Source organism: Phoenix dactylifera, chromosome 8 (assembly GCF_051530095.1).
Source record: "Phoenix dactylifera cultivar Ajwa chromosome 8, Ajwa_hap1_PhDact_Kaust_v1.1, whole genome shotgun sequence".
Classification (NCBI taxonomy): domain Eukaryota; kingdom Viridiplantae; phylum Streptophyta; class Magnoliopsida; order Arecales; family Arecaceae; genus Phoenix; species Phoenix dactylifera.
In genome coordinates, this window is record NC_143197.1 from 8,928,869 (window position 1) to 9,066,490 (window position 137,622).

The 137,622-nt window shown below is 40.5% G+C and overlaps 8 protein-coding genes across 11 annotated transcripts; 7 read left to right on the top strand and 1 right to left on the bottom strand.

Moving 5' to 3' along the window:
• The first annotated feature begins 27,087 nt into the window (after window positions 1-27,087).
• Window positions 27,088-54,275, top strand: LOC103711421 (phospholipase D zeta 1-like). The gene is made up of 20 exons (XM_008797557.5): window positions 27,088-27,698; window positions 29,612-29,713; window positions 30,506-30,627; window positions 31,635-31,776; window positions 32,253-32,423; window positions 34,453-34,626; window positions 37,468-37,710; window positions 37,808-37,924; window positions 39,619-39,758; window positions 39,869-40,018; window positions 40,176-40,332; window positions 40,427-40,963; window positions 41,160-41,270; window positions 46,949-47,095; window positions 47,175-47,372; window positions 48,137-48,238; window positions 48,733-48,864; window positions 52,597-52,662; window positions 53,674-53,735; window positions 53,825-54,275. The coding sequence occupies exons 1-20, from the start codon at window positions 27,483-27,485 to the stop codon at window positions 54,072-54,074; spliced, it is 3,339 nt and encodes a 1,112-aa protein (XP_008795779.2). The 5' UTR covers window positions 27,088-27,482; the 3' UTR covers window positions 54,075-54,275.
• A 3,810-nt stretch (window positions 54,276-58,085) lies between these two features.
• Window positions 58,086-61,786, top strand: LOC103711420 (large ribosomal subunit protein eL19y). Its single transcript, XM_039118387.3, has 5 exons — window positions 58,086-58,359; window positions 59,920-60,042; window positions 60,119-60,432; window positions 61,314-61,363; window positions 61,462-61,786. The coding sequence occupies exons 1-5, from the start codon at window positions 58,248-58,250 to the stop codon at window positions 61,484-61,486; spliced, it is 624 nt and encodes a 207-aa protein (XP_038974315.1). The 5' UTR covers window positions 58,086-58,247; the 3' UTR covers window positions 61,487-61,786.
• Window positions 61,787-64,032: 2,246 nt separating this feature from the next.
• Window positions 64,033-71,454, top strand: LOC120105773 (Pentatricopeptide repeat (PPR) superfamily protein). Its single transcript, XM_039118508.3, has 4 exons — window positions 64,033-65,853; window positions 69,369-69,423; window positions 70,672-70,806; window positions 70,908-71,454. Exon 1 carries the CDS (start codon window positions 64,151-64,153, stop codon window positions 65,816-65,818), a length of 1,668 nt encoding a protein of 555 aa, XP_038974436.2. The 5' UTR covers window positions 64,033-64,150; the 3' UTR covers window positions 65,819-65,853; window positions 69,369-69,423; window positions 70,672-70,806; window positions 70,908-71,454.
• Window positions 71,455-72,400: 946 nt separating this feature from the next.
• LOC120105699 (uncharacterized) lies at window positions 72,401-73,258 on the bottom strand. Its single transcript, XM_039118388.3, has 2 exons — window positions 73,111-73,258; window positions 72,401-73,037 (listed from the first exon to the last, which is right to left on the bottom strand). The coding sequence occupies exons 1-2, from the start codon at window positions 73,192-73,194 to the stop codon at window positions 72,597-72,599; spliced, it is 525 nt and encodes a 174-aa protein (XP_038974316.1). The 5' UTR covers window positions 73,195-73,258; the 3' UTR covers window positions 72,401-72,596.
• An 11,748-nt stretch (window positions 73,259-85,006) lies between these two features.
• On the top strand, window positions 85,007-86,331 carry LOC103711456 (RING-H2 finger protein ATL2-like). Its single transcript, XM_008797594.6, has one exon. It carries the CDS (start codon window positions 85,151-85,153, stop codon window positions 86,048-86,050), a length of 900 nt encoding a protein of 299 aa, XP_008795816.4. The 5' UTR covers window positions 85,007-85,150; the 3' UTR covers window positions 86,051-86,331.
• A 3,588-nt stretch (window positions 86,332-89,919) lies between these two features.
• On the top strand, window positions 89,920-90,417 carry LOC103711455 (RING-H2 finger protein ATL64-like). Its single transcript, XM_008797593.5, has one exon. The coding sequence runs from the start codon at window positions 89,920-89,922 to the stop codon at window positions 90,415-90,417; it is 498 nt and encodes a 165-aa protein (XP_008795815.1).
• Window positions 90,418-98,018: 7,601 nt separating this feature from the next.
• Window positions 98,019-98,558, top strand: LOC120107430 (putative RING-H2 finger protein ATL36). Its single transcript, XM_008797592.4, has one exon. It carries the CDS (start codon window positions 98,019-98,021, stop codon window positions 98,556-98,558), a length of 540 nt encoding a protein of 179 aa, XP_008795814.4.
• Window positions 98,559-105,644: 7,086 nt separating this feature from the next.
• Window positions 105,645-120,058, top strand: LOC103711417 (dual specificity protein phosphatase PHS1-like). Of its 4 annotated transcripts, none has more exons than XM_008797552.5 (11): window positions 105,645-105,953; window positions 106,085-106,123; window positions 106,244-106,419; window positions 109,336-109,555; window positions 110,343-110,519; window positions 110,606-110,766; window positions 110,862-111,939; window positions 112,572-112,718; window positions 112,787-113,014; window positions 119,097-119,254; window positions 119,345-120,058. In XM_008797552.5, exons 1-11 carry the CDS (start codon window positions 105,897-105,899, stop codon window positions 119,709-119,711), a joined length of 2,808 nt encoding a protein of 935 aa, XP_008795774.4. In that variant the 5' UTR covers window positions 105,645-105,896; the 3' UTR covers window positions 119,712-120,058. The 4 variants fall into 4 exon arrangements, 3 of the variants coding, with proteins under 3 accessions (XP_008795774.4, XP_088558827.2, XP_088558826.2); XR_015967898.2 differs by having other exon boundaries at window positions 105,701-105,953; window positions 112,787-112,998; XM_088702701.2 differs by having other exon boundaries at window positions 105,701-105,953; window positions 106,244-109,227.
• Window positions 120,059-137,622: the final 17,564 nt, after the last annotated feature.

The following is a 137,622-nucleotide window of genomic DNA, read 5'->3' on the forward strand; positions in this document are numbered from 1 at the left end:
GTCTTCAATGCTGACATGGTGATAGACTGGTCGAGATTGCGAACCCCCATGTTGTCGAGGTGAAGTGATCGATGTAGTCTTTCAGGAGTTCTCCCTCTTTCTGTTTGATGTCAAGGAGGGAGTCTGAAGTCCGACGATGATGCCGGCTGGCAGCGAAGTGGGTTGCAAGCTGCCTGCCTAGTTGTTCAAAGGACAGAATCGAGCTGGGCCTCAGCCCAAAAAATCAGAGGCGGGCTTCTTTGCGGAGAGTCGCCGAGAAGGCCCTGCAAAGTAGGGCATCTGTGGCCCCCTGGAGTGCCATGTGGGTCTTGTAGCTCTCCACATGATTTAGAGGATTAGACGAGCCATCATACGACTCGATCTGCGGCATTTTAAACCTCTGAGAAATCGGTTCATCGATGACCCATCGAGGGAAGGGAGACTCGGTTGTGAACTCGAGGTCGACGTCCTACTTCGAGGCTTGGTCTCGGAGCATTTGGATCTGTCGTTCAAACTCTTCGACTTTTTTGTCGAGCTCGGGCAGGGATGTCATCGCCAGCGGTCGACGGAGCTTCTTCGGCTCTTGGTCGGCATTGCAAGGTGCCCAGCCTGGGGCAGACCCCGCCTCTGAGGGTTTCTTCCGTGCTCGGGGTATCAAACTTTAGCATAATCTCTTAGGATAGTGGCTATGTGACGAGCCCTTCGGGCTTGGGGACCGAGCTCGGTGGGAGCTTCAATGGTGGCGATGCTCCATAGGAGAATGACGTCGCGAGCAACGTCTTGGGGACTCATGCTCATGAGGAGGGAGTATAGGCCGGTCTCCTGCTTGCTGCAGGCCTTGAACGGCCGCAGTAGGCGCTTGGACTTGTTGGACAAGCAGGTTGAACTGCTCCGGCTGGATCTGAGAAATTCGGTCCGCCGGTTCTGCAGGGGGTGGACTTTGGAGCGAGTTGCCGGGAGCTGATGCCCGGCTCCTTGATGCATTTGAAGCTGCTTGGCTCCTCAATTTCATAACCACGACTCGGTCCCTTCCTCTAGCGCCAGATGCTGTGGTTCAAATTTAGCCTGAGGGTGACCACGCCGGAGGAGTCGGAGAAGCTGCTGGTTGAGTCGGTGAAGGAACTCCGCTTGCTGGACGCCGACGTACCTGCACAAAGCCTCACTGATGATTCCGGTGAGGGTCATCCGATGCTTAAGTTAGTGTGGAGTTTTTGTTGGCCAAAAGGTTCTCAGGTGTTACCTAATTGGGCTATTTATAGTTCCCACAGAGGTGCCCAGATGGCGGAGGTATGGCCCATCCTCATCATGGGAGGAGATGGCGCTGACCAGGTGGCGCGCGGCCATGGCTTGCTTAAGGCACACGGATTGAGCTGTCTCTGCGCATGGTATGGCGTTGGTGTATGCCGCAGGGTATGGCCCTTATCAGAAAGCATGGCTGGGGCAGCAAGGCGTAGTCCTTTGTTGAGGTGTCTTTACGTGGCCATCAAGCGAAGCATGGTGCGGTGAGGCTGCTGCACGGCATGGCCGCGGCACGTACTGGGCGAGATTAGCTCGGTTTTCAACGGAGGCCGAGGTCGGCCTTGCCCGCTTGGCCGGGCACTGAGGTCGGGCCGACATGGGGGCCACGACAAATATTCGGTGAGGTCGGCTTGGTGGGTTCTGAGATCGGCTTAGCCTCCTTGATTTTGAGGTCTGCTCAGTAGAGTGTCCCGAGCTCGGGTCGAGGCATCATTGCCTGTGGTCAATGGAGCCTTTTCGGCTATTAGTTGGCACTATAGGACGCCCTGACCTTGAGTCGGAGCATGTCGTCGTTGTAGACTCTAGAGGAGGTTGCTGCAGGTCGTAGCAGCGGAGAGACCTGATCGAAGTTGGCTTGGCTTTCGGCGAGGTCCGAGGTAGGACTGGCTCTCAGCGGGACCGAGCTCTGGCCCCGTCGGCACTGAGGTCTGCTTAGCTGGAACGGGGTGGTCTCCAGTCCTGAGCAGGACGATCCATTTTGCCTCCTATCAACACCTTTTTCTTGTGCACCTTTTTACCTTATTAATTTATTTTGAACGACTTATTACCGAAAACTAATAATTTGATTTATTTAAATAATTTGAAACTCTGCAAAAATCAGTCTACTAATGGCAATTTGTTATTTTTTTAAAAAAAATCCTAGAACAATTTCAAACAAATACAGCAACAAATCTTTTTATTTTTTGAGTGAAAAAAAAATACAATGACAAATCAAGAGTTAAGATTAATTTCATTCGTCTTTTAGTCTAAAGTTGCTCAAAAAGTACAACTATATAAAATGAAGTATACTACTCTACATTCATATATAGGATGCATGTGTGCTTGTATGTCTCTAGGGAAGGTGAGTTTACGTCTCCTCGGAAGCCCTGACCGTGACCTTGGTCCACAAAGCTAACCCCTCCCCATTCTCGAACTGACTAGTTGAATTTTTCAGACGAGTCTTCCTTCAAAGGGATGCCTGGCGAAGAGAATTTTGGGGGCAGGTGATTAAGGAAAGGAATGGAGTAGAGGGATTCAAGCGTTTGGAGAAAGATGATGAGGAGAGGATTTTGCGGGCAAATTAACGGTTATAGTGGTTGGACAAAGGTGACGGATCGGATTTTGGGCGCATAAAAATATGGGAAGTTGTTACGATGGCATAGCGAGAGGGTAACCGCTAATTAAGGACGTACCAAAGAATAATTTTTAGTTGACAAGGATTTTCCGACAACGCCGGTCCGACCACTAACCGAAGACGAGTTCTCCGATATATGTAGGGGCGGGGTTGGCATTGAAGAATTCGGTGTGGGAGCGGCAGGGAAGAGGGACGAAAGAAGAGAGAGCGAGAGGCAAAGAATGGCATCCAAATCCTTCGTAGCCTTTGGCTTCACAGTTCTCTTGTCCCTCGTTCTCGTATCATGTCATCCCCCCCAACCTGCCTCCCCATCTCCCCCTGCCACCCTTGCAGCCAAGCCTGTTCCAAACGACGAGAAAGCGACGAAGGCGATCGACTACGTGTGCCAAAACTCCACCGACTACGACGTCTGCGTCAATGTTCTCAAGCATGACAGCCGCAGCAACACCGAGGATCGCAATGTCTTCTTGAAGATCCTGTACGAGAACGTGCGCTCCAGGGTGCTTGAGATCTACTCCATCGCCGATAAGCTCTTCCCCAAGGAAACCGATCCTTGGTCAAAAGACTGCCTTCAAGCATGCCGTTTGGAGTACAAGATGGCTCAGCGATACCTCAAGGGGATCACGAACGCCATAGACGGAGGAGATTACAAGAGAGTTCACAGTCCGATGATGACCATCGCTGCCCTCGCATATGAGTGCCAAGAACACTTCGACAGCCCCCCGAATTCAAACTTTGGCTTTGGTCGGACCCGAGTTTCTCCTTTCAAAAAGCAGAACGGGCTGGTGGGGACATTGGCTCTTACTACTGCAACCATCGCATACTGGGCTTGAAGGAACGACGCCTATCCATATGCAAGCTCTAATGATGTTATGAGTTATGTATTCATTTGCAAATATGCAATGACAAGTTATTGAATAAAATCTCCCCATCTTCTGGCGAGTTGTGCATTAAAAATGTCGCATGATGTGAGTATATATGTACGTAGTTCTCTCTTTCTCCACTTGAGGCGTGGTTAATCCTGCTGCAGAATGCATAAATAGGTACAGGAATGGGAGGAAATGTGCTGATGCTTGGGATGTAAATAGTTTTCACTGCAACAAAAAAGATCTTTGCCGACTATTGAATGCCGACGCTATGGAAAAGCGTCGGCAAAGGTTGCTCGCTCAAGAACTTTTGCCGACGCTTATTAGAAGCGTCGGCAAATTAAAGGAATCCACGACCCTTAAAAGCGTCGTCATAGTCCTCAGCTCCCACTGCCGCTCGGAAGCGTGGGAACTACTTATAGGGTGACGCTATTACGCGTCATTATTCTTCCGGACCTACAACGACGGTTATAAGCGTCGGGATAATACGACGCTTATAAGCGTCGTCGAAGGCGAGCACACCATCCTAACCCAGCGACCGACCCCGATCGAGCCCTTATTTCTCCTCTCCGGCGCTGCTCGAGCTTCCGTACTCATCTCCGGCGCTGCCCTAGGTTCCGTCTTGCTCCTCTCCGGCGCTATCGTCACTTCCGTCTTGCTCCTCTCCGGTGCCGGCCGTCCGACTCCAACCCCTTCTCCTCCTCCCTGCTCTCCGGCGCCGACCGACCGACCTCTCGCCCGATCTCTCGCCCGATCTCTCGCCCTTCAGGTCCTAAAATCCCCCGATCTCTCGCCCGCCTTTTCTTGAAGTGATCCCGATCTCTCTGGTTTTTTCCGTTGATGTTTGTTTCGATTCTTTTGCTTCAGCTTTGATTCCCGTTAAGTAGGCTTGTTAAATTAAATTAAATAGGAAAGGATCGTAAGCACGCGCTTGGGAATCGTGTTTGCTTTGGGAATTCTAAAATCCTTGCCGGATATGGATGTTTTCGTGAGGATTTGGTCGATTTCCTTGTCGGGTATTGCTCTTTGCCGCCCTATTTGGAATTTGGGTTGCTTTGTCATTCGTTCTCTTCTTTTCTCGGGGGCTTTAAATTGCGATTTTTTGCTTAAATTCAAGGGTTTCTTTGGGATTCTGGGATTCTGGCTGCATGGGTAATTCTTTGGAATATGTGGGAAGGTTGGGCAGCAGATGTTTGAAAGCGATTGATTGCAATTTTTGTTCACAGGGAAGAGATAGGAGGGGCCCTATTTCTTTATCTGTTTGACTTTTCTTTTTCCTTTTTTTTTTTGATGCTATCCTGTTTCTCAATATTATTGTTAACTGGCGAAAATTTGAAGGAAGTCTTGGTATATGCTCGTAATTATTATTTTAACTTGGTGGAATTTTTTTATATGATGGAAATTTTGCTTGAATTTGATTGTGAAATTGCAATATCAGTTTACAGAATTACAATATCAATTTATTTTCCTGTTCTTTTCTATGAAGTTGAAGCTTTGGAACTCTGTTCATTCTTCAACCAAATCGTAGAGGTTGTTGCTTATGTGTTTCTCAGTTATGGTGCTCCATGGATTTCTATTTCCGGACTGCATATCATATGAAAAATAGCTGAGGTTACTAACATACTTTCTGAGCCCCTGGAGTTCCTCAAATGTTTGATTCTATCTGCAGAAAAAATTGCTCTGCTAAATGATTAGTGTCAGTTGATTTTCTAGATTACTGAAATGCTGCGCTCCCCGCCTATCTAGTTTTGATACTTAGCAGAAGTGCACAAATGACTGCAAGATCATGCAACTATCTTGTTTGGCTGAGTGACTTCTGAGTAAATTTAAACCAAAACAACATGAAATCTTATGAACCTATGCAAATTGGCTTTGCATAGACATAAAGGGATCATAAGCGAAAGGAAAATTCATGACATGTAAATAAAGGGCATATTGAAAATTTTGCCGAGTAGCATGAAATGGTGTCCCTGAAGGCGAGTGGTTATTGGGTTAATTAATAAATGTTTTGACCTTTGTTTTGACTTTGCTAGCTGTTTATCTGCTTCACCAATTGGAGAAGCATAATTGTAGCACACGTCTTCTCTGATGTTTGGATCAAAAAAAAAAATCTACAACTTTACCGGAAGGGTTATGGCATGCTTGTTTTTATTAGTTGTGCACATCAGTTAAAAAAGTAAGCTCTGGATATTTCCTATAGCTATCTTCTCATCAATGCTCTCTATGATTATAGACATTACTGTTTCTGACAATTACTTTCTAATAGTCTTGCTAATATGAGCACGTCTTTTAAAAATTCTATCGTTTTCATTGAGGGCTACTTTGTTTGGATGGAACAAGAAAGTATACGTGGTGAGGTGCACTATGGTATAAACAGAGGTCACATGCAATCATCATATAGCCTGCCCTAAAAGTTGTAGGTGTGTGATTTTTGAAACATTGAACACTTTTCGACCGTACATTATAATTGCTAGTTTTGTTAATTTTATATTGCTGCATTATCACCACATTCTCATCCATATGATGGTGATTTCTGTGGTGGGCTCATATAACATTCTGCAACTCAAACTAAGTCCCAGTTCCTGATTCTTCTTTGTACTTGTATCCACAATATCTGAACCAATTTAGTGTTTGTTTATCTTTGCTCTGTGAGACATCATGTCCTGATATAAATGTTGCAGATTCAAGAGGGGCGAACTACTACAACAAATTGTCCTATGATTCGAGGTAGTCGTTAAGAACTTCTATTGTTACGTATGCCAGGCTATGGAGACGGTTGTAGTTCAAAGTTTTGTGACTGCATCTTTTTTTTAGTAGATGGTGGTTTCAAAAAAAATTCAATATCAAGAAAACTTGGCAAGTTGCTTTTTCGGACACCATAGTCTTTTTTGTGGCCCTTTATTTAGTATAAATTTATACAAGCTCGAAGAAGGGTTGAGAAAAATTCATAAGCTAAATTATCCCTTTATTTAGTATAAATTTATTATTTAACCAAATATTGATTCTTTTTTGTGCATACCAGGTAACAATATGCCCCGAGGGAGACGATTGAGAGACGTGGAATTCCAGCATTCTCAGGTGGGATTTACTTCTGAGCAGTCCCAGCAGCCATGTGAGCACCAGCAGCACGAGTCAGGATCTCAGCACGAGCCTCCTGCTGATTGTCCGGAGGATGAGCTCCGGATCCAGGGTAATTCGATTTAAAGTTCATATTTTATGTTCATATTTGTCTTCAACTTTTTAAGACTTTTTAATTTTAATAGATGGACAAGGGACGGTGAGGACGAGACGGGGACCCACTCAAGCAAAGGATGTGTGGAAGCTTCCTCCGGGTGAGAAGATCATCATCCGCTGCAACGAATTGGGGCAGCCCATCAATAGAGCTGGAAGTCTTCTATCAAGCTTTTTAGGATCGGTTGCACGCAAGGGTCAGCTGTGTCCGCTCAACTATACGAAGTGGAATGACATGCTTCCTTCGTATAAGGTTGAGCTTCTTAGACTTATACAGGTAATGAATTGAATTTGTTCTTTTTAATTTGACCCCTCCTGTGTGTTAATTTGCTTACTACCATAATATTACTTTTGAGGTTCTATATTATTATAACATTCTGTATCTTGTTGTAGGGTAAGTTTGTACTCCCTCCAGAGAGCCATGATTGGGTGCTAAAGTCCCTCAACAACATACTAGTAGCTGCCTCTGATGTTGAACATATTTGAGAGTAAACAACATAAGATACGTGAGAGTAAAAAAATCAAAAAGAAAACTTCTGTAGGGGGTTGTTGATATTTTCTCTTCTCTTCTTTCCCCTTTTTTTTTTAACATTCTTTGGACTTGGCATTTTGTTTCAATGTGCTCATGCATACTTTGGATGTGAAAAAAAAAGGAACGGAAAAGAAAAAGAAAAAGAAAGACTGTGGCTGCAATTGGCACATCAGGCAGGGGGCATCATGATGAGCCAATGCACAATAGTAGCTGGGTCTGTGATGAAACATATTCGACGTCAATGGTTGCTAGCCTCTCCACAAAAACAAAAATAGCAAAAAATATATGAGAGGAGAAGTCAAAAAAAAAAAAATCTGAATTGTTGTTGGTGGTTTTTTTTTTCACCTTGATGGCATTTTGTTTCAACATCGAGTGTGACTCATGTGATGGCAGTCTCTTTTATGAAAAAAATTAAAACACGAGTTTTTTTTTCTTTTTTTGTTGGTAAAGACGGCATTTTATATAGTTCTAACGTGAGTACATCCAGCCATAGCAGAAGAAAAAATACGAGTTTCTCGGTTACGTGTGATTTCTTGGTTACGTGTGCCCCTGCTGCACTCGTGTTATGCGCGTGTCGAGGCCGAGCACGTTGCGTCGACCCAATTGAAAATTGATGGAGCGGACTAGGCTCCGGTGCACACACCAATCGCACGTGCGTAACATTCAATAACAAGAGCACACACAACATAGAATCTATATTCCATCTTTGGTGTCCTATAATCCCTGAAATTGCTTCTCTGATAAATAATCCATTTTTGAAGAATCTCTTATACAATAAGATTATGGCCATCTATAAATATATCATACATACATGCATGCATGCATGCATATATACCTATATATATATGTATATATATATATATATATGTATATATATATATATATGTATATATATATATATGTATATATATATATATATATATAATTATTTTTTAAAAATAACAATGTTTACATAAGAAAGGCTAATCTCATCATCTAATATCTAATTCAATTATGATTTACAATATTTAACTAATAATTTTTAGACATGCAGTGCACATACTTAATTGTTGGTTTGAACATACATACATACATACATACATATATATAAATATACACATACACATACGCATGCATACATACATACATACATGCATGCATGCATACATACATATATACATATATATATATATATATATATTAATCTTTGAAGAATCTCTTATACAATAAGATTATGGCCATCTATAAATATATCATACATACATGCATGCATGCATGCATATATACCTACATATATATATATATATATATATATATATATATATATATATATATATATATATATATATATATACATATATATATATATATGTATGTATATATATATATATATGTATGTATGCATGCGTACGTGTATGTGTATATTTATATATATGTATGTATGTATGTATGTATGTTCAAACCAACAATTAAGTATGTGCAATGCATGTCTAAAAATTATTTGTTAAATATTGTAAATCATAATTGAATTAGATATTAGATGATGAGATTAGCCTTTCTTATGTAAACATTGTTATTTTTAAAAAATAATTATATTTATTGTGTGTAAGGAAGGTTCGGCCTTCTTTTACAAACCATAAAAAAACAATAGTATTATTCTATCTATAGATGTTATTTCCTTTGTATGTAAAAAGAAGGGGATGAGAGATGGTGATGGAAGGTTTTGATAATTAAAATATAGGATCATGATTTTTGACAGAAACAAGATATTTTTGATTTAGGATGAAAATCTATTGATAACTAGTCTTATTGGTTGGCAGTCCTTTTCATGTACGAAAGATCCAGGGTCCAAACTCTCATGGTGGTCTCTCTATTATTTCTCTCAAAAATTAATAAAAAGACATTAATTAGAATGATTTGTTTCTTAACAGATGCTGAAGGCTACTCAGATGATTAAGTAGCAGCAGTATTTAATTAAAGAATGAAGGCTATTTTTTTTCCAGAAATTAACAAATGAAATTTATAAGACTATATTTTTTTGTTCAAATCTGAAAATTATCCCTTTAGCGTATATTTATTAGGGGAGAGTGGAGACCATCTAATCACTTATTAAATTATGTCTATTGTTTACTTCTAAAAACATATTATGTTTATTGCTTGAAGTGCAGTCTTTTCGGATTTAAGAAGAGAATGCTGCTATGGGAAGATACCTAAATGTTCGTCGGCTTTCTTCATAGATCTGAGGATGACTTAAAATGGATGTTGTTGTCAAAATCTTAACCAACAAATAAATATTATTTTTTTTTTGTTTTACTCTTACCATCCTCTATTCGATGAATAGTGGTTGTAGGAGGTCAATCCACAGAGAAGCGATTGGAGCACACAAATAAACAATATAAACTCCATTAAGATTCATGGCAATATATATATATATATAAGCAATTTCTTGAGGATATTCGATTAAAATATAACCAACCAGAGCCAGTTTTCTATTCAAAAATAAACAAAGGGAAGAAAGAAAATTTTGCAATTGAAATCTGATGCAGAGTAGGGGTCGATTTCTGAAGACAGAATATAAATGAAAACCACAAATCGAACAGCAAAGAAAAATTTCAGAGTTATCTTAAAAACTAAGAATTTCAGAACCCATAGAATAAATTGCATAAATTAAACTAAACCTAGAGCACGAATTGCATAAAAGAAAATTAATAGATTGTATATAAAGCAAAAAATTAAACTGAACTTGGATTACGAATTGCATAAAAGAAAATTGATGGATTTCATAAAAAGAAAATTGATTACAAGAAAATAAAATAAAAAAAATGAAATAAAAGGAACAAGTAACCCGGTGGACAATATTTTTTTTTCTTCTTTCCAAGAACAGAGCATCCCCTGTTCTTGGTTTTTTCTTCTCCTCCTTTCAACCGATGGCCACCCTCCTTTCTTTTGAAACAGAACTCCTTTCTTCTCCCCCTTTCCTCTCTTGCCCAGCTGAGCGTCTCCCATTTTTATAGATCGCCCAAGACCTTGAAGCCAGCGATGGATCCCAGGAGAGGAGGAGGGCACGGACTTTGGTCATTGATCGTGTTGGAGCGGTCGTGGAGGCTGGATTCTGGGATGTGAATCATGGACGGCGAGGACGGCCGCAGGACGCTGGAAGGTGCTGATCCGGAAAGAAACGGGTGTGGGATCCGTGGATGATGAACGCAGGAGTGGACGCATGATCGCTGGGGCGCCGGATGCTCGCAAACGGCCGAATGCAGGATTGCTTGGAGGAAGATGTGGATGCTGGGAGGAGCCAATCGTCCGGGTCACATGATCGATGGGAAGGAGTTGTCACGGATGCGGTGCTTGGAGGTGAATCACGGACGCAGGGAGGAATGCTTGGATCACGGGGAAGGTGGACGTCCGGTCTCTGGTTCGCGGGATTGCTGGGACACAGAAGATGAATGCAGACGGCTGGGATGGAGGACGTCTTGAATTCGGAAGAGGGAGACGGCTGGCTGCTTCGTGGGTTTCCTTCTTTGGACCATGGGAGGATAGGCGCGTCGGATGTGAACCGCGGCATGCTGGGAGGAGCTGATCCGGAATGGATTTATTTGGGGATGTTGATGATTGGCTGGGCGGATCGCGGAGAAGGAAATGATCGCGGGGCCTTGATGCGGGAGAATCACGGGATGCCTGATCGCTGATCTGGGGCTCGAACGGTTAAAGATGAAGCATGCAGCTAATACTTAGAATACTTTCCTAGCCACACGTGATCTTCCTTTATTTTGAATTCTAATGCACTCTAAAGACTGTGACGTGTAGACATGTGCTGCTCGGGTGCAAATGTACTTTGACCAGGTTTAATTATGCTCTAGCGTGATCAGGCTTGGGGTCATAAATCATCCCAATCTGTACCAAATGCGCATTTAAACGATAACCTGGGCCAAACAAAAAAATATAATATTCACTTAGCCATTTTATCGTTATATGTATGCAGTAATACTAATTTCAGCAGCGTATAGATCGCACTTTTATGCTCTCATCATACCCCCCAACTAGTTTATTGCTAGTTTCTAGCAATTAACAAGCAAACGATCAAATGAGAGTGCAAAAGATGTAGTTTAACTTATGACTTTTTATTGGAGCTAAATACACAAAGCTGAGATGCGTACCTATTTTCGTAGGGAATCACGATTGCACTTAGCATGTGCAACAAGACTTTAAACCCCTAGGTTATCCTAGTGGACGAGTGTTGTCTCATGATGGTTTGCAGTGAAGTTACCTACAAACTTCATCAGTTAGGGATTTCCAATGTTTAACTCGAAATTTGAACAAGTATTACCATATAAACCTAGAATTGCAAGGACAATAGAGACTTATTGCTATCATATTTAAACAGACTCTAACTCAAGTTTCATTACACCCCATCTATCTGCTAACAAGTCAAGAATGTAGTGAGGTGCAAGATAGTATCATATGAATGAGTGACTTTCACCTACTTCCAACTTGATCACTCTAATTTTCAGAACTTTTTAGAGTTAAATGTTAATAAACACCCAAGATTTAACCTTTAATCAGATTGAATGCTAAGAAGAATGGCTTGTGCAATATCTAGCCTTATTAAGCTTTCTAGCTGACCCGTGTAGCGAGTGTTAGGCCAATGACTCCCGAATCCCGATCCATATGGCTCAGGGCACTATGTGTAAAGACACCCTAACAGGCCTAATACTCAAGTCAACTAGGCTCCAAGGCCGAATTAGTCACTCAGAGTTTAATCTAAGTCATTCTCACATTTTTACGCGAACACTCGCTACTTGCCAGGCAAGAGGCCCGGTTACTCAGTGAGAAGACTTAAAATAAACTCATTTTATTTATTATTATTATTATTTTTGGGTGTTCATCACACATATAACTTTAAATTATTTAGAAGATTATAAAAGTATTCATATTAGTTGCAAGTTTACATACCCCACTATTCATGTGCTTACGTGTAGGTGCTAAATCATCTTCTATCATGTTAGCATGAGACAAATGGAACGAAAAATCAAGCTAGAATTGCTATCATATTTCTTAACTCAAAGCTATTGTCAAAGCAATTCCTAGTTTATACAGCCAAAAAGATTAGAATTTGAGTTAAAAATTTGAAATCCCTTTTTTTTTGGCACAAAAATCTTTTTACGCAAAAAAATCAAAAATATTCTCACCCCCATACCTAAATTCAGCATTATCCTCAATGTTGAGAAAATTAAAACAGTAATAGGTCAAAGGAGACATTACCCGATTTTGGACCTTGATATGGCTGGATAACTTGACGATTAGAAAAAATACCTCCAAACCTGTATGTTAGTAACTTATTAAAAATAATAATTTTAACCTTTATATGTTGGGTTGCCTCCCAAGAGCGTTAAGTTTTATGTCTTCAGCCAGACAATTCTAATTCATTCATGATAGACAGGATCGATCAGAAGTGTCTCCTTGACTTCTGGACTCAGATACTCAAGGTATGGTTTTAAACGATGTCCATTGACTTGAAAGTACCTACCATCCTTGGTATACTGCACCATGCGGATGCACTTTCTCTACCATATATGGGCCAGTCCAACAAGATTTAAGTTTTCCAGAAAATAGATATCATCGAGAATCATATAGAAGGACTTTTTGTCCTTGGTGAAACTCCTTATGAGCGATTATTTTATCATGCATGACTTTTATGCGATCCTTGTACTTCTTAACACACTCATAAGCATTGTTCCTAATTTCTTCAAGCTCATCAAGCTGAAGCTTTCTATGCTCCCCCACCTTGTCGAGATCGAAATTTAGGCGTTTGATTGCCAAATAGGCCTTGTGTTCTAATTCGACAGGTAAATGGCAAGCCTTGTCGAAGACAATCCTATATGGGGACATTCCAATTGGCATTTTGTAAGCCGTACGATATGCCCATAATGCATCCGTTAACCTAAGGGACCAATCCTTTCGAGATGGATTGACAGTTTTCTCAAGGATGGTCTTAATTTTTCTGTTGGAAATCTCAACTTGTCCACTCGTTTGTGGATGATACGGTGTACCGACCTTGTGGGTGATGTTGTACTTGCTAGCAAGGGCTTTAAAAATTCTATTACAAAAATGTTTTCCCCCATCACTAATGATAGCACGAGGGGTGCCAAAGCGAGCGAAGACAGACTCCTTAAGAAACTTGATCACCACTTTGTGATCATTGGTCTTACACATGACAGCCTCAATCCACTTGGATACATAGTCAACAGCAAGGAGTATGTACTGGTGCCCAAACGATATAGAAAAAGGACCCATAAAATCAATAATATCAAAAATTTCTACAATTAAGATTGGGTTCAGGGGTATCTCATTTTTTCTTGAAATTTTTCCTAGTCTTTGACATCGATCACATGTTTTACAATACTTGTGTGAGTCATGGAATAGTGTGGGCTAATAGAATCCGCACTGCAAAACCTTTGCAGCCGTCTTTTTACTGCTGAAATGACCACCACAAGCATGGTCATGACAAAAGGAAAGGACTTTCCTTTGTTCGTATTCAGGAATGCACCGTCGGATGATCTGATCAGGACAGTATTTGAATAAATATGGTTCATCCCAAAAATACCATTTCACACGAGCTAGGAAGCGAAATTTCTCTTGCTTGGTCCAAGAGCTGGGCATTTGTTCAGTAACGAGATAGTTGACTATGTCAGCATACCATGGCATATTGGTATGGAAAATCATCATTAGTTGTTCATCCGGAAAAGTTTCAGATACAGGTAAGGATTCTGCAGATGACTCAACAATCAGTCTGGACAAGTGATCAGCCACTACATTTTCAGATCCTTTTTTATCTAGGATTTCGAGATCAAATTTCTGGAGCAGTAGAATCCAACGAATGAGCCTGGCCTTGGCATCCTTCTTTGTGAGAAGGTACTTAAGGGCAGCATGATCAGAATAAACAAGGACGTTAGATCCTATCAGGTAGGGATGAAATTTATCTAGAGCAAAAACAACCGCCAATAATTCTTTTTCAGTGGTGGAATAGTTGAGTTGGGCGTCATTCAGGGTTTTGCTCGCATAATGAATAACATGGGAAAACTTCCCCACTCTCTGACCTAAGATGGTACCTATGGCATAATCAGATGCATCACATATGATTTCAAAAGGATGACTCCAATCAGGAGACCTTATGATGGGTGCTGAAGTCAATTCAGACTTTAGTCTTTTGAAGGCAGCTACACAAGTTGGCGAAAAATTAAAAATAGCATCTTTAGCCAACAAATCACATAAGGGTTTCGATATTTTGCTAAAATCCTTGATAAAATGATGGTAAAAACCCGCATGCCCTAAAAATGATCGAATTTCCCTAACAGTCTTGGAAGTGGCAATTTAGCAATTAATTCTACTTTGGCCTTATCCACCTCAATTCTGCTTTGTGACACAATGTGTCCTAAAACAATGCCTGATTCTACCATAAAATGACATTTCTCCCAGTTAAGAACTAAGTTTTTCTTTTTACAACGCTCTACAACAAGTATCAAATGGTGCAGACATTCATCAAATTGGATCCAAATACAGAAAAGTTATCCATGAAAACTTCTAAAAATTTCTCCACCATGTCGAAAAAAATACTAATCATACACCGCTGGAATATGGCCGGTGCATTGCATAGCCCAAAAGGCATGCGACGATGGGCAAACGTGCCATAAGGATAGGTAAACGTGCCATAAGGATAGTTGAACGTGGTTTTCTCTTGATCCTCACGTGCAATAGGGACTTGGTTATATCCAGAATAACCATCGAGAAAACAGTAATGAGAGTGGCCAACTAGACGTTCTAGCATTTGATCGATGAAGGGTAGAGGAAAATGGTCTTTTCTAGTCATGGCGTTAAGCTTCCTATAGTCGATGCATACTCGCCATCTCGTTTGGATTCGAGTAGGGACTAACTCATTGTGATCATTTTTTACCACAGTGATGCCCGACTTCTTGGGTACAATTTGAACTGGACTTACCCACTGACTATCAAAAATAAGATATATAATCTCTGCATCTAAAAGCTTGATGACCTCGGCTCGAACTACGTCCTTCATGACTGGATTAAGTCGCCTTTGTGGCTTTCTAGAGATTTTTGCATCCTCTTCTAGATGGATCTTATGTTGAACCACAGAAGGACTAATCCCCTAAATATCAGCTATAGACCAACCGATAGCTTCCTGATTCTTCCGAAGGATACTTATCAACTTCTCTTCCTGTTCTTTAGTCAGATTCGATGCAATTATAACAGGTTAGGTTTTGTTGTCTCTAAGAAATGCATACTTCAAGTTTTCGAAAAGGTCTTTAAGTTCTAGCTAGGGAGGTTTGACATTGGATGGCACTAGCTGAGATTCTGAAATAGGCAATGATTCGAACTTTGTAGCCCATCTGTTAGTGTCCATCATAGGAATGGAATCTAATAATGCATTAACCTCCTGACTTGATTCACAATCTTGACCGAAATTAGCCAAATATTTTTCTAATGGATCAGAATAACTTGACTCTTCAAAAGAACTGCTAACTATGTTCTCGATCATGTGAATTTTTTTCAAATCGTCCATCTCAGTTGACTGACTACTACTGTGAAAAACATTGAGCTGGACAGTCATGTTCTCAAAGGCTAGAGTCATTATTCCATTTCGGCAATTGATCACAGCATTTGAAGTGGCCAAAAATGGTCTACCTAAGATCACCGGGATGTGACTTTCTGGATTTTTTTTTGGTTCAGTTTAAAGAACTACAAAATCCACGGGGTAGTAGAACTCATTAACTTTTACAATCACATCCTCCACAATTTTTTTGGGATACTTTACAGTCCTATCTGCTAACGAAAGAGTGATGTTTGTGGGTTTTAATTCCTCCAAACCCAACTCTGTGTAAACAGAATAGGATAACAAGTTTACACTAGCTCCTAAATCTAGGAGGGCTCTCTGAATGATGCTTTCTTCTATTTTAATTTCAATGGTGGGGCAACCAGGATCCTTGTATTTTGGGGCAATCTGTTGTTGAATGAGAGATGAGGCTTGTGCCGCCATCACAGCTTGCCTAGGAATACTGATTTTTTCATTTCACCGTGGTGAGGTCTTTTAAAAATTTTGTATAGGAGGGGATCTGTCTGATAGCATCTAGGAAGGGTAAAATTGTTTAGACATTTTTAAAAACATCCATGATTTCATCATAATGAGATTTTTTCTTAGAGTCTTGTAGTCTACTAGGAAAATGAGCTTTGGATGTGTATGTCTCTACTGGTTTCTCCTCTATTCCTTGTGTTCCCTGTTCTTGTGCCTTTTTCTGAGTGGGGTTCGGTTCATGCTTTTCTTCTTTTTCTTGTACAGAAAGTTGGACCTTATTGTCCACTTGCTTGCCAGACCGTAAAGTGGTAATTGCCTGGACTTCATGGGTTGAGTTTTCATTCGAATCAATCTAAAACTGGCCTCTTAGCCCTTGATTCTGTTTCCTACTAGGGTTAGGCACTGGCTGACTGGGTAATTCACCTCTCTTCCTATCCCCTAGAGAGTTAGCTATTTGGCTCAAACTAACCTCAAGTTTTGCAATCGCTTGCGCATGGAATTGGTTAGTTTGGGTTTGAGCCATATTGGTCTGTTGTTGCTGTTGGATGAAGTCTTATTGTTGCTTCATCATGTTAGCCATCATGGCTTCCAACGATGTAGATTGCTGAGGGATGGGGGCACTATAAGTAGAAATAGGTGGAGCCAATGATTGGTTTATTTGTGGTGGACCTATCCTGAAAAAATTCTTCTGAAAACCTGGTGGGCCACCCTGATGCTGAATAGGTTCAGTCTGCCTATATGAGAAGTTCGGATGAAACCTATTATCGGGGTGATAAACTGGGCTGAATGAGTTAGGAGTGGGTTTCTTAAAGGCATTATATGAATTTAGAGCATTTGCCTGCTCAGCCTTAATATTGGGTAAACTAGGACAGCACTCCATTAGATGCTCCGAACTGTTACACAAGATACATAAGCCCTGTGGCTCATGTTCCATTTTCATGATGGGATTTGACTCTTTTTGTGAGTTCGAATTAGTGGAAACAGTGAGAGCATCCAACTTTTTGCTCAGATTGTTCACCCCATTCACCAGATTAGACATGACATTCTTGAGTTCGGAGTCTGTTTTTATTCCGTAGGTACTTGGTTCTCTAGACCCATAATCATCTCTATCAACCTCCTGACCATAGCTATTCCAATTTTGGGCATTTTCAGCTAAGTCAACAAGGAACTCATAGGCTTGATCAAGGATTTGGTTCATGAACCTACCCTTATGCATGGATTCAATCATGTTCCTATATGCTTGAGGTAATCCTTTGTAAAAGAAATGTACTAGATCAGCCTTGTCAAGCCCATGGTGCGAGCACTTGACCAAAAGATCATGGAATCTTTTCCAAAGTTGAAAAAATTCCTCCTCGATTTTTCTCTAAAAGTTCTTATGGCATCCTTAATTTTTTCAGTCCTTACCATGGAATAGAACTTAGCCATGAACTTCCTAGATAGTTGTTCCCATGATGTGATATAATTTGAAGCAAGAGAATACAGCCATGCAGCGGCACGATCCTCTAAAGTCATGAAAAACAACCTTAATTTAATACCCTCTTCATCTAAGTTTTGATTTCTAAACGTTTGACAGATTGTCAAAAATTTATTTAGATGAATATATGGTTGTTCACTCTCAAACCCATGAAATTTGGGTAACATGTTTATTGTTGCAGCCCGAATCTCGAATTGGGCTGCATTATTAATTGGTAATACTATGCAAGTAAGGGGACTAGCAAATGCGGGTGCAAACAACTCATTCAAAGTTCTAATATGTTCACCCATTGTAGAGATTGACAGTTGGCTTATAATTCGCTGATTGTGATGAAAAGTTCTGTCAATCTCAAGATCAAATGGTGTTAACTTACCCCTTAATGACCTTCTACCATGCATACATTATCAATAATTCATTAGATTTGACTCCTAAAATGAACGAAATCTTAAGAAAAAAGAAAGGCTAGACACAGATGACCACAACCTAACCACACAACAATTTGACTCTATTAGTCTTAGAATTGAGTGAGGTTTAGTAGCTTCTTAAATTTAGTTGCGTGGAGAATTATTAGGTAAAAATTTCTAAAATTCTCTCCTAAATTAGACAGCTCCTAATCTCCCTTTCAGATTAAACTTGAGCTTACCAATTAAGAAGATCTAGTAACTAGTGACCAGGTAAGTCCCAGGGTGTGTGGTGGTGCACGAAGCTTACTTAAGTACCACAATTTACGTAATAGTTATCACTGTTATAAAACTTGCCTAGACATCACCAATTACTAAAGTTCTTACTGGAGTGGCCTTCAATCGCTTCTTTGCAAGAGCCTATTGAGCTCGAAAATCCTAAGGCCAATGTCTAATTATTTTTAATATGATTAGGCTTAGGATGTTTATGCACTGTGATGATTTTTGGGCTAAGGACGAGTGATGAAATTCCGACCTTATCTTTTTAGTGGGTTCTGCCCTTAGAATATTTTATGCAAATGCTTTACACTACATGCAACAATCATAAATTTTTTTTTTTAAAGTTTTATGGCATGACATTAAATTTCTTTAATTAAATGATAAAGCAAATTATATATATATATATTAATTTTATGTTTTTTTTGTTTATTTAAAATTTTATATAGAAATAACTTGAATGTAAATTAAAAACTAATCTTTATGCGTCAGTTAATCTCCGAATGTCCGTTGAATAAGCTCTGGAGATTACTTCGTGAGGAGCCCTAATACAGATATGATAACCTCGGAGGATTGCACCCTATCAATTACTAGCAAAAAATTTTTTTTTAATTTAATTAATTTTTTTAAACTTTTTTTTTGACTTTAATATAGGAAGAATTAAATAAGGCAAGATTAAAATAATCTAAGAAAATAAATCAAGGCTAGAATTGAAAATTTCACACCTAATCTTAGTGAAGTTCGCTGAATCTTCCTTGTGACTCGTCTTACCTCCCCGGCAACGGCGCCAAAATTTGTTCGTCGGCTTTCTTTGTAGACCTGAGGATGACTTAAAAAGGGTGTCGTTGTCAAAATCTTAACCAACAAATAAATATTATTTTTTTTTTTTACTCTTACCATCCTCTATTCGATGAATAGTGGTTGTAGGAGGTCGATCCACAGAAAAACGATTGGAGCACACAAATAAAGAATATAAACTCCATTAAGATTCATGGCAATATATATATATATATTAAAATAATTTCTTGAGGATATTCGATTAAAATATAACCAACCAGAGCCAGTTTTCTATTCAAAAATAAACAAAGGGAAGAAAGAAAATTTTGCAATTGAAATCTGATGCAGAGTAGGGGGTCATTTTTTGAAGACAGAATATAAATGAAAACCGTAAATCGAACAGCAAAGAAAAATTTCAGAGTTATCTTAAAAACTAAGAATTCCAGAACCCATAGAATAAACTGCATAGATTAAACTAAACCTAGAGCATGGATTGTATAAAATAAAATTAATAGATTGTATATAAAGCAAAAATTAAACTGAACCTGGAACATGGATTGCATAAAAGAAAATTGATGGATTTCATAAAAAAAAAATTGATTACAAGAAAATAAAATAAAAAAAAAGAAATAAAAGGAACAAGTAACCCAGTGGACAATATTTTTTTTCTTCTTTCCAAGAACAGAGCATCCCCTATTCTTGGTTTTTTTCTTCTCCTCCTTTCAGCCGATGGCCACCCTCCTTTCTTTTGAAACAGAGCTCCTTTCTTCTCCCCCCCTTTCCTCTCTTGCCTAGCTGAGTGTCTCCCCTTTTTATAGATCGCCCAAGACCTTGAAGCCAGCGATGGATCCCGAGAGAGGAGGAGGGCACGGACTTCGGTCATTGATCGCGTTGGAGCGGTCGCGGAGGCTAAATTTTGGGATGTGAATCATGGACAGCGAGGACGGCCACAGGACGCTGGAAGGTGCTGATCTAGAAAGGAACGGGTGTGGGAGCTGTGGATGATGAATGCAGGAGTGGACGTGTGATCGCTGCGGCGCCGGATGCTCGCAAACGGCCGGATCAATGGAGCTAGCCGCGGGATTGCTTGGAGGAAGATGTGGATGCTGGGAGGAGCCGATCGTCCGGGTCGCGTGATCGATGGGAGGGAGTTGATCACGGACGCGGTGCTTGGAGGTGAATCACGGATGCGGGGAGGAATGCTTGGATCATGGGGAAGGTGGACGTCCGGTCTCTGGTCCGCGGGATTGCTGGGATGCGGAAGATGAAAGCGGATGGCTGGGATGGAGGACGTCTCGAATTCGGAAGAGGGAGACGGTTGGCTGCTTCATGGGTTTCCTTCTTTGGACCATGGGAGGATAGGCGCGCCAGATGTGAACGGGAGGAGCTGATCCGGAATGGATTTATTCGGGGATGTTGATGATTGGCTGGGCGGATCGCGGAGAAGGAAATGATCGCGGGGCCTTGATGCGGAAGAATCACGGGATGCCTGATCACTGATCTGGGAGCTCGAACAGTTGAAGATGAAGCATGCAGCTAATACTCAGAATACTTCCCTAACCACACGTGATCTTCCTTTGTTTTGAATTCTAATGCACTCTAAAGACTGTGACGTGTAGACATGTGCTGCTCGGGTGCAAATGTGCTTTGACCAGGTTTAATTATGCTCTAGCGTGATCAGGCTTGGGGTCATAAATCATCCCAATCTGTACCAAATGCGCATTTAAACGATAACCTGGGCCAAACAAAAAAATATAATATTCACTTAGCAATTTTATCGTTATATGTTAGCAGTAATACTAATTTAAGCAGCGTATAAATCGCACTTTTGTGCTCTCATCACCAAATGCCAAGATATCTCATTATGAAGTGAGAGTTTGATTTCATTAAACAGAATTAGCCAACAGGATCTTGCCTCTTAAGCATATTTTGCCCTTTCTCGGAGGTCATAAATGACTCACGGAAGTCTACCATCACATCGGTGTATCCCATGGTTTAGTAGTTATCTTCACCATGGTCCTAACCATCATTAAATCGAGGTTGGCGAGGTCATAACTTGTGGTAAAGCTCTTTGTCTGAATCTTTCACTTAAGCGCTTAATACTCTTCTGTCTGATGGTGCGACGTATGCAGTTGGTGTAAATTGCCAATAAAATAGGATGGTATCGTTGAATGCATCATTTTGTGAGTCCAAATAAAAATAGTGGAGGTTGCCCCACTTTTGTTAGAGTAACAAATCGGTTGGATTGGACATAGGCTACTTGAATTGTAGCCCATGTTAGGACCAGGTTAAATCCAGCTTGAGTGGATGGAACCATGCCATTTTGAAGATTCATTCAAACTAGGTAAGTGCATGGTGCCCTTCTCCATTGTATTTGATTAAGCTTCCCCTCATTATTAATATTCCATGTTAATAGCATGTCTTGCAAAATAAATCAGAAATAATCCTATTTTTGTAGTGTACACGTACCATAGAAGAAAAGCATGGAAAACTAATGAGGTTGATGGTGTTGAAACACTCGACTACGATAGTACAAACACTTGATCATGTGACAAAAAACCCATTTGCTTCCATCTTATTTGTTAGTTTATATTTTTTTATTGTCAATTTAATTTAATATAAGAGGTTCATGGACAAGTGGCTACAAAATGAGAGTAGCCTTTTCTTTACAACCTAACCCTCCAAACTTTGATGAAGACAAGATCTGCGGTCGTTACTTTTGTACAGCTGCTAAAGATGTTATCAATTTGGTCAGCTGGTACCATAAATATATAGATTATGTTCGATTTAGAAGAAACAAAACTTAATAACACGAGTGCATTGTGTCCTCCAGAAAAATTGTGCATCCCAAGAAATTGGAAAGGTTGCTACAACGTGTATTGGTTGCTGGAGTGCGAGGGACGCCCAATGTGATCGAAGTGCAAGTGCGTCAAATTACGTGCGATGTTTGGGACCTTTCATCGAACACCTGAGGTTCCAGTGGAGGTGGGTGATTGGAGCACAAATGTGATGAAGGAGACAGTGGCACAAGCGCCAAGGGGCCGTCTAGAAGTAGAGATTGACCACTCCCGAGGGTGGTCGAGATGCTTTGCTTGTGGTCAACAATGGCACGGGCGCCACTGCAACAACCGGTGTGGACTAACCACCGGATATCGGAGGAGGAACTCGAGATTCTCCAACGGCACTTCATGGAGGTACTCAAGTTACCGTCAAAATAGGTGGAGATGTCTAGAAGGACGTTGTCTTCGACGGCGGTGATTGCTTACAGTCTGGGGCGGTGAGTCCTGATAGAATGGGTCGCCTAGGACCTGCATCTCAGGGGCAAGCTCGACTATGAGGTGGATGTGTTCTCGAAGGCGGAGGAGCACCATACCTTCTGATTTATCGATGAGATCAAGACTCGGCGTTACCCAATGGCCTGTGGTTGGTGGGACCATCGGGGGCAAGGGATCGGACGGTGGCGAGGTTGAACAGCTGGGGTTGGTGGCCGACCTAAGAGCCGGATGGCATAGTCTGGGTCGAGCCTTCTGCAGCCTGTGTCCCCTAGTTTGGGCGAGAGAGTTCGGGCTCTCGGAGGCAATCATGATTGCCAACGAAGCAAGAGTCCCCCTCCCTCTTCTCAAGTGAGGGTCGCCCGAACCACTGAGGTCGAGGCGGTGGCGAGGCCAAGCAAAACGGAGTTAGTGGCTCTTCCCCACGGCCACTGGAGCGGGTCTAGTGGCAGTGCACGGGGGACGACTATCAGCTTCGGTTGGTGGCGCCTCCAATGTCGGCATGGAGGGCCCGGTGGTGCTAACTGTGGGCAGGTATTCCATCAGCTGAAGCAACCTTGCAGGGGCTAGACATGAGGCGTGGATCGGAAGAAGTGGCTGGGGGTATGGTGGGGGCAGGGCCTAAGGGAGAAGGCTAGACCCCCCTCCGAACATGCTGAATGAAGATCCTAGTGTGAAATTGTCGAGGGGCTGGGAAGTCTTCTTTTAGCCTGGCCTTTCACAGACTAGTGCATCTGCATGACTCAGAAGTGTGCGTGTTGTTCGAAACTCGGGTGTCGAAAAAGAGTCTCCAGCATGCAAGGCGAGCCCTACCTAGTTCTTGGGGGTTTTATGCAGTGGAATCTCAAGGGTCGTTGGGCGGAATTATTATGACTTGGAGACTAGGAAGTTGTAATTTTGACATTTTCCATAAGTATAACCAACATGTTATTATGGTAATTTTAGAAGAAAATGGGCTTCCATGGGTCTTATCTATAGTCTACACTGGCACTAACTACAGAGAGGAGAGGGCGCTATGGGGTGAGGTAGACAATTTGATTCAACAAGGATATCTAATGGTGGTTGCGGGAGACTTCAATTGTATTAATGACCTTCAGGAGAAGCGAGGGGGTAAGGCCTTCACCAACAAGATAAAAGTTAGGGAGTTTCAGGATTTTATTATGGCCAATAGCTTGGTTGACCTTGGGTTCACCGGGCCGAGATTTACCTGGTGTAACAATAGGACGGGCCGAGAAAGAGTATGAGAGAGGATTGACAGAGTGTTTGTCACAGCCGTTTGGATCTAGAGATGCCCGGATTATCGGATGAGCCACTTGCCCCGAATAGCATCGAACCATTGTCGTGTCCTAATTAGCACCTCGACCTTTACCCCTTATCGCAATCCATTTTGATTTGAGAAGATCTGGCTCTCTTATCCTCGGCCGTGGGATGTTGTGCAGGAGGCATGGCGGATATCAATGTGGGGGGATGCAATGTACAGGATGACCCGTAAACTAGAGATGACTGGCATCTGCTGCACCGATAGAATTGGAAAGAGGTAGGGAACATATTCAGAAGAGTGGAGGAGACATAAGTCTCTATAACTAACCTTCAATCTCAGGAAGAATAAAGGGGGGGGGGGCTAATGGAAGGAGAACAGGGGGAACTCAAAGAGCAGTTATCCATGCACCACTTGCTCCTACGATAATAAGAGATTCTTTGGAGACAGAAATCGAGAATACAGTGAATCATGGAGGGAGACCAAAACACCAAATTCTTTCACCAATTAACAATTATCCGGAGATAGAGGAACAAAATTAACAGCATCGGGGATAGCAGTGGGCAGATGACTTTGACACCATCATGAAAGTGCTAGAGCAGTTCTTAAAATCTAGGTGGACAGATCAATTAGGCAACAGGGGGTCACGTACTGAGCTTGCACCACTGATGAGGGTCTTGGAGGAGGAGAATGCAGCCTTGGTTGGCCCGATCCCAGCCATGGAAGTCCAAGAAGCTCTCTGGTCTTTGGTCGAGGAAGTCAAAAGCTACTAGCATATTATCAGGCAGGATGTAACCGCAGCTATCCAGCAATTTTTCACTTCTGCAAGGATGCCTCGTAACTGTAAGCAGGTCGTTATCGCTTTGATTTCAAAGAGGCAAGGCACCACGAAGTCGAGCCACTAACGACCGATCAGCCTTTACACTATTATGTATAAAGTCATTGCGAAGATCTTGGTGAAGAGGTTGAGGGGCATCCTGTCCAAGCTCATCAGTCTCAAACAGGGGCCTTTTTTGGTGGACGCGGCATCACCAACAATGTTCTTATAGCTCTTGAGTTCATATTCGACCTCCAGAGAGCTTTGGGTCGGAGGAGACTAATGGGTATCAAACTTGACATAGAAAGAGCCTACGACAGAATGAGCTAGAGCTTCTTGACTCACTTTTTGGAGAGTTTTGGATTTCATTAGTTGTGGATTAGATGGATTTTGGGGTGCATTCAGGCTCCTTCCTTTGCATTCTAGTGAATGGTGTGCCCACGCAGTTTTTCGAGTCTTTCATCAGTCTGCGGCAGGGCTGTTCGCTCTTGCCTCTTCAACATCTATGCGGACGCACTATCCAAAGTGCTCCGGTATGCTTTTGAGATTCAGGTTGTGGAGGCCGATAGGTCAATGGCAGATTCTATTCAGATCTCACATTTGTTGTTTGCTAATGATCGTATACTTTTAGCTTGACCAACGAGACAGTCAACTCAGGCAATTCAGAGGATTTTAGAGGAGTATTATGGGGCTTTTAGGCAATAGGTCAACCTAGACAAGTCAGTTATTTACTTCAGCCCAAGGATCAAGCCACGATTTAAGGCTATCATCATGGAGATTCTGGGAATGAGTGAGCTGGGGGCACCATGAGATATCTTGGGGTTTTCATTACTGGTCGTCGACTTTGCAAAATAGAGTGCTCCACCATTAAGCAGAGCATCAGGCATAGGCTAGAAGGATGGTAGACAAGCGCTCTATTTATCTACTGTCCAACACAATCGTGCCTCTGGCACCGTTGAGGACTATGGAGCAGTTGTTCAGGAGTTTTATCTAGGGCAGACGAAAGGGAAGGAGTAACATTCACCTGCTGGTATGGGATGTGATCTGTCAACCGACTGACTAGTAGCAGTAGGCTGGGCGTTCGCTCCTTCATTGCGAGGCGAGAGATTCTTGTGACCAGATATGTGACCTGGTATCTCCTAAAACCTAAGAGTCTTTGGTGCACCCTGATGAGGGCCAAGTACGAAGCTGTGGCCGTTGGGCCTGACTTTCGCACTGGACATCACAACTCTTTCATCTAGAGGGAGATATGTACTCGTGCCCCAACGGTGTTCCCTTCGATCAAATGGGTGATTGGGGACGGGCAGACTATTGATGTTCTGGAGGATAGATGACTGACAGAGCAGCCACTCAGTTGGTAGCCTACCATGATCGACCCGGTGTGCTTGACCGGATGCAGAGTCTGTGATCTGATCGTCATAGGGGAGAGAAGATGGAATGAGAGCCTTATCCGATACGCCTTCCGGGAGCAGTTGGTCTGAAGAGTCTTGGCACTAACGATCCTCACAGGGGAGACTGCGGACAGGAGGGTATGGAGAGCGACTGGGAGACTGAAGGTATGTTTCTAAGACCTACATGACTTAGTTAGAGGAGGGACGACTCGACGGATTGATGGGGGTTAGATCTAGAGGATGCGCAACCACCCCCGTGTCGCTTTGTTCATTTGCAAGGTGGCATGGGGATGTTTGCCGACCAGGAGCGTGTTAGACGTAAGGGGAGTGAGAGTCGAGGGGTGCCCTAACGTGGAGGACACTATCAGTCATGTTCTTTTTAGATGCCCATGAGCGGCCCAGATCTGGAGGTGCGCAATGGCTTTATCCAGTACGTTGTAGGTTACGTCCTCAACTGAGGACTTTTTAGGCTATCTAAAGGAGTGCTTGCAAAGGCCCAGCACTGCAGAGTGGGGTATCAGATGTGCCTATATTGCCTATCATATATAGCTTGACGAAAATGCCCGGATCTTCAAGGACAAAAGGGTATACCTGAGGACAGTGGCGGGCAAAGCGTGACTTCATGCTGCTGAGATCACTAGTACTATTGTGGTGGTTTTACTTGGGTCAGTTAGGGATATCTAGGACTCCTACTTAGCTTTTGCAGTGACTAAGATTGCTTTTGTCTCCTTGCAGCTCTCACCCTCTAGCTTTCTTAAGGTAAACTTTGATGACGGTGCTTTTAAGGGTGGAGGCAGCAGAGGAGTGGACTTTGTGATCAGAGATCATGACTCCAGACTCGTCGTAATTGGGGGTCGGTGCATTTTCGATGCAACTATCATCAGAGCAGAGCTGAGAGCTGCATGGGAGGACATTACCTATGCGAGGCTAATTTTGGGTACAGAGAATATTTACCTAGAAGGAGACTCGGTTACGGTGATCAAGTGGATTCAAGGCCAACATGACAATGACGACCGATATCCACTGCTTCAGGACATACATAGACTCTCGATAAGGTTTGGCTCCTTTCGAGTTACTCATGTTTATCTGGAGATGAATGGTGCTGCTCACTAGGTCGGCTCCTATGCTGCAAATCATTCGGAAAGGATCTTTTGAGAGAATTATGAATTTTTTTTTTTAATCTATTTGATGTACTCGATCAGCATGATCAGCATGAGTCATGATATATTATTTAATTATTAATTAATAGAACACCGCCAAATGTTACCGAGTACCACCGCAACTCAAAAAAAAATCAAATCTAATCCTCCAGACGCCGCCTCCTTTTACCCTCGCCATCGGCCCCCTCTTTCCACCCAATATAACGCCAATCATTTCCATCCTAGCTTCCAGCGATTGCAGTTCTTAATTTGAGGAAGAGAAGGAAACTATAGAGGAAAAGAGAGAGCGAAAGCCGAAAAAAGACTCTCTCTTTTTCCTCCCAATTCTTCCCGGATCTCTGCTTCCATGTCTTCCGATCCATTCGCCTCCGGAGGGGGCCACCAATACGTGAAGATGCAGTCTGAGCCGACCCTCTCCTCCTCCCACTCCTTCCGGCAGTCGGAGCACCCAAGGATCTTCGATGAATTGCCCAAGGCCACCATCGTCTCCGTGTCGCGCCCCGACGCTAGCGACATCAGCCCCATGCTTCTCTCCTACACCATCGAAGTCCAGTACAAACAGGTTCTCCTTCTTTCCCCCTTTCTTTTCGTGTAGTATTGGGTTTTATGTGTTTTTCCGATGAAATTTGGTGGTTTCTTAAGTTTTGATGTGATGCTTGTGGCAAAAGATGGGAATTAGGGTTCGGTTTGATGCAGTTTGGTTGAATTTTTGTGATTTTTGACGAGAATTCTCATCAAAATTGCTTCTTTATTGCTTACTTTAATGAATTAGGGCTGGGCCGATGCCATTTGTCAGTTTTTTTTTTAAAAATCGAGATTGCTTCTTTATGGATTATGTTAGTGAATTTTGATTCTTTCTCCTCTATTAAACCTGAGGCGAGCAAGTTTGGCTCTTTCGGTTATTCATGCTTGGATTTCATGTTGGTAGAGTGAGAAGCTTGTTGATTTTGCAGCATGAAGATTTGGTGTTTTAGGTGTTGGGTTGTTATGTGAGGGAGGCACTTTTGCATCGAGAAATGCCAATTGTATGCGAACTTGTTGATGAGACCATCAGCATGGCAAGTCATCGCCAAGTGGGCCCCACATGACATTAGAATATTTCTTGCCCATTTAAATTTCAGTCTATGCATTCCACGTACCATTAACTGTTTTGATTTTGATTCTTGCCCCCTTCAGTTTTGCTATATGTGACATGAAAAATGATAATTTGTGCCCGGAGCACCATGAGTGTCATGTTTTCTTGTTTTCTTGATCACTTAACTTCATTTGCCCATGTTCTCAGATATAGTTGTGTTGCATTGCACTAATGAATCATTCTGGAAGGACTAAAATTATTGTGACCTTGATGTAATAAGCAGGGCAAAAAATGTAGACCTTAGAGGGAAACCTTTGGATGTGAAATTTGTATCCTAATGTCGATGCTCTTTTCCTGGTCAGTGTGCATTAGGTTTCAAAGCTGAAAGGTTAATATAAGCTTTTCCCATTCTGGCTGCTAGTTATGTAAGCTTAGGGTGATATATTCTGCACAGGTTTTGGGATGATATATCATGAAGAACAATATTTGCGGGGAAGTTACTGGAAGGAGTGTTGAGAAAACATGCAATTAGGGTTAAAATGATATCTTTTCTTCCTCCCTCCGCAAGGTATCAAAAATTGCAAATAGAGAATCTAAATTTTGAAACAATGCAACTTAGATAGCATATATCAGATTGGACATAAACAAGATAGATTTGTGTGCAATAGAATTTTTCGCCATAGTGATAGAGTCTGTGATCAGTAATTGCTATTCCAGCACAAGAGAATTTAACTCAGGGATTTTTCACATCTAAAATTACCATTAAACAGCAATGCATAAGGCACTGAAATGCATTGGGATGAGAAGAAGGAAAAATATCTAAAATTTTGATTTTTTTTCAATAGAAAGTATATATATGAAATGCAATTGATGATGATTTGTAACTTAAATTCTCAGCCTATGAATTAGAAAAAAATATATTTTGCTTGGGGATTTCTGTTTCGCATGGTTGCCAAAAATAGAATGGACTTCTGACTTGATATGTCCTCTGCCTTCTTCCAGTTTGTTTTATTTCATAAGCACTAATTGTTTTCTTGGTTACCTTCTTTTTTCTTCATTGTTAAGTATCTGGCAGTTGAGTTGATTGTGTCTATGCATAATGCATTTAGGCTGGTTCAGTACTATACTTAATTTTTTCTAGTTGTTGGCTTGCCTTAACTTTGAACTGAACAAGAAATCATTTTTAAGGAAAAATAAATCACTTTTAAAAATGGGTTTATGCTAATACAACACTAGATGACCATGCTAAACCAGCTGCCTTAATGTCACAATTTTTACTGGTTCTCTTATTGTTAAAAGATGTTATGTAGGCTTCTCTGCTTTTCTCAACTTGCATAGTATACTGTTTGGTATATGTGTATAAACATAGTTCGATTAACTTGTGTAATACTTTTCATCAGTTCAAATGGTGCTTACTGAAGAAAGCCTCACAAGTGTTCTATCTACATTTTGCATTGAAGAAACGAGCATTTATTGAGGAATTCCATGAGAAACAAGAGCAGGTCTGTCTGCAACATCCTGTCGAAACTCTCCCTTTACTATTTTTTTTTTAATTATACCATTTCTTCCATTAGGGCATTATTCCTTGTATGATTTTTTCCTGTATTATTTAACTATGGCTGCTGAATGTGTTTTTTATGCTGTTTCTTCCATATGGAGCTATTGGCTCAGTCATTAATGTCTCCGATGATCGGAAAATCTGAAACCAATTCTCAAATATTCATTAAAGTTTTCTCTGTTTTATCTAGTTTAATAAGGATTAAACAAATACCTTTTCTTCTGCTTTTCGAGTAATTTGCAATTTTGGATCACTAAATTTTCCTTGAAACTCCTTAGAGGGCTGTTGAACTTTGTCTTTTAATAGAATGTTTTTCCAATATTCTTTAATTTACTTCTCTTAATTCTTTTGGGCCTCCAAATATTTTCTTCCAATTTTTCTGGTACTTTTGCCAAATTGTAAATTGGTGTTCATGCCGCATCATCCCTAAATTCTAACTTTATCTATACCAGAAACATATTGCCTATGAATACAAATTTGAAATTTCTTTTTCACTTCCTATATTTCATAGAAGTTTTCTATTTACTCTCAAGAATTGGAGACATTTTTCCACTTCTTCTATCTGTTTATATTTCTGATATCACTTCCTGTGCCCTAAACCTATCTCAATGGTTATTTGTAGTTGAAAATAGATTTGGGTATATGGAAAACACTGCAAAGACCTTTTAAATCTGTTTAATGTGCATCATATGTATGTAGTTTTAATGTTCTTTTTTCTGTAAAATTTTCATTGAAGGTTAAAGAATGGCTTCAAAGTCTTGGTATAGGGGAGCACACACAAGTTGTACAGGACGATGAGGAAGCTGATGATGAGCATGTTACTTTGCATCAGGAGGAAAGCTATGCATCTAGAAAAAGGTATTTCCTAATGTCCACACTGAAAAAAAAGTACTTTCACAATCAACAGAAGCACAGAAATGTAGCACAAGAATGTAGCCCTTTACTTTGTTAAACACTTTTAACAATGCATGGCATCCCATGATATGGCAGTAGGGTTCTTCCAATGACCGTTCTGTTTCTATTCACTGCTTACATGGAAAATAAAAAATCTGATCTTACAAAGTGCATTTTAAAATGCCTTTCTAGTAACCTCTGCACTACTCTGTCACATTAAGGTGATCCCATTCACATTATAAAAGTTTTATATATTAATTAATATTATTATGAACCAAATGGAACACTAGAACTGCCCTACATTTTCTTCATTTGAGTTAAGATAAAAAGTTAAACTGATAAACTTTTCACTGACAGTCATTGAATCTCTCATAATTTTTAAGCACAATGGATGTTCTAGAGGATTTGGTTTATTGAAAGGGAATCTGTCAGTCCACTTTCTTAATGATATACAGCCATATCAGGAAAAATGAGAAGTCCAGAAGAATTTCATTCTGTGGAAGTTATGTCCTTTCCAGTTTCCGTCTTTTAAAGTTGATTTGTCATATGTAGGCTTTATGCCATCAATTTCATATCAACTAACATGTCAATCTGCACTCTTATTCTTGAACTTTGGTGAACGAACTGGCGAGTGCTGGCATATATTACAAACTTCATCCTGCACCTCTGATACTTATTTCAATATCCTTCTAGTGTCTCATTATCACTTTGAGATATCTCAAATATATGTTGGCAATTTTACTGAAGGATTGTCTATTTTTCTACTTCTATAAGAGGGAAGACAATCCACAATTAAAACAAAGTCATGGTCTGATATGAATCATCTATGAAAGAAGATTATTAAGTTGAATTGAGGTATACACAACTTACAGTTTACTATGATATTATTATATATTTAATGATATACTTAGACATCATATACTGTTTTTGTTGTTTAATACCTATACTAAGGACATTCATTCTTTGTACAGAGATGTGCCTTCTAGTGCTGCATTGCCCATCATTCGACCACAACTAGGAAGGCAGCACTCTATATCAGACAGGGCAAAGGTGGCTATGCAAGGGTATCTAAATCACTTTTTGGGGAACTTGGATATCGTGAATTCTCATGAGGTAAGCTTGGCCTCTGTTTGACATGATATTTGTTTGACAATTTGGTGGCAATGTGTCCTTTTTGAATGGTGAACACTGTATGAGCCTTTGTTGAGAGGTCAGATAAATGTAAAAAGTATGATTTATATTCTGTAAACTGCTACAACTTTTATGCACATTTTTTGCATGTATGTTTATTGGGTAATTTATTACTGATTGATACTACCTGTTTCTTAGAATTCTTTCAAGTAATAAGTTTTTTCTGTATTTCACTTCCTTTTTTTGAATGTTGTAATTATCAATACAATGTAATATGTTGGACACATCTTCCATTCCTTGTTAGCAGCTAATCTATACTTATGATGCATAAGTGTTGTTCTTTTGTAGTTTGCTTTCTTTTTTTTCTTTTTTTAAAAAGCATTAAGCATTACTATAAAGCTAACCCAATATTGATTCATGGTCATGGTTATGGATTTATGAACTTTTGTAAATTTCAGGTCTGCAAGTTTTTGGAGGTGTCAAGGTTATCATTTTTACCGGAGTATGGACCTAAGCTAAAGGAAGATTATGTTACAGTGAAACATTTGCCAAAAATTCAGAAGGAAGATGGTGATAATAGATGTTGTGCATGCCATTGGTTTAATTGTTGTAATGGCAACTGGCAAAAGGTATCTCATTATATATCTTGCAGGTTGCAACCTCTCAGTTGAGTTAACTAGTTTGTTTATTGTTTAAAATTTTCAAGAGCATTACTGTGTTCTCCAATATAAGTTATAGAAAAGCCTACATTCTACATGGAGCATAGATCCATTCACATGATACAATCATGCAGTGCCTGACACAAAGGTGTACATAAATACGGAATACAACACCATAAAACTTCTGAAAACCATTATTTGTCCCATTTTCTTACGTGCTGAAACTTGCCTGGACCTATCTTTGCCTTATAACTTCATCCAAGGCCATCCCAGATAGAACCAGTCCTGGAGGCTCATAGAGGCAACTGGCTTATGCAGTCCGAGCATCTCTAGTGTGTTACACGATTTGATAGCACGGATTGGTCCTTTTGAATTTACTTTGTTTGGTAAATAGAGAATAGGCTGTATGGTTTACATTGCTAACAACAACCTTCTATGTAGAGGAGAATTTTGGGTTGTAGTAAGCTGCAATTGCTGCCGGCCTTGATGAGCACCAGCTGGTGATCACATGGCTATGCCTGGAAATGTGCTTCTCATGGGTCCGATGCAGGGTGCGTGCAGTTGAGAAATATGCTGGCTGGGCTCATCTTGGCCAGCTGTGGTAGCAGCCTTCTATGATGCAGACTGCACATGTTAGCAGTCTGAACAAGAATGGCTCTGAAGTGAGGAATTGACACTTTTAAAATTTTTAGGAAGCAAAAGTGATTTTAAAGCTTCTATAAAAATTATTTCAAAACAATGAGATATTTGGACTTTAAAAGTGGGGAAAAAGGGATAAGTAATTCCTCTTTAAAACAGAAGTTTGTTGCCAGTTGGATATACTAACAAGGAGCAACTAAAGATGCTGGAGCCTAAGGTGATTTGATGCACCAGGAAGCCGGTACACGAGTGACATCAAAAATTTGTAGTTGGTGTGGCAACCCAAATCAAAGATCCTAGCAACCAAACTAAGGATCGCCATTTAATATAAAAAATGCATATACGTTACTTTATGACGTTATAGTTTGCCATAGCATGTCCATCATGCACTTCTTGTTTTACATTTTTGACCTCATAATTTTCCTTTTCTCTAGCAGTAGTTTAGGTTTGTTGTTCTATCTCAACTGAAATATCCTCTAATAAGATGACTCCAATAATTCAGTGTGTACATCTATTATAGTTTCCATTTTGAGGTGATCGTAGTTTTACTTTTCAGATTACCTTCAATGAAGGAATTATTCAAAAAGGGATCTAGTAAAATAATAATAAAAAACAAATGAATGCTGCATGGCGTTCTCTGATAAACAAGTTGAACAATTTCATTTTCCATAATATCTTGGCTCCAGAGCATGTGGAAGTTGTTTGCTGCTTGCTCATACATAATAAACCAGATACATGATCTTATGTAGAAGTTTTCTTGTTTTCTGGATCAAATTGGCAAATAGCTATGTATGATTTTATAGTACTTTGTCAAGGCCTGAGACATTACCACAGATAACCTGTAGTTTATGTTAGCATCAGACAAAAACCATTTCAACATAGGTTGCAATCAATCATAACTTTGAGATTTTGCATGCATTTATTATTCACATATTTGTTATTACCTGACAAAAGAAAGCAAAATATTACAGGTTTTTCCAATGTGTGTTCCCATGTCTTGTATTATAGTCGTGGATGAAATCATTGCAATTTTTTTCCTTGAATGCATGAATACATGGTCTGAATCAAGGTTCGCTGTCTTAGTAAGGTACGCTCTGTACCATCCGGTTCGGGCCGGTATGGCGAACCATAGTCTAAATACCTCCTTCACTAAAGTTAATGTTATTTATATACTTTGAGATGATGAATTCCGAATGCAATCATACATAGATGTGCGTATCATCCCCATTCATTCTATGGTGAAATAATTTTCAACTAGAACCCTACTGCTGTATATGTCATATAGTTTTCATCTCTTATAGTGTTTGTCTATATCAGTATCACATGTGAGCTGATGAGTTGATTGAATATTGTTTTATAGGTCTGGGCTGTATTGAAACCAGGGTTTCTGGCCTTATCAGAAGATCCTTTTGATACAAAACTATTAGACATTATTGTTTTTGATGTGCTGCCATCTTCTGATGGAAATGGTGAAGGCAGGGTTCTTCTAGCAAAAGAGACCAAGGAACGCAATCCTTTGCGTTTTGGATTTCAAGTAAGTTGCTTTAGATCAAGATTCGCAATTTTGGTACTAGACCGTGTACTAATATCATTTTGGTACAGTGCCGGTATGCTTTGTGCGGGGGTCTGTTTGGTGTATTTATACCTTGTATGCCCCTCTGTACTGCATACCGTTCGATACTGGTACAGCATGCTATGCCCGATATGCACTGGTACGAAATGATACGGCATACCATGCTTTTGATTATTCTGTCATTATGATTTATATTTTCCCCTTTGGCAAAATCAGCTATCCATGTTCAATTTCATTACTCATCTTCTGTGATTCTTATTTTTCGTGAACTAATCTATTCAAACCCATGATATTAACATGTCAATTCCAAAGCATAAGAAGGCTGGACCTTCACCAAATAATGCTTCTTTGAACCATATTAGTCCTTATTAGTGACCTATGACTGAAATATACTTATCATCAAACCTAAATCTACATGAAACCTCCATCAATGCTGATGTCCTTATTTGATTTAATGATCTAGGCAATAAGAAAAAAATTAGCGCACCAGATCTTGCCATCGTGTTTATCTAATGACAATTGGAGCAGATCTGTCCTCTATATTCTCCAGAATCAAGAAAATTCCCTGTTCATATGATTTTTTTTTTGTGCCGAATGCTACAATATCAACAATGAAGACACTATTTCTTCATGAATGACATTTGGTTAATAGTAACAAGCAAATCAAGTGCATAGACATTCCGAAGTCATGTTGATGGGTAAGATGCTCAGTAGCATGATTTTACTCCTTGCATAGTATAAGTTTTTCCTACAAAATTACTCCATTTGCAAGGTATTCACTAAATGGATTTCTGTCAAAGCAGTCTGTACAAAAGCTTGAATTTTTTGTGGGGTTATGCAGGATGCTTTCTTGCATTCTCTAACTTCAAGCTGAACCTTTATATGACAAGACTCTATAGTTAAATTGATGACAACAACTATATATTTCTAATTTTTTACTTCAACATTCTAGCATCGTATTCATAAATCTTTTTATATTTTCCTTGTAATATTTTTAATAGAAACATCTATATCTAAAGTCAATTGAGACGATTATGAAGAAGAGCGTAATTTGACAAGGTAAAAGTGATTTAGGTTGCTTATGATAATGATGGCTGCCAACGAGAGCACTAGAGACGAGCATCAGGCACAATGCAGAGATGCATAAGCTAGGATGGGTTCGCGCAATGTAGAAATGTTACTTCACGCAAAATCAAATTTCCCCAATTTTTAGGTTGCTAAGCATTTTGATTCGTATATGATGTATGGAGGCCCGCAAAATCTAGCCTCAGATCCAGAAACATATGATGTATGGACTCATCATTTGTTTCTATTGAAGATCTCGAGTTAGAAGCAGTCAAGGTTAAAAGTTCATCCTTCAACTATTTTTTAATGTGAGCACTGATCAGGATGTTCTGATAATTTTGTATAGGGTTGCTTCAAAGAAATGGATTAAATTTGGAAAAGTGATAGTTTAGTTTTGCAAAATTCGACCAGCATATGCTAGATATGGAAGAAAACTACGGGACTTGACTGTTTACCTCAAATTTATCAAATAAGTGCAAAAAATTTTGAAGGAAAGGGCATCTTTCAATGCAAACTAATTTTTTTGAGACTGCTTAATGCAACTTTGTCAACTCAACTTATTTGATAACCTAATATAAAAATTTGGCATTATATTTCAGATGAAATCAAATTTCACGCAAAATCAAATTTCACGCAAAATCAAATTTCCCCAATTTTTAGGTTGCTAAGCACTTTGTTTCGTATATGATGTATGGAGGCCCGCAAAATCTAGCCTCAGATCCAGAAACATATGATGTATGGACTCATCATTTGTTTCTATTGAAGATCTCGAGTGAGAAGCAGTCAAGGTTAAAAGTTCGGCCTTCAACTATTTTTTAATGTGAGCACTGATCAGGATGTTTTGATAATTTTGTATAGGGTTGCTTCAAAGAAATGGATTAAATTTGGAAAAGCGATAGTTTAGTTTTGCAAAATTCGACCAGCATATGCTAGATATGGAAGAAAACTACAGGACTTGACTGTTTACCTCAAATTTATCAAATAAGTGCACAAAATTTCGAAGGAAAGGGCATCTTTCAATGCAAACTAATTTTTTTGAGACTGCTTAATGCAACTTTGCCAACTCAACTTATTTGATAACCTAATATAAAAATTTGGCATTATATTTCAGATGAAATCCATTTGTTCTTCTGAAACTATTTTCTGGAAAAAGATAATTGTTACAATTTAGAAAGGTATACCTTTTTTTGTTTTGATAGGAGAAAAGACAAAATAATTCAATGGGATCTTACTGTCCTGTACATAGTTTCTTATCTATTTATTGTTTGCCTCAGGATTTCTAGTTGTCTACTTAAAAATCCATAGCTGATATCCGTGCTAAAATAACAATCTATTATTTAATCCTAATTAAACTATTAAATTGAGTGACATTGTTAGCTTGCATCAAGGCTCAAAGTTCTAATACTGGCCCCAGTACCAGTATTTTGTCGGTAAAGTGTGGTACCATTTATAATAGAACTGAGATGTCACATCATATGTTGGTACGGTACAATATTGCGAGGTGTGGATACCTTGCAGATATGGTGCAGTATGGTATGACCCGCACAGATCAGTATACACTAGTATTATATTTTGGAAATATATGCATTTGATTATTTTGAGTCACAGTTTACTTTGATTAACTTAGCACTTATTTTTCAATAAATTTGTGTAAGAAGCTACTACGTCATAGTTTTCTGATTCTATTTAAGTTTGAATGTTTCAAACTTGATTTATAACCAACATTCATCTCAATAGGTATCTTGTGGAAGCCGAACTATAAAGTTAAGAGTGAGAACTAATGCCAAGGTAAAGGATTGGGTTGCTGCAATAAATGATGCTGGATTACGGCCTCCAGAAGGCTGGTGCTATCCTCATCGGTTTGGTTCTTTTGCACCACCAAGGGGTTTGACTGAAGATGGTAGTCAGGTTCAATGGTTCATTGATGGGCAAGCTGCATTTGAAGCAATTGCTTCTGCCATCGAAGAAGCAAAATCAGAGGCATGTCTTCTCATATGTTTTCAAAATATCATTTTACAATTAGCAGTTTGTTAACTCGTTTCACAAAAGTCTAAGATGTTTGGTAAGTTCAATGCAGATATTCATTACTGACTGGTGGCTGTGCCCAGAATTGTATCTACGACGTCCTTTTAATGTTAATGGATCTTCTCGAGTTGATGCTTTGCTAGAGGCAAAAGCTAAGCAAGGTGTTCAGGTATTACCTACACAACTTAACTTTTTATCTGGATTATATCTCGTGCCAAAATTCCTAAGTTGTTGTAATTATGCAATATTTTGTTGGTTTTGGGGGATTTATTTATGAGGGATTTGCTGCCATTCCTATGGGGTTTTAGTAGTCAAGACTTTATGTAAAAAACCAAAGTTTGGTGTTTAAGGGTTGCCATGCTTTCCATTTTATTTATATTATGCAAGTAGTATCATTAAATTGACAATTTATGTAACAACTTTTTTTAGTTGAGTTCGTGCACTCAACTCAACTCAACTCAATTGACTTATAGATGATTTAGACATGTACAACATTGATCAAGGGATGCACTAGTACGAAAGATTGATTTGATATATGTAAAAGAAAAAGAGGAATAGAGGTAGGCCAAATATCACATGGGATAAAGTAGTAAGAAAGGACTTGATATCCCAACATCTTTTAAAAGTATGGCTTTAAACCAAGTAGAACAGAGAAAAAGGTTTCATGTAGTTGACCCCAACTAATTTAGGATTAAGGCCCCGTTTGGAATGCTTTTGGAGAGCTAGAAAGTGCTTTTGTCCCTTCAAAAGCACTTTTGGGCTATTTGATGGTGTTTGGTAAAAAATTGAAAGTGCTTTCTAGTTTCCAAAAAAGTTGAAAAAAATCTACTTGGAAGAAGCTCTATTTTGGAGCTTTTCTCCAAAAACTCTACTTGGCTAATGTCGAGAAGTAGTTTTTAGTTTAATAAAATTTTCATAGCGACCAAAATACCCATTCTCAAGGATTGCTATCCGGTATCTAGACACATACTTGTTGCCAGGTGGCATCGTTCTGTACGATACTATGCTGCTCTGTGCCGGGCCCGTATTGACACAGCAAAGCTAGGGGAGGGCGGGGGAAAGGGAGAACAAGAGAGAGGGAAAGAGAGATGAGGGGAGGGAGAGAGAGGGAGGAAGGGAGGGAAAGAGAGGAGGATGGTCGGAGGAGGCTAGTGGAGGGCCACGGAAGACCGGGATGGTTTTGGGGGGCTTGCGATTTTGGGTCAAAGGTGTGACGAATAGCGTATCCGTGTTATCTAGAATGTGCATATGCCATTTTGGTATTGCATTTGGATTGCGGGATGGTTTTAGGCGCTAGATTCTTCTTTTGTGTTTTTATTTCTTTTTTTTTTTTCATTTCCTATTACTTATCCTGGTAGTTTCTTGTTGCTCCCTTTTTTTTCTTTTGGGTATTGCAGTCTTGTTAAGGGGTCATCTAGGGCCATATGAACCCCCATGCCCTCCCTCTTGCACTTTTGTTTCCACCTGAATTTATTATCTTTAAATGTCCTGGGCTGGTTTCTTCTCACATAAATTCCATAACTACTCATAATTGGAATCTTCATTCAATAAGCTCTGTGCCTTTTTAAATATTTTTGAATATAAAATTTATACTATTTAGAAATTCAAACTTAATATTTACTGCTTGATATCAACAATATTTAGACACTATTGTGATTGATGTGTCCACTTCATTGATTATGACCTTGGTGTTCATTTTACAGTTCTTTTTCTTAGTTTTCATGTTTTAATTAGGGAACCTGTTCTCTTTCTGTTGGCCGTTTTAAATGTCATGCAGCCTCAGTTTGTAAATTCAGCATCTATTTGTAATAGAACTGCATTCTAATTGCTTTTATTGGCATTGCTAATTGGGATGATTTGCAGATCTACATCCTTCTTTACAAAGAAGTTGCTCTTGCTTTAAAAATCAACAGTGTATATAGTAAACAGAGACTACTTAATATTCACGAGAATGTGAAAGTTCTACGCTATCCAGATCATTTCTCAAGTGGCGTCTATCTATGGTATGAAATTGTAGTCTAAGATGACATAGTATATGTTAATGTTAAAATTGTCTTATCTGTTTTGATAGATTTGATTTTGTAATTTTTTAATAATTTATATTTATATTTAGGTCCCATCATGAAAAAATTGTGATTGTTGATAATCGGATATGCTTCATTGGGGGACTTGATTTGTGCTTTGGTCGTTATGACAACTCCGAGCACAAAGTTGGTGATGTCCCTCCTCTAATTTGGCCTGGAAAGGACTACTATAATCCCAGGTATTCTAATGTGAACCTTTCAAATAAGCTCACAGGTGTAAGACATGCAGTTGACATTTGTCTAAAGACTCTAAACTCTAAAGAATTCTAAGAAAAATGTAGATTATAAATCAATTTTTTGTCCATCATCTCATAAAATCTTTTTACTAAATGTAAGGGAATCTGAACCGAATTCTTGGGAAGATACAATGAAAGATGAATTGGATCGTGGAAAATATCCTCGCATGCCTTGGCATGATGCCCATTGTGCACTTTGGGGCCCACCTTGTCATGATGTAGCAAGACACTTTGTTCAACGCTGGAATTATGCAAAGGTTGGTTTATCCTGTGATGGTTCTATTGTTTTGAAGTGTCATACTTCTTTGAGTCCTTTATCATTTTTTTTGAGTAATATGTTTTCTTTCCCAGAGAAATAAAGCTCCAAATGAGCAAGCAATTCCATTGCTGATGCCTCAACACCATATGGTCATTCCACATTACATGGGAAAAGGCAGAGAAATGGATGCACAAAATAAGCAAGAAGATATCAACCATAAGGACATGAGAAGGCAGGATTCCTTCTCCTCTCGTTCATCATGTCAAGACATCCCATTGCTTTTACCTCAAGAGCCTGATGGATCATCAATGTCTAACGGTAATATAAAGGTTAATGGGTTAGACATAAATCGCAGTCTCGCAGACAATTCAAATATAACCAGTCAGAGCCAGCCCTTTTCTTTTAGAAAGACCAAAGTTGAGCATTCAGTTCAGGACATGCAGATGAAAGGTTTTGTGGATGATCTTGATTCCCCGCCGCTTCAGAGGGAAACACATTTTGATGTGATGGCCCAGCCACCTTTTCACAAGTTGGATAAGGAGTGGTGGGAAACACAGGAGCGAGGCAATCAAGTTGTCTCTGCTGATGAAGCTGGGCAAGTTGGTCCACGCACTGATTGTCGGTGTCAGGTTGGTATAACTCTAGTTCCTAATGATAGAGGTGATCCAGACTTAAACTTGATTCAAATTTAGAAGTGTTGGTATAACTAGTTCCCCCTGAAGGATTCAAATTTTACCATTTTACACATCAGATACACACACAGGCAAATGCACACACACATGCTATTTACTAACTTAGATTTTCATAATCACTTTTTGAGTGTAGGTTATTAGAAGTGTTGGCCAATGGTCTGCTGGAACAAGTCAAACTGAAGAAAGCATTCATAATGCCTACTTTTCTGTTATTGAAAAAGCGGAGCACTTTGTATATATTGAGGTGAGGACTTTTCATTTCTATATAGCTATTGGCTATTAATTCTTACTCTAAATTGCTCAACTATCCTTGATAAGAACTATATGCTTAAGCCCCCTTGTAAAATAATAAGTTTGAACTCCTAGTGTAAATCCTTAACAAGTTTGTTTTGAAGCTCCAAGCAGGATGATTTTCCAGATAAGGAATAAAAAGAAAGTTGTTTTGTTATTGTAATGTCTCGCATCCTAGGTATAATGGATACTTCAAGTAGCATGCAATGTCAATATTTGATACACATCAAATACAAATCTGGATTTGGCTTGGATGCATGCCAGTATCTATTTCTAAAGGAAAAGGGTTTTCTGCATATAACTCCTCCATTTATATGTTGATTGCATATAAAGACCCGTCTTTTACATATGCCTATATCAATATCTCCCTTTTGTTGGAAATTCCGTCCCATAGCTCTCCTTAATTGACCCATTGGAGCTTCTAGCTAGCGAGCTACTCATGATCCTCCATGCTACCAACATTGGGTTTGAGCTCCTCGCTGCCACTGTTGCTATGAGTAAGGTCATGATTATAACTCAAACTCGGTAACGATGACATTAAGGAGCATGGGTAGTTCATTAGGTAAAAGCTTCAAAAGTCAAACTAAGGAGAGCATGAGAGAAAACATAGTAAATATTCCATTCTTGCTGACGGAAAGATAATTTGGGTCCTCTTATGAAATTTCTAGGATAAACATGATATTAATCTGCATATATGTCAATAAAAAACTTTATACGCAATTAATCTATGAAGGATGGGGTATAAGCAAAAAAATCAATAAAAAATGCCCCTAGATACTCGATGGATTTGCTCAAGATGCTTCCCAATACCTCAAGGGAAGGGGGAGGAATTTTTTTTTTTAAAAAAAAAATTGATGAATGTTGCCCTATTAAAAATGGATGATTACATTTGACAGTTTGTGCTGTGGTATTAATGTTTGAAGTTACTGGATGTTGACGTTATTTTGTGGAGTATGGAATATGCCACTGTGGTAAGCCGTTGTTTTCGATGTTACTATTATGTATACACACATCACATGCACATGCATATATACACATACATGTACAAACACACACATATTGTGATATATTCTAGTCATATCATATTCGACTTTTAGCTAAACTAGCCTAGTATATGATTTGCAATAAGGTGAATGATGATGTCTTTTATGGTTTGTCTGTACCTATGGTCCTACACCAACAAAATAATCCATTACTATGAATGCTGTCGTACATGTGCCTGAACATCATATCTCATCTGAATCATTGGTCAAAGCCTGGCAAAAAATGTAAAGGTACAACAACTAACTAAACTACATGAATAAGGTGAATGATGAGTCGTTGTTGGTTTTTTTGGTACCTACACTGACAAAACAATCCACTATTATGAGTGTTGTCCTACATGTGCCTGAATATCATATCTCATCTGAATCCTTGTTCAAAGTCTGGCCAAAAATGAAACACACAACAACTAACTAAACTACATGAAACAAGATTTCCACTATAGAGTACTTGATGAAGGAAAAACATGCTGGAAAGTATGATGAAGGCCTAAAGCTGGCTCTGTGCATCCCTCCTCCCAAAAAAATTCATTGAGAAACACATTCTTCATGTAGGTGGCAAAACTTGACCTGAATCTTCCCATCCACCTTCAAGAAGCTTGGGTTAGGTAGGCCTTTTCATGACCAGAAATTCTGGGTTAACTCTTACTTTGGGCATTTTATCCCAATAAACTGATTAGTTCGGTCCGTTCAGAGGAAAAATAAGGGCCAAGGCCTAACGTCCAAGCACCTAAAGTCAAGTCCGAACCACTTAATTCTGCTAGTTATATTATGAGGATGAGAATTCTATTATAGGAGGATAATTTATTGTTTGTTATTTAGCTATTATCTAATTGTTAGTAGCTTCATGCTTTTATAAAGAACAATTATGATGTTGTTAACATAATATCTATTTTAGTAGATTACTTTTTTTTAAAATTTCTATCCAGGCTGACAAAAATCTGTCCTTATTTGCATTCACCCCAGTCAAATCTAGATCAGATTTGGGTTGAGCATTTTTTGACCCTACCTGAATTTGACCTAACTCGAACTGCCAGAATTGCCACCCTCAAATTGTTGAACTTGCTCATATTGGCCACATGAGCAAATATTTCCTTGTAATTAGGGGTGGTTGATATATGAGGTCAACTTTACTCGACCCACTAGCAGGTCAGGAGTGCCCGACTCGAATCCGATCCGCAGCTAACTTCCAAACTGCAACCAACCCGCTAACCCATTTAAGGCCCAGGCCATTTAGTTTTTGGCTTTCTACTAAATGGATAGAGTGTGTTTTTATGTTTTTTGGACCATTTATGCTATAACTCTATATCTCTCCTTTTAATTCTAAGCCATGGGATCAATAGTCTAATCTTTACATTACATAATTTACTAGATATATAAATAGAATAACTATAAATATTATAATATATATTATAAGCCCCTCTATGACTGGATGGGTTGAGGGGGCCTGGCTTGAACCCAACCCAACTTGCTGGCAAGTCAAGATTGGCTGACCCATATCCGACCTATGGATCCGGTGGGTCGATTTAGGTAAGCTTGGATCTAGGTCAGGTTAGAAATTGCCACCCCTAGTCATAATCTAATAATACATTCTTATATAAGCCACAAGCCCCTAAATCTTCATGTATATGCTTTAGAAATTTTGGGTGAGCATTTGGTAGTTGTGATACCTTCTATAGGCTATTGTGCGTTCGATGCAAGGGCACACAAGGAACATGCTACAAGATAGAGGGTAGTCAATTGCTCTTAATAGTTGATCATAAGGGGAAGAAACTTGTGACATCATGATGACCTTGACAAGCAGAAAAGCAAACTTGGGTAAGTCTTTACTCGCAAGCTTTTGGTCATACATGCCTTATCAATCGTCTGTTACATCCATTGCAAATGGAAGAGAAACAGGCTCTCTTCGCTAGGTACAATAATACATTGGGAAATGTTCAATAATCAGGTAGCCACTAGCATATAGCTTTGCACAGTAATCATCACCATTAGTAGGTGAGAGATTTGTGCCATTAATATGAATTTAGATGGCATAACCTGTCACATGCAACTAGTCTTACAAGGCTTACATGAATTCCGGCTAAAAGGTTAGAGCTGATTGCCATAATTACACAAGGTAGTGGCAAGGAACAGAATCCAAAAACCAAAATCTCTCAAGAAAAATAGGTTATATGAAGAAATTTGTGACATCATGATGACCTTGACAAGCAGAAAAGCAAACTTGGGTAAGTCTTTACTCGCAAGCTTTTGGTCATACATGCCTTATCAATCGCCTGTTACGTCCGTTGCAAATGGAAGACAAACAGGCTTTCTTCACTAGGTATGATAATACATTGGGAAATGTCCAATAATCAGGTAGCCACTAGCATATAGCTTTGCATAGTAATCATCACCATTAGTAGGTGAGAGACTTGTGCCATTAATATGAATTTAGATGGCATAACCTGTCACATGCAACTAGTCTTACAAGGCTTACATGAATTCCAGCTAAAAGGTTAGAGCTGATTGGCATAATTACACAAGGTAGTGGCAAGGAACAGAATCCTAAAACCAAAATCTCTCGAGAAAAATAGGTTATATGAAGAAAAATAGAATAAACATCAAATGGAAAGCAAATAAATAAAAAAAAACAACAAATAGTGATGTTGCTGTTCAATGGAGGCAATGAAAAAGAGAGTGGGAGATCAGGGGCTTATAAATAAGAATAAGAGATAACAGTTGCATTAAATAGTTGGATAGCATCTGATGTTGGGTGACTAGCTGCTGGTTGTGAACAGTCCAGTCAGAGTGTGTGCAGGCTAATTATAGAAGGGAGATGTAATCTCCCAAAGGGGAGAAAGAAATGAAAAATAAAGGCATAGGGAACTAAGGAAGGTAATACCAACCAAATCATGTTTGGCTTCATCTAAGTGAAGGCTGGAGGGAAGAAAGAACCGGGAAAACAAAATTCGGGCAAAGTCTTCAATCAATGCCCGCAATTTCTCAAAGGACATTGAGCAAGCTACCTATGCAATTAAAGAGTTGTGTTTGAGAAGAAAAAAAAAAGAAAAAGAAAAAACTCTGCTATGATAATGCAGTGAAACATAGAATGATAGAAATACTAAGGAATATGTTCTTTTCTGTGCAAATTCAATTTGCATTGTCCTTTTATGATATAAGGCCACATTCAATTAGTAAATGAAGGTAATGACTAAATCTAATATCGACATAAAACTGATGACAATGTTGATCATTCATGCCACATGCAATTGGATATCCTAGCAACCTATCTGCAGACCGGACTACTAAATACTTTGGGGCTCAAAAAATATCTGATTTTATGGGCTTTGCATTATTTATCTTGAAGCTGGACACTGATGATTTGTAACATAATTATATTTATGTTGCCCAGAAATATTTGATATGAGGCATAGTTACCAAAGACGTATTTCTCTAACAATGGTGCTGCATTTGGTCCAGCTTATGGGATGTAAATGCAATGTTTGGTTTGCACAACTAATTAAATCACGATTGCTTTGGGATCACCTTTCCCTTAAATAGAGGAATTGAAATTGCACTCTGAAAATGGGAGGAATCATCATTCTCATTAGTGTAACAATGTGTATGAACCAAGCAGTATCTATGGCATAAATTACCTGGTTGACTTTTGAATTTAAAGATATTCTGTTAAGTCCATAATTGAAAGGCCTCCAATTAAATTATAAAGGTCGTTTGAAATCTGGTTTTATTCCTTAATAAAGGGTATATTTAGAAACTTAATGTAAAATTTATTCCTTTTCAAACTATAACTTGCTAAATTAAATATTAGAAGGAAAATGTCATTCCTTTTTCATGCATCCCTTCAATTTGTACCGACATAATGGAACAGGAATGGAGATTCCAATTCCCTATCTTCCATTTCCATGTCATTTGATTTCCATTTTGATTCTTTTTTATTCCTATGAAGTATGAACCAAACATAGCATAACAGTTTGGATTCATATACACAAAATGGGGAAAGTTGCAGGGAATGAGAATGGAAATAGTTTCCATCTTTTTAAGCATGTCCCGTTTATTGTTTCTTGCATTGGGATCTTTTAAACTACTGTTTTCGACTTCCCACTGATGTTCTGTTTCTTGCATTCATGTCTCGTTCCATTACGTACTCTTTGGGATTAGTTCCTTGCAGACTAATCCCCACAACATGATCACATTCCTCAAAATGTTAGATATCATAGAAATATTTCTTATTTTAGAAGCATTTGTTTGATCATTAAAATGAATTTGTTTAGAATAGTTTCTCAAATAATCTTGACACATGTGAACAATCCGGTAATGTTATGCAGATTTTGTTGTGTTATTATTCTCTCTCTCTCTCTCTCTCTCTCTCTCTGTCTCTCTCTCTATATATATATGTATATATATATGTATATGTATATATATATATATATATATATATATATATGTATATGTATATATATATATATGTATATATATATGTATATATATATGTATATCTGTATCCCCCCGCCCTAGCGCACGCAAAACAATTTCATTTCTTTATTTGTATTTAAGTTTGACTATTTGTTATTTCCATTGTCACTTTTGCTAGAATCAATTTTTTATATCAAGTCTTTCGGGAGATGATACAATAAGGAACCGTGTTTTAGAAGCATTGTACAGGCGAATTATGCGGGCAGAGAAAGAAAAGAGGTGTTTTCGAGTTATTATAATCATACCATTATTACCTGGATTCCAGGTACTATGACTTGAGCAACTCATCTTTGACTTGTTTCTTTTCTTTTTTGTTAGTTGTTTTCTGAACATTTTTGTGACAGGGCGGCATTGATGATGCTGGTGCTGCATCTGTAAGGGCAATAATGCATTGGCAATACCGAACTATTTGCAGAGGGCCAAATTCAATACTGCAAAATCTTTATGATATAATGGGTCCTAAGGCGCATGATTATATATCTTTCTATGGTCTTCGAGCTTACGGTCGACTTTACGATGAAGGCCCTCTAGTTACCAATCAGGTGAGTCTCCTTGCACTTATAATATATTTTATTTATTCAAGTCTTAATATCTCAAGTTAGAGATAAAAGATAAATTGACCTCTCTTGTAGACTCAAAAAACATGTCCCATCTGATCCGTGTATTTTATCAAAGCCTCATGTAACACATATTTTCCTAAGTCACCAAATCGATGTGAACTGCCAATTCAGGGCATAGCAACCTAAATCTATGTAGAATTGGGTCAGTTTCGCCTCTCATTTTGGGAATTGGTAAGAACCGACTCGAACCGCTATGAACCGAACAGAACGTCTTGTTTCTACTCGGTTTGGAGCGATTCAGGTCAATTCAAGCCATCCCTAAACAAAAAGAGAGAAGGTCACAACATGCCATTCTCCTTTCTTTTCTTCAAAAATTATGAAGAAATGGGTGCATTTTGTGAGAAAAACTCGTATATTCTACCACAAGATTAGGTCTATCATAAAATTTTAAATTCCTTTCCCTAATTTAAAAGCATTGGAAGGGAGATGGTTTTGATCAAGAGAATAGAAACTTGTGTGTAGTTAAACTATTTTATGTGCTTCTTACCCAGCATATTGCCTCACAACCAGCGGAATCAGGAACCTGGGCCACAGACATAGAAACTCTCTCCAAGACTAGTAACCTATTTTTTGTAGTTAAAGATACGGCCATAATGAATCACAAAATCAGAGATATAATGGCTTGTTTTGATTCGGGTTATATCATGCTACTAGGTTTTTGGTAATGGATTTTGTTTTCCTCTCAGGTATATGTTCACAGCAAATTGATGATTGTTGATGATCGTATAACATTGATTGGTTCAGCTAATATAAATGATAGAAGTTTGCTAGGATCGAGGGACTCTGAGGTATGGTTCTATTATTTTAATCCAAGTCAAAATGCATTCCCTTATACAAACATGTTTATATGAATGGATGGATGGATGTTTGCACGCATGCATGCTCGAAGACAAAGTCATATATGTCTGACTTTTGTATCTATGCACTGTACTGGTAGACCTCTTGTGTTTTCATTTGTGGGTCAACTATATTGTTTTTGGTTTAATCAATAGGCAACACCACAGATTGTATGTATGTTAGTCTTTCATATTTCTGTTGTATAAAAGAAAAAGTGTGTTTATGTTTGATATCGAGCATATCATTTGCCACAAATGATATTTATTCTAAGACATTTTACATGAGGAGTTGCTAGAAGTTCATTTCTTTAGTAATTTTCAGTTACACTTTTCTATACAGTCTACTATAAATGGTTTAGTTTATTATGTTTCTGCAATGCTATCAACTTTCTTGTTGCTTCTTTCGCATCACTTAAATTTGTGTGTCCCATGTTTTGTTTGCTCAGATTGGTGTTCTTATTGAAGATAAAGAATTTGTTGATTCTTATATGAATGGAAAGCCGTGGAAAGCTGGAAAATTTTCTCTTAGCTTCCGCCTATCTTTATGGTCAGAACACCTTGGTCTTCATGCTGAAGAGGTTTGTTTCCCAATTGAAATACTTCTACTTGCTCCAACCCCCTTCCCTCTCCTCTTTATACATACATACATACATACATACATACATACATACATACATACATACATACATACATACATATATATATATATAGAGAGAGAGAGAGAGGGAAGAGAGAGAGAGAATACATATAATAAATGGCCTTGTCCAAACTTGAATTATTTTGGTTATTATGAACCAATTTCTCACATAATTTTCAGGTTATATGGTGATGTTTCCGTGTCTTTATTGAGCCTATTATATATCTGTTTGTTGATTAAGGATTCTCCTTTATACAGGAAAAGAAAATCAGATTTGCTACTTGGAAACTTGGAACTTTGACCTAAAAGTGTAGAGAACTAGTTGATGTGATGGCACCTAGGAAAATTAAGATTGCTTGCTTACAAGAAATTAGTTTTAGATGAGGATATTATATAAGTGATAGATTAATAGATATTAAATTAGTTTTAAATGAGGAGATCATGAATGTATTTAGTGCTTATGCACCACAAGCAGCTTAAGAGAGAGGACTAGCAAATAATTTGGGGAGGAAATAGATTGATTAATGCAAAGTATTCCTATAGAAATGATACTTAAAAGTGGTGACTTACATGGGCATATAGGCTAGAGAAGTATGGGATGCTAAGAACATGGTGGATTTGGGATTAGAGATTCGATGGGCAAATTGATTCTTGAGTTTGCGATAGCTTATGACATAGCAGTTGCAAACACATATTTTAAGAAGAGAGCTAAGTATTTAGTAACCTTTAAGAGTGAAATGAATTTGTCGCAAATAGATAACTTAATCACTAAGAGAAGATCAATGTAAGGATTATATGGTGATTCTTGGAGGGAGTTTAACTACATAAAATAGGTTACTAGTCTTATATTAAAGGAGGGAAACTGGAATTTAAGGACTAAACCAAATAAAATGTGAGATCAGATGACCAACTGTATTAAGAGGGTATTCTAAAGATGTTCTAGGAGAGTCAAAGGGGAGAAGATATCCACAAAGAAACTTGGTGATGGAATAAATAGGTACAAGATGTAATTAAAATAAAATAGATTTGTTTTAAACAAGGCAAAAATAGCTATCATGGATTTCATAAGCTAAGTAGTCTAAGAAAGATGCAAAAAGGCTTGTAAGTCTAAATATGTAGCATATGATTATTTATATGATAGTTTGGGTTGCAAGAATGAAATTTGTAAAATACGTAAAGCTAGAAAGAGGAAATCTAAAAATGTTAATAAAATTAGATGCACTAAGTTTGGGATTCATGTAACCGACCCCAAATTAAGGCTTAGTTGAGTTGAGTTCTATGCATTAAAAGCGAGGATAATAGGATATTAGTGAAATGTAAAAGAAGACGAAAATAGTTTTCTGAAAATTTGTTAAATGATGGTTCTACTAAAGAAATCTTCATTAAAGTACTTAGTGAGGAGTCAAAGATCTATTTGTACAATGTAAAGGCCATATGGAGATGGTTTTGAAAAGAATGCAAGAAGGCAAGCATTTGGCCAAATGAATACCTAGTGAGGTTTGGATTATCATGGGAGATATTGGGCTAAATTAGCTCACTAACTTATCTAATAAAATTTTTAAAAGCCAAGAAAATATTAGATGATTGGACAACAAGTATTTTGATACCTGCTTATAAGAATAAATGTCATACGCAAAATTGTTCCTTATCAATGAGCTAAACTTATGAGACAGTATGAAGAGATAGAAAATAGTAATTGAACAAAGATAAAGAAAAAAAATACCTGTTTCAGAAAACCAGTTTGGATTTATGCATGAAAAATCAACAATGGAGGCTATCCTTTTACTTAAACAACTGATAGAAAAAATATAGAGAAAAAGGAAAAGTCTATATACAATCTTTATTCACTTAGAAAAAACTTATTATAGGCAGCAAAGAAAGGTAATTTGCTGGGTTTTAAGAAGGAAGTGCTTACATAAATGGTATGCTAGGATAGTTGAGGGCAGGCATGCAGGGGCATTGACAAGTATTAGGAGTTGCTAGTATAATAAGTGTATTTCTAGTTACTGTGGACTTGCATCAAGCACCAACACTAAGTCCATATTTTTTGCACTAATATGGGTAAACTTACTATTAATATTCAAGACGTGCTATGAGATATGTTATTGGCAAATGATGTTGTATTGATTGATGAAAAGAGAATTAGTTTAGTACTAAATTGGGCTTATGAAGGAAAATTTTAGAGGATATAGGCTTAAAAATTAGTTGAACAAGGAATATATGGAATGTTACCTGAGCGAATGCAGATGAAGATGAGATACTAATTAAGGTTGATGGCTATAAAATACCACAAAATAACCAATTTTGTTATTTAGGATCTATTGTACAAAATAGTAGGGAGATAGATGAAGATGTGTAATAGAATTAGATATGGTTAGTTAAGTCGATAGGTGCATCTTGAATATTACATGATAGATGCATATGTTGGAGATTTAAAGAAAAATATTATAAAACAATAAGGCTTGCCATGTTGTATGGCTTAGAGTGCTAAGCAATAAGGAAAGTACATAAAAAACAAGTTGAGTGTAGCAGAAATGAGAATGTTAAAGATGCATTTGTGGTAAAACTAGAAAAGATAAAGTAAGAAATGAATATATTAAAGAAGTTATTGGAGTCGCACAAGTTAAGGACAAAGTGTTGGAAAATTGATTGAGATGATATGGACATGTATAACAAAAATTTGAGAAGGTTCCAGTATGAGGAGGTATTTGCATTGGTGTTGAAGGTTATAAGAAAAAGGAGAAGACCTAAATAATATGGATGGAGGTTGTAAGGAAAGATTATTGGAGAGTGGGATGGTCTCGGGCAAGGGAATTTAGGTAGCCTTGATGCACATGAGCCTATCCTCATATCAACTTAAGCTTTTTGGATTTGATTCCTGTCGAGGATATGGAGAAACTTGGAGTAACATCAGCAGGTGGCTCTAAATAGGAATATTTGGTGAATATGGATTCATGAAGCCGATGTCAAATAGTTGGGAAAAGGCTAGATGGATAGGATTATGATCAAGGATTCTCCGATATCCTATTTTGAGCTCTTATTTGTTTTTGCCATGTGAAGTGATAGGTGTAAATTATGAACATTCCCGCTGAAGCTAGTTCAATTCTTAATTTTCACTATAGCATTATGATTTCCATTTTTTGTGTATCGATGCTTTTCTTCTTTGAGATTTTTGGTACAAAGATCTCTACATATTTCAGTTTTAGAATAGATTGTTTTTTTGTTGCTTATCAGGTTTTTGCTACACTTTTGCCATCACTAAAAATTGATTCATTTTACATGACCAGATGCAGCATTAGAAGTCTTACATATGTTCTTTTTCCCTCATACTTGTCTTCCATGTGTTAATGCTACAAATACTCTCTATTTTTCTTTTGCATTATCTCCAGTATCAGATTTCTTTTCTGTAGCTTTTTCTTGTTAGAGTTCCTCCCTTGCCTATGTTTGTCACCTTGTCTTATAATGTTCAATTCTGTGAGAACAAGGCAGGCAAAGTGATGTCATTCTTTTGTTAATAGTAGAATGGCTTTTTTCAGTAGCTGTTGTGATGCATGTATTTCAAGACGAATTCAACTGCACCTTTTATGGAAATGCAAAGTATGACACAGGATTTTGTGCATTAAGCTCATTCAAAATTTCTCTTACTCAATAAACTTCCTTTAAGTTCTTGCAGATCAGTTTGATTCGTGATCCCGTGGATGATGCAACATACAGAGATATCTGGATGGCCACTGCAAAGGTGAAGGAAAAAAAGCATTGAAAAATTATTCTTTTAGTAACCAAAAATACATGGTAGTTATTTTTTGACTTCTTCCTTGAAAACCTTAATTATCTTGGTTTTATCATTGGGGAGTTCTCTTATTGGAGATTTGGTTAGATTATCTCTTGTCATGTCAGCTGATGGAAAGAAACCTGTTCGGGACCCGTCTACAGAGCCCTTGTTCATATAATCATATCATATTATTTTCCCGTGAAACTTGATCTCCAACTTAATTTTATCATGATAGAGGACCGTTCAGCATATTAATTAGCTCTTGATGCACTTGATCACAGTTCTGGAATGGGACAAACTTTTCAAACAGCTATATAGTCTGTCAAAGCTTGATGTTGCATGTATATATTGTTTTGTTGCTTCATGTTCGTCCCATGTGCTTGCTTCATTTTAATGTTAATTATATCCAGCCGAGTATTGTTTGCAAAAACTTCCTTGATGGTATCCTGTTTACATTTGATGGGAAGGGTTGTGGATTTGAAAGGCTAAAAGATCCGCTACATTTGGGCTGTGACCCGCCAGCTCCCGGCTGGCTTATATGGGCTACAGCCCACTCTCTGACTCCCCCAAGGAAAAAAGGGAGCATAGAAGGAACAAATTGTTGCCAAACTCAAATGTTGGCATAGACACAATAAAGGATATACAAAGCAAGCAGTGACAATAATGAACGACCACAATCCTCAAGTATCATATATAAGTGTAGCAGTTGCTACACAAGTAGACGAACTTCCTTCTCTACTCCCATGGACCTTTAGATGTCTAGGGTATGTTTAGATTTATCATACAAATTACCTAGGATGTTTAGGATTAAAGGTTTCTATTCTAACAATTAAAGCACTTGATGTCCAACAAGTTATGTTGTAATAGTATATATTCCATTATGTTATTTGTGATTATGAATTCATATGCCATCATTGCCAAGTTTGTTGCTTGGTTCTTTATACTATCCATTATAAGGTAATTGTGTTTCTTTGGCAGACCAATACTATGATCTACCAGGATGTCTTTTCATGTGTTCCCAATGACCTCATCCATTCCAGGTATATATGATCACAGTTAACACTGTTTTGTCTGGTTTATTGCCCATTAGTTTCATACATGTTTCTTAAACAATTTCAAATATTTGCAGAGCTGCATTCCGACAAAGCACTGCCTACTGGAAGGAGAAACTTGGGCATACTACTACTGATTTAGGGATTGCTCCTGAGAAGCTGGAGTCCTATCAGAATGGTGATATCAAAGATACAGATCCTATGGAGAGATTACAGTCAGTGAGGGGCCACCTTGTTTCTTTTCCCCTGGATTTCATGTGCAATGAGGATTTGAGACCAGTTTTCAATGAAAGCGAGTTCTATGCATCTCCTCAAGTTTTTCATTAGGCCTCATCTGATTCATTGAATTTATTCCCCTGTAAAATCCAAGGTTTTATTCTTCTATAATTTCGGTGGCTTTGTGCCTCGTACCGTTGTACGTGTATTTGAGATTGAAGAAAATATAAAAGAAAGGACAATATCACGGCCCTGCAAAAACAAGTTGTAGCTCAAAATGAAATGTATGTGCTGAGATGGCTTCATGATTCATTGATTCGTTATAGAATAAAGCATACTTTTTTTTTGCTAAGGAGAATAAAGCATACTTCATCCTGCCCTCTTTGTGCATTCTTTTATGTATATGAGCTCTGTGGACTCCTTGTAAATCTGTTCTGCCAAATGAAGTGACATCTCTATGAAATTCTGTTTGTTAGGATAATGGTTGGTGTCTGTTCTTTACTATATTAAAGCATTTTTTTTCTAATCCTTTGTACATGATGATTATAACATACACCTTATTCATGACTCAGCATTTACAGTGTTTTTATGAATATATTATGGTCACATATAGGGTGTAAATAAATGAGTTTACACCCACTACCAAATTCAATATTGGTCATTGAAGAATGAAAACTTAAACTGCTAAATTTGAGTTAGAAGTCCAAAGTACCTATTAACAATGGTCTTATGCTATCTGAACCCCTAGCTTATGCATCAAGTCATATCTTAGAATCAACAAAGAGATATCATCCCACTGTTATTATGTATTTGTGGTGTTTGATGCAGAGGTTAGGAGTGTTGAAAATATGCAATTTTTGTAAATATATATTTGTAGAGTTTACGAATCACATTCAACTGTTTATCTTTTCATTTTTTTCATCATTAATATTGAAATTTCTAACGGGTATAAAGTTTTCTGTTTATATCCTTTGCATATTATAACTGCACTTAATAATGTATAAAAAGATACTTTTTGTATATCCAGATTGAGCAGAGATTTCCAGGTTCTTTTTTTCTGATGGCTGCTTAATCTTTTATTTTGAGAAGGAAGAGGATAAATATATGTTCTATTGAGAGGATCATGGATCCTTACCGGCCAAGGCCTGGCCCTTGAGAAATGACGCCCTAGTTTCCCAGCAAAGGAAAATGCCGTTACCACGGATTGCCTTTGATCACTACCCAATCCTTTTGCAACTGGACTCTAACAAGGGTACACAATTCTTTCAGGTTCGAAAAATTTTGGTTAAGCTACGATGGACTCATGGTATAAAGGTGGTAGTGGCTCGAGCTTGGCAATGTGTTGGTGCTCATTCCCCCATGATTAAGAGTTTCAATGCTGCTTCGCTATGTTAAAAAATCAAAAAAAAAAAAAAAAACGCTTCAGAAATGACAATATTTGGCGAATACATTTAGAAAGATTGGTGTTATAGAGGCCAAAATCTTTAAAATGCAGAATCAATAAGCTGAGGAAATTGGACTAAGTTCTGAGGATCATCTGAAATTATTGCATCTATTACAGACCTATGACAAACTGCTGAAGACAACGGGAAGCAATTGTGGAAGCAGAAGATCACGAGTTACCTGGCTTTGTCGAGGGAATGCTAATGCCTGTTTTCTTCCATAGGTATACTATATTGAGAAGGAACAGGAATAAAATCACTACTTTTGTCAGTGTAGATGGTTTTGTTTGGAACTTGAGGAAATAAGGAGAGTTTTCAGGGACTTCTTCATTAATAAATGGAATTCACGGTTTCAATGCCCAGTAGAGCTCCCTTCCATGCTTGTATCCATGGTGCAAGATGGGGACGTTTTTACAGTAATCAAGGAGATGTTATCAGATAAAGCAGCAGGCCTAGATGGTTTTCAATTGAAATGTTGTTCATCAAGATGTAATTAAATTGATTATAATTGATAATCAATTTAATCAACCATTCAAATGTGGCCGCTTACATAATTGATATGTGGTCAAATATAATCTCTTTAAGTATCATGTACGATCAATCAACCAAATCTTAGTTAATATGATATTTCTGACCATTTATTATAGTTCGTTGCTAACTGATTCATTTTTAAAAATAAATTTCATTAGAAGATACAAAAATTAATTTGCATGAATTTCAAAAGAAGTATCCTTTTTGGGACAAGATGCTAAAAATTATATTAACATTACCATTATCATTCACATCTAAAGCTATATATTATACTAAACCGAAGGAAAGAACTCTGAGGCCTAGTTTGGATGCAGGAAAAGGAAAGCTATATATTATACTTCAACACTGATTTTTATATATATATATAAATCTTTCCACTCTTTTACACTTGGTAACAATTCCTTTTTTTCACTTTTTCTAAATTGCAATCATTCTATTTCTGAAAATAAAGGAGAGAAAATGATGGATGCAAAAGCAAAAGTGCATTACCAAAGACATTTAAATTATATAGTTTAGAATATTACATCTAATCAGTAACTGTATTCATGATCAGAAGTGAGACTGCCAACATGCCATCAATTAATTACAGTTAAACAGACAATATATTATATGAACTATATATGGATGAAGTATATATGCACAAAACAGAAAATATATATCTTTCTCTCTATCTCTCTCACACATACATGTTCCATCAAGAAAACAATGATGCTGATATGGATAAAGATCATCTACCTCCCTTTCTTTGTGCAGATATACATATCATGCTCCCCTCAACATGGATAAAAATTATTAATCTCAAAGACAGCTCTATGTTATATTTGGATCTATAATGAAAATAAAGAGTTCATGCTACAAAAGACCTACTTTGCCTCTTTGCCATCACAAAAATGAGTTAATGGTATGCTTCAAGATGATTCAAAAGTTAAGTCCTGACACCAATCTAGCCTTTTTTTTTAATTATTTTTTAGTTAAATTTGTTCCCTGTATAAAAAGGCCTAGCCCCACCTTTGACTTCCAAATATCAACTGCTTAAATCATCAGGCAAGTATGAACACATCTACTAACTCCATGTATCGCATCAATTTTACACATACTTGATTCTTGATATTTGACGTGCGACCCATATGATTACCACCATAATGCTGGAAATAAGATGTACAACTCAGAATATCAACCAAACTACAAAATTCACTTTGTGACAATACTGATGCATTTAGCCGATTCATCTTTACTGGTCAAACCACTCTCACATATTATTTCCCCCTCTCCCTCTATCTCTTAGGAGGATAAAATAAATAAAAAATAAACAAAATAAAATAAAGGCTCACATTCTAAACCTTCTTTCTGAAGACTAAACGGGCATCTCTATTGGCCAAACCACCCGCACATGCTATTGCTATAACAATCTAGAATCTCACTCAAAAAGATTAGTCAAAAGGTATTTTTTTGGGTTCACGCCTGCATGGTTTCTCACATACTTCCCTCGTTTAAGTCCTGACGTCCTTGTCGGACTAAGAGTTCAAATCCATTTAAATCTAATCACAAATACCACGATTGTTCCGCAGTCAACCCCAATGAATCCTTGCTATCGCTACAACAATCTAGAACCTCACTCAAAAAGATTAGTCAAAAGGTATTTTTTTGGGTTCATGCCTGCATGGTTCCTCATATACTTTCCCCATTTAAGCCCTGACGTCCTTGTCGGGCTAAAAGTTCAAATCCATTCAAATCTAATCACAAATACCACGATTGTCCCGTAGTCAATCCCAATGAATCCTTGCTGCAGTGTCCCCTAATCTACATAGGTTATGGGCCGAGTCTGCTTTGATGCCATTTGTAAACAACCGAGAACCTCATCCAAAAAGACTAGCTGGAAAGTATTTTTTTTAGGTTCTATGATCCTACATAAGTACCCAAGATTTATCCAGCAAAATAACCGATGTGGGACTAAACACACGTCTGCACGGTTCTTCACAGTTGTCCCCCTCTCTCTCTCTCTCTCTCTCTCTCTCTCTCTCTCTTAAAAAGATAAAATAAATAAAAATAAAATAAAGACTACCATTCTAAAGCTTCTTTAACAAGAATAAATGGGCCCGGGCCTGTGCTTGAGCGACGCAATGAAAGAGCCGGAGTCAACCCATTTTTTGTAGTCCATTAATCGGACCATCAAAGTTGCGGCCCAAATAACCTAGGGCAAGGGTCTCCAACCCTAGCGCACCGTCCCCCGCGTATAAAACCCCCACTCCATCGCCGCATTTCCCCAATCCCTCCTCTCCTCAGAGGTAACACAGCAAGAGACAGGAGAGCGATGGTGTCGCTCAAACTCCAAAAGCGGCTCGCCTCCAGCGTTCTCAAGTGCGGGCGAGGGAAAGTTTGGTTGGATCCCAATGAAGTCAACGAAATCTCCATGGCCAATTCTCGTAAGCTCTTTGCCTTCTTCTAGGAGTAGGGTTAGGGCTAGGGCTTAAGAGACGATCCCTCGATCTGAGATGATCGCGGATGCTTGATGTGGATCTTTTTGTTGTTTTGTTGTTGTTGTCGATGGTGATGATGATGGATCTGTGTATGTTTTTGTACTTGTATTTGCTTCAATTTCGCTTATGATGAATGGATTTGCGTGATTTTTTGGTTTCTAGGTGCAGTTGTAGGCTAAAATAAGTAAATCTGATGTTGTTTGATGTTGAGGCTAGGTCCCTTTTGATTTCGATGCCGGTTAAGGGATCAGGGGTTTTGAGTGTTCTTTACTGATTGCTTTGTTTTGATTACTGGGTATATACGTTTTCGTTTCTCAACGTCGTTATTCGGTAAAAAAACAAGTGTTTTGATATCGTTTATATGTAAGCACACTAGAAAAGAAGTGTTTTACTGTTATGTGAGAAACTTCTTTTCGTTGGGTAAGGCTGAGGTGGGCACAGCGGGATCCTATGCATAGGTGTTTACTAGGAAGTTGAATATTGAAAGATTAAATAGTATTATCATTGTTTCAACTAAATGATGGGTGGAATTGAAAAGGCATGGATTTTTTTTAGCTGAAATGATGTGGCACCGTAGTTAGTGTAGTAGTTCTATCTTCCCCCTTCTTTGCCTTACCCGCGGCCAAGGGATGACTCATTTGACTGACTTAGTTAACACACATGGTGGCATGTTGGTATTTGCTTTACTGGGGTTCGAACATTCATGGTGCCATGTGAATGATAGGTTCTATTGTTAGTGCTCGTTGGTTAATATGAACTTGAAGCTGTTCTGCAGATGACTGATGTTGTTTGCAGAAGGACTAAATTCTCATGTTTGAAAAACGTTCGTATCATTTAAGAGCCTTGAAACTGTTTTAGCTCAACCTTTTTTTATGCCAGCAGCTTTGTTCTATTTCTTAAGGTGCAGTAATATTTAACTTACCTGTGATTCCTTGAATTATGTCACATGACGTATCATGATCTTTATTTTTTTTTGCTACATATTATTTTCCATTTACATGCTTAATAATATTGTCAAGTGGGTAGTTAATATTTTCAAGATACATATTGATGCAGGAGGAAACTGTAAGTTAATATTCATGTTTTGTAGTACTACCTTACTCCTCTCTTGGAAACTTATCAAAGTAAATTAGAAAATATTAAGCAATTATCATCTTCAATTGCCACATAGTTAATGCGGTTAATTGAATGTAAGGGTAAAATACTTATAGAATTTGAAAAAGTATGGTCTTTGTTGGGTTATTCTTTATATCACAAACCCACAAATTGATCTGACAAACTAGAAATTAATTTTCATTACAACCGCATAAATTGGCTCAACAAGATAAAAGGAAACTCCGTTCACTTGCCTATTTTTTTTGTCAAATGGTTTCTTTCCGAAGCTGTGGTTTTCCTAGATTTCTGGTCATGATTGCCATAATTTTTTGAATTAAAACATATTCCTGTTAATGAAATATTATTCGTTATTCACCATTGAAAATGCTGCTTTTTTGCTTTGAAATGCAGGCCAAAATATTAGAAAGTTGGTCAAGGATGGATTCATTATCAGGAAGCCCATGAAGATCCACTCTCGATCTCGTGCACGGCGAGCTTTGGAGGCCAAGAGGAAGGGACGCCACTCTGGATATGGTAAGTGATGGAAAAGTGCAAGCACCGGTCTAGTTTAATTAATGTTTCTTTAGTTAATATTTTGTTAATTCTTCAGGTAAGCGCAGGGGTACTAGGGAGGCTAGGCTTCCTACCAAGATTCTGTGGATGAGGAGAATGCGAGTTTTGAGGCGATTGCTTCGGAAGTATCGGGAATCAAAGAAGATTGACAAGCACATGTATCATGACATGTATATGAAAGTGAAAGGTAATGTCTTCAAGAACAAGAGGGTGCTTATGGAGAGTATTCACAAGTCCAAGGCTGAGAAGGCAAGAGAGAAGACTTTGTCTGACCAGTTTGAAGCCAAACGGGCCAAGAGCAAGGCAAGCAGAGAGAGGAAGTTTGCTAGGAGAGAGGAGCGCTTGGCTCAGGTGAGATGAAAATCACGTTAATTTGTGTCTTTATGAAGTCTGCATATCTGAATATTGAAATTTATGATCAAATGCGGTGTTTCTTTCATCTATAGGGGAAAAAGATGTTCCTGCCTTTTTCTTTTTTGTTGTTGAGCGTTACCTAGGATTTGAATCCTAAGGGTAAGCCCGTGAGGGTGAGATGCCAACCAACTCTACTGCCAGTTGTTGGCAGGATTTCTGCTTGTTAGTTCACACAACTAGCTGCTCTAATTCTTTAGCAGCAAACAACTTGTATACTATGAACTTATTTTTTATTAACTTACAGTAAATGTCTCTCATTGGCTGAGGGGATCAGCACTTATTGGCTTGCTTAAGAACCATTTTTATTAACTTATTGTGCTAAACCGTTAATTTAGCTACATTGTTGGTATTCGATAGTGAAAGAAGTGAGTTAAGATTAAAGGTGATGATGAGGAACACTTTCCATGTCTCTCAGTTGTAGGTGAAAATTTTAATTGTAGAAATCTTTTTCGCAAAAGGTTTTCATATTGAACAAATACCTTTTGAAGTGTAACAAGTGTTGGTTTGAGAATAAGCTGTGGAAAAACCTGTTGAGTACTTATTTTCTCACCTACCAATCACCCTTGGTTGGTGACCTAAGGAAGAATGCTATTCTGTGGATTTGGAATTTTTGCAGTCAGTGGTTGGATGCATGATAAGTCAATTATTTTTGTAACTCGGTAGCATTTGATCCATAGTGTAATATGTTGGGTTACTTGTAAGCTGATTTAGGTTCCTTTGAAAGAAGATTTGCATGCACCAAAAGCGAACATTTTTAATCAACCATTATTCTTAACATGATTGTGACTTCCACCTTTATTTGCCCATAATGTAAACAGGGTCCAGTTGAGCGAGCACCAGTAGCAGCACCAGTCTCTCAACCTGCAGAGTAAGAACTTTATATGCATTTTTTGTTTATAATTTGCTTCAGCCACTTCGAAGTGTAACACTGAAGAATTGAGTGCTGACACTATGTCTCTGTTGTAGGGCACCTAAGAAAGCAAAGAAGTGAAGCTCAACTTCAACAGGTTATATGGTCTCATATGTAGTATCATCTAGAGAGGAGTTATCTGAAGTCTGAGCTAATGTCAATTTTCTGTTCATGAGAAATCAAGTGTCTCGGGATGCTTAAAAATATTACAAGACTTATTTGTAGTTTATTTCAAGTTTTTGTGTTTAGCAGTTCTATTTAGTATTTGATCATTACAGCCATTTGGTTGTTTGTTTGATGACCATGATGTTGATATGAATTTTTGGTTTCAAGTCACTTATCAGAATACTTTATTTGCCTTGAAATCAAAATGTTTGTCAATATAGCTGCTCAGCGTTGATATGCATATTTTCTGGTATCTGAATGGAGCAGCTTCATTTGAAGAAACCAAATTACTATTGCATGAAAATTCTTCAATCTGTATGTGCTGGATATTGTGGTCACTGAGTAAATAAATCATTAGATTATGACTTGTTGGAAGGATCCCACGGCGCCAACAATTTGTTAGTTCGGTTAGGTTTAACCGTTCAAGTTCAGCATCTCTTGGGAATTGTCCCTGCTATTGGCCTCACTCCAATTTTACTGATGAATCCCTGGTCATATTTTGTTGCATCTTTCAGTCCCTGTTGTATGAGTATATATAGTTCTTTGTTTTATCCATACGTCATACGTGAGCCATATTGTGCATGCCTGTACCAGTAGATCATGGAATGGAAGCTATTGGATATTCCTTTGTTCTTCAAGCTGTGATAATAGAATCATATTGTTCTGTCTCGGCTGTACCAGTCTTTAATGGTCGCTGTTCAAAGTTGAGACTGAAACCATAGGAACATCACTTCGCTTTCGGGCTGCTCTTCTAAAGCAGGAGACAAATGGTACTTTGAGCCAGGCAAACTACCAACATTCCCTCCTCGCAACAAGCCAGAGGATCTTTATTGACCTATACTTGAGTTTGACCCTGGCGGTTTTATTAAAATATGTGTAATCTAAGATCATCTTCATTATCTTTCTTATCCTCAATATCTTTCTTATCGTCTCACACGTTCTCTCTTCCCCGATATGTGTTAGTTTTAGCCTTTTACCAAACCATCATGTACGTTTTACACCCTTATTTCGAAAAGTAATGCTATGGGATTAGTTTCTCATTTTACCGAACCATCATGTACATTTTAGCCTTCCCTGATATCTCATTGCTGTTTTTTTTTTCTAAAACGCTTGTCATACCGTATAGCAGAAGTTGCATCTCATGAGATTAGTTTGATTTTGGGGAGATTTCTCGTGCAGTGTACCCATGTTAATAGATCTGTATACATATCTGTGACCATAGGAAGGCCATAGACTATATTTCGCTTTCAATTGAGATTTTAATAAAGTACCGTCAATCTATCACCATATAATCCATTAACAAGGGTACTATGCTCATCATCATAAAAAAAATAAAAATAAAAGTACTATATTTCTCAGTGTTTATACGTTATAGATCCCGTGTCAATACAAATCCCTCTAATTAAGATTCTACTTCCAACCACAAAATCAAAATTAAAATGAATATGGTCAAAATTTTGCATGTACCATTCTTCAGCCAACCTGCATGGGGTACAACTGATTGCATACAGCCTGGACATGGTAGTTCGTGGAACACCCTGCACTAAATTCGAATTAATCCCGGCAATCAACTTCGCCTTTACTCCCAATTTCGGATTTGGTAGAAATAGACGTTCTTATCGTTATGATTTCTAACTTATCCACAACCCTTGCACTGCGTACGGAGTTATACGTAGTAGATCTTAAACCTCGTAAGGGGTCCTATGGCCCGCTTGCTATCCACACCAGAATAGATGGAATTTTCCGAAAAACCTGCTAGTGGAGGAAGACTCCCTAGGGATAAAAGACATAGGGCTGAAGAAAGAGCCAAAAAAAATCTTTCATATATAATCATGCATAATCTCGAATGTTATCAGTTCCAGTACGTAGACCAAATGATACAATACAAGCAAAAATTTTTAAATTCATAGAGATATAGAACAATATATAAGTAATCATGCTTGCATATCTATCATTTGAGCTGAAGCACTAGCCTCGAAAGGCCACAAGGCCTCAAAATCCCAAACTAAGTAAAATATGCTTTGTCTGGCAAGCTCCTATTCAATATGTACACTTTGAGTTACAGGTGCTTAGACTAAATTTCAACTAGTCTCGGCAACCAGCCTGACGGTACTAGTTCAAATTTGGTTTAAACACTTATTACATATAACGACCATAAAATATTAATATCTATGTTCAAGGCTATCCAGATGACTTGTTTACTAGAAGCTTATACGTAATATGTACTCTATGTAGGGTGTTATATGTAAGAGTCCTTAGACTGAGCTTGAGCTAGTCTCGACGAGCGGCCTTGTTAGGCGTTGCAATTTAGTTTGAGCAATTATTTTACATATAACCCCTTTACATAATAATATTTTCGTAAAGCGGCTGTCTCGATAGACCTTCACAGATGTTTAGCCTCGGCAAGCCCGACGACGAAACTAGTTCAGATATTTTACCTTTCACCTCCACAGACTTTTAACGTTTCTAGTTAAGCAGTTGTTTGGAAGGACTTCCGCAGCGGTTGGACGCTCTCTGACTATCTATCACCGGGGCGCTATCAGGTGAGGGACTGCGACCGATCTCTCTTCTCCTCCTCCCATGGCGTTTCGAAACTTAAGATTTCTAGGGTTTCTCCGCCCTCTCCATGCAACCAGGTACCCTCTCTCTCCCTCTTCCTCCGCTCGATTTCTCTCCATAGATCTCCTCGAGGAGGCTTCGAGTGCCCTCGAACCATCGCGTGCCACGGTCTCCGAGCGATTCGTCCTCGAAGAGCTCTCCGATCTCCTCCCGATCGACCTTAAACCCTCGAATCCTCGCGCTTTTGCGGCGAATCCAGCTCGAGAATCGACCCCAACATGGGTTGGGGATCGCCTCCTCTCGGCTGATGAGAAGCTCAGAGGGGTTTTCCTTCAGAAGCTCAGAGGGAAATCCGCTGTCGAATCCGCCCTGTCATCGGCCGGTGTTGATGTCACGGCGGATGTCTTCGTAAATGTATTGAATAGGGGAAATTTAGGAGGTGCGGCGATGGTTTTGTTCTTTAATTGGGCAGTAGAGCAGCCAAATATGTCATCTTGCGTTGAAACCTATAATGTAATGCTGAAGGCGTTGGGAAGAAGAAAATTTTTCGAGTTTATGGAAGAAATATTGGTTCAGATGAAGAACAATGGGATCGAACCCAATTCGGAAACTTTAGAGATCGTAATGGATTGCTTTGTGAGGGCTCGACAAGTTTTTAAAGCAGTTAAATTTTTCAATAGATTGGAAGAGATTGGAGCTAAATCTGATTCGGAGTCACTCCATATACTGGTTAAGTGTCTCTGTCGTCGGTCTCATGCCAAGGTTGCTAGCTCTTTATTTAACAGAATGAAAGGAAAATTACCCTCCGATAACATGTCATATAATGAAATTATCGGTGGATGGGCCAAGTTTGGTAGAGTTGACAAAATAGAGAGTTATTGGATAATGATGATGGCTGAAGGATTGAACCCTGATACCGTTACATATAGTCACCTTATTGAGGCATTAGGAAGAGCTGGCCAGACTGATGATGCTGTTCATGTCTTTGAGAAGATGGAGGAGAATGGTTGTGCTCCAGATACCATGGCTTATAATGCGATGATTTCTAATTTTATTTCAGTTGGAGATTTGGATAAGTGTATTCAATACTACAAGGATATGTCTGAAAAGAATTGTCTGCCAGATATTCATACATATAACAAATTGATTAGTGCTTTCCTGAAAGTTAGAAGGGTGGCAGATGCTCTTGAAATGTTTGATGAGATGTTGAACCAAGGAATTCTCCCTAATACTGGCATGATTACTGATTTCATCGAGCCTTTGTGTAGTTTTGGGCCTCCTCATGCTGCTATGATGATTTATAAAAAGAGTAAAAAAGTAGGTTGTAAATTGTCAATGAAAGCTTATAAGCTTTTGCTGATGAGGCTTTCAAGGTTCGGTAAATGCGGGATGGTGCTGAAGATCTGGGAGGAGATGCAAGAGAGTGGTTATGCTTCTGATAAGGAGGTTTATGAGTATATCATCAATGGACTTTGCAATATAGGGCAGGTTGACAATGCTGTGCTTGTGGTGGAGGAGTCACTGCAAAAAGGCTTTTGTCTTGGAAAGGTTGTTTGTAGCAAACTGAACAGCAAATTGCTGGAGATGAATAAGGTGGAGACTGCATACAAGCTCTTTCTGAAGGTCAAAGATGCACGAGTTAATGCAAATGCACAGAGCTTTTGGCGTGCTAATGGGTGGCACTTTTGAGCTTGGCGTCCAATTCTACTTTTTTCTCTGCAGTTGTAAGTGATGATTTTTCTCATTAGATGTAAAGTAGTGTTTTACTATCCTCTAAAATTTTAGCTGCTTATATTGGCTATGATAGTTATATCTCTTTAGTGATAGCTGCCTCAGGCATGTTAGAATGCAGAACCGAATCAGTTCATGGAATGCTTCTTTTGGCTAGTTGATGGTCATATAGTATTTCATCAGGGAATTTGTTTATGGAATAAAGTTAGACCATATTTTTCTAGTTGCCAAGACAGTTGACAAATCAATAACCAAGAGATAGTTCAGAGTTCAGAATTTATTGGGACAATAATTAGCAATTTAGGTTAGTGCATTATGTTAAGAGGCTCATCTATTCATGCTCTATGTTTCTGTATTCATTATCCTTGCATTTTATCTTTCAGTGTATGTTCTAGAAGTAAGCTGTGGATGTGTGCAGGATTCTAAATACAAGTCATTGTAAATACGTCACTGAATTCTAGAATTATTTGAGTCATATTTGAACTTAGCTAACAATTCTAGTTATCATAAGATTTGATACATCCTCCAAGTTTTGATTGATTAATTGATAAGGGAAGGTTCAGCTGTAGCTACATTCAGATAGGTCAAATTAGAAAGAGAAATATATGAAGAGCAAATTTCTTTTATTAGAATTTACTTTGTGATTAAGAAAACACGTCCTAAGAGTGTTGAATTTGGATGTTATTTTACTTGCTAATATCGCTTTCTTTTTCATTTCTTTTCATATGCCAGCTTTGAGGAGATATCCATATGTCATCAAAGTGCTAAAGTCATGATACTATACAAGGAAAGCTTGTCACTTCTTATCTGCTTGAATGAGAACTGTGTGTGTATTTTGTATTGAAATGACTCTGCATCACCATCATAATGTAATAATTTTTGTGATTTTTATTAGTTACTATATCTGTAATTACATTTGAACCTGATCTTGTCTTTTACTGATTTATTTGACATTGATTCATCTGCTTCTTTCAAGATGTGTGATTTTTTTTAATATATTTAGCTATCTCTTTAATGTGGTCTAACCCCTAGGATTTTAAATGAGGCATCAAGTTGGTACTCTATGTTTAGTTCTCTAGATGACTAATTGTCTTGTTAGGTGTCATTTTGTTTTCAGATCGGACTTCTTGGACTTCTTATTTATATTCCCTTTTCTTCCTTGTTTCTTTCTTTTTTCTTTTGATTCAGGCAGGTTTTAGTTTGGAAGTCAAAGTAGGACAGTCAGGAGCAGTTGTTTGGCTAGTTGGCAACTGCATAGGTGTTCTTGAGGACTAGATTTGATTAAGAGGGCTGTAGGCTGGCCATTGCAGCAAGCCTTTGTGGACTATCTGGGAAATTCTTCTCCTATTCTGACTAGCAATAGTGTTAATTCTTTTATTGGTTATAGGCTATGGAAATCTTATTACAGTCACCATAGTTGTGTTATAGAGCAAATTAACTGTCTTTGAGGGCTTAAAGAAAATCCAAAATTTGTAACCTTATATAAGTTAAAAGGGAAACCACTTTGAGCTCAAATCTCCTGGTTTGTCCGCCCTGTCCTTTGTAAGCAAGGAAGGTGGTACTTGTAGCAAGAGTGATTTACTTATAACCTGAAGATCAGTAAGGTTTCAGCTAGTTATACAATAATTTTCGCATCAGCTCTTGTACTTTTCTTCTTATGTTGAGTTATGGTACCGCATGCATTTATCCTATGGATTAATCTACTGAGACTTATATTCTTGACTTGGTCATGTCTTTCTCCTTCGCACAACATAAAAATTATGTATTACACTGTTATTTTGCATATTATGTATTCTACCTAGAAAACACTTAATCTACTAGATTATATTGTGGGTTGAAACTCTCTCTCTCTCTCTCTAACTCTAACTTGGCCAATAGGTGAATGCCATATAGGAGCTTGCATAAATCCTTAAATTTGTTACAGGTTATCTGCTTAATTTGCTGTGTTAAATATAAAGTCTTAGGCATGACACTTTTTAAATGATAAAATGGTGCACTGAGTATTATTATATCAATGTAATACATGCATTATAGATGTCATGATTGTGCCTGTTTGGTTGACGGTCATTGACCAGTAGTGTGAAATGTTAATGTTGTTTGGCAACTTGTTTATGCCATCTTAGGTAGCTAGTATTTATTTTATTTGATCACTGATGAATGCTTATAATGTGAAAATTGTTCTTTCTAAATTATATAATCTACCATTTCAACACTTTCACAGCAAAGTTGGTTCTATATCATTTCCTTGATTACTTCTGCTGATGTTGCCACTTGCCAGCTTGCTATTATTTCTATAGTATTTGAATTCTGACAAAAGTAATTTGGTGATTCTTCACATGTTATCTGTAGCTATTCACTATTTCATAATAAGATAGTATTTGTATTAAACTTATAACTTTTTATGCACGTATGCGTTATATCTAAATATAATTCTATTAATTTGGAATTGCTAAGTGCTTTTCTCAAGCAGATCATATCCTAGAAATATCACTGCCTTTCTTTATCCAGCGAGCTATTTTAATAGAAGCTTTGAGAAAAGACCTGTTGGATTATAATTTTTAATTCATTCTCAACCTTTTGCCGTTATACATGGCACCAGTATAAGCTAGAGGTAGTCTAATCTGGGTCTACATTGAGCGGTATAGCATGCCTTATCTTTCAGTTTCTCATAACAAATACAGTTGGAATCATCACGACCAGACGCAGCCTTCTAGTAATTGATGTTCATGATATCTTCATCAAGAGGAGAAAAACATGAGTTCTTTTATTATATGCTTGCATCCTCATATTTTTGCTATTAGCTGTCGTACTTTACTGGTAAAGGTACCGAGTTATCACTCTGCTGCATTCCTGTACCATTTGCCTTATCATTGCATTTTGTGGAATGAGAGCTATGACTGTACTGCCATAATAGAAGCCCAAACTAGTTTTAAGATATCATAGGCATAGTCTTGCTTACGTGTGCTAGTACAACACTGCTGTCATTGCTATGAAGTTCGTTTATGGCATGACTTCAACAAGAAAATTTGTCTATCAGCTCTTTTTGGACTACTCTGTCGGGTTCTCTCCTTGCCAAATGTATGCAGTCCAAGCCAGTTAAAAAAGGTGATATGTTGAAACCTTGTCATGGTGGTTTTGCTGAACAAGTCTGTCTTGCTCCGCACTTGATATCACTCCTCTTCTTGAATTAACTAAGCATATTGTAGAAGCCAAAATAAGTTGTGTACTATATTCCTTTGTTATAGTATCTGGTGTTGCAGTGAACAGTAACCAACATGCCTTATATCAAATGTGTGGTGTGATTGAGTACATCTTATACATTCTATTGAAATGATGGGCCACATTTTAAATGGTTTCAGTTTGTTGTACTTGCCTATGTGTTAGGTTGACATCAATAGAAGTCCATTCTTAGTTTTATTCTCTTTTAGTTTATATAGATAGTAATGATGCAAGTATTTTCCGCTCAGATCTTGTTTGCTGATTTTAAGAACTCGTTTGAATCATACAGAGTATGCGGTGATTATGCGAACATTTGGAGTGCCACTTGAAACTCATTTTTGGAGGTGAGTTTTGATGTACATGGAAGCTTGCATTGTGTTGCAGTCCTCTCTTTCTTTCTTTTCATCATTATAATTATTTAATCAATTTTGTTTATCAAAGTCAATGCTTTGATCCAAAGTACATGGTAACCAACAATACACACCTCTGAGGCTCCTTACTTCTAGACAGCTTGGATTTCAAATTAATAGTACTGTGTGACTGTAGCAGTTATTTCTGTGGCTGTTAAGAGAGCACAGAAAGTTTTGAGAACCTTTAATTTCATGTAACAGATAAATAGGAGTCTTACTGTTGCACTCAGCCTCTTCCTCCATCCATTTAAGACAGATTCTAGGAGATCGAACTTTGTCTACAGAAGAATTTTTTATACTTTTATCTAGATCATGCATTCCAAACTGATATTGGTCTGGCATAAAAAAAATAAATATTTTTCTGTGATTAGTTGATTTATACCTCTTTTTTGCAATCAAGATAAAAAGGTTAATTTCAGCAATATATAGTTGTAACAATATTATTTTTCTCTGACTTATTAAATAAATAAAAGATCATTGACTTTTGTTTAACTCTCCGACTCTACTTTTTTATATATATTTAGGGAAGCACACCTCCATGTTAACATCCCCTTAGTATGATGAGACAATGGCTATATAAATGAGTTTAGTTTAAACTGATTGAGTTTATTGAGATCAACTGCAACTTTGTCCACCATCATTATCACGTGTGACTTTCATTTCTCCTACTTTATCGTGTTGCTGCACTTAGTTGATTTTATTATCAAATATCATATTGATTTAGCTCTCCAAGCAATAATCTCAATTCATAGTGAATTTGGGAGAAGTGATTGAATGCAATCTGCCTATCCTGCAGCAATGGTGATCTTATGCATATAGTGTTAACTTCTTTGTATCATGTTCATATTGCATTTAAATCCTTCCATTTTCCATTTTCCATATGCTCCAATTTGCACTGCTTCAGTTTGACATTATTAAGGAAGAAACAGCAATACTGCTAGTCATAGTTTGAAAACGTATATACACTATTACCATCTTCTATTAGTAGGCTTCTAACAGAATTATGGTCATGATGCCACCTTTACTTAATTGACGGTTCTACATGGCCATACTTTTGAACCATTACTTCATGTTATACACAGTGCCTTCATTTTTTGGGATCAGCCACCATCCTGCACTTACAGACATGCTTCTTTTATTACATGGTTTTCTAACACCAATTTTTTCTTTTTTCTAATTAAGTGGGAGGATTGTGCACCACTTTGTCCCAATTGTGAATATTCTGGGGACAGTGCTAAATGAATGAGTGACTCGTGTACCTTCTTGCTGGAGTTTGGCTTTGATTCTGCATGATGAACTTATGTTACTTTTTTTAAGGTAAATGTTTGTTCTCTGTCTCATTATTCATAAGTACATTACTACGTCAAGCATTCTGGGCAGCTGCTATAATTTTTAAAGAGCTTGAATGAAACCTGCAGGAACTGCAACCTCCTTTGAAAATGTTGGTTCCTGTGTGGAAGGCCGTGTGACATGAACACTTTGCGGCTAATATAAGTTCTGGCACGCCAAGGGAGATTGATTATACATCATAAGTTAAATAGCAGTGTTATATCCAACATATTCCAAAGCAACTGCTGTTGCGTACGTAGACTAAGCATGTCATTCTGGGAACCAACTCGTATTCAGTGCAGCTTGCTTGATAGATAAAAGGGAGGGTCAAACTCTTGAGAAACATGGTCCCTTTCAATGATCGCTGATAAGTTTAAGACGTCATGCAGTTTGGTTTGTCTTCAGTACTATAGTGCTGAAGCTGATAGTTCAGTAGTAATCTTAACTCTTTTTAACCCTCCTTCAGTTATGTATCCTATTTTTCTTTTTTCTTTCCCTTTTTTTGTTTTAGAGAGAGAGAGAGAGAGAGAGAGAGAGGGTGACCCATGAATTCATTTCATGAGAGCCCAAGTTTTGTATCTTAATATCCTACTGAACTTGCATTAAGAAAAAAAAGGCAAAATGACATTTTTTTAATGATTCTGGGCAGCACGTCTATCCCCTTCAACATGCAAATGGTTTTGTTCTTCTCAGAAGGCCTCCCTCAAAATCAAGCTCAGTATGATTATCGAAGACTTCTTTCTTTCCCGTGAATCCTGTGAAGCATAGGCAAGCGCGTCTTTTTAAGCCCAGCATTGTGCCCACTCAATCACCCTGGAAGCATTAAGCCTATTTTTTGCGATTACTGTAATGTATCCAACTCTTGCTTGCCTAGCCGTTGGATCACCAGTTCGGGATAAATCTTGCTTTGGAGCCTCGACCCTTTTAAGCTTCCAAATTTCCTGGTTTCTACTCAAATAGACAGAGTTAAAAAATTATATTATTCTATTTTATTAATTTTAAAAAAGTATATTATGAATATCAAAGATAGTAACGGGATTACAAACATTCAGAGATCGATGATTACGAATAAAACAGATTGAGTAATATAATAATCTATGAAGGCCTTTGCAAGAAGTTACTGTTAAAAAAAGAGTAATTATTACTTATATTCACACCCCAAACACGAGACGATATGACTTCTCTCGAGGGCCAAGTCACGCGCCTGAAAAAGGCTCAAATCTAATGACCTTTACAGAAGTCATCGTTCAAAAGCCTGCGCCGTTGACTCCACGGCAACTTATTTTAATTGCAGTCCCAAATCCTGATCCAGCCGGGATTGCAACCCAACCCGAGTTCGCAAGGCCGCGCGTAATAAGAGCACACCAACCCGCTAAATGAAACGTTACTCCGTTAGTTATTCTCATTCGTGGTGACCGGAGCTTGAACCTATCGCCATTACGAAAACTGAAACAGATCACTCAGAGATTCGAGAGAGTCGACGTTGGTTATTCTCATTCGTGGTGACCGGAGCTTGAACTCATCGCCGTTACCACAACCGAAACAGATCACTCAGAGATTCGAAAGAGACGCGGCGAGCAAATGGGAGAAGACACAGCGAAAGCAACTCGATAACTCAGAAAAATGTGGCGAAAAAAAGCTTCCCTTTTCGGTCTTTTAGACAAAAACCAAACCCCAATTATGAGGATATCAAGCCACGACCCACCAAAAAAAACAGAAAAATAGATAAAAAAGGAAAAACCAGAGAGAGAGAGAGAGAGATCGAACGGTGCCGGCACTCAGGTAACGAGGTAGATGGGCATCGGCGTCGGGGCGGCGGCGGAGGCGGAGAACCGGTGGCCGTCAACGACGTTAAGATCCCGGAGACTGAGATACGGGATCCCCGCCGCCCCGACCTCCGCCGCAGCCAGCGGCCCAGAGCTGGGCCGGCTGGTGCGGCACGGCGTGCTCGACCCCGCGCTCTCCGTCGCGTACACCGGTCCGGATACCTCCCGGTAAGGAGAGAAGTAGCTCTTCGGACGGCGGTAACCGGACCCAACGTCATCGTCTTCACCGGCCTTGGCGCGCTTCCAGAAGAAGAGGGCGGATTTCCACCACCAGCGGCGCTTCTTGCGGGACTTGGCCTCGTCCTTGGAGATGGGCTTCTGGAGCTTGAAGTGGAGCGCGTCCAGCGACCGCGCCTCGCTCCTCTTGCCGTGCTTCCGTGCCTCCTCTAACACCTTTAATTCAGGAAAAAAAAGAAAAGTGAGGGGTAGAATGAGGAGAAGAAAACGGAGCAGTTAGGCGATGAACCTGGAAGTAGCCGATCTGGGGATCGAAGCCGTAGTCGCTGTAATGCTGGGGCTCCGGCATTGGGAATATTGGGGATTTGCTCATCTTTTCTTCTTCTACTCTTCCTTTCCTTCTTTAGAGAGAAAGAAGAAGTGGAGGAACGGAAGGGCTCCTCAGCTCTTCTTATGTTCTCGAGGGGTGGGGGGTCCCACGCCATGGGGAGATGGCCACGGGGATTCCAAAAACGCCCATGGTCGTTGGGCTTAATTGCTGAATGGCCAGAGCAAGTGTCCGTTGCCTCGTTCGTTTTGGTGGTCCCGCCGCATCGGAAGGTTGCCAGCTCGGAGTAATAAAAAAACAAAACTCTTATTAATCTTGCGATCTCCAAAAGTCCAAAATAGTTGGTTGATTGTAAGAACTGCTAAACACCATTCTCTCTAACCTAATGAACTACTAAAACCTAAATTTGTCTTTTATTATAGAAAATTTACTATGCCTCTTCTATTGGTTAACTTTGAAACAAAAGGTATCTAAAATTATTGAATTTTTTATCATTAAGAAACATGCTGCCAGATATGTCCAATTGCGTACCCATGTGATGCTTGACTCCTTAGTTAAATAGTTTAAGAGCGGGACTTTGAGAAGAAATCTGTACAAAAAAAGCTGAAAGAATAAGTTAATTAAGAAGCAGGACACAATACAAAGTTTTGACCATGCTTGCGTAGGGTATACTCCTAGGGCCCTTATTGTTAATCCAACTTTTAGTTTACAGGAAGGAAAATACTACCAATTAAGCATTTTGATTAGTTCGAGTAATCAGGCTTAATCTTTTATTGTATGACACGGGGTGGGAATCCATAGATCACTACTCCACTCTTTGTGCCATTCCTCCTCCATTATTACGGCATACGGCGGTGAGTCCGAGCCTAAGAAATCACTCACCTATCAAGGGGAACTTTTTTTTTTTTTTGCTAAAGCTCAAGGGGAACTTTGGTAATTGGCCTAACCGCTAAGGTCCGGAGAGGGCAGTGGCGTGAATTCGTTGAAGAGGGAATCATATCAGCTCCTACAAGCTCTACTGTCAGACAGCAGTGGCGTTTTTGCGGGTACCAAACACGATGCTCCCTCCATGATATATCCATGCATGCACTCCTTTTAATTCTCTTCTTTTGTATTTAACGTTTTCATAGGAACAGGCTGCCTCCACTTATGAGTAGAGGATGTCACGGTCCTGCTCTCGTGACCCTGTGCACCCGCAACCTCCAAAAAAAAATAAAAAAATTACATGATTATTATAAGATCTGTTGAAGAAAGACCAGACATACCACCCTTTTAGAACTCTTCCACCCATATAGATGGGACCCAATGCCTTTGTAATCATTTAAAGCAAAGAACACCTTGTGGGTTTGTTTCGAATAGGTCCCTTTTAGCATTTGAGAAAGGACATGACGGCCACCTTTTCTTCACGTAGCCAACGAGCTTTCAGAGGCCGGGAACGTGAGATCATGTCGGCGAACCTCATGCTTCTGTCCTGCTCACCCCTCCAAAAAAAAAAAAAAAAAACCGAAGTATTCGTGGGACCCAGGACCGGAAAAACTCTGATATATAAAATTATTCGTGGGACCCAGGACCGGACAGCAGATCCGGGCACCGCTCTTTCCCTTTCGGCCGATATGATTTTGTTTCCATCCTCGGCCCATACCGGTGCTCAGATCGCAGGCATGTGCGAGGTGCGTGCACGTCCGCTGCTCTCTCTTCCACCCCCTACCCGCACGGGCAGCGGGGACACGTAGCAGTGTTCATGGATGGACGGGACCACCACACTATGTGGGTGTCGTGCGGTCCAGATTGAATCCGTGTCGGTTTGCTTCTGTTTCTCGTGGCCCAACTGATCGTTCCCCGGACGGATGGATTGTGATGAGAGGAGTGCATGTTAGGCCAGGGATATTACTGGGCTAAAGATTGGGCTCAAGGTTTCGAGACTAATAACCAATAGGCCCAACCCTAATATTAAGTAAATTTAAAAAAAAAAAATCTGCATAGCTTTCAACGTGGCATGAGACGATTGGAGGGATTTACAAAGTATGAATGAATCAAGAGCTAGGATCCTCTCTACCTTGGAACGGACGTGGAGAGGCTTGCAATCACATGCGCCTGTGTCACTAGAGAGCAAAGAATGGACCGCGACTTACATAGGATGAGGCCTATGCAGTCACAAGTCATCATGCCTTGCAAGAATGACCATTGTTGTGGGGACGGCGCTTTGGCCGGAGCCTCGCGCAACAGCATAGCCCACATTAAGCTAGCAGAGAAAGAGGATCACGTTCCTCCCGAGGTATTGTCCGCTTTGGGCGCTCCGGCCCGCGCGTCCAGCGCTGACGGGGGGAGACTGGTGCCCTCACGGGTTTGCCCTTCAAAAGGCGCCTCGAGAGGAAAGGATTTCCACCCCCCATTTAAGGCATGGAACCTTTCCGCTACTAGCCGATGTGGGACTAAATTCAAGGCCCCCTCCCCTCCCCACAACATAGCCCCCCCAGCGGGAAGGTTCCTTGCCGGTTTTTAACGCCGGGGGCCCCCACAATCCTGAAGGGTAGTCAATGGAGGGAGGAGGCGCCCCTACCTGGCGCGCCATCTGTTGCGGGGACGGCGCTTTGGCCGGAGCCTCGCGCAACAGCATAGCCCACATTAAGCTAGCAGAGAAAGAGGACCACGTTCCTCCCGAGGTATTGTCCGCTTTGGGCGCTCCGGCCCGCGCGTCCAGCGCTGACAGGGGGAGACTGGTGCCCTCACGGGTTTGCCCTTCAAAAGGCGCCTCGAGAGGAAAGGATTTCCACCCCCCATTTAAGGCATGGAACATTTCCGCTACTAGCCGATGTGGGACTAAATTCAAGGCCCCCTCCCCTCCCCACAACATAGCCCCCCCAGCGGGAAGGTTCCTTGCCGGTTTTTAACGCCGGGGGGCCCCACAGTCCTGAAGGGTAGTCAATGGAGGGAGGAGGCGCCCCTACCTGGCGCGCCATCTGTTGCGGGGACGGCGCTTTGGCCGGAGCCTCGCGCAACAGCATAGCCCACATTAAGCTAGCAGAGAAAGAGGACCACGTTCCTCCCGAGGTATTGTCCGCTTTGGGCGCTCCGGCCCGCGCGTCAGCGCCGGGGGGAGACTGGTGCCCTCACGGGTTTGCCCTTCAAAAGGCGCCTCGAGAGGAAAGGATTTCCACCCCCCATTTAAGGCATGGAACATTTCCGCTACTAGCCGATGTGGGACTAAATTCAAGGCCCCCTCTCCTCCCCACAACAACCATGATTGTAGACTATATACTGGGAGAAATTATATCCTACATCATGCGCATCATGCTGGAGATACACCATAAGGATAATCCGAGACAAGATGAATGAGCGGCAATCTGAGATGACCCCCATGATGAATAGAGTCTACTTGAACGAAAAATTTGATTGGCATGTTCCACCTGATGCAATTCAGGGTATTGTTTCGAAGACGATGGACCTCTCTGGTTCTGTCCCAAAATGAGAGGATTCTGACTTATGAAACAAATATGGTCACATGACAAAGCAACAGTTTATTTATGACATTTTGTACCAACCAAGGGTTCGTAGCTCGGCAGCATTCTGCTTTCAAGGTTGTCGGTGCGCCAAACGGTGAACCCCCTCCGCGGTTATTTCCGGAAGCACTCGGTAAAAAGGGCTGTGTCATTTGGCTAGCTTGACCAGGACTGCATATATTTGGAATAGGTGCGATGTTTTATGTTATTAGCTCCTATAAAGCATAAAGCAAAATCGCAGACTAGAGTAGAAAAACTGCAGCATTTTTCACTAAATTACTGTTGTCCAAATAAGAAAATTTATTTTTGCATTTCGCATTTAGATTTAAATTTAAAGTCCATTGTTTTGTTGAGATGAAAAATGGAAATGCAAAGTAATGGCACTTTTCTATTATGCAATGGTTACTATAATGACTAATAAGGAAGAAGGGAATATAAAAGCCTCCTGTTTAGTATAATGTGTCATAATAAAAAGCTGCTGAAATGTAGCGGTTGTAATATTGTAGAAGGCCATTATTTTAAACTTCGGCTGGGTTAAACTTGAACCATGTTGTGGTCAACCTAGAGAGAGTCCAACTTCAGAAACACATCTAGCAATCCAAATCCGAATGGTCCTAAGATGGTATACATTTATCTGCTCGGCCTCGGCAACTAACTAAGGTGATGACATCGGCATCACCTGAGCCACCAACCATAGCAATCAATCGGGCTGCTGACCTCAACATTTGCCAACCTACACCAATTGCAGCAAGCTATATGTCTTCAACTCAAAGCACACTAAAGACGGTTAAAGCTCGTTAAAGACTCCACCATTTATGGGGCATGTTACTAGGCAGTTATAGTTCATCCTGTGTATTTGATATCACCGTATGATCTACATGGTTGAGATATGTGATGTGCATAACATGCAGACCATTGCTGATATTTAGAAATATCTTAGTGGAACAATTATTGCACAAGCTTGCTCCTTAATTATTTAAGAAAAAATTTTGTTCCACCTAAAAGTTTCTTATATATTTTAGAACATGCAGAAAATTTTATTAATTATTATAGAAAATGTAAAAAATTAATTATTTTTTACCAAGCTTTATTAACATGTGAAAAAAATCCTCAAAAGAAATGCATGCCAGTCAGCCTAATATTTGTTAATCATTTTAGGAAATGCAGATCTTATTAATTATTTCAAGAAATATAGAAACTCTTATTAGTTAATTTTGCCGAGCTCTATGTAAATTTAAAATATGAAAAAGTTCTAAAAAATAATCTTCCATGGAACCCGCAATCAAAGCAATTGGAAGGATTAGAATGCCAGTTCGTGCCGCGGTCATTAATTATAAAATACATTCCACTTATGATTATTTTTTATTCTATTTTTAAAAAATTATTTATTCTTCCACCGTATAGAATTACATTTCTATTTTCTATATCTCCCCGCGCATAGCGGGCGGATATCATTCTTGTGTTATACTATATGAAATGTTTGAGGAAAGTGATGATGAACTTGACAATAATTTCCTCCTGTATGGTGAGGAATTTGTCATTTTTGTCAACAGCCAGAAGATTCTTCAAGTCTATACCAAATCCTAAAAGATTTCTTTTTGATAAAGAATCCTAAAAGATATAGACCGCGATCTTCCTCTTACCATTTTAGGAATGTGATGATGAACTTGTCGTTTTATGTTCTCATGTATAACGTTTCAAATTCGATATCTGCTCAGATTTATGAGTCCGGCTTCCAAGTTCGGCTTACTAATTAATAGGAAAATTTAAGTGCTCCATCTCCAGCCTTGTGAATAACTGCAAGAGTCTCCAACTAGTAGCATCGCGATAAGCTTTATCTAAAATCCTTTCCACCAACCTATGATTCATTGTTTTCCACTCTCACTCTCCCTCCTTTTCATGTTTACCATATTTACTTTAAGCCTCATCAGCATATGAGTCATCTTGCCCTTTGTTAAGACATCGAGGCTGATATTTGGAATAGGGAAAAAAATCTCTATTCATATTTGTCTCATTGCACCAGGATGGCGAGGTTAGCCCAAACGCCCAGTAACACAAAATCCAGGCCCATGAGTGAGCACAACTCATGGTAAGACCTATATCAATTTATCTGTTCGACGGTTGAAAAAAATCTAATCCAAATGATCATAGAGTGCTTTTGTCCAGTGTTTGCATGATACGGTTCCAAAGGCAATTCTAACTGATGTATTCATAAACAGATATCCAAGTTCTTTAACTTGGGAAAGGCTACTAGTCGCTTGGCATGGTAAAAGTGGGTGGGATGGAACATAGGAAAGCTAGTCCAGCAAGTAAGCTTGATTTGTGCCCGGACCAATAAAAATGTGATGTATCTTCTTTTGAGCTATGATGACATTGCATCATGAGCTGCTCATGTCAAGACCTAATTTTTATATTACCATCTATTTTAGCACTTTCAAACTGCCCATGAATTCAACAATAGATGAAAAGAGGAGACATAGCTGGAGGAGAAAAGATGATAGTGAGAGGAGGATTTGTTGTTTCGAGGAGTAGCGTCGTGAAAGCAGAGCGAGGGTGTGGTTATCCAGCTGTGGGGAAAATAGAGGGTCACTTACCGTAATAATGACCGACATAGAGTTGGGGCACAACTCCAGTGACACTAGGAGAGAAGGGAGGGGTGGATCTCGGCTGAGAAGGTAGGCGAGATGATGATAATGGCAAAGTAAGAGAACAGATAAATAAAATTAATTCAATAAAGTGTTTGTTGCCGGCGGTTTCGATCTCGCCCATAATCCTAACCATGGGTAGGAGCTGCTAGGTGGCGGTTTTGCGCCAACCCTAGCCATTCCGCACTGGCCTTGCCCTGGTAGAGGATCACAATTGTGGCACCTCCTATGACATTGGCTAGGTTGATCTGATAGAGCTACTTTAGTTAGACCAGTTCTCAAGTCCTCCCCTCCTCAAAAAGAATTTCGTCCTTAACGAACCTAGACCAAGAAACAGTTGAACATACTTAACTCAAATCTTATCACATTCTCGGTAGGAGTTATTTTAAGAAATGCATGATCTCCCACTTGAATTCCAGATCTCGCCCTAATATCGATCACATGATCAACATTAGTATGAAAACTAGATTAAGATCTATTTACATATGAAAAAATAGTTAGCTGAAGCTTTTGTCATATCTAAGGTTAAGAAATAGGTTAACAAGATTAGCATTAACAAAATGATTGAAAATGAATTTGAGTTTGAAATTACGATCTAGATTTAAATGCTTGTTCAATCAAGAATTGACTAGGATCAATAATAAAATGCTAAATCTTCATAGCAAGGTAGATTATTAAAAGCGATTGCTTGGAGTAGAGCTTGGAAGTGAAATGGGTTTGACATATACATCATGATGGATCTTAGATATAATTAAAAGATCATGATCTATCTTATTCATAGTCAAATAATTGGATAGTTCTACAAGTGATCACAAGGATAAATATATAATGATGGGCTTTAAAAAATGATCAATATTAGAATCATAAGAGCAAGCCCAAGATGGTAAGGCTTGTTACCATGATTTCAATAATAGGATTGAGATCGTAATGAGTTTCCTAATAAGGTAGACCACATATTGATATAAAAAGCTTGAATCTAAATTTTAAGTTAGAATCCATTAAGAGGGATAGTCTAACTGAATCTTTAACAAATTAGATCAAGTTCACGTACCAAAACAATAATAAAAAAAAAAAATTCAAGAATAAGGGAATTGATTCTAAAATCATGAATATGATTACATGTATATAATATCAAAATAATGAAAATCAGGGGACTTGCTCATGATATACACAGTTTATAATAAGATCATGAGTGCATTTGAATCAAGATAATAAAAAGTAAGACTTCCCAGTATACCTTAAATTCTATCCCTACTCACAACTACCTAGTTTAAACTTATGTGAGGACCCGTGCGGGTATATGTTTAATTCCATATCGGTTATTCACTCGGTAGATCTTAGGTACTTATATAGGATCAAGAAACCCAAATAATACCTTCCGATTATCCATTTTGGGTGAGGTCCTAGGTTGTTACAAACGGTACCAGAGGCTCTCCACTCGCTATGTGGATGCTAATATTAATGATGAGATTTAAATCTCTGTCGCATTCCATATTATCATGAATAATGTGAAAATCATATATTAATTAATCAATTTATTATCTAAAATTATGTATTAATTAATTGCAGACTATAGAATAATGATTTTCAATCACTCACCATGGACATTATTATTAATGATGGAATGTACATCCTTCTCATATTTCATATTATCATTACAAGGTAAAAGCCATGTATTAATTCAATAGGAGATGAGAGATGATACTGAAAATGTAAGCAAACAATTGTAGGCCATGGATGATGGTTTTTCATTTGCTATATAAAGATTATAATAATTACAAAAGAATTTATATGAAAATTGATATACATATATCCAACGTTCATACTTTATTTCATATAATACAAAAAATATATATATAACAAAAGAAAATATATACAATAAATATATTTTAATTTGTTACAAAAATGTTCTTAATATGGAGGCTTTGCTTGCCATGAGCTTTTCTTTTACTATGTGGATATTAATATTAATAATGAAATTTAAATCCTTCTTATATTCCATATTATCATTAATAAAGTAAAAGTCATATATTAATTTAGTCAATACATTAATTAAAATTATATATTAATAATTTACAATGATCATTAGACTCAATGTGGACTATTTTTGCCACCACAAATAAGGCTAGATAAGGTTTGAAAGCAAAATCTGCCATATTGAAAAGCCAAATCATAAGTCAAATTTTTAGAGATTATAACTTAGACCTACGGCATTTAATTAAAATGATCTTTTCTTTGAAATAGGCTAACTTTTTGAGTTCTACGACTTAGCACTAACCTTTGACATATTCAATAAAAATATATTTATTAATCATATAAAATATATCACAATAAAATATTAATATATTTATGTATATATTAATTATTAATGTATTGCATAAATATATTTATTAGTCATATAAATTATTAATCCTATAAAGATATATTAATTGTTATTATAGAATTAATATTTTTACTAATATTATGTTTTAATACTAATAATTATTTTGATTAAAAAATAAGGCATAGAAGTAATATATTAAATATTTTTTATTATATAATATAAAGCACAATAATATATTTCTACTATAATTTAAAATTATCATTGAATAATAATATGGCAATAATATGACTAATAATATATTACAATATACTATTTCATAAATATCATATATATAGTATCAATATTATATTATATGTAATATTGATATAGTATATAAGTGGTGTATTGATATACCTTTTTTTTTAGATTGAGGGACAATTTTGTCCTCAACTTTTGGCCTAAGATTACTATCGTAGGGTAATCTTAGATTTCTGACCTCAAGGATGGGCATCCTATCACTGGATTGGGCTGTGATTTGAGGAGTGAGGATAATTTGGGATCACTGTTACATATGATCACTATGGTACAACCAAAAATAATAATCTCGTCATATTTACCTATATCATCCTTGATCTTGGGATGATCACCCATACCAAATGTTTCCTAAAGAGGTTAAAATGAGCTAAAATTTCATTGCATGGATCCCAAAATAGGCCGGTTAAAACAAAACTTTTTTTTTGAGAAAAAAATTAACCGAGCTTATCTCTCTACCTATAAAGAATTAGGTGGGATGATACAGGACAATTGATGTGGAAATCGAAATTTACCTTTTGTAGGATTTTTATTTTTTGATTATTTTTGCTAATCATATTTATTTTTGGTCTAATTCAAACTAAAAGGAGAATTCGATCTGAAATGTGTAAGGGAGGACCTCACTAATATTATAAATAGGGGATATGCACCTTAGTTTATAACATATCGATCATGAATAAAAGAAAAAGAGGACATGAATCCTATTTTTATAATTTTTTTATTATTTTTTTGAGAGATTCGAGTTAAGCGGGTTGAGAAATTCTTTTTTTTTCTGATCGGATCATGCTGGTATCGAAGTTCCACTCCTCCACATCTTTGGAGAGTTTAGTTTGTGGTCCAAGTGTGCGAAAAATACAAGCAAATAGAAGAAAGGCTATCCACGCTTAAAGTATATTTAAGATAAATGCGGGTATAGATGATAAGATGAAGGATTGTCTCACATAACTAGAAAAGATTATCCAACTCACCAAAATCATACTTCTATTGGTGATACTTTCAGCACAAGCACCAACTTCTCTTATTGTAAAGCTAACTTCTATGTTTCGAGATAAAAGATATGCCATTCAGTGAGGAGGATAAGTAACTTGCGGGCACTAAGAATCCTCCTCTTTAACCCTTCAAAGTCGAAGCTTTAATCGAGATCCTTGTATACGATAGAGTTGTCGATGTAGAAAAACTGGATAATTGGCTAGACTAGTTCGAAACTTTATTTACTATCCAAAAAGTAACTTTTGCCCACCTCAAGCTTTTCAGCTATGTCCTTATCTGGTGAAATTCGTACGTGAGGAACACTGATATTTTCTAACTTGACGTAGAGCATTTTTCAGGAGCCTAATCTAGGAGCAATTCTATCCAATCGACTATGAGAAAATTAATTAATCAAGTAGTAGTACCTGCAACAGAAGTATGATCAATCAATCCTAAACTATACTACCAAGTTTTACAAGCAAGCTATCTTACTCGAAAACTCAATTAATGATTATGCAGTCTTTATTAGGTACGTCAGAGGTCTCTATGAGAGTATTCGAAAGAAGTTAAAACTCTTCGAAATTGAAGACATTAGAGAAGCTAGAATGAAGATCATGAGAAGCAAAGTGAAGTACCAGCCAAGGAAAGGCAAGAAGGCGATAAGTGCAGAAAATATGAATTTTGGCATCGAGATAGGCCAATCAAATAGAAAGTTTTCTTTTTAGAAAAAATTTTGATCGAGCATATCTCCTAATACGTGAAAAATTAGATAAAGCAATAAAAGATAAAATTAATATAAATATTGAGATTTACCTTCTGTAGAGTTTTTAATTTTTTTTATAATTATTTTTACTTGTCATATTTATTTTTGGAAATCTAAATTTATTTGAACTGGAAAAGGAATTTAATCCAAATTGTATAAAAGAGGACCTTACTACTATTGTAAATAAGGGCTATGTACCTCAGTGTACCGTATATGGATCATGAATGAAAGAAAATGGGATATAAATTCTGCTTTCGCAATTTTTTTCTTTTCTCTAATTTTTTTTTTAGATATTCAAGTTGAGAAGATTGAGAAAATTCTTTATTATCCTCAATCGGATCAATTAATTAATTATGAACTATACCATGGTGGTTTTTAATTACTCACCATGTGAACACTATTATCAATAATGGAATTTAAATTCTTCTCACATTCCATATTATCATTAATAAAATGAGAGTCATGTATCAATTAAATCAATAGGACAAGAGAGCTGATGCTAAACATATAAGCAAACAATTACATACTTTAGAATAATGATTTTAATATATTATATAGGTACTATAATAATTAAAAATATAACAACTGATATAGATATATCTAACATTCACTATTTATTTAATATAATATAATAATTATATATAACAAACATATATAAAAAATATAGTTTTAATTTGTTATAAAAATATATATGTAATATTATATATAACAATATATGTTTATAATTTAGTTTTAACATGAATTCAAATTATCTGACACATCCATGATCTTGAAATTTAGTAAAATCGATACTTTAGCAATGATATATGTAATTTACTTCATAACTTCATATCATAGTTATTACAATGATATAATGGCATGATGATCATTTCGACAAATCTACAATATTTTCAATATTATTATTATATTTCTATATTATATTTTAAAAATAATTTAAAAATAAATGAAAAAATTATATGTATATTATGGAGGTTTTATGCTAGTAAGAGGACTAAATACATCCTTCGGGGAGTCCTAGTAGAATTATCCTGTGAGTTCTAGCAACCATCATAGTGCAGATATGTTTCCAAACCTTGCTTTCTCCACCAAAGACTTGGGGATTTGGACTCCTCACTCAGCGAGCACATTCAGCAGATCTTCAGCCAAAAAAAAAAAAAAAAACAGAGTCAGCAGAATGATAACACGGCGAAAAAGCAAGTAGGGTCGGTGACTCGGGTCTACTTCAGGAGCCACCGCGACGCCTGCCTCGCCCGAGGTTTGCGCCCGCCGTCTGGCGTCGAACCCTGCACGAAGCTTCCAAAGGGACAGCTGCCGTTTAAAGCTTTCCACTAACGTCACCCTCCCGCATGAAAACTTCTCGATCCTTCCCTTCTTATCCGAATCCTATACAGGCCGGTAGTAATAAGACAATCCCGCCCGCTCGGCCACGCTGATGCATCTATAAAAGGCCGACTAGGTTCCCTCGCCTCCAAAGATCAAAAGAGAGGAAAGAAAAGAAGATTGAAGCCTAATGGGTTCGAATCATAACGGGGTTCCACCACCGGAGGGCTACGCGGCAAGCGGCAAGATTATGCTCATCGCCATCGTCGCGCTCTTAACCACCACCCTCCTCATCTTCTTCCTCCACCTCTACCTCCGGTGGCGGGTCCTCCGCCGCTTCGCCTCCGCCCGCCGCCGCATCCGCCGCCGCCTTGTCTTCGCCGGCGAGACCCACGGCGCCCTGCGCCCCGCCGATCGCGGGTTGGCTCCTGACATCCTCGAGTCCCTTCCCGTCCTCGTCTTCTCCGCCGCTGGAGGCGAAGGAGATGGGGAGGAGGTGGTGGAGTGCGCGGTGTGCCTGAACGAGTTCGTGGAGGGGGAGAAGCTGCGCTCCCTCCCGCTGTGCGGTCACCGATTTCATATCGAGTGCATTGACATGTGGTTCCACTCCCACTTCACCTGCCCCCTCTGCCGGGCCGCCGTGAAGGCGGCGTCGCCGCCTGTCAATACCATCGTCTCGGTGCGAGTACTGGCATCGAATCCTCCGGAGGCGGCGGCGGAGGAACGGGCTCGTTCGTCCTCCGGTCTGTGCTCCAGGTGCCGAGCGGAGGGGATCGGGTCTTCGTCGGCTACTTTGGGGTGTCCGGAGCTGAGGATCGAGGCACCGGCGAGGTGGGGCGAGGGGTTCGGGGGACCTGAGGAAGAGCTAGGTTTAGGATTAGGGTTGGGAACGCCGGGGGTGCAGAGGATGAAGTCGCCAGGTAGCCGCATGCAGCTGCTTACGAGGCTTCTAAGCAGGGATAAGAGGCTCTATTGCGGCGGAAATTCGGAGGCAGAACCGGATCTGGAGAGGGGGGAAGGGGCGGAGCGGTCTCCACCTCCTCCTCCGCCGCCGCCGCCGCCGCTTCCACCAACGGCGGCGGCACTTTAGTATGATAAGTGGTTGGAGACGTCGCGGAATCGTAGCCGTTGGCGGTGCACGCGTGGCGGCTCGGGGATGATATCGAGACGTCAAGATTCTTTTTATTAGCTGCCTTTATGGACTTTTCCTTCAGAAACGAGCGGTTAGCTCGAGAAGGGTGGAGGGAGAGGGTCTGGAAATGATTTGTAAAGTTTTGAGAGGCTTTTTGTTTTAGTTTTCTTCTTCTTTTTTTTGTAATTATGATAACGTTAGTGGTAGTTCTTTATAGCAGCAAATGTTTATTCTCGCCAGTTATTTTCGATTTTCCAATTGCTTTATGACGCGCCAGAAATCTTATTATTTAAGACATTATTATTTTGAACTAATATAGTGATTTGAATAATAAAAAAAAAGCGATGAATATATATGCAATGGCTTCAAGTAATGACTTTTAAAATGGGACAAAAATAGGACTATGACCATTATCCAAATCCGGATAATATAAATTATGTCATATAGGTGTTTTGAGATACTCATTTAATATCATTAACTATTAATTTGAAGGCCCCGTTTGGATAAGTTACATGCCAGAAATCTTGCAGGCCAAACAACACGGTGTTTTTTTGGAATGATTCCAAAACGGGTAAATGATTATTTTATATTCGCACAGTGTTGCATGAATCTCAAAATGACGTGTTTTGCCTGAAAACAGCCGAATTTCAAGCTTCTGTCATGCAATGTACCTAAACCACACCCTATAATGTAAACCATGGATTAGAGCCGACATTACTGATAACACCTGTAATTTGTAGGTTGGGCCCGTTTTGAATTATATGAATGCTTGAATTTGGGATTCCCCCAACCTCTTTTCTTCTCCTTGCTCAAAGAACAACTTAAAAAAATGACGCGGCCTAACTCAAATGCTGTAAAGATTATGGTTTGAGTGGAGACAGCATCTTATGGCTCCCGAGTCTACATCATCATGTGCCAAAGGAAAGCCATAGTTGTGATGATCCGGGTGCTCACCCAAAAAAAAAAATTATTTTGATTTCTAGCCCATAATTGATGCGGGATCAAAACATGCCTCGTCCTCGCGATAGCTTCATGCGAAATTATATCATGCACCATAGGCACCATGCCAATCAGATCGTCTCATTTCTGCAGACTTCATCCATTTTGCGCTCGTCTTGATGATTGGCCAATAAGAACGGGACAATCTAATTGATGTGGTGCACAGCCATATTGATACATGCGGTGTAGGATATAATTTGCCTAGCTTCGCAGAATGGAACAGCAAGGCATATGCTGAGGGCAGAACAAGAAGACATTGGACATTTGTATGCACTATTATTAGCCTGCTTGACTCCGAAGATGGAAGGACATACCCTCTTGAAAGCTCACAGAAAATCAGTCCTTTTCCATTTTTCAATTTCCAAATACTGGTGGGAGTGTTGTGCCCATTCTTCTCTTGTTAATAATATTCCCTGGTGGGAGTATCTTTACACTTCTTAAAAAAATAGATTGATTGGGTGCGTATTAGACTAGGTGAAACTCGGCCTGTGGTTGGGCTGCGCTGGGCTTGGGTGGCCTGCCCTCCTTTATTTTTATTTGCTTTTTGTGATTAAAAAGACCCTTCATGAAGAAAGGCCGAAACATGGGTTCACAGCTAGTCTGTCCTTAAGTTCGCATGTCAGCAGACGAGCCAACTTCAGGCATCAAAGCTTGGACTTCTAATCAGATGTTGCTCACTATTAATTCCCCTCCTGATCATGAATTAAGTGTGGGGTGGCTTTAATTAACTGGCCTTGGACAATTCTGCTATGGCGACTTTGGATTTGATATGGGATGTCGAAGGTGAACGAGCCATTAGGAGGCCATGATCCATACATGGTTTGGGAGGATGCTGGTGAAAGAAGCAGCCAGGTGGTTGCTCATTAGTTCCAGAGGCACAGATGATGAGAGGATGGCATCTTAGTCCATGACCTGCTAAAGTGTCACTTCACTGTGGTTTTTATATGAAGATCGATGAGTCAATTTGTTTGCGTTGTGCCCCCTCCTGTGTGTGTGCAAAGGTGGTACGGTTTAAGTCTATTGCATGATGAGCGGATTTTCCTCCAACCAATTGAGGCTATCATGATGTAGTCCTGATTTTGTGCTGCGAGGGGATCTTCTTTCCTCCTCGACCTGAGTTCACTATTTTGTATATCTTAAATAAAATCTGTGATGGAATCCCCATCATTTGCTCGAAAGAGGAAAGAACAAAAGATTGAGCATATCACCATGCATCAACATCGATCCTCTCAGCTGTATTTCTTCCTCTTTTTCTTTAATGAAATAGGGTGTAAGGAGAATGTTTACAATAGTAGAATAGGGAGTCACAGAGTGCTCTAAGAAAGAATTCAAGAACAAAGAGGAGACAAAACATTCCGAAGTATTCAACGAGCTTCCTTCGTTTTTAAATTTCCAATGCAGCCCCACCAGTATTTAAGAAAGAAAGTGAAGGCCTCAATTGTTTACCAATGGCCAATGGCTGCTGGTTTTCCTAGCTACTGAAAAAATGGTTTTGTTAACATCAAAAATATAGTTCACTTTATTTTTAATTGAATCGTAATTAACAATTAAGTGGATAGACAACAACAATCAAGCTGTACAACTTCCTTTTGCATCGTCCAGAATAGTTATATATTCTCAGTAATAAACAATACAAAACTTGGCTAGCTAGATGGCGTAACAGAGCTGCATTTGTTGCATTCGAACCAAATATTTAAGGCTTAACAATCTACCAGAGCTGTTTAACGTTAACTTAAGGATAGAAATCAGAACGTATCTGTGTATTTCTTCACCGGAGACGAGGTCATGATAACTCTCCTTACCAATAAAATAATAAACAAAACAATGTAAAGTTTTGTATTTATGGACACCATGAGCATAACTTAATTGCTTCAATGGCTGTAAGTAGAGCCCCCGTGATGGTGACTGCGCGGTGCACATATGAACTGCATATCTTTTTGTGTCAGGCGTTGATAGTCCAAACTGCAAACTTCATCTCAAGCCTTGTTATTCATGCCTTCGACATACTTTGTAGACCTAACATCAATGTCTATGCCCTTGAACCTGGTTACCAAATAGGGCTGGTTGCCAAAAGTTCTAGGTTTTAAGACCTTTTGGCCCAGCTTAATCTTTCCTAAAGCTTAGGATCTCGGATTTGGTATGGCTGCATGGGTTAGGCTTTGCAAAAACTTTTGAAGTAGATGTGTTTTTAGAACACGAGATGGATGGCCATCAAACAAAATAGTGCTCTATAATATGGATAGCTGTCATCAAGAGATGGATGGCCATCAAACAAAATAGTTTATTAGTGTGTGCCATGTCATAGACAGCATATGTTGTTTGGTGGCTATCCATGTCCTGATGGTGGCTATCCTGGGATGCATAGCCGCGATGTGCAACCATGGAGGATCCTAGTTGGTGTTTTTAATACTATTCTTAGGTCTTTTCCCTCCAAGTGGCCAACTTGGATCAACAGGCCAATGGCTTATTTTTCATCAAAACAGAGGCTTTTCGGTGATGAGACCAATGGGCGCAGCCAAGCCTAGTCATTTTATGTTTTAAACACTATAAACTACTTGGTTCTTGGACTCATAAATATGTTAGGCAATTTCCATGCGACCCTTCAGCGTTCCAGAAAAGCGCCGTAGTATGAGGGTCAAATATAGCCTAAGGTCATTTAGGTAAGCTGGTAAGCACGATAAAGAAGAGAAGCCCACCTCCTCCTGAGCCTTTACTCCCCTTAACTCACCTATTGTCAAACCTCTCCACCCTCAAAACATTCCCTCTTTCATCCAAACCTCACCTCCAATTCCAAACCCAAAGCACAAGCACAACCAAGAAGAAGGAAGATGGCAAGGCCAAATCGAACGCTATCAGCCAGCCAGAGTTCCAGTGGATCTCCCCCGGCCGAGCACGCTCACGGGGCACGCCAAAACCGAACCTTATACGCTGTTCTTTTGGCCCTCAACATACTTCTCATCCTTCTCTTCTACTTTGGTATCTGGCGTTACTGTAGGAAGGACCAGCGAGTAGGTGACACCAACGCTGCCGCCGCCTCTTCCTCCGCTCCCAGCGCTCCCAGTCCTTATGCTAGAAACGGGAGGCTGGATTCCCGAGTCCTCTCGTCGTTGCCAATCTTCGTGCACACCGTCGGCGGCGAGGAGAAGACGGAGTGCGCTGTGTGTTTGATGGAGTTCAGGGAGGGCGAGAATGGCCGGCTGCTGCCGAGGTGCAACCATCGCTTCCATACGGAGTGCGTCGACATGTGGTTTCAGAGTCACTCAACCTGCCCTCTTTGCCGGGCTTCAATCGAGTTCAGTGCTCCAGATTCTGGCGCGGCGGTGTGAGTCGTGCTCTCGACTCCGCCGGTGAGCAATCGTACGTTTGACTTAAGCTCTTTCCGGTCCTGGAATTGTTCTGTAGATTTCTATTTTTTTCCTCCTTTTTCTCTGGCGCACAAGAACAGACGGCTGTAAAACGGGCTTGCATCTTAGAAACTTGTTGGGCATCAACGGTAACGGGATTACATTGTGAATTGATTGTTTTTTTTTTTGTGTGTTATTTAAAAAGGTTTCTTTATAAAGAAAGAAAGGTCAACGCTCCAACCTTTTTAAACATATATGTTTATAGCGACACAAATAGCAATTGGATCGCGATATATATGGTTAATCACGCTAAATCTATGGGCGACTTTGTCAGATGATCCTACTTAACTTTTTAATATTTTATTTGCTGATTCCCACATATACTTTTATTCTAAATTGGTTTAATAAATTCAATTTACCAAAAATATATATAATTAATTAGAAGCCTCTCCATCAGGGGAAAAAAAACAAGTAAAGTCAACAATTTTTTTATTAGGTAGAAAATGAATTTCTTTAGAGATGATGAGGACTGGGGCACCAATATTTTGGAGGTCCAAAATTGGATGGTCTAAGTCCATAAATCACAGACTACTAGTCTTAATGCTAGCATGACCGAACCTATCAGTACATCAAGAATATCCAACTTGGACTTGACCCAAAGCAAGCCCCCATATCTATATCCAATTTATTTGACTAGTTGACCAAAATCTATCTAGTTTTGCAATTCATACCGCATGAATAGTTATTTTTTATACAAAACAAAGTACAATAAGTACAAATATACATTTTTTTGACCTAACGAGTTGAGAGGTCTTGAACTAAACTCGACACATCCTGCTGATAGTTGGGATTGGCGTCCAACCATATGAATCCAATAGGTTGGGTTAGGCACGGAGGGTCCAAGTTGGGTCAAAACTTGCCATCTCAAATGATGACTAATAAGAGAAGCATATTTTAACTTTGCTGGTTAGCGAGATTTTAGGATAGAAGGTTTTTTCATTAACCAATAATGATGGACACCATTCAACTTGCCTATATATGCATTACTTTTTGAACTTATGCAGGCGATCATCATTTCAAGTTGCCCATAAAGCCTTTGCTTAGAAATTAATGCTAAATATTATTATCTTTTTAAGATATAAGGGATGCCGTTATTGGGGTTCGAATCCTAACGATTAATGATGACGGGCTCGCCAAATACGTCCCATTGTAATACCTATTTTGGTTAGGGAGCAACCATCTGAGAGAAATATGTGATGGGACAAGACTTCTTGCGTCAAAGTTATTCAAGGTGAAGGAGTCGACTCAACGGCTTGAAAACTAACATAGATACATCTGAGGCGAAAGTGAAGTACTGTTTTCGTTTCTTATTTAGCTGATCTGAGTTCAATCCATTCTAATGGGCTACATGTCTAGTCGAACATCAGGGCTTGAGAATCAGGAAAGGGTAACCACAAATGCAAGAGAATAAATATCTTTTAATTGAAAAGTAATGTTTGTGATTATGAGATGGTATGCCATGAAAATAATAGTCAGTATATGATTATTATCTCTAAAGTATATTGAATATATTTAATATTAATTAATAAAAAATATCTTGAAAACTATATATTTGAAAGAAGAATCAATCGCATATTTATCGATAAAATATCATTATTATTGTTGAAACTTCAAGTTAGTTCGCAACAAAAGTAATTTGTCATAAAAAATGAATCATAAATAATTAACATAAAAAACCATTAGTTATACAATGATGTATAGATGACAACATCCACTTCATCTTTAAATAATCAATATTTTGCAACAAAACATATATACTACCAATGAATATGTATTTAATGATGAAACACTATCATCGTTACATCACATAAGTAATTTGCAACAAAAACTATTTCGTCTAAAATCCAATTCGTTATTAAAATATTAATATTCTGCAACAAAACTACATATGTTGCTAATAGAGGTACGTTTAACTATGAAATATTGTCGTTGATAAAAGTTAATTAGATAATAAGCAATAAAAATAATTTTTATCCTATTTATATATTGAAAAATGCATGATGAAACATTATTTCATTACTAAATAGCCTATATTATACGAGAAAACTGTATACGTAACCAATAAAAAAAATATTCAGTGATGAAATATTATCCTTAACTAAAAATAGAGATCTATTTGGGAATGATTCTAACATTATTATCAAATTTAATAATCAATTCATGACAAAAAAATATCGTCAGTAAAATTCATGGTATTAATAATTTTTTATTACAAAAATATCATAAATTGTTACGAAAAAATTTCTGCCAAAAAATCGAAGTGGGAATATTTAGTGCTACAAATTTGATAACAAAAATTAGAAATAAAATTTAATTTTATTGCCAAAAATACTGTTTAAATAATATTTTATATTGAAGATTCATATTTTATTGCCTTATGGTACTTATTAGTAATATGTTATAATTTATATCAAACTATTTTGTTGCTGATTGACCATTTTTTATAGTGAAATTAGCCAAGTCTTTTTACCTTGTTGAATGCCAAGGTGGTACAGGGGAATCAATACCAAACATATATTCTTGCTGCTTGATTACTGGTGGTACTTCAAAATTGGTTGGCCCTTTCACCTCATTGAGAACTAAATCATTGCAAGAATCCTTCTTGTTTTGCACATTTTTGGTTTACCTGATCTACATACTTTGGCTTTCCAATCTCATGGCTGACATTATCATCACATGAAATATCTGCATCTAGGATGGCTTCTGCATTAGCCCCATCTACATGATTGAGCTCTTGAATCATCCTTACTCGATCTATGACCACCTCAAATCCCAAGTCCTAACCAATTAATTAGCTCCTCAAGTTTAGAGAGAGTTGGAAAAACAACCCGTTTACCTTTCTCGCATTTCAAAAACTAAAGTTGTAAAACGTAGAACTTGAGTAAATTATAGTATAAACATACCAAACTTTCTTGGGTTCCTTAATATCGCAAATATGCATAATGGTGCATTAGGTAGTATCACTATCTTTGAACCATTAAAATATTTCTTCAAATCTTTCTCAATCAAATATGAGTTGATATAAGAACTCTAACAAGAATAATTGGTGCTATTTAACTTTTCCATTATAGAAATAATAATGCAAAAATATAAGTCTTGGCTGACAAGATCTGTTTGCACAAATGCACAACGAACCAATGATAGAATCCAAACACTTGCGCAGGCACAATGAATTGCAAGAAGCTCTAGAATTACTAAGTTACGAATAGAATAAACCACCACTATACTCAAAACACCTTAAAGAAAATATCCGACTCCAAGACTCATGACTATGTTACTACGTAGAAAAATCTATATACTATCTAATTCTATATAGAACGCCACGATCGAACCAAAGTTCTCGGTTTCTACTCCAAGTATGCCTCACATAATCTCTCTCCAACAACTTACATGTCAAGTACCAAAGCACTTCACCTCTAAAAGGTCGGACTCCCTATATAAAAGCAAAAGACTGTTACTCAAAATCAAGCAAGGATAGTAAGGTTGCTTATTTAAAATAACATTGTTCTAAGTCAACTCGGAAGCAAACTTTTGCTCTAACTATCCCACTAGAAGTCAAAGCACCTATCCTAGCTTGGATATCATGCAATAACTAAGTAGGACAAGAATGGAATAAATAACAACTAGAAATAGTACCTAGCTAAAATAGGACTCACTGTTGTAAAATAAAAGGTAAAGAGATTGGAGACAAGAAAATAAATAAGACACAGAAGTTGTAGAAAATTAGTTCTTCAAGAACTAATAGTATTTCTCATTTCTTTCTTATGCCTTTCTTTCTCTTTTCACTTGTGTACATTTCATCTTCCTCAAGGTACCCTTTTATAGGCCCTAAGGTTATAATGAGAAGATATGATAGTGATAATAAGGAGATATAATAGTCATAATTACAAGATATCCAAAGGACAAGAGAAGGTGAAAAGGTGAATGAATGTAGACATCCCCAAGGGATAAAGGGTACATCTAGAAGTTACAAAAGATGAAAAATTCAAGAGATGGGGAAACTCAAGAAGTGAAGGTTAAGTGGTCATCCACCCAAATACGGCGGATTCATAACACTCACAATAAATTGCTAACATGGTAGTCCTTACGTGTACTTTCTGCTCAACTAGAAATATAATGCAGGACAAAGTTTAAATTTATTTTTGATATATGATCTAGATAGTCAATATCTTCGAAAATACTGCCCATCTCTTTTCATCTTGGAAACCTATTATCTTGGTAAAATTGTTCCATCTTTTTGTCCCCTTCTATCTCTTATTTGTGGTCCCTACCACCCATCCTCCATCTTATTCTTATATTGGATGGTTGGCTCTCTTTTTACCTCCATTTCTCAAATGAAGATGGTCGAGCTTTGCTGCTCCCCATTTTCAAGCGCTCGCGCACATGCATGGTATAGATAATCCATATATTCAAAATTGACAAGAATAAATACACGAGTCTTAAAGTCCCTTACTATCATGTTGAAATTAAGCTTTATTAGGTTGCTAATCTAAACAATGTGCTGGTATTTAACCTATTCTTTCATTTAAGGAGAAATAGTCTTGGTGCAATGGTAAGGTAGCTCCTTTTGATCTGTGTCTCATGAATTCGAAACATAGAAACAGACTCTTCACACGTGGGAGCAAGGCTACTTACATCTGACCTTCAATAGATGCTGCAGTGATGAGAATCTTGTGCACGGAGATGCCTAATTTAAGGAGAGAGAAATAGCATATCTAGATTGCAAATGGGCTAGAGCCTATAGTAGTGTTTTATGACCATGATTAGAACCCTAGATCTCTTCCATAAACAAGTCCTTTAAAAAGCAGTGCCGACTAGCTAAGATGAATTTGGTTTATAAATTGGGTTGGTTAATGGACGTATTTTATAAATAGATAAGTTTGAGTTTAATTATAAAAGCATTGCGTGTGAGGACATAAACAGGCCGAACACGCAAGAATATTTGCTAGTAGAATATTAGGCACTTTCATTTGTATATTTGATAAATAAGTAATTAAGCAGTTATCAATGTATATATATTATATACAAATATCAAATCAGAGGGAGCACTAGTTTACTTCAGGCGTGATGCATTAGACATGACAACATGCATGAATTCTGATTGGAATGTTTTTTTTTTTTTTTTTTTTTTTTAAGGGTAGAGTGATGGCAAAAGTGGCCCTATGATTTCTTTTTGTGTTTGCTAACTGAACAGTGGTAAAAAAAAAAGGCCTCTCCATACTAAAGATTGAACATTGAACATACGATAGGAGTGCTAAAAAAAAAAAAAAGGAAGAGTGACGGCGAAAGCGCCCCCTATGATTTCTTCTTATATTTGCTAACTGGACAGCAGTAGAGACAATTGCCTCTCCATACAAAAGATTAAAGATATGATCAGAGTAAAACAAAAAAAAGAAAAAGGAAAGAAAGAGTGATGGCGAAAGCGGCTCTCATAATTTTTTCTTATGTTTGCTAACTGGACAGTGGACAATTACCTCTCCATACAAAAGATTGAAGGTATGATTGGAATAAAAAAAAAAAAAGAATGATGGCAAAAGCTATGTTTTCTTCTTGTGTTTGCTATAGGACAGTGGTAGAGACAATTGCCTTCCTATATAAAAGATTGAAGGTACGATGGGAATATCAATAAAAGAGACTGTTCGCCCTCTACGCTAGCTACTAATAGTCTTCCTTGTATAGGATTTTCTGGTTCTTTAACAATCGTCCTGTGATTAGATGTGAGAATTTAAATATCCACTTGTCTCATTAGGAGTGAATCCAAACCCATTTAGCTGACACGACCCGTCAAACTGATTCATCCGGTTCACGCCATGGGGTGCAGGTCAACTAATAGGGAAGAGACGGCGCACCCATCACAAAAAGAAGGCATTTGTAGAAATATATTTAAAATATATATTATCAGCCAAAATGAGCAGAGCTGAAATTCTACGAGAGTGCAGAAAAGGTGGTTTTGTAGAATTCAAATTTAATGATAGTATATCAGGGTCAAAATCATTGAATATAACTTACATTATAAGAAATATCTAAAAATTAAATTTATATATTTTAATAGTTTTTAACTTAATTATTAAGCAGATATCAAAATAAATGATTTTAATAATATGATACTATATTTTATTATGATCAAACCATTAAAAGTAATCTAGTACTGAATTTAAATCTACGGATCATAATTTATAAAATATATAATTTTAATTTATATGCATTATCATATATTTTACTATATTAATACAATTGATATTGTTTATTTTTGTATCCTTTAGATGTATAAATTTTAGTCTACAAAAATATACATTAATTTTGATTTCAAAATATTTTTGTCCTATAAATTATATTTAGTGCTCCAAATCTTGAATTTAGATCATCTATTGTTAATTTTGAAAGCGAGAGGACCATCTCAGCAATCCTCTTGAAAGCACCTTAGTTCTATTTTGTTATAATTTGACTAATGAGTAAATATAAGTTATTTGACAGATTGTAACATGGAGTTTGGACATCTCATTAAAAAGAATATATAAGTTGTTCTTTAAGCTGGTGGTGGCATCTAAAATTTACTTAGGGCTATCTCATTTATACTATAGGTTGCTTCTTTAGTTATATTATCAGCCAATATCTTTAATTCTCAATTAAAAAATAGATATTCATTATTTGTAACAGCAAAAATGGAATATGAGAGAAGTTGTAGGAACAATGCAAATCTGTGAGAAAAATAGCCTACTCAGACGACAAAAAACCTAATGCTACATGGACCTAAAACTATTAAACATGCAAGTAGATTAGTTGCAAATTAGGTACCTCAAGTCATAGGACCACTTAACCTAACTTGAACCCAACCCGACCCAAACCTGACATCACTACATCTCAAGATATTTGAAAAATTGCTACATATCTACCTATAAGAGGTTATTTGTAAAGCGGATAGACAGTGTATACTTTTGATTTTCAAACCAACTTTTCCAAACATCAAGCAGGCCAGGTTTGAATTTTTATTTTTCTTTTTTCTTGCTTCATTTGGTTTGTCATTATTGTCAAGAGAAAAGTTTAAGCAGTTGTTACGTAGGCCATTAGATTGCTAGTTAGGATTGTGTCATACTCTTAAACAGATAAAAATTACTTAAATGAGTCAACCGACTTCCACCATTCATGTTGCTTTATTAAATGCCACATTTTATTATGCAAATACAAAGGAAGCAATTTTAATACAACACACGAGGTGAATGATTTTGAGCTACAAAGGTGATATTTGGTTTGCGGTGATGACTCCAAGATCTACCATGATATGGAGGGAGATGATAAGATTACCATATTTTGTAGTGCTACAGTATTTCTATGTAGCAGTGATCCCAAATTATCTATATTCTTAAATTATTATCCAACCTAGAAATATTAAACCTATCCTTAATTCCTTCAGCACCTATGCTAGTTTGTCGACTTGGAGTTTGTCCGCTTGGAGCCAGCAATGCCGGCCGGTTCGGACGCCCACCTCCATCCAAAACGATATTGGGCAGGTAAACTCGAGCGAAATGGCCGAGGAAGGTCATTTTCCTCCCCTCTTAAGTTCTCAAAGGCTTTTCCACTGGAGCAACCCCTACCTAAAATCAGTAAAAGAAGCCATGATAGAGAACTTATACGACCAGACGAGTCCCAGCGGCCCTTCCTCCGACAATGAATTTACAGTTAAAATATTGGTAGGCTTCTTCTGTACGTTGTCGATACTTCTCTGCTGCTGCTTCTGCGGCCAACACCATTCCGATGAGGGCCAACAAGATCGACAAATAGAGTCTAGCACTAACTCCGCCCCCACCACCACCGGTGATAATAGGCTTGATTCGGCGGTCCCTTCATCGCTGCCGGCATTCGTCTACTCCACTGCTCATGAAGGAAGGCTGGAGTGCTCGCTGTGCCTGACGGAGTTCAAAGACGGCGACGTGGGTCGTTTCCTCCCGAGATGTTGCCATGGTTTCCACAAAGATTGTGTCGATGTGTGGCTCAACTCTCACTCAACCTGCCCGCTTTGTCGAAGCAGTACTGTTGAATTTGGAACTCCCGACTTGGCTGTCTGACGGTTTTCAACCTGGATTCCACGTAGAATTCTCACTGTGGCTTCTAGGCTTCTTTTTTCTTGTTTTTTTTTTTCTTCTGAGGACCTGCTTCATTAATCTGTTTCATATGCTTAATAAAACAATAAAAAGGCTTATAATTCAATCTTTATTACTTGTATGCTTTTAAATTTTTATTATATAGGCTCTTCTTACTGAATATGATCTATGTATAGAGATTGTGGCGGTTGGATGGATCAGTTTTCCCATCTTCTATATCAGAGAGTGAGAGAGATATTGTGATGGAGCTTTTTTTCCTTCTCTCGAGAATAATTAATGTGGGGGAAGATTTTCTCTCTCACAAAAAATGGGGCAGCTTACTAAGTTGGAATCTGAATAAATGAAATGTAGTCAAATTAAGTCCTTGCATGTGATTAAAGTACTTGTTTTTCTTGAACAAGTATACTGCTTTGCTCCTCAAAAATTGGTGGAAAATGAGAAGTCCTCCTGATATTGCAACAAATTAAATATATTTTACATGATGTTCAGAGGAACCTAAGATTCCATTATCCTGATTTTGAGGGATATGATAAATAACCTTTGTAGCTTTTTATTACTCATAAAATCGAAAAAAAAAACAATGAATTCTTAATTAACTCCTCCGCTCTCTCAAATTCATCCTAAACTACTCGATTTTGTTTCTAGATATATTTACTTAAAATGGAACAGTTGCCAAGAAGATCTTGTTAGGTTGCTAGAAATATGGCAAATCTTAATAAATCTTAAGATTTGGATCTCCTTGTAGCAAATGCTCAGATGTCATATATAATAGGTCATGATTAGATCACAACCAAAACTGAAACATATAACCTCCATCGAGTGAAAAAACGGTAATCTCGTCTCCTGTGTTATTGGGTTTACAGTAAGAAAGAAAAGCAGTTGGAACACATGATGCTTGCGGTCGAAATTGAGCCCTGGCTAAGGCCGGGCCAGTTTGCGGTTGCATTTTCAGCTTGGGCCTGGACAGTTCAGCTCAACCCAACACAAAGCTTGACTTAGAGCCCGATCCGGGTCAACCCACCCCAATATTTTAACCCCCTACATCCCACCTTTCTAGCCCCTCTCGAAGTCTCTATGTCTCGTTCAATCCATCTATTCTCTCTCTCTCCTCCAAGGCTTTACCGAAAATTGCTAGCCGGATGGTATTATTTGAATTTCTTAATCCTGCATAAATCCCAAGATCTATCTACTTAATAACCGATATAGGACTAAAGACATACCCGCACGAGGCCTCGCAATTTTTCTCTTTCAATCTCCTCTTCCGCTCTTGATCTCCATTTCTTTCCTCTCTCTCTCTTAATCTCTCTCCTTTTCTTCGATCTCCATTTTCATCTATTCTTTTCTCTCTCTACTCCTCTTGTCTCGCCTCCCTTGTCTCTCATATTCATGGCTCATAGGAAGGAAGGCCAATCGTGCAGCAAGCGGTATTTTTTTTGTTTTCGGGGAGGGGGTGTATAGGGTTAGGATTCATGATTCTGGCTGGGCTAGGTTCGATCGGATCAGGGCCCATTTGGCTTCAGGCCAGACTCGGCTCCCAGGTCAGGATGGAGCTGGTAAAATTTATCAGGTTTGCGCCCGGCTTAATGCCTAATTTTAAACGAAAACGTGGCTTTGCCCGTCCAGTTTCAACCCTACCCGTAGCTAAATTTTAAAGGAAAGTATAATAGGACTTGATATGTCATCTCCGTACGTATTTCTCTTGTTTTTGTCCTTGTGGAAAGGAATGAACTAATTGATGGCCTGCTCAAGAATTTGCGTTGAAGAATTTGTGTTATTAACAGAATGAATTTGGTGGGAGTGAAACTAAAATGGATATTGGTGATGAAATTTAGATCATATAGGTCACAGCACCTAACATAAGCGGTGTCTTTTCTTCTGTTTATTGTCCTTTGTTAAGAATATTGTACTGGAGAATGACAGCATGCTAATAATTAGGAACAAGCCAGCCCCCTTGCTTACGAGCTAATGATATCCGAGCAGTTTGCAGGTCCTTTTCTTCTTTCTCCACCGAATTAAAGAAAAACGCAAGCCAACCATATCATAGAGAAAATTCCAGGCAAGTGGTCGTTTTCCTCCTCTTCCCTTCTCCATTCTTCAATGCCTCTTCCACCAACTCATCCCTTCCTTGAACCCTAACCCATTCCACCTCTATAGTAAATACCATCTTAACAAAAGGAAGCCATGAGCCAACTCACTTTCGGAGAAATGATCCTAGTCTCGAGCTGTACAACCTTCTTTGCATGCCTAATCTTCCTCTGCTGTTGCTATCGCTGCCTTCTTTCGTGCCAGGACCGACCGGAGTACTGGCGAGCAAGCGCCGCCACCTCGGCGGCTGCCGCCTCCTCAAATGATCATAGGCTGGACCCCCAAGTCCGGTCATCGCTACCAATTTTCGTGTACTCTTCGATGGCTCGTGAGGAGAATCTGGAGTGCGCCGTGTGCCTAACGGAGTTCCAAGAGGGCGATCAGGGCCGACTCCTTCCGGGATGTCGCCATAGCTTTCATGCAGCGTGTGTTGACATGTGGCTCGGCTCTCATTCAACCTGCCCGCTCTGCCGTGCCACCGTAGTATCAGAAACTCCCGGCTAGGCCATTGGAGGTCCGCTTGTTTGAGAAACACGGTACTGCAGAGTGCTGTGCAGGAGGAGATGGACGGCCATCAAATAATCTTCCACTCACTGGCATTTGTATTATTTGATGGATTTTAATCTCCTTTCAATGATCTTCCTTCACGGATTGTAATGGAACTTGAAGAAAAATGTAAATGAAGTGGTTGTTTGAAAAGTTGGTGGCTTTTCCCATTTCAGACTTCAAAAAAAAAAAGAAAAAAGGTCATTGTTTGGGATGATGGGGGTGGTTTTCCAAAGGACCGACAGCGTGAAGATGAGCAGAGGCTTGGCTGTATACGAAGCATGAAAAAGCAATTGCCCATTTCCCCTGCTCACGGTTACTTCGGTTTTATCGCAGATGTTTGCCTTTGTGGTAAATGGCAACTTACATTTATAAGCAGAGGTGAAGTTTTAGTATTTGTCCGCATGGATTCAGTAAAGAGGCCCCATGAATTAGCCGGGTTACGTCGGGCAAGGTCCACAAGACATGCCCTATTTGAATTGGATAAGCAAAGCTTTTAGCTTTAAAAATATATAATCTGTCTGCTGCAACTTAGTCATAAAGTGCAAGCATCGACCATAACTTAGTCATAAGAACTAAGTGGTGTGGGACGGCAGATGCAAGAAGTCAGATACTGCAAATATATGTGATTCGGTTCGTAACAATAGCTATTCACTGTTTGTGAAAAATCTTATTATGGTTTATTTTTATCAGTTTGGCAGTTTTGAGGAGAGCCAATGGCCTTTTTCATTGGAGAATGTCTTGAGCTCATTGATTTGATGGCTTCGTGTTTAAACTTTGGATATATTTTCCTATATATGGAGTGTGGAAGGAATAGCTATAAGAAACGCATTCACCTGTCGGTTGCTCTCTCTCTCTCTCTCTCTCTCTCTCTAACATTTTAATTTTTTTGGGGAATGAAAAGCCTTCTACCCTCGTGAGGGAAAAAAACCCCTAGCTTTCATGCGCTTGAGCCATAAAAGAGCCTCGTTTACAAGACCCACCTTCCTTTAGGCATCGATGAAGATGATTCGGCCATAGTCATTGGCTAAATCCAGCAGAATGTAGGTGGGGGTGGGCGACTACCACCCGTTGCTTAGAGATATTTGTGCTATGGTCTATGGTAGGATGGCCCTACAGATGAAGCATATATATAAAAAATCCAACAGGGCGGCGAATTGGGTGGCATGCTATGTGGCCAATCACTCCGGAGATACTTTTTATGTTGGAGAGAGAGGGCTACCTGGTGCACTCCTAGATCTACTAGTTTTCCACTTTTTTTGGCTGTATCCTGCCTATAATGTATGATACATCCGTCTTAGCAAAAAAAAAGGAAAAAAAAAAAGAAGAGAAAAAGCCTTCCACCGATGTTCCCCATGAAGCCCAAGAACGGTGGATGTGGAGAAGATGGCTGATTTTTAGGCACCTACCCAGCCTTCCCTCTTTTATAGCAAATATGCAGCAGATGGTTGAATTTTGGGCACCTACTCAGCCTGACCAATCTTATACATACCTTTGATTTTGTTGGCGCCAAAGATAGACTGTATTTCCTTTCTCTGGTTTGATGGTTCGGATGTTATTGTGGCTTTGATAGGATTTATTTTGTTGTCTTTTATTGAATTTCTAAGTTTCTATGCTGTAGATTGTTCATATCGGATGTTGATATTGTCTTCTATTATGCTTGGATGTTGAAATTCTATATTTTTGTAGTGTTCCTTTTTTACTATCTTACTGGTCTCTCCCTAAATTAACAAGTTAGTAAATTAGCCAAGTTTAGCTAGCAGGTTAGGAGGTTACTAGAGCAAGAAAGAAAAGGAGAAAAGAGTGGGAATTAAAAAGAGGAGAAATAGAGGGATAAGGGGTGTGTCAACCCTTGTAGATAGATGTTGTCAGTGCCGAGCAAAGATTTTCCCCAGGCTTGGAAGGAAGCCCAAGCCTTAACTGCTAGAGGCCTCCCCAAATTCTAAGGAGTTGGACCTTATCTTCAGCCCTTGGTGGGTACCTCCTCCTTGTTAAGGTATTTGGACCTAGAAGTGGTGGTGGAGGGGATGAGTATTTGAAGCCTCCAAGATTTTGGGGCTTGGGAGAAGGCTTAGATTTTTCTGTAGTGGGTAAAGATTCTAAGACTACTAAAGAGAGATGACGAGGGTTAGGAGAGGGATGAGAACTAGTACTAAAACTTGGGAGCTTTCTTACTTGGTTGGTCCTCTCTTCATGAATAAGGGGGTTCATATGGAAGGAGTTTGGATTGAAAGCACTACTTGCATGAAAAGTTAGCTAAATAGAGAGGATTTTGTCTTAGCTCATCTAAGTGGTGAGATTAGGAGGGAGAAAGTGTGGAAGGATGACCATGGTGACTACATAAACCAAAAGGTTGTATCAGCTAGGATTTATTTGTTTGAAATAAGGGGTGGAAATAAGGTGGCAATTGCTGGTTAGATTCATCTCAGGATAAGACTAAGGTTAGGTTTCTAAACATAGAATAAGAAAGTGCATAATAAAAGCATAATTGAACATGGGATATCATGATGCTTGCATGGCATGAATGGAGATGGCTGTCAGCATGGGTGAAGAAATATTGGCTATAGCTAAATGAAACAAGAGGTTAGAGGTGTGAAGCAAGCACATAAGAAAATTGTGTATAAGAATTTGGCTTTTCATAGGCTATTCGGCTATATAGCTCCCAAATATATTTAAATTTGTAAGACCTAGAGAGCTAATATGGGCTTCAAATTATTAGTAGTTGAGGAACATGAAAAATAGATAAAGATGAAGTAAATCTGGGGCAGGTTTTGGTTGGGGTGATTTAATCCCTAGGGTTCAATCAATACGAGATAGATCATACTTGGCCCAATCGAGCTATAAATTAGACTTAGGTAAGGCTAATAGTTTGTGTTATTTATACGGGTCAAACATAGGTTGGCTATAGTTTAGGCTTGGGTTGGCTCTGGATTGGGCTTGCATTGGCTATTCGTTGGGCTTGGGTTGGCTACGGGTTATGATTGAATTAGTTAGAGTCTAGGCTTGGGTAAAAATAATAGAGTAGGCTTGGATTTGGGATAAGTCAATCATGGGGGAAACTATTGGCTCAAAGGGAAGAATAAGGGTATTATTACCCTATTCTTTTAGGGCCAGGTTTGGAAATTTGTTGTCTCTATTCAATCTCTTGAGTGAGGTATTATTACATCTTATTTGGTTCTCCAAATTGTTATTTATCGATTTGAAGTGCCTCACTCTTCTGCTTTTGATTAAAAGTCGTGATTTATGATCTTAAGATGAACACATGGTAATTATCCACATATTTTAGGAAAAAAGTTAGGTACTTGAGCCATGCCTTACCACATCATTCTGACATCACTTGGATGTATATGTAGACATTATTAAAGCTTAATAGGCCGCTCAAGCCACAAGCTACTAGCAATACAGCATAAGGGCTCCCCATTCTTCCTACATTTTCCAGGGGCGCTCAAGAGAAGGGAGAAACATGATGAATGCTTTGGAGAAAACAATGGTTCTCAGGATGAGGAAACATGAACAGCCTTGATGTACAAGAAATGAATAAAAGGATTTATCATTTACAATTTTCGATAATGTATACACACTATTATCCATAGCTTAGATAATAACCATTGATGCAATTCTAATAGCCCTTAATCAACCATAAAATGACCATTATTCTGCCATTATCCAATTATATAATGGTTGCTATAATGCCTTTCAAGGTTTTAGGAAATATTTTTTATAAATGCTTGACTGAGCAAAAAGTGCCCATTTTTTCTGAAAATGATGCTAAATGCTGATTTTACTGGGTTCTGCTATTCGGAGATTTAGTCTTATAAAACTCTAGCATCAACTAGCTTCTTTATTTTTTTTTATCCCTTTTGATCGCAGAAATACTCTCCTATCAAAATTTCAGAAATATGCCACTCGACTAATGCATGGAATCAAAACATCCATGAACACAAGTAGAATGGCACCTGGAAGAACCATTGGAAGATGAAATCATTCCAGGGGAAGTGCGGAACCACGGGACCACCGCAGAGAAAAAATTTCTTCACAGCCACTGGCCGACATTTCCATGTGCTCCCCACGCTTGGTGCTCAAGTGCCTTCATATGGTAATCATATCAAAATAAAAACACGAGTTGGCAATATTCTAATGAGTTGCCAACCCACCACAAATTAAAGCACATTATCGTATCACATTATATCCCAAATACTTTGGATCCATTTAAACCAAAGCATAACATAACTTTCAAGACATTAGATCATAGTTAGTGGCTTGGCCACTATGGAGAGACTAACAGAACAGCAGATTGAGTAGCTTCGTGCTCTATGAATCATCTATTTAGCGCAAAAAGAAAAAAACAGAGACACAGCATAGCCACACTTAACTCTTTAATCACAACAGTAAAATAAATCATCACATCTTGTGAATTATGATTCCGATTGAGAAAAGCCATAGGGTATTTAGAGACTGGCAGGGGAGTGGAGTGAGGGGTCTCATAACGTCTTCCCCAGCGGCCTCCGGGGTTGAGAGAAAAGGGGACGCAGTTGTCCGGCAAAAGGTGGGGATAGCGCCCCACCGGCCGTTACCTTTAACGGCTACTTTTTTCGAACGAAAGGCACATAATAGAGCAAAAAAGGAGCCCGGAAAACTCCCCCAAAATCCCCCAACCGAACTCCTCTTCTCATGGCACGGGAGGAGCAAAAGGAGAAGAAGCCCTCCCCCTCCATCATAGCTCCCAAGGTACTCCCTCTCTTTCTCAATTATTTCTCTGCTCTGTTTAGTTTTCGATCACAACTCCAAGCCTGGGGGATGATTTTTTTTTTTTTATCTCAATTTCTCTTGTTGATCCGAAGCTATCATCTTTTTCTCAGGCAAGTGAGGGAGGGAAAGAGCCCACACTCTCTTCTAGGGTGAATTTCTTTGTTCTTGCGTTGTTTTCTTATTTGGGGCCTTTCAATTTTTGTAAAATTCAAATTGGTCTGTTCTGACAAAATTTCTCTTTTTTTGGGGGGGGGGGGGGTGTTCTGAAGGTGGTTTCGTTACTTTTGGGAGATCTGAGTGGGCCGGGGCAGGCGTTCGAGAAATGGTTGGCGCTCGTCCGTAAGCGGAGTGGCAAGTACCGGCCTTCTGGGTTCCCCCATCGGCAGCCCAAGATTGAAGTCATGCCTAGTGGATCGCTGCACTCCTTTACTCATCACCACCAGAGGTACGACTATAATTAACAAAAATGTCAGTTAAGAATTCATTGTTTTGTTCGTTTAGAGGCCAAATTGATCATTCCCATTCAGTTCTTTTATTTAGAAAAATCAGCTTCCTTTTGGTTCAATTTCCGTTTCTGTATTAGGTACAAGACTATAAAATATCAATTTATAGGGATGAATCAATCAAAAATCTTGTGTTTAGAGTCATAAATACATTTTATAGAAATATGGCTAAATGGCAGTTCAATGAGTCTCACAAGTAATGGATTGCGAAAGTGATCTAGAAGTCTATATCACTGTTATCTGATTCACTTGTTATGCTAGAAATTTGTGAACCAATATGATCCTTAGCCATTCATGATGTGATTTGCGTCATTCAGAGTTTAATCTTTGGTTGTCGTATTTTAATCTGGGAGTGTTTGGTTATTAAGACTTTAAACAACTCGGGACTTCAGAAGCCTCCATGAGTGGGATTCCTTGTATAAGTGGATAAGTTTTTTATTTTTTTTATTTTTTTTTTATACAACGGCTGCTCACACAGCTCTTGCGTGAGTACAACCTACAGAGTCAAGAGAAAGTAAATGGCGTAATAGAGCGTGTGATTAGAGAAGGCGGGGAACAAGAGAAAGAGAGTTCCTATTATCTCTTAAGTGAACTTATTTGGAAATTAAAAAATATATATACTATATAAAATCAGATAATTTATGAAATTTAATTTTAATTACATGCACAATTTTCTTTTCTCAATGATTGTTGATTTATTTGTATTTTGTAAATTCTGCTACCTATTCTAATTAAAGTTAATTTTTATTAATATTTTAAAATTATTTTCTAATCCTACCCATAATGTATTGGGTTCTTCGACAACTAGCAAATTTTAGTTATGAACCTGAATTTGTATTAAGCGAACCAATGAACCCGGCAATCATAGGTCTGCATAGAGAAGAAGTATGAGATAGATATTGCAACACTAAGATTTATTTCATTTCATCATCTTAACATGATAAATACAATTTGATTTTCTGTATCCCATAAAATTTTTAATAGTCTCATAATTTTGGAAGCTTGATGTGTTTGTTTCATGAAGAAATATATACTTGTGATGCTCAGGCTTTTGAATGCTAAGATTGCATGCTTAAAAGGTGATGCTAAGTGGATGCCATAACAAGTGCCAGAGTAGGTCCAGGTGCAGGTTTGAGGAAGCATATCTCTCAAAAACGAAATGCTCAAGAAGTGGGTGCTGAGATGAGTTTCGGAACTGGGTATTCCACTCTAAGTAGAAATTTTTGAGTTGTAGGATGTGCCAGTAAGAGGTGGTAATCTCTAGTTTTGATGACCAATTTTGGAAAATATTCGTCTGACTTTCCCCAAGATCTTTAAAATTAATAGCAGGATAGCAATTTTATTTCTTAAAAAAAGAAATGGAACACAGATATTACTCATCAATGTAGCACTGTCCTATGTTTCTTGACTACTCCCACCCTTTAGGAGAAAAAAAGAAAAAAAAACTTTAGTTTCTTTTGTACTGACTTGAGCATCATCGATCTTTGAGCTATAGGAAAGATTTCCAGGAATGCTTGTCCAAGCAAGACTTTTGATGCTGGCTACTTGAGTTGACACTGGCATTCTGTTCAAAAGATGGGAGAGGGTTCCCACAAAGGCAAGAATTGCATAAACTCTATATCTCAACCACTATCTTGTTGTCAGGAAGATCAAGGAAGAGCATTTAGCTGTTATTGTTGAAGGTGTACTGGGTGCTCCTAAAGTTGCAGAATTGTCGTTCTAGATGCTGGTTTAAGTATTCAGGCTGAGTCATGCCAGTGTCCAAGAGGTCCCCAAACCAAGTATTTTGACACCCCTATCTCCTGCTTCCCCTAGCTAACTGTCACCCAGTTAGCTATGTTGGCTTGGCGCTGATGTGGTGGTGGATGAGTTTGGAGATGTTACTTCCTTCAAAGAAGAAGAAGAAGAAGGAGCGGAATCTAAATCAGTCATGAATATGTATCTAGTTTCAAGGCATGCAACTAATCTTTAAAAGACTAATTTTGAACCACAAAAATTACCTGGTTCTTTAAGCATATGATTAGATACCAAATTATGTCATATTTGAACTTTTAGTTTCTTTTGTCTCTGAGAAGAAAAAAAGAATTGGTAAGTTGGGAATGTGTGCATGTATGACTTTAAATTGAACAGCCTAGAGTGAGGCTCTTCTAAGGATTTATAGAATTTTTAACTAGTTATAATACTTTCTTGGTTGATTTTGATTTTCCTAGACTGCTTGGTGGATCCTAGACTGCTTCCTACTTTTACTTTCTGCTCCTTATTTCTTCCTCATCTGATATTTTTAACCCCTTCAACTTTCAGCCCCACTCTATTTACGGGGCTATGCCCGTTTGCTATTTCCAATAGTTGATTTTTTGGGGGAGTTTGTGTTTGAAATTCTATGGACCTGAATTTAATGCTGAAGGTTACATTTTAGTAGGCCAAGCATGGGCTTGCTCCATGAATTGAAATATGCATGCATCAAAATAAGCTAAAGACAATTTATTGTTTGTGTAAAAATGGGTTTGCATGCTGCCTTAATCCATAGGAATATGTGTATGTGGTATCTCTTGTACTTTTCTATTCCTAACTTCATGACTTGGTAAATTTTTTTGTGGGAGTGCTTTTCATTTAGAGAACTCTACATGAAAGAAGGCCTTGTAAATGGTTGATCTAGTTAATGAAGGAATTGAAGAGAAGATATTCATTGCCCAAAAGATGTTGCATGTCTGTGATGCTGTTGATTTAGACCAAGCAACTCTAAGCTATATGCAAGTGTAACATAAGTTGAATTGTATCATAAGCATTTGCCAATTTTTTCTTATATGACAATAATAACATAAATTTATTTCTTGTTGTGGAAACTTTTTATTTGTCAGTGCTGGAGGACCAGACTTACAAGAACCAGATGGTGCTATAATTAATACACCAGCAGATGACCAGCCTCCAGAAATGAGTTTGTGGGAAAGGCTTGGAAGTGCTGCTATGTTAGACATTGAATCAAGTGCTTTCTCGTGGAATGATCTATCATCACTGCACCATACAGAACATACTAGTAGCACTGACCACTCTGAAGATGAAATGAATAAAGCTCTAGAGGTATTTTGTTGTTACCCTTGTCTGTATGAGGCCATTGTTTTGTCTAATTAGCAGTATTTTGCCAACAATCAGCATCTGTTATGCAGAAAGTTTTGAAAAAAAATTGAAACTCAATTTACAGAACCACTATCTATTAGGCAATTGTTAGTGGTTGATCTTTGTCAGAGGTAATGGCATTCAGGAGGGATTGAAATATTGTCATAAAGTCAATCCACATTGATGGGATGGGTTTGTTGTTTACACTTTAATATGGCCAAGTATTCTATGCATATAGTTCTTCTACAGTGATTTTTTACACATGCTCTAGTTTTATTCAAGTTCTCGTAAATAATATGTTTAAATCGAGAATATACTACTGTTGTCGGGAAGTTCAAATTGACTTCAATTGGATACCAATAACCATGTGTTTGGATATGTTGGATATACATTAGATGCAAGGACCTCTGTCGCCTTTTGATGATTTAATTACTGTAATTTTGATTTTTTTCTTGAAGCTTAAATTTCAAACAATTACTGGATGATGGACTCACATTCATTATTTTCCAAATGCTATTGTATTTCTTTTAGTGCTTAATGGAAATATTGCTGCAGAAAATTAATGATGAAATTTCTGTCTAGCTGAGTATAACATATTTGCACCTTAGAGCCAGGGCAAGAAATTGCTGTAAGTTGGGTTTTCTAGTAACCTGCCTTTTTGAATGGTCATCCTTCACTTTTTTCTGATTTGAGTGTCACTTCATGGGCAATAGGTTTTCTAGTAATTTCTATCCTAATCTGCCTGATACAGGTTACTGTGAATTCTGGGGGTGTTGTATTCTTTGCTTTGTTTAACACTTCAGATAATGATGATCTATTACCAAAGGAAGCAGCAGCAGTAATTAAGTTTGCATCTTCAAGAATGGCCACACAATCAGAACGTTTGGGATATGAATTTGCAAAATGGCTTGGAGTGCGAACACCTCAAGTGAGAGCTTAATCCATCAATTATAGTCACTCTGTTGTTTCAGTAAACTGTAGATTGTATCTTGATCACTGTTACAATGGATGTAGGCTAGAGTAATTCATAATTCTAGCCCTGAATGGCAACGGATCAAGGACGCTGCAGAAAAAGCACGTGATGCGGCCGTTTTAGTTGGAGATGAAGTAGGTGAAATGACATGTTCAGAGTTGTTTGAAGCTCTTGAATTGAGTCGATGTCTTTTCCTAATGAAGTAAGAACACCATCTGCTGTTGTAGTTAGTTTGTACTTTTATGATATCTTTTTCATCCTTTTTTTTTTCTTTTTTGGTTTTGGGATTTGTCTCAGTTATGTTCATGGCTCACCTCTGCTTGAGAGTCCAAATGCATTTAATTCACGGGAAGCTGCTGGAAATACTGCTGCAGCCCTCGGTAGGGTCTTGATGCTGGATCTTATTCTTAGGAATGAGGATAGACTCCCTTGTCGCCAGCTTTGGTGGCGTGGCAATCCTGCAAATCTGTTAATTGCAGATAAAGTAGCCTCTGTGAACATGGATGCATGGGAGGAAACCAATGGTTCTGCTGCGAGAAGTTACCAGCCACTGATCCTTAAGGCTCTCCAGAAAGAGAGGAGATCAAACTCTGCAAATGGAAGATTAGGTCCCCGAAACTCTGATCTTTTATCCCTGAACTCTGATACATTTAATGATGTTGGCCACAAATCCATGAAGAAACAAGCAGCGGATGAGAACAAATATGGCGATTTCCATATCGTGGCAATTGACTCCGGGGTTCCCCGCCGACCACCTGCAGGAAAACGAGCAAAAGATCAAGAACGATATCCAAAGGTTGTTGAGCTCATGCTTAATAATTCAGATTTCTCTTCCAACCTATTGTATGAAATCACTGGAGGCAAACTGGGGTTCCCTGGCCCTGAAGAGTCAGTTGCAACAACTGATTATTGTTCTTCTCTATCTGATACTGACATCACAGCAGTTGTGCATGAGTTTCGAGGGGGGTTTCGTGCAGCTCTCAGGGACCTGCAGGGTTTCCATGTATTTCTCCTCACTCTTTACCAGAAGCTGGATGGTCTATTGCGAGTGTTTCTGTCAATAATCAGTAAGAGCTCTGGAGACATTGAGAAGGATGATTTAGACTCACCATTACGATCAGCTGGATTCAATTTTAGTACTCCTCTCTCTACAAGTAAGCAACATGCTTCAAATGAAACACATGTGGATTCAAGTGATTCTGATATGCATAAATGTACATCAAAAACTTCGTCTCCTGGAGGTCGAGGAAGTCCTGATTCCATTTCTTCCATTTCACGGGATAATTGGAATGGTAGGCATTTTAAAGGTAGCGGGGATACTTCTCGAAGTCTTCGGTTGACAATGAAGCTTCGTGACTTCAACAAATCTGCCAAGGTTAGAAATTATATGAAAACATCTTTTATAAGCATTGATGGTAATGTCTAAAATAATTTTTTCATCCATGTGATCAGTTAACCTGCAGTGGATTCTTTAGATTTACTTGGATTCCCTTGTTATCAAATTTTGACCAGAATTAGGAACTTAAAATTGACTTAGTGAGGTCGCTTAGGGTACTATTTTTAACCCTCGATAAATTATTTGTTTGTCAAATTTGTTTCCTTCCTCCGGTCACTTGTTCCCTCTTTTCCTATTTCAACAATTTGCACCATTGTGGATTTTTTCCTTCTATGCACCATTATACGCATGGTAGATATTTGTAGGTCTTTTGTGGGCCTATGGAATTACTAGCTAGCTTCGGGCTGATTGCTGATATCCTTTTAGTACTTTCAAGGACATTTAGAGTTGTACTTTGCCCTGAACAACTTTTTAATAATTCTAACATTCTATGCCCAGACTTTGTCTGCTGAAAGTATTTTCCTACTTAACATAAATTTTTTACTGTGATTCCTTTTTCAGTTACCGACAACTTTTTTATAATTTTAACATTTTATATCTATATTTTGTTTGCTGACCACATGCTACTATCTTAATGTAAGTTCCTTTCTGATATACTTTTCTTGTTACAGGTTGATGCTGAATTGAACAAGGAGGTGGAACAGTGGAATGAAATGCTTAGAGAAGATGTTGTTAAACTGTGCCAGGAAAACAACTTTAATACAGGGTTTTTTGAGGGGAATGATCCCAACATTGTTGTCGATGCTTATGAGTTCAAGGTAGTTTTTAGCAGTTCGTGCCACCAGGTCATTTCGAGAAATTTATTTCAACCATTAATTTTTTGCAGGTTCGACTTGAACATATCCTTGAGAGGATAGCATTGATCTCTGATGCTGCAAATACAGAGCGGCCATCTAATGTTACAGGCAGCCTGTTTATTGGTGGTGCTTTGGCTGCAAGGTCTGTGTACACCCTTCAGTGCTTGGGCATCACGCATATATTGTGCCTATGTTCAAATGAAATTGGACAATCGGATTCTCAGTATCCTGACTTTTTCGAGTATGAGAACTTCTCGGCAAGTGCCTTTTCCTTTCTTACTAGTGATTCCTTTTGATGTCTTTAAAACTTAGATAACCTAAGTGGAATGACGGTAAGAAGAAAAAGTAACTAAAGTACATAAAATAATGTGGCAATGCTATGCACGTTATCTAGTTTCTCCTTATTTTTTGATGAATAATAGCTTCAGTTTCAAAGAATGTGGTGGAAGTTTGTTGTTGGTACACTATATAGGGTTTCCTATCAGTTGAACTTTATTGGCCTCAATGTCATTGTTAATCTAATTTATTTTATAATTCTTTTTCTTTGATTCATGATCACACTTAAAGAAAATTAAATCAAGAAAATGCTATTTATTGTCTGCTTAGCTGTAACAATCTACTCTGTAACTTGGATATATACATACATACACATTATACACACACACACACACACACACACACACACACACACACATATGTACATATACATGTACATATATATATGTGTGTGTGTGTGTGTGTGTGTGTACATATGTATGTATATCCGTATACATACGTGTGTGTGTGTGTATATATATATATATGTATATGTATACCAAAATATCCTTCGGATTTCAGAAAGGGTTAAGTCCCGGACTTCAACAAGACTCAAGTCCAGAAAATCTCTCACCTATAAAAGGGGACGGGAGGCTCATTTGTAAGGCATCTGCAGATCAGCAGCCTTCACTCTCTCCCTCCTACTCTTCCACTACCCTTCACTTTCCTTCCACTATCTCCATCTTATTCTCTCCTTCTCTCCTCAAACACTCTCCCACACTTCCACTTCCACACCTACTCACACTTCCACTTCCACATCCACTCCCACTTCCGCTACCACATCCAACTCCACTTACCTTTCCACTCACCTCTCAGCCTTCCATCCACTTCCTCTCTCTCGGACCCATCTTCTCCAGAACCAGACTACTCTTTAGAGTGAAGTTTATGTAAAGTAAGGTGTCTGTAATCTTTCCTGCTGGTGTGTATAAGGTAACCTTTACTGTAGATGTCGCTTTAGCTTTTTACTGTGGACATCTGGAGAATCTTTACTGTAGATGTCACTTCAGTCCTTTTACTGTGGACAACCTTTATTGTAGGAATTTTTTACTAAAGTCTTCTGAAGCCATTGTTTTGAAGGTCTCATGAGGTTTTCTCCTGATCATCTTGATGAGTTTTTTTTTTCTTTTTTTTTTATACTTGAAGATGATCAATATACTCAAGATGCTGGGCATAGAGGCAGTCTTTGATATCATTGTCTACTTGGGCAAGACACTTCCTGATGTTTTTTTGAATTAGTAGTTCATATTGGACTTCTTCTAGATAGTTGTTGACGTTTATTAAGGGTCCCATGAACTTTCTTTGGTCTGAACATTTGCTGCTAACTAGGTGGTTACCCAGATCCTGCTATCTAACCAATACCTCTTATCTTCCAGTTCTTTTGCTTTATAATATACTGCTATATAGGAAGAGATTTTGTACTTCTTGAGGTCAAATGTTTCAAAGGCTTTTCAGAGGTCCTTTTCCTCTATTATATTTTTGCTGGGCATATCTTCTCCATGGCCGAGTAATGTGATGTGGTAGATCTGATATGGGTCCCTTACTTCAGCTATCTCCTTTTCTTCTATCCCACTGTAGATTTCTACTTTCAAGAAATCTTCATCTTTTTTTACTTCATATAGCAGGGTAGCTACTATTGCAACAAATATCTGAAAGGTAGCGCAACAATCTACTAAAATCAATCTAACCAGCCCTTTATACATTGCTCTGATCTTGTTCTTGTTTATGTAATCTTCCCTACTGGTGTGTATAAGGGAACTCTTGTAAATATCTCTTTATCTTAATGATAGTTATTATGTGAATATTTATGTTGTTCATATGTTTCTCTTCTGATCTAAAGCCAAAGACTGATCTGGTATAAAATACTGTAGCAAAACACTATAGTAATACTATAACAGTACTGTAGCACGGCAAATTATTCTAATAGTATTATCTCCGGATTATACTGTAACTATCAGTTAATCCATATTGAACTGTAACATGCAGTCAATCTATCTAGAATAATTATAAATGCTTGTGTTTCATAATATGCTCATCATCCGCTTAACTTCTTAAACTTATAATTAAGTGTTCAGCAAATAGTTAGGTGTTTTATCCTAGGTTTGAGCCGTCTGGTATATTCTAGGTGCGGGCAGTTTTTAACTAATAAGAATGATGTCTTAATACAGGTTTTTCCTATACAGATATGGATCTCTGGGATTTTGAAACTTACCCTAAGTTCTCCACCATTGGCTGTGTGAATTTTATGGGTTGATTTCTCAAAGTATCTGGAAGGGATCAGTCCTTCTTTGATAAAGTTTACATCAGCTCCCGAGTCTATTAAAGTCTGTGTTTGAACTTAAATCCTTTCTTAATTTTGTATTGGATTTTACAGTACCATTTTTGTTTCATGAACCTTTCAATAGAGCTTGTAAACTCTAGAGATTCTTCATGCACCAAGGTGTTTTGATCTAGTTTTAAGACCTGTTCTAGTTCTTCATCCATCCTTTTCTCTAATTCTTTGGTTTCCAAAAATTCTACCTTTTTTTAAATAGTTGTATTTCTCTTTTCATCAGGTTTTGTTCTCTTAATAAATCTTCTAGACTCATTTTCTTAGTGCTTTGTTTAGACTTCCTTAACATCTGGAAGACTATAACAAAAGAATTGAAATCATGCCTCTTTTCATAATTTTGGAGGGACTTTGACTCTTGTCCCTTTGTCATGGCGAAGAACTTGGTGAGCTGATTCTTTTGCTCCTCCAGGTCTTTCAGAGAATCGATCATGTTTATAATAAACTGTTCTTCATCAGTTAATACCATTAATTCATTATCACTGGATTGATATTCGTTGTAATATTCATTACAGCACGAATAGCTTTCAATTTCTTTTTCCTCGTCAGTATCTAGGTTTAGACTATTGATGAGGTTTTCTGACTTCTTATTTATCACATCAAGACTGTTGCCTTCAGCAATCTCTTGAATTTTCCTCTTGAAATCCCTTTTATTGCATTTGTTTGCATAATGTCCTATTTATTTGCATTTGTAGCAGCATGTTGGAGGTTTCGGTGGAGCTTTTAACCTTTTCTTTTCTCCTTTTCCATGTAATTTCTCACCCCTTCTTCTGAGTTTTTTCCACGTCCTTTTATCATGATACTTCGTTTTATATTCTTTTCACTTTTTTCTTTTCTTTTGATGAGGCTTATCTAGTTGGAATCCAAATTGATAGTAGAAATCACCTAATTCCTTTCTTCCTATTAATTTCTGCCTTTTCAGTTGATCCCGAATCTTTAAGTCATTGCACAATTCAGCCCCAACTCTTTGAATTTTCTAGGTTGTTTTGCCCATGTCTAACTGACTATAATTTATACTTTCTTCTCTCTCATTTCTTAGATGAGTCCTAACCTTTTCTGCAAATAAGGGTGGAAGTCCTGAGATAAATTTTTCTTTTCAGTATTTCTAATTTGGATCTGAAAGTAGGTACAACTTGGACAAGAAGGTGTCTTTGTACCAACTAAAGTCTGACATAGTTTTGCATTTAGGATTAATTAACTGTTCTCTAAGCTTGTCATATATATCTTGGTAATCTCCTACAAAATGGTATATAATATTTAATATTAATGTAACGACGACATCTGACGATTGTTCAGACAAATAATTGCCGTCAGGATCTCTCTTAACATAATTCAGAATTTTCTGCCTCTATTGTTCAGTGAGATAATTATCCCACCAGCCTCTCAGTTGTCCCGAAACGGCTGCCACTACCATTTGAGCCGTAGCCTTTTCCGAATTTTCATGGACCTTACAGGCATTAGAGTACATGATCATTTGATGACGCATGGTGAAGATCTGATATTTTGTAAGTCCATCAAGATTCCATACGACCAGGCTCCTTCCATCGAACTGGACTGCAACTGCAATATCAATTGTTTCTTCGATTTGCAGGTCTGCATGTGTAGGTCTAGGATAATAATTTTTTTATTCTAGAGGCCTGAACTATTTATTTATAGGCTGAGATTTTGTTTATCTCATCCTCTTCTATGGGATTTTCTAGCGATTCATCTTCTCTTTCTTCTGAAGAAGTATCCTTTTCAGAGTTTTTTTTCTTCAGATAAATAATTTATTGTATCTTTCATTTTAAGAGAAGGCATCCTTATGGATAATTCATTAATCAGTTCCTCTAATAAGAGTGGTCCTAGTTTGACTCCTACATCCAACTTATAGGAAGTAAACATTAGGGCAACATTTTTTTGAAGATGTTTCACTATTGTTTTGGGTAGCTTAACTTGATTTAATTGAGATACCCTTTTACTTTTAGGAACCTTATGGACTACCTTGTCTGCATCTCCCTTTTTCTCCAGAAGGATTGTTTCAATTCCTTCTGTCTGCTTTCCTATCGATTTGAGAGCTATATTTGTGAAGCTTTGTTGCTCCACAATTTGCTCCAGATGCTCGACTTTGGTATTTTCATTTAGTCCTTTGGTGAATACTTTTAAATAAAAAAAAAGGGACCAGCACGTACTCCTCCTTCTGCTTATATGGTTTCGAAGGGTGGATGTACAGACTCCACTTCAGCTCCCCTAGCAGTCTTCCATCTGTTTGAAAGACACTTGATTACGGCTACCTGTAGATCTGGTCTACGGCTCTCAAGCCCATCCAAGTATTCGTTTTCGTACCAGTCAAAGAAAAAAATATTTCTTTCTTCTGCCTTCATTTGACTGTAGTACAATTCTCTGATGAAGCTTCGTTTTGCTTCATCATAGCTTTTGAAGAACCATTCCCTCTTCTCTTTGTTGGCCTCAGAGTTAAAGTCCTTCCTTAATAATTCTTTATCAATTTGGAATTCTTCTAACTCAATGACATTTACTTCGAATTCTGAGATTGAGGGTTCATAGCTTTCTACATAGGTAGTGTAGGCAATATTGGAGGGTTTTAAATGACCCTTTTTCTTTATCTGTCATTGATACTGACAAAGTAGAAAATGTTTTGTCCGAGGTAAGTTTTCTACAGGACGAGAAGGATATTTCTACATCACCATCTGACATTTCAGTTATTTTCTCGGCTTCAGTTTCCTAAACCTTGTTAGGGTCTACCGCTTGAGTTAGCGTCCATTTCTCAGGAAGAGAGATTTCTTCCCACTTAAGCCGTTTTGGCGTGATGTAATTATTTTTAGGATTAGCCATGAATAGAGATATTGGGATGCATAAACTCTACTTCAACTCCTCTAGCTATCTTCCACGTGTTTGAAAGATATTTGATCACCACCACTTGTAGGTCATGGAAACAGCTCTCAAGCCCCTCTAGATATTCATTTTCATACCAGTCAAAGAAGAGGATGTTTCTCCCTTTTGTCCTCATTTAACTGTACCATATTTCTCTGATGAAGCTTCGTTTTGCTTCATCATAAGTCTTGAAGAACCATTGTCTTTTTTCTATGTTGGCTTCAGATTTAAAATCTTTTCTTAATAAATATTTATTGATTTGAATTTCTTCTCATTAAATGATATTTACCTCAAAATCATAAATGGAGGACTCATAATTGTCTACATATGTGGCATAAGCTTTGTTGGTTGGTTTAAGATGACCTTTCTTTATTGGTGATTGGTATTGATGAACTAGAAAATCATCCATCCAAAGTAATCCTTTTACTGAATATATATATACACACACACACATACACACGTACGTATGTACGTACGTACATACATACATGTGTATCTACATATGTGTGTGTGTGTGTGTACATATAGGTAGACTTGGCTTCATTCGAGTGCATCTCCACTCAGATCATACATACACACAAGTACCTTTCATGAATGGATGATTGTATGTATGTATAAGAACATGAGACGAATACACGTGTACCTTTCATGAATGGAAAAGATTAAAGCATGAAGTGCTGATTCATTTTAAACTGGATGATTGTGTAATCATACTCTTTTGTGACCTTTTTAGAGTAGTTCTTGGAGATTTCGATAACTTTTTCTGTCATTATCAATTGCTTGTTGGCTGTTTTCTGCTGCATTCATGCTAATAACACAGCATATCTCAGATAAGCGATGACGAGGATGCCAACATTAGTGATTTCTTTGAAGAGGCTTCAGATTTCGTTGATTGTGTGGAGCACTCTGGTGGAAAAGTTCTTGTTCATTGTTTCGAAGGGAAAAGCCGAAGTTCTACTGTTGTACTGGCCTACTTAATGCTAAGAAAGTAAGAAATTGTATGATGTGCATGGTGTATTGCCTCAATTATTGTTCCAAATATATTATGCATCTGAGTCCTGGACACTTTTTTCCCCAGGAGGCACACTCTATCTGAAGCATGGAACATGCTGAAGAAGGTTCACCGCCGCGCCCAGCCCAATGATGGCTTTGCCAAGATTCTGTTGGAACTTGACAGAAGACTCCATGGTAAAACTTCTATGGATTGGCAGCAGAAGAAACCAGCAATGAAGGTCTGCCCCATTTGTGGGAAGAATGCAGGGTTGAGCACCAGCTCGCTCAAACTCCATCTCCAGAAGTCGCACAAGAGGCTCGCTTCAGGGAGCGTAGACAGTGCCATGACCGTGGAGATACAGAAGGCTCTGGAGGTGCTGAAGATCAGCCGTGGCGGCAGTGTCAGCCCAACCCAAATGAAGTCACAATCACTCGACAGGTTTTCTCATTGATGTTTCTTGGAATAATGAAGGAACAATTGCTTCACTTACTGGACCAGTGGATTTAAGTTTTAAGAGTCTTCCAAATCTGAGATCAAATACCTTCTTCTTTAGACATGTCTACATCAACATATAGCAATGACTCCAAAAGAAAGGACCCGTCAAAGCATTGAAATAGTGCTTGGTAACCTGGGGCGAAAGTGTTGTTCATGCAACATTACTATAGATGGTTTATAGTTAAGTTTGTGGATATATCCTATATGTGGTTGCTTCATTAATTCATTATTTGTAGCCAACAGTGGTTCTGTGAGGTAGCAAGATTAGTATGAAGTTTTATAATTTGAACTCCTTTTAATTCATTATTTATAGCAGTTTCTTATGTTGCTTATGATTCGAAATCTGATCTCATATAGGGTGGCTGGAGCAACTTTAGCATTTGGTGGGGGTATTAACGCATCATGATGCCAATTATGCTCAGCTTTTAATTCATTGCAGTTCCTAAGATCCTTATCCTAGGTTAGGCAATCGGCTGTTTGTTTGCATTATCCTGGTGAATAACAAATAGTCTAAGGGTTCTCCACCAATGAACCATTCTCTTCCACCTTTGTTTAGCCATAGCCTTGAATCTAATGTCTCCACTGATCACTCTGAAATGCGTAGACCGGCAGGGTACCTCTTCTATGTAATATTTACTGGGTTATTCATGCAAGTTATCCATGCAAGATCCTTTGCAAAACCATCAATAGGCTGGGATAAATAGTAAACTTAGTCACACACTAAGCAAGCAACGGCATGATGGTTCAAACCTAGAAGCTCCATCTATATGTAGGAGGGATACAACTAAGGATAGCCTAGTTTGCCTAAATTCCTCCTTTGCCTAGTAGTCTTAAAGTAATCCATAAAAAAAAAGAAAAAAAGAAAAACAGCTGCAGAGATTATTTTTTAAAAGGGATGCATTTCGATAGGGTGATTATACTATTCTCTCAGTGAAAGAATTGGAGAACAGGATTATCAGTGCGAATTGATCTGGCCTGCTGCATTACCAAGGATAGCATGATTTGGCAAGTTTACAGGTCTCTAATTGGATAGCGAGTCCAATTAACCAAACTGCTCTATGTGATAGAAATAAATGAGAGAGAACAGAGGTTGCAATAGCACAAACTAAATTCTCAGATACTGGGTCTGACTATTATTATACTGAAATTGAAATTAGAATAGGTGAGAATTGGAATCGAAGTAGCCATATTATCTAACGCATTTGGTTTATGGTTGAAATTAAAATAATATTGGAATACCAAAAGAAAAAAAAAAGTAGTGATTGAATTTTGAGAGATTTCGCTTTCTTTTTTTTTTTCCGCCGGTAGAATCGGGATGCAAATGGAACATGCGCTAAATTTTTTAACAAGTTTAAAAAAAAATTAATTTTAATACGGATATCCTCATAATTCTAGGGGAGATGGCTGAGGCTTTTCTAGTCTTCGATGTCACATCTTGGAGTCCCGCCAGGATATTTTGAGTACTTCTCTGGGATGGGATGAGGAAGTGTAAAATGGTAATCTGGTAGACCGCCGTCTTCAGCCTTTGAATTCAAGGAAATAAGCGATACATAATATTTATCGGTCTCGAGGAGACGCAAGAAGCATGGCATGTGAACTTCGTTTTTTCAGGTGAAAGCGAAACTTTTTTATTTTTTTTATGAATTTTGAGGCTTTCCCATCTCTTCCGTTGTCATGTCTCTTTCTCAACTTTTCGGTTGTCATGTCTCTTTCTCAATCGATACGCTTTATTCCTCTTTATTTTACGCAGAGTCTAATTCAATCCGCAGGGTCTTTTCTACAGTGATGTCATGGATCCGAGGTGTGCCCCATCAACTCAGTGGTCATAAAATTTTGGATTATGCAAACAAACAAAGTCCCATAAGATGGGTGCTCCTATTGTATCAGTAGCTGAACTGGGGACTGCACGAAAAGAATTGGTATATGCTATTGATGGCTTACGGATTGATAATTTAATCATAGGAGGAGATTTCAGAACTGTTATATAGTGGGGCAACGCATTGAGATACTAGCAAACTCTTGTTAATAGGCATTTTTGCACTCAAATTATACATTATTTTGACAAGCATATCTATAGGGAAGCAAATGGTGCTATACGTTAGATAGCAAACAATATAGTTAGTCATAGTTGTGCACTTGTGCTATTAATTAGGAGTCGGCTTGAGATCTACCACTTTAATTTAAGAACTTTGTATCAAATGATGCTGGAAGTTTCCCGCGATTTAGCAGGTTGTACTCATGTTAGAGCTATATGAAATGAGTAACCGCTTTTACCAAAAAAAAAAAAAAAAAAGATGCTGGAAGTTGTATATATACAAAAATTTTTGTAAAGCAGTTGATCTGTATATAGAAAAAAAAGATTGCTCTTGTGCGTGCGCACGCACGTGCGCACTCACACACGTATATAAAGAGAGAGATGCCAATATATTAATTAATATGCATAATTCTTATCAGAGTGTTATGATTAGTCTCTCTTGATTTTTTTATTATTAAGTGGACGTGATTATGCACTAGCGAATGCCTAGTCTCCATTGTTTCAAACATATACAAACATTTAATAGAAAATATATTTTGCTCAAAAAAATAATAAAGATATTGATACACTTCTAAAAGATTTAATAACTAATTTTTTTCTGTCAAATTATTTCAAAGATGAAAACTGACAGTACTTCAATATGCAAGGACTATTAATCTTAATTGAACTTCGGAAGCATAAAATTATACAAGAATCCAAGAGATTAGGCTTGTGCTTTTAACTTAAAACAGTATTTCTACTCATTATCGTTCCATTCTTTGCTAGTTTTCTGGTCATATAAAGAAACCAAGGATTGGTTTACTACATAAGAGGTAAACCAGTATTGATTGAAGCTTGGGCATTCTCATAATATCTAGTTAGTATTAGCATTTTTCAAATTCGAATATTGAAGGTTAGAGAAGTTGGAGAGCTTGTTGATCATCCTCATCCCTTGTTCTAAAAAATAGTAAAAATCTTCTTTTGTGAAAATATAATATTAGTCAGAACTTTAGATTCCATATTCAAAAATTTTATCTACTCCAGTCTGGAGTCTGTTTAAGGTTTTCAAAGACACAGCTACAAAAGCAATTGGATAATTGTATCACTAGATTTGGATATTTAACATAGAGATAAAAAGCAAAAACATGGCCAAAGCGGTAATAGGTTGTAAAATAAAGTACATGTAATAAATGGAATAAAATTTACTTGTTATTAGTACAGTTTGTTAAATAAATTTTTTTAGTTTAGTAATAAATAAAAACATAATTATAACCCGACATAAGAATTAGTATAACTTTTTAAATAAAAATTTTCTTGTTCGACAATAAAATTTTCCATCAAATATTTATCTAAGAACCAAAAAAAAACGTTCTTCACAAGGCCCAAGGTCGGTGAGGACTGAGGAGCCGTACCACGGTCCAGGATGGTAGCCGCCATAATAGAATATAATTTTTCCACGAGCAGCGTGTGCATGTCTGTACTCACTGCCTTTTTGCGGAAAGATCTTACTGGTCGATTTCACACTTGGCACAATCTATGGCTGAATTCTAGGCCCTCTTTGGGGAGCAATTGATAGCAGAGCTGCTGCTGCTGCTGCTGCTGCTGCTGCTGCTGCTTCTTCTTCTTCTTCTTCTTCTTCTTCTTCTTTCTTTTTTTTTTTTTTTTTTTTTTTTTTTTTTTTTCGTTCAGATAGATTTTTCATACAGTACATATACGAATACATCCAATAAAATCAAAAAATACTAGCTCACAGAGTGTCTATGGCAATTTCCTCTCTTCTAACCAAAGGGAGTATCTTGAGTGGTAGACCATGTAGACAACCACTCAGTCGGCCACTCCGTTGGTTTATCTGAATACATGCTTGGCCTAGAAGGTCACTCCATCCCTCATCATCATCCCTATATCCCGGATCAAGAGGTGGTTCGTGCTCTCACCCCTCGCCCCTCCGAATCCACCCAATAATCGGAGCCGAATCGCCCTTCAGAATAATCAAACTAGCCTGTAGCACCAGCCGCGCATATCGAAGACCAGCCCAGGTAGCTCGCAACTCTGCCTCCGGAACTGACGTGTCAAATAACTGGCAACCACCCGTTGCCACTACTCTGGAGTGCGAGCCGTGTATAACAAAGCCAACACCGCCCCGCGTACCTCCATCCAGCGCCGACCTGTCGTGTTGACAGCAGAGCTTTTGAAAGTAAAATTTTTGGAGGTAGAGTTTTATAAAATAAAGCTTTTATAAAAAAAAAACTGTTTGATGTTTGATAACTATATTTCTAAAGTGCTCTGTCAGTTTAATATGTGTCGGTAAACAAGAAAAAATATTTTTGGTATGACAAAATGACCATAAAAATTATTACATAATATCATACAACAAAGCATAATAAAATATAATATATATCAATACATAAATATATGATATAGTATAATATAACTATAATGTAATATAATATTATTATAATATAATAATATAATATTATATACTATAGCATAATAATTTAATATAATATTAATTTATTTAACATTATATTATGATATAATATTATTGTTACGGGGGAATTTAGCCACCATGCCCCACGTGACCGGCACGCGCGCCCAGGAAGACTACGGCAGTCCCTTGATCCAGCAATCCGACCCCGAGTCGGATATCTTCGGCTCCGCAGCCCGACCCCGAGTCGGCTGCCCCTTGATCCAGCAATCCGACCCCGAGTCGGATATCTTCGGCTCCGCAGCCCGACCCCGAGTCGGCTGCCCCCTGATCCAGTCATCCGACCCCGAGTCGGCAATCTCCCGACAACGACAGGCTGTTCCCCTGAGGCACGCCGCGGCCCCCTGCTCCACTACTCCCTGCAACGGTCGCATCCGGCGCTGCTCCACGATCCCCTGTAACAGCCGTATAAAGCGGAGCCCCACTACGCCCTGTCATGGCCGTACCCAGCGCTGCCCCACGACGCCTTGTAACGGCCATGCCAGTGGCAACTCCATCGTGCCACACGATGACCAACCCCCCAGAAAGACCCCCCAGCCTGGTATATATGCGGCTGGGGGGGAGAAGGGGGAGGGTAAGCAAAGGTTTTTCAGAGTATTCTCTTATCCGCTACTACTATCTCTCCTTCTCCTTCAATCTCCTCTGACTTGATCGTCGGAGGGCCCCCACTACCCCGGTGGTGGTGCGAGGCTTGCCTGCAGGTTTCCCGGTGGAAGGTGGAGCGCAATCAACCCAACTCCAAGGGAATCCCGTTCACACCGCTGTGCCAATCGTTCTCGGTTTGGACCACCAGCAACAGTTGGCGCTAGAAGGAGGGCCGGATCTTAGAGCGATCGTAATGGCACGGCGAGGTGGTCGTGGAGCTTCCAATGCTTCCGGTCGCGGGGCCTCTCGCGCCTCTGGCCGGAAAGCCGCTGCATCTCCAACACGCTCTCAGCAACACTCCACCGCCCCACCGCCCATTCAGACGGTCGAAGTCGCCCAGTTCGACCAGCTAGCCCAGCAGGTTCGCACCCTCGCGGAGGCGGTGCAGAATCTGCAGGGTGCGATGTCCCGGGCGCCGCAGCGGGCTCAGGAGCCGCTGCTGCCTGAGCGTTCGCCTGCCCTCCTCAACCCGCGCTCCTTCCTCTCCCATGGGGAGGAGCGTCGGCGCGAGGAGGATTCTCGAGCACGCTCCATTCTGCCGGGACCTTCCCATCGGAGTTGCGCGGGGTACGAGAGGCGGGCCCGGGCGCGTTCCCAGACCCCCCAGTCCTCAAGGAACCCGCGCTCCAGTCGGTCTCCCTCTCGCCGCTCCTTGTCTCCCACCCACCGGTCGCGCTCCCTGGATCGGCGGGTGGACGATCTCCACCGACAACTCCAGGTCCTGAAGGGCCATTCCAAAGATCCCTTCGCCGACTTGGAGATCTCCTCCCAGCCGGCGCTTGCCTCGAGGATCCTGCAGACCCCGAATTCGCCGGGTTTCAAAATGCCGGCGATCGAGCCCTATGACGGGGCGGCGGACCCTCGGGATCACGTCGAGAGTTTCAGGACCCTCATGCTCCTCCACGGAGCATCAGATCCCCTTCTCTGCAAAGCTTTCCCAGCAACCCTCCGTGGCCCGGCGAGGGCGTGGTTCGCCGGGCTGGAGGCTGACTCGATCCGGTCCTTCGACCAGTTCACTCGCCTCTTCATCACTCACTTCGCCGTCAGTAGCCGGCGGCGACTGGTCTCCGACTCCCTCTTTGATGTCCGGCAAAACGAGGGAGAGAGCCTGCGGGATTATCTTACCCGCTTCAACAAGGCTACGCTGGAGGTCCGGAACCTGAGTCAGGAGGTGGCCCTTTCAGCCCTGAAGCGTGGCTTCCGGAAGGGCAGACTCACCTTCTCCCTGGATAAACGCCTGTCACGGAGCTTCCCGGAGCTGTTGTCCCAGGCGAACCAGTATGCGGACGCCGAGGAGGCGGCCGCCCACCGGAGCAAGGAGGCCGCCGAGATCCCTCCAAAGCTTGGGAAGAAAAGGCGAAAAGAGGCACGCCAGAGGAGGAGCCCGACGCCCCAGCATCGGCGCAGAAGCCCGTCGCCGGCGAGGAACCACGGCGCCCCACGCCCTCGTTCTCCGCCTCGACGTTTCAACCGGTACACCCCTCTCCTGACTCCCCGGGCCCAGATCCTTATGGAGATCAAGGGGCGGGAGGATCTCCCGGCTCCGAGACAGATGCGGAAGATCCCTGGGAAGAGGCCCTCTCGGGCGTACTGTGAGTACCACCGAGACCACGGCCACGACACGGAGGACTGCTTCCAGCTTCGGGACGAGATCGAGGCTCTCATCCGTCGGGGGCGTCTCGGTCGATATGTGAGCGACCGACGTCCCCCCGCGGACCCGCGTCCGGCCGACCCAGCTCCTCCGGAGCCTCGGGAGCAGAACCGACCCGTTGCGGGCGTGATCCATACTATCACTGGGGGCTGCTCTCGGCCTGTGAGGAACGCAGGGGGCTCGGCGGAAGCATCAGGGATGGCCGTCGTAAAGAGGCAAAGGGTCGGCAATGTAATCACCTTTTCTGATGAGGATGTAAAGGGGGTTCAGACTCCCCACGATGACGCCATGGTGATCTCCCTCACTATGGCAAACTATGATGTAAGGCGTGTTCTTGTTGATAGTGGAAGCTCAGCCGATATTTTGTTTTACGAGGCCTTCCAAAAGATGAGCTTGTCCAGACAATTGTTGCACAAAACATCCACCCCCCTCATCGGATTCACTGGTGACGCTGTCCCGGCCGAAGGAGTCGTCGAGCTGCCTGTGACTGCGGGCGTTGCACCCGCAGAAGCCACGGTGCGACTCGGGTTCTTGGTCGTCCGTGTTCCCTCGGCCTACAACGCTATCCTCGGACGACCCGGACTGAACGCCCTTCGTGCGGTGGTCTCTACGTACCACTTGCTCATGCGGTTCCCAACGGCGGCTGGGATCGGAGAGGTCCGAGGTGACCAACCGACCGCACGGCAATGTTTCCTAGCGACTCTCAAAGGGAAGAAGCCCGTGGAAGCCCTAAGCGTCGAGTCCCTTGACGCCAGAGACGAGGTGGCCTTGCGGCAGGGGGAGCCAGCCGAGGGTGTGGTCGAAGTTCCCCTCGAGGAAGGCCGCCCGAACCGGACGGTCCGGGTCGGCGCCAATCTCGACTCGAGAGCTCGGGCCCGGTTGGTGGAATTCCTCCGAGCCAATGCCGATGTATTTGCCTGGTCGGCGGCCGATGTACCTGGGATCGACCCGGAGGTCATTTCTCACGCCCTCAACGTCGACCCGACCCACCAACCAATAAAGCAGAAGAAGAGACACTGTGCCCCGGATCGGATCCAGGTGGTCGACCAGGAGGTAGACAAGCTCTTGGAGGCAGGATTCATAAGGGAGGTAAGCTACCCCGAGTGGCTGGCAAATGTTGTACTTGTCCGGAAGGCGAGCGGGAAGTGGAGGATGTGCATCGACTATACCGACCTGAACAAGGCGTGCCCTAAGGATAGCTTTCCGCTTCCGCGAATAGACCAACTGGTCGACGCGACTTCCGGATATCAGCTGCTGTCTTTCATGGACGCCTTCTCCGGTTACAACCAGATAATGATGGCCCCACAGGACGAGGAGAAAACTGCCTTTATAACAGACCGGGGGCTGTACTGCTACAAGGTAATGCCCTTCGGTCTGAAGAATGCTGGCGCCACTTACCAGCGCCTCGTCAACAAAATCTTTAAAGAGCAAATCGGCCGAAACATGGAGGTGTACGTGGACGATATGCTGGTGAAGAGCCGCCATGCAGACCAGCACATCGCGGATCTGGAGGAGACTTTCACCACCTTGCGGAAGTTTCGCATGAAGCTGAACCCAGCGAAGTGCGCCTTCGGCGCTTTGGCCGGAAGGTTCCTCGGTTTCATTGTCAACCAGCGGGGTATCGAAGCCAACCCAGACAAAATCAAGGCCATCCAAGGTATGTCCCCTCCGACCAAAGTAAAGGAGGTTCAGGAGCTCGCTGGAAGGGTCGCCGCGCTTGGACGATTTGTGGCAAAATCGGCCGAACGCTGCCAACCATTCTTCAAGGTGTTAAAACGCCCGAAAGACTTCCTCTGGACGGCCGAATGTCAAGCAGCATTCGACCAGCTCAAGGAACACCTGGCGTCTCCTCCCCTACTGTCCAAGCCGCAAGAAGGGGAGATGCTCTACCTCTATCTGGCGGTCTCCCCAACCGCGGTCAGCGCGGTGCTGGTTCGGGAAGAGGCAAAGCTCCAGAAGCCTGTGTACTACATCAGCCGGGTCCTACGGGATGCCGAGACGCGGTACACGAAGGCTGAAAAGATCGCCTTCGCGCTGCTGACCGCGACCAGGAGGCTTCGCCCCTACTTCCAGGCTCATTCGGTCACCCTCTTAACCGATCAACCACTACGGCAGATCCTCAGCAACCCCGAGAATGCGGGACGACTGGTGAAGTGGGCAGTAGAACTCGGTGAGTTCGACATCCGCTACCAGCCTCGACCCGCCATCAAGGCCCAGGTGCTCGCGGACTTCCTCGCTGAGTGCACGGTGCAGGAGGCGGAACCTAAACCGCCGGACACACCCAGCCTCGACCTCCCGATTTGGACGCTTCACATCGATGGGTCGTCCAACTCCGAGGGTGGAGGAGCCGGGCTGGTCCTTACCAGTCCTGATGGAGTGATAGCCGAGTATGCCTTGAGGTTTAGATTTTCAGTGACCAACAACGAGGCGGAGTACGATGCCCTAGTCACGGGACTCAAACTCACCAGGGAGCTCGGCATTCGGCGTTTGAAGGTCTTCACCGACTCCCAGCTGGTGGTCGGGCAGGTTTGTGGGGAGTTCGAGGCCCGGAGCCCGATCATGCAGAACTACGTCCGGAAGGTGCAAGCACTCATTCCCAACCTCGGCAGTGTCGACATCCAGCAGGTCCCCAGAAGCGAAAATGCCAGGGCCGACAGGTTGTCCCGCTTGGTGGGCACAGAGGCGCACAACTTGTCGAGGGCAATCTACCTGGAGACCCTGGATGCCCCGAGCATCGGTGAGGCTGGAGCGGTGATGGCGATTGATCCGGAGCCGTCTTGGATGGACCCGCTCGTCGCCTACCTCGCCGAAGGGATCCTCCCTGAAGACGAAGATCAAGCTCGGCGACTTGTCAAGAAGTCCGCCCACTACGTACTCTATGAAGGGAGGCTGTACCGGACCTCGTTCACCGCCCCCCTCTTAAGGTGCCTCCGCCCCTCGGAGGCGGCCTACGTCCTCGGCGAAGTCCATGAGGGCATCTGCGGATCGCACTTGGGGGCTAGGTCCTTAGCGCACAAGATCATGAGGCAAGGCTATTATTGGCCTACCTTGTTGGAGGACTCGAAGGATCACGTACGGAAATGCGACGCCTGCCAGCGCCACGCCAACGTCCAGAGAGTCCCTTCTGTCCCTTTGGCACCAATCACCGCGCCCTGGCCCTTCGCACAGTGGGGAATGGATATCCTCGGACCATTCTCCGTCGCTTCAGCTCAGCGGAAATTTTTGATTGTTGCAATCGACTACTTCACCAAGTGGGTGGAGGCAGAGCCGCTGGCCACTATCACGGAGGCGCAAGTCCGGAAGTTCGTGAAGAAAAACATCATTGTCCGATTTGGGGTACCTCGGGTCCTCATCTCGGATAATGGTCGATAGTTCGACAACAAGCATTTCCGTGACTTTTGCGAGGAGTTCGGGATCGAGCATCGGTTCACATCTATGTCGCATCCCCAAACCAACGGTGAGGCCGAGGTCACAAATCGGACAATCCTCCAAGGAATTAAGGCGCGAATCGGTCGGACGGGGCAAGCTTGGGTCGAAGAACTCGAGAATGTCCTTTGGGCGTATCGGACCACGCATCGGACCCCTACCGGGGAGACGCCTTTCAGCCTAACCTATGGCACGGAAGCGGTTGTTCCCGTGGAGCTCGGACTCCCCTCGCCCCGGGTGGCCGCGCACCGACCCGAGGCCAATTCGGAGCAACTCCGAGGAAACCTGGACCTCTTGGAAGAAGCAAGAGAAATGGCGCAGGTTCGGATGGCGATGTATCAGCGGAGGGTGGCCCGATATTATAACTTCAAGGTCCGACCGAAACTTTTCAGAATCGGAGATCTGGTGCTAAGGCGAGCCAAAGCATCTCAACCCGCGGAAGGTGGGAAGCTGGCGCCAAATTGGGAAGGCCCGTATAGGGTTCGCTGGGTAAACCGACCTGGCTCCTACCAGTTGGAGGCCCTAGATGGTCGAGAAATTCCGAGAAGCTGGAATTTCGCTAACCTGCGGGTGTATTACCAGTAGAACGACAAAGCCAGGAAGACAGTTCGAAAAATGTACAATTCTTTTCATTTCAATAATTCCTGGTTACAACGGTGTGTTCGTGTGATTACAAAGAATTCCCAGAGGGGAATTGGGGAGTAAAGAAAACAAGGAAGAGGTGGAGACTCCGTGGAGCTGAAGATCTGGGATCCCGAACCCTCCATCCGAAGCAGCTGCAATCCCACCGGGCGTGGGTGCTTCTCCCCGGAGGCGCCATCGACGCCTCACGCAAAAGACGAAGAGCCGGCGCGGACGAAGAAGAAGTGGACGAAGGAGGAGTTCCCGCTGCCTCCAGAGGAACGCCACCTCCAAGGGATATTCCGGTCCTCCCCAGGAGAAAGGGAGGGAAGGAACACAAGGGAGAAGAGCGCGAGGAGGCGCGAACCCGGATGAAGCGTCTGGCGCAGAGCTCAATCGGGAGGCAGGGCTGAAAGGAGGGGGGATGTGATCCCGGATGAAACGCCTAGAGCGGAGTTCCGCCGGGGAGAACCTCCCTGTTGATCCCAGATGAAACGGCTAGTTGGCGGAAGTCGCGAGGGGCGCGCCTCCCGTTCCTCCGGCGGGGGTTTCCCAGCCACACGCCGGAGAGGAGGTCCACGAACCATGGCAACCTGAATAGCTCCGGCTTGGCAGGCACCACCGCGCCTGCACTTATATTTATAGCCAAACTGAGGCCCCCCGGTCGTTCCGATGCGGGTGGCTCCAATAAAGGCGGGCGCACCGAATCCGGAGCCGTTCCGGCTCTCGAGGCGTATCCTCCCACGATCTCCTAAGAGTCGTTCTCCTTAATTGCATTCTTCATGCAGGACACTCCGGGCAGCGTGTATCCCGCGGCCCACGTATCTCCGCTCGCGCCCAGGCCGCATCCGCCTCGAAGAGCGCGCGTATCGCGGCCGCTTAACTGACACTCCTTGCAAGCAGCAACTGGCGATCCGATTTCCCAGGTAACGCTTCAATTAGCATTTAATACCCTTCTGGTGTTCCCCAGGCGACGCTTGGAGAAGAGGAGAAACACGATCGTAGCTGGCCACGGAGAAATCTCGTCGAGCGGCAAGCGACAGGCGCGTGACCAACGAGCGGAATTCCCCGAGGCTCGGCCCTCGGATGCCAGGCTAACCCGATGATCATCCTGGGAGCAGACTAGCCTGAAGCCCCGACCGGTCGCCTCGGCTTGCGCCAGCCTTGGCCGACCAACGAGCGGAATTTTCCGAGGCTCGGCCCTCGGATGCCAGGCTAACCCAATGATCATCCCGGGAGCAGACTAGCCTGAAGCCCCGACCGGTCGCCTCGGCTTGCGCCAGCCTTGGCCGACCAACGAGCGGAATTTTCCGAGGCTCGGCTCGGATGCCAGGCTAACCCGATGATCATCCCGGGAGCAGACTAGCCTGAAGCCCCGACCGGTCGCCTCGGCTTGCGCCAGCCTTGGCCGACCAACGAGCGGAATTTTCCGAGGCTCGGCCCTCGGATGCCAGGCTAACCCGATGATCATCCCGAGAGCAGACTAGCCTGAAGCCCCGACCGGTCGCCTCGGCTTGCGCCAGCCTTGGCCGACCAACGAGCGGAATTTCCCGAGGCTCGGCCCTCGGATGCCAGGCTAACCCGATGATCATCCCGGGAGCAGACTAGCCTGAAGCCCCGACCGGTCGCCTCGGCTTGCGCCAGCCTTGGCCGACCAACGAGCGGAATTTTCCGAGGCTCGGCCCTCGGATGCCAGGCTAACCCGATGATCATTCCGGGAGCAGACTAGCCTGAAGCCCCGACCGGTCGCCTCGGCTTGCGCCAGCCTTGGCCGACCAACGAGCGGAATTTCCCGAGGCTCGGCCCTCGGATGCCAGGCTAACCCGATGATCATCCCGGGAGCAGACTAGCCTGAAGCCCCGACCGGTCGCCTCGGCTTGCGCCAGCCTTGGCCGACCAACGAGCGGAATTTCCCGAGGCTCGGCCCTCGGATGCCAGGCTAACCCGATGATCATCCCGGGAGCAGACTAGCCTGAAGCCCCGACCGGTCGCCTCGGCTTGCGCCAGCCTTGGCCGACCAACGAGCGGAATTTTCCGAGGCTCGGCCCTCGGATGCCAGGCTAACCCGATGATCATCCCGGGAGCAGACTAGCCTGAAGCCCCGACCGGTCGCCTCGGCTTGCGCCAGCCTTGGCCGACCAACGAGCGGAATTTTTCGAGGCTCGGCCCTCGGATGCCAGGCTAACCCGATGATCATCCCGAGAGCAGACTAGCCTGAAGCCCCGACCGGTCGCCTCGGCTTGCGCCAGCCTTGGCCGACCAACGAGCGGAATTTCCCGAGGCTCGGCCCTCGGATGCCAGGCTAACCCGATGATCATCCCGGGAGCAGACTAGCCTGAAGCCCCGACCGGTCGCCTCGGCTTGCGCCAGCCTTGGCCGACCAACGAGCGGAATTTTCCGAGGCTCGGCCCTCGGATGCCAGGCTAACCCGATGATCATTCCGGGAGCAGACTAGCCTGAAGCCCCGACCGGTCGCCTCGGCTTGCGCCAGCCTTGGCCGACCAACGAGCGGAATTTCCCGAGGCTCGGCCCTCGGATGCCAGGCTAACCCGATGATCATCCCGAGAGCAGACTAGCCTGAAGCCCCGACCGGTCGCCTCGGCTTGCGCCAGCCTTGGCCGACCAACGAGCGGAATTTTCCGAGGCTCGGCCCTCGGATGCCAGGCTAACCCGATGATCATCCCGAGAGCAGACTAGCCTGAAGCTCCGACCGGTCGCCTCGGCTTGCGCCAGCCTTGGCCGACCAACGAGCGAAATTTCCCGAGGCTCGGCCCTCGGATGCCAGGCTAACCCGATGATCATCCCGGGAGCAGACTAGCCTGAAGCCCCGACCGGTCGCCTCGGCTTGCGCCAGCCTTGGCCGACCAACGAGCGGAATTTTCCGAGGCTCGGCCCTCGGATGCCAGGCTAACCCGATGATCATCCCGGGAGCAGACTAGCCTGAAGCCCCGACCGGTCGCCTCGGCTTGCGCCAGCCTTGGCCGACCAACGAGCGGAATTTCCCGAGGCTCGGCCCTCGGATGCCAGGCTAACCCGATGATCATCCCGGGAGCAGACTAGCCTGAAGCCCCGACCGGTCGCCTCGGCTTGCGCCAGCCTTGGCCGACCAACGAGCGGAATTTCCCGAGGCTCGGCCCTCGGATGCCAGGCTAACCCGATGATCATCCCGGGAGCAGACTAGCCTGAGGCCCCGACCGGTCGCCTCGGCTTGCGCCAGCCTTGGCCGACCAACGAGCGGAATTTTCTGAGGCCTAACCCTCGGATGCCTGGCCTAGCGCCGGAAGAATTTCCTGAGGCCTAACCCTCGGATGCCTGGCCTAGCACCGGAAGAATTTCCTGAGGCCTAACCCTCGGATGCCTGGCCTAGTGCCGGAAGAATTTCCTGAGGCCTAACCCTCGGATGCCTGGCCTAGTGCCGGAAGAATTTCCTGAGGCCTAACCCTCGGATGCCTGTTCTAGCGCCGGAAGAATTTCCTGAGGCCTAACCCTCGGATGCCTGGCCTAGCGCCGGAAGAATTTCCTGAGGCCTAACCCTCGGATGCCTGGCTTAGTGCCGGAAGAATTTCCTGAGGCCTAATCCTCGGATGCCTGGCCTAGCGCCGGAAGAACTTCAAGAGTTAGGAGTCGGCGAGACGCTACCAAAAGTTAAAAAGAGGAAGGACGAAAGTGAAATGAAGAAACACTCTATTTGCATTAACTCATTGTTTCAGGGCCGAGACCCATACAACTTGGCAAAACGCCAACATACAAAGAAAAGGGCAAAGAAAGGTACAGAGGGTCAGCTTGGAGAAACCCCTGGGTCGGGAACGCCAGGCACGTCCGCAAGGGGTAGGGAGGCAGTTGGAGAATCAGCAGGCAATGGCGCCGGAGGGGAGTCGAGGAGGGAGACCCCACTCAGGTCAATCCCGGGGTATTTGGCCGACACCCTTGCCAAGCCTTCATCGAAGCCTAAGACAAAGGAGTCGGACCCCGCGTCCGACATGTCACGGACGAACTCATCGGACCGACGATAGGCCGCCTCCGACATGTCACGGATGAACTCGGCGGACTGACGATAGGCCTGTACCGCCAGACGCCCGATTTTCGCACTCTTCTCGGCCAGCGCCGCCTCTGCTCGCTCCGTAATCTGAGCTTTTGCCTCCATGACCTTCGCCACAATCCGGTCGTCCGCCTCGGAGGAGACCCTCAGCAGATCAGCCCGAGCCTCCTTGTGCTTCGCCTCGGCAGCAATGCGAGCAGCCTCGGCCTCCTCCAAGCGCGAACGAAGCTCCTGGTCGCTCGCGCGGGACTCCTCCAAGACCGACTCCAATTCGCCCAGCTTGGCTTCAAGAGACCGGGTTCGGTTGCGGGCGTTGTCGGCTGACTGCCGGGCCTTCTCCCACCTCTCCCGGAAGTCGGCAGCCTTCCGGGACTGCTTTTCGGCCCGCTCCTCCGCCTTCCTGATCTCGCTTTCGTGATCCGAGGCAACCTTGAGTTGCTCCTGAGCCTCCAACAGTTGCCTCTCGAGGGCGGCGAAGCCGAGTGCCCGCTCTTCGGCCACCTGGAGCCTCGTCTCGAGGTCCCTGGTCGTCCTCCCCGCCGCAGCCTGGCCTCCCTCCTCTACTGCTTTCAGTCGGCTCTCGGCCCTCGCCAGGAGCCTCACCTGTTCCTCGTGGCTCTCCTCCAGACGAATCATGTACTGGGCGAGCTAAAAGATAGGAAAAATGAGAGCGTCAGACGGGGATCAATAGAACTTATAAGTGGCGGAAGCGACCAAAAGAACACTCACCGACATAAGACAGACGCAGCTGGCAGCCCCGACGTCAGGGATCCTCATCTGCCGGACCTGCCTACGGTCCTTCTCCAGCAGCACCGTCTCGATGAGGTTTCGGGCGCCGACGAAAGTGAAGGCCGACCCCGACTTCGCCCCGGAGCCGGACGGTGGTTCTACAGCCTTACCTTTACCCATCGCTTGGGGAAGAGTCATGCTGACCGTACTCGGGGCGGGGCCCGCTCTAGGAATCGACAGGGTCCCGCTTGGCCGGGGCCTCGGCGCGCCCCTCCTTCTCGTGTCATCCGAAGCCGACCGAGTCGAAGGCCGGGTTGGGGACCGATCGCGTCCAACCCGGCCGTCTCGGGCGCGCTCGGATGACACCTCCGGAATAACGGTAGTCTCATCACCGGAGGGCTGATACAGCGCCAACTGTCGGTCCGAGCCCGCGGCGTCCCCCTGATCGGTGGGTCCGGACCCGTCTGTCGGCGTCGGAGTCGCCTGCTGGCGGGACTTCTTCGCCGGTGGGACCCCGCTCGGAGGAGTCCGTTTCTTCCTCCGGACCGCTTCCAGTAGGGACGTCCTACCAACAGCCATCGCCTTGTCCGACCGCATGACGTCGTCGATTTCTGCAAAAAGGACGAGATGGTCGGAGACTGAGAAGCTGATGGAAAGAAGAAACGAAAGAGGAGAAAAAAGCTAAAAAAGAAGTGGTGGCGGGCTCACGGTCAGCGGGGACCGAGCTCAGGCCGACGTTCACCAAGGTGTCCTCAGAAATAAGGCGAGACACCGGGGGGAGCCGGTCCTCGGCAACCAACCCCTTCAAGACGGCGACGCCATCGGATTCCTCCCTCGACAACCTCGATAGGCCGATCGGGGACTTCATCGGCGTCTCCCAGGTTGCCCTGATTCCCCAAGAGGGATCTACGTCAATGAAAAAGAAACGCTCCTTCCAGCCGTGAATGGAGGAAGGAGCCTCCTTGACGAGGCCGCACCCTCGCCGCGCCGCAAAGCACCACCACCCTCTATCCTGGGGGTGGCCGTTCAGGCCGTAGCATTCCCAAAAGACATTCAGGGTGGCGGGAACCTCGTGCATGCGGCAGAGAACCTGGAAGGCCGTCAGGGCGCGCCATGAGTTCGGCACCAGTTGCGTCGGCGCCACTCTTAAACCCCGAAGCACCTGCACAACTAAGTCCGAGGGGGGAAAGCGGAACCCGGCCCGAAGGATGTCCTCGTTGATGGCGACCTTCCCTGGAGGAGGATGGGACATCCTCTCCTCAGGCCCCGGGAGCGTAACGTTGCAGGCTTCGGGAAGGTGGTACCGGGCCACGAACCTATCTAGGTCTTCGGGGACCAGATCCGACTGAATGCGGTCCGCTCTTACTTCGTCCATACCTAATGGCCAGTGGATCTACGGTCAGGACGGGGCCAAGAAGGGGGAAAGGACCGGAACGACTGAAGTACACTAATATGGAAGGAGAAAGTATGGAGAGCCCTAAATTGAAGAATGGGGCAACTCACCGGAAGGGAAGGAAGAACGGCTCCGAGAGCGTCAAAGGAGGAGCGAGCGAACAGTCCGACGGCAACGACAGCAGCGCAAGGGAGAAACTCGAAAATGCCTGCGAAGAGAAAAGCGGACGGGGGAGGGCCCCCGGTTAAATAGACGGAAAGGCGGGTGACGCCTCGGTGACGCCAGAGGACGCCTGGCTGCCGAAGGATCGCTCGCGCCCCAAAGGTGAATCGACGCCATTAAGGAAGGATGTCCGCCGAAATCCGCAGACTGCCAGATCAGCGACAACCGCTATACGCCATAAAGGAGGCAGGGAGCTTGAAGCGCGCGCGCCTTTCCGAGGGATGGCGGCAATCTCGAAGCATCACTCCCTTCACCCGTTCCCCTCCTGGTTCCAGGCTCGGAAGTGGGGGGCTACTGTTACGGGGGAATTTAGCCACCATGCCCCACGTGACCGGCACGCGCGCCCAGGAAGACTACGGCAGTCCCTTGATCCAGCAATCCGACCCCGAGTCGGATATCTTCGGCTCCGCAGCCCGACCCCGAGTCGGCTGCCCCTTGATCCAGCAATCCGACCCCGAGTCGGATATCTTCGGCTCCGCAGCCCGACCCCGAGTCGGCTGCCCCCTGATCCAGTCATCCGACCCCGAGTCGGCAATCTCCCGACAACGACAGGCTGTTCCCCTGAGGCACGCCGCGGCCCCCTGCTCCACTACTCCCTGCAACGGTCGCATCCGGCGCTGCTCCACGATCCCCTGTAACAGC

Coding starts and splice junctions, on each gene's coding strand:
- LOC103711420 (XM_039118387.3), top strand. CDS start 58,248: ATGGTGTCGCTCAAACTCCAAAAGCGGCTCGCCTCCAGCGTTCTCAAG. Junction 60,043..60,118: donor GGGACGCCACTCTGGATATG/GTAAGTGATGGA, acceptor TTAATTCTTCAG/GTAAGCGCAGGGGTACTAGG. Junction 60,433..61,313: donor GAGAGGAGCGCTTGGCTCAG/GTGAGATGAAAA, acceptor TAATGTAAACAG/GGTCCAGTTGAGCGAGCACC.
- LOC103711455 (XM_008797593.5), top strand. CDS start 89,920: ATGGCAAGGCCAAATCGAACGCTATCAGCCAGCCAGAGTTCCAGTGGA.
- LOC120107430 (XM_008797592.4), top strand. CDS start 98,019: ATGGCCGAGGAAGGTCATTTTCCTCCCCTCTTAAGTTCTCAAAGGCTT.
- LOC103711456 (XM_008797594.6), top strand. CDS start 85,151: ATGGGTTCGAATCATAACGGGGTTCCACCACCGGAGGGCTACGCGGCA.
- LOC103711421 (XM_008797557.5), top strand. CDS start 27,483: ATGTCTTCCGATCCATTCGCCTCCGGAGGGGGCCACCAATACGTGAAG. Junction 34,627..37,467: donor CTTTGCGTTTTGGATTTCAA/GTAAGTTGCTTT, acceptor TCATCTCAATAG/GTATCTTGTGGAAGCCGAAC. Junction 40,964..41,159: donor GCACTGATTGTCGGTGTCAG/GTTGGTATAACT, acceptor TTTTGAGTGTAG/GTTATTAGAAGTGTTGGCCA.
- LOC120105773 (XM_039118508.3), top strand. CDS start 64,151: ATGGCGTTTCGAAACTTAAGATTTCTAGGGTTTCTCCGCCCTCTCCAT.
- LOC120105699 (XM_039118388.3), bottom strand. CDS start 73,194: ATGAGCAAATCCCCAATATTCCCAATGCCGGAGCCCCAGCATTACAGC. Junction 73,038..73,110: donor CCCAGATCGGCTACTTCCAG/GTTCATCGCCTA, acceptor CCTGAATTAAAG/GTGTTAGAGGAGGCACGGAA.
- LOC103711417 (XM_008797552.5), top strand. CDS start 105,897: ATGGCACGGGAGGAGCAAAAGGAGAAGAAGCCCTCCCCCTCCATCATA. Junction 106,420..109,335: donor TTTACTCATCACCACCAGAG/GTACGACTATAA, acceptor TTTATTTGTCAG/TGCTGGAGGACCAGACTTAC. Junction 113,015..119,096: donor TCGAGTATGAGAACTTCTCG/GCAAGTGCCTTT, acceptor AGCATATCTCAG/ATAAGCGATGACGAGGATGC.